The following is a 144,179-nucleotide window of genomic DNA, read 5'->3' as shown; positions in this document are numbered from 1 at the left end:
TATAAAATCATAATTATGTTCATATAATTATATGTAATATGTATATAGACCTCATGTTTCAATATGCCCAGAATATACTAAATTAGGGATATATGTAGTATATTATATATATATGAAATGTACAGGTATGTAAATATACATACAAAGAGAGAAATGCCTCTATAAAAATGGCTTCTATTGAAAGAAAATGTCTGTTCACAAATCACATCTCAAAAGGTCCATTTTCTTTACTGAGTTGTGACCTTAAGGAATTTTTGCTATATGTGACTATAAAAGCATATCTCATACTTAGAATCAATTAACCTTAGAATCTGGGGTTTTCAATTCAGCCCATAGCACAAGTTGCCCACTGTTAGTTTTTGAATCTGAGCCATGTACAATAGTGTTTTCTGAGGCTTTGGTGTGTCTGTCAATTGATGGTCAGGGAAGGAGCAGTACTTGCCAGCTCTGAAAAACAGTGCCTTCAGCTTCAGATCATGTGCTGCCCCTTGCCTACAATCTAAGACACACTTCTAAAGAAAGGCCAGGACGTGCCTGTCAGCTAAAGGACAATGTCTATAGAATATCAGGATATCAGTAGTTTAAGGAATTGTCCCCTGGAACCTGCAGTTGTCTAAAGCCCTACAAATGTGCTATTACCTGCCAGGGAGGGATGTACTGTGAGAGCAAGGGGCATCTGCCCCTGTATGATTCCAGGCAAAACTCTTTTTCCTACCGACCTCCTCCATATCTACTACCCACCTCTTTCTTCAAGCAAAGCCAATCCTCGATTAACTGGAAATTTAGGGTACAAATAGCTAAGAAAACAAAACATTCTTTGTACAGTATTAATTCATTAACACACATGTACATATATCTGTAATATCCAGTATATACTTTTGAATTTATCGACTTTTACGAGTTTATATTTTCAAAACTGGTGCTGCATTAGTTTCATAATTAAAATTTTAAATTACTAGATTTTTGTCTGTTTGAAAAAGCACAGTTGCAACAATTGAGTACCTGACTCAGCTCACAACCAAAAAGAGACAGAGCATCAAATTTCCCAGTCCACTTAATTTGAAAGCCTGCCAAGTTAGGTGAAAGACCTTATAAATATGTAAAACAGGAAGTTCAAATAACACAGTCATGTAAATTTCCAGTGATTGATGCACTTTCAAACATTTTTTTAAAAAGAAAGATGACCATTCAAAGCAAAGCCTTTTTAAAAAGTGGCCTTCACCAGGTGTTTCCCAGACTCCAAGCTCTGCTTTGTACTTATAGAATTGTGTGTATCAGGGGTTAAAAAAAAATACATACATATATTGTATATGCCCATACATATACACATATACTTCCTGAAGACTAGGGGAAGGCACAGTGGGAGGAACCAAAAAACTCTTTGCCACAGCCATTTTGTTTGTGGGCAGCATGGTAGAATTCTGTCAGTCAGTATAAGGAGGGGTTTTTAAATAGAATTTGGAGACCACAAATTATACCTGCTGTTTTTTAGATGCCCAGTGAAATTGGTATCATTGGCATGCATTTACATGCTAGGTAGTTACGTTCTTTATTAACGAAGATAATTTTATGAACCTGAAGCCTTAAAGATTTCTGAATTTTGTTGAGGGTGGGAAGGCTTTATAGGTGGCCTAACAATGTTGAATCTAAAAGACTCCTACAGGATGACTTTAAAATGACCACTTTTGTGTCCAAATTGCTGGGTGAGTTAACAATAAAATATTTTTAAAAAACTAAACACTTCCTTGAGAAAACCATATTGTCTTGGCAAGCCGCTGGGTTAAAAAAAAAAAAAAAAAAAAAGACAAAATCCATTTCTTGAGGCCATTGAGGAAGGTATTTTCCAGAGAAAGCAAGACAGTCATTGAGAGCTATTGTTTTGCAGTGTCACTTAATATCGAGCCCAGACTTTTGTCATTTGGGTGGCTGTGCTTTTAAAAGCCCAGTGTAAAATGGCACACACACTGCATTTTTTTTCCCAGGCTGCAAGAGGGGGGGGAGCGGGGGATAGTGCAGACTGTAGGGACACTGCCCTCCTAACCAATCAGAACACGCCTGTTTGCCATTGCAAAGTTGTTAACCCCAGAGTCTTCTGGCTGCTGGCTGCCTCCTCTGCTTTTAATCTTCTGTGGATATTGCTCCGATTTTTCCCAAACGCCCACAGATCCTGGGGGAAACCACCTCATGGAGCCACTGGTCGTGGAAGAAAGTATTACTTTTTATTTACCAAATATTTCTAAGATGTTTGAAGATCCATATGCTGCATGGAGGCTGCTGTTTCTAAGGGCACAAGTATCCAGCTTATATTGTTACAATTATTTTGTAAGGACTGGCTTCTTTTCTTCCTTCACTTATGGTAAGTTTGTAATTTTAAACATCTCTATTGTTGAATCTTTGAAACGAGCCACCAGATTAAAAGAGATTTTCATTGTGTTTTCAATGAACAAAACAAATCTTGGTGATTTTTTTTTTTTCTTTAGCTTTGGTCTCTGCATATTCTATCTAATTCTATCTGGTTAATTTTGACAATTAAAAAACAAAACAAAACAGTTCTTTCTATTGTTAAAGCGAAATATTTTTAAAACGTAGATTATACTTCAATTACCGTGAACTGTAGAAGAACTCAAATATTTCAAGATGGACTTGTTTTGTGCCAGAAATGCTGGCAATGCCAAATATGTGCATATCCTCCTTTATAAAAATCTTGTACTACCTAATTTGTCCACGACTAAATTATCGGCATGCATTACGGTTGTAGTTTTAAACATTTTCTAAAACGATTCCGGTCGCTCTTCGTGGATTCTTTCGATACAAAGTACAGAAAAGCTGCCCTTGGTATAATGAAGGTGGAGATTGACATAACAGGGTTTATATTAAGTTATGGCTGTTACTAAATAGTGGGTCTTTTATTTGCAGGGCAGATCTTTTGTAAGGCTGCTCCTTGGGAGCAGAATTTCTCACCAGCTCCTCATTAGGCGCCTTTCACAGATATTTTGTTTGTTTCCGAAAAGGTACATTTGGGAGACATTTTGTAAATTTTGGCATTTTTCTAGGGTTCTTTTTTTTTTTTTTTTTTTTTTTTTTTGCACACGGTGGGAGATCTTTTTTGTTTTGCATTGATCTGTGTTGGTGGCGCTATAGTGCTCCTCAACAATTTATGTCAGTTTTCACTAAAAGAAAAAAGGAGAAAAAAAGAAAGAGGTGGGGCAAGATGGGATCTATTATCTTGGCTTTTTCTTTTATCGGAGAAAGTTCGATTTGGTCAGAGGAAATTATTCAGTTGCATTATCTCAGCTATGTTTTCTGTGAACCCTGGACGAGAGCAGACATGTCGTCACAACCCGTCCAGGAGCTATCAAGGAGAGGCGTACAGTTTGCAGCTGTGTTTTAGAAGGGGCTCAATGGGATGTGTCAGTAGATCAGATTTCTCCAGCAATAACCATTTTAGCTCCCACTTGCCCCTTCCCAGTAGGATTTTGTATTTCTTTATATTCCAAAATCATGCCGCATAAAATATTCATTAAGTCATACACACACCTTTCCAACTTAGCCCAAGATTTGCCTTTAAAAAAAAAAAAAAAAAAAACAGTTTTGAAAGTTCAATTTCATATTTTTATATTTCTTAAGTAACTGTTCTAAGTTTTCTCCATAGAATTACCTAATAGTTTTGTAGAGCATGTTATTCATTTTTTTGTTTTGTTTTCTTTTTTAAGTTCTTTTTGTTTTGTTTTTTAAAAAGGTGTTGCCTTAAAATTCATTTACACTGTCCTTTAAAATAATAAATATTTAGAGTGGGGATGATCCTTTAGATTTTTATGTACGGCTATCCCTGACTTAAAGATAGTTGGACACATGTAACTAAGAATAAAAATAGGGTCTCCTCAACCCTTGTTCACATTGGGAATTTTTCCTGGTTAGAAAATATGAGATCAGGCCGAAGCCTATTTTGAACAGTAATGTGTAAGGATCTTAGATCGATTTTACTGATCTCTGCAAACATTTCTTTTGTTTACAGAAGCACTAAGCAGATTCCTCCTTCCAAAAGAGAAAAGGAGCAATTGGTAATAATGACTTAAAAGTACATTACTTTGCCAGATGAAAGAATTTTAAAATGATTGAAATAGACTTCCCAATGCACTTCTAGGTGTGATTAAATACATTCTTTCTAGAGAGACTGAAACCTCCAACTCCAAAAATAATGTTGGCATGATTGTTCAGTGATTTGATTCCCTTGGAAACTATACAAGTGCTCTTTTCACTTATGCCATTTCACCAGTTAAAACATTTGAAGAGTATTTGAGAAGAATGTTTTAGAATATTTTTTAAAAGCAAATCATATCTATGTTATACATGAGGGCTTTTTCCTTTAACTTGAAAAATATTTTTCTACAATGCTTATGTTTTGTTTGCACTTGGGCATATTAATTTTTAAAATGTGCCGTATCTTTTATTTGAAAAGCTTTTAGATGGCTACAATGAGCCCTTTTGTAGACTGCTTACGAATGAAATTTTGCATATGTATGTTTAAATCTTTGACATACTGCTAGGGAATTTAGCCTTCTGAAAGAAGTTTATGTACAGCATAAATTCTGCTTTCTTACAAATTTATTTGCTAAAGATTGCTCAATTGGTAATATTTTCAGTGTACTTCATCTGTGAAAAATATGTGTGCTTGTATAACCTCCCACCCTTTTAAAACAAACTGATGCTGTTAACTCCATATGTAGCTATGCCATGCTCTTTGTTCTCCTACATCATTGACTGTTAGTTACATCACTGATTATGAAGCATCCAATACAGTTGTAGATTCATTTGGATTCAATTCAACAAGCACTTATTAATTGCCTCTTGTATGCAAAATGCTATGCTAGGTGCTCAGAGAGATAAGTTTAGATGAGATTGCTCTCATGTATATATTTGCTTTTTCAATGTGAATTTATAAATGACATATTTACACTATATAAGGCAGGTTTAAAAGGCTATCCCTACATATATATATATATGAATACCTGCATCACTACTTTCACCTATTCTCAATTTATAAAACCCAATATGTCATCATGTTTCACTTATCTTTTGAGTCACTCAAATTTTTAAAAAATAATAATTTAAAAAAATTTAACATGTTCTTTTAAAAGTGTTTAGTTTTAAAATGTTTGGGTTTTTACTAGTATTATTACAGTAAATGATTTGTTCATTATGATGTTATAGAAAGATCATTGGATTTAGCCTTGGAAGGCATAAGGAGTCTAATTCTGCCATTTTTTAGCAACATGACCCTGACCTAGTCTTTCCTCTTATTGGGATTGTTTTCTTCTTTGGCAAAAAAGAAAGAGTTCAGATCTAAGGATCCTTCTAACACAAACATTCTATAAGTCTGTAAAGGGAAGCAATTATAGACACATTTTTAATATTATCTCTTATTATATGAAGTAGGAGTTTAATAAGGGTTACCTAGAATAATTGAAATAGAAAAAACTGCAAGAATAATATTTTCATCATTTAAACACTTCCCCTCTTCTTCTCAGGAGTCTTGAATTATTAACTGAAATATACTGGATTGAAGTTCACCCTCTTAGATTTCTTTCAGCCCTTGTAATTAAAGAACTAAGGAAAATAATGACATGGCAGCAAACTCACTGGATTTAAAGTCGCAGGATCTTGTGTTTGAATCCTGAATTGCTGCCTGTGTGACCTTGGGCAAGTAAGTCATACTCATCTCTCTGCATCACAGTGTCTTCATCTGTAAAATGAAGGGATTAGATTAGATAATTGATCTCCAAAGTCCCTTCTAACTCTAACTCTATGATCCAGAGAGTGTTAACATTTTACTATATGGATAATCCACAACCCAAACAATTAACCTCTAAGGGCTTTGAGTTAGCTGCTATTAAATGAATTGTACTTTAGTTTAAGAATTGGTTAGAATGAAGTTGGTAAATCTCAGGAATAAATTTTTCATAGGAGAGAGACTTTACTGATTGAAAATAATGTCATATCAAGTAGCAGGGGAAGAATTTAGCAGAATTTAGCATGGTGGAAGACTAGTGAACTTTTCTGGCTACAAAAAGTCTAAAACATGAAGAGTTAACAAAGAGCTAAAAGAACCATTATCAGAGAAATTTAAATTACCTAAAATAAATATGTGAAATAAGCTCTAAAACATATGTAGAACACACTGAAACAAACTAATATAAAAGGAAAAATACTGGCATAGAATAGGCTTGACATTTTTCAGAAATAAGAATAATAAAATTATAGGAATATTCCATCAGATTCTCATCATGTGATTGAAAAACCTGATCTGATAGGAAGAGAAAAGAAATGATGAACATTTCTAAAGATTTCTTAGGCATATGATTCCATTTGAGAGATTTCTTATTTTCTTCGTGAGACAATACAGATGAATTATTGTATTGGGGATTTTTTTTTTCTTCAAATCACAGATTGGATTTTGAAAAGGGAGTAATTGAATAGAGAATGTGTTTGTGTTACATGACTTAAAAACAAAGACAACAGGAACAACAAAGGAATGATAAATTTAAAATGTTTATATATTTACAGTTAAAAGGAACTGTTTATTTAATTTTGCATTTTTCTAAGTGGCCTCATTTTAAAGGTATTTTAAGGCTAAGAATTTCAGAATTTTAGAATCCTCAGTTCAATTTTAGTGTGGCAGGTCAATTAGGCTTTCGAGTGAGAAATTACAAATGCAGTAATTTTTTTTTTTTAAAAAGATTGAGAAGAACCCAAGGCCCACTCTTCTGGTAATCATGGGCGTGTCTTTGGAAGATCCAGGTAATAGGCATTTTGTTTTTGAGAGCTTGATATATTACTATATTGAACAATTTGCTTACATTTTTGAGGGGAAATATAGAAATAAATTTAATCTGTAAAGATAAGAAACAGAAGAAATATTATCTAAAGAATATTTTTCTTAATGGCTCCATTCCTAATGTGCTACCATTAGACCTTGTTATTGAGGTATCTTTAAAATGAAAATAAGTTAAATATTTATGAAGATTACATTATAGAGCATTTTCTATAATGGCTAGCTAATTGAATGCATTGACCAGAAAAGTGAGATTAGAACTGTATGGATAAATTGGTTGGCTTTGAAAGATTCAATAAGGTACTATTTGCTATGGTTTAGTCACATGGTCTCATACTAGGAAGTGGGTATTCCATGTTTGTTTCACAGGATCTAGAGCTGGAAGAAAAATTAAAAATGTTCCAACCCCGCCCTTCCCATCTTGAAAACCAAGTAATAGATGTCTAAAGAAATGGAATAGTTGACTAAGTAGCAAGTAGCAGAACTGGGATTCAGACTCATCTTTGGAATTCAATTTTATTGTTTTGTTTCTGTACCAAGATGCCTCAAAAAGAAGGGGGGCAGCTAGGTGGTGCAGTGGATAGAGCACCAGCCCTGAATTCAGGAGGACCCTAGTTCAAATCTAGTCTCAGACACTTAACATTTCCTACCTGTGTGACCCTGGGCAAGTCACTTAACCCCAGCCTCAGGAAAAAAAAAAAAAAAAGAAAGAAAGAAAAAAGAAAAAAAAGGAAAAAAGAAGAAGGCAGAGCTTCATTGTAATTAAAACTGGTGAATTCACATATTACACAGACATGTAAGCCAGTTAAAATAGAGAATGTTTATTAAAGTGACCTCAGAAGTTATGTGATGAAAATGTGTTTTTTTCTTACAGACAGAGCCATAGCTAAAGCAAGAGGATTGGCTTAGCCATAATTAGCCAGCATGTGGGCCAGCATGACTGCAGTGGGCTAACACTAAAAAGACTGGACAAAAGAGGAAAGGCACCCCCAGATCACTTGTGACTGGGATTGAGAGACCCCAGGCCTTGGGCTACAAGGAACAGGGGATGAAGGGAGAGACCTAGAAACACTATAAAGCTGATACTGGTAGAAGAAATAAGGTCAGGCCAAATCAAGGAGGAATAACCTAGGGGATCCTGCCTGGGAGGAACTGGACCATTTAATAACTTTCTTTTAACTAATGATTCATGCTTAGTAAGGGCTAAGCTCAATTTTTATCTGTGTTAGTTCTCTCTACATTTTGGGACCCCTTGTCAACCTGTTCAAGTGACTTAAGGTCCCCTCAGGGTACCGAAATTGAAAGTATACTAATGATATATATATATATATATACTTCCTTAGCCTTTCTCTCTAATAGTCAGGATAGTTAAAAATAGCCAGTTATGAGATGACTTGTTTTCTCCTCTCTTCCATCTGTAGTCCCACCCCATTGATCTTCTCCATCTGTACCCATTCCCATGGATTTTCCAGCACTAGCCTGATGGATCCTGTAAAGATGTCTTATATCTTGAAGTTTGAGGCTTCTTCCCAGATCCCTCTATTTCCTCTGAATGTTTCTCTGAAAATGCAGCAGGTTGCTCCATTTGAATTTTACTCTGCTTGCCCTGGGCCCCAGAATTCTCCTTACTCCTCTGTCTAATTCTTTTACCCTTTCTTTTGACTCTCTGCTTTTGTTCTTGTTGTCCCCCATTCCTAAATTGTTCTCCCTTCTCACTTGTGACTTTAGGCTTCCTTGACTTCCTTCAAGGCATAAATCAAACCCCACCTCCTTCTAGAACCTTTTCCCAGTTTCTTCTTCTGCTACTTCCTTCCTCTGGGAATATTTCTATCTACTTTATATTTATCTTCTAGACACATAGATATTTACATGTTGTATCTCCTATTATGAACAGCTAGGTGGCAAAGTGGATTCAGTGCTGGGCCTGGAGTCAGGAAAACTCATGTTCCTGAATTCAAATCTGGTCTTGCACACTTCCTAGTTGTGTGACCCTTAATCTGTTTGCCTCAATTTCCTCATCTGTAAAATGAGTTGGAGAAGGAAATGGCAAACCACTCCTGTATCTCTGCCAAGAACCCCCCCCCCAATGAGGTACCAAAAAGTCAGACAGGACTGAAACAATTGCATAACAAAAATGCCCCTCTTATATATGAGTTTCAAAAGGACAGGGATACTCTTTTTACCTTTAAACAATTAATAAATGTTTGTTAATAGAGTGATTGATGGATGAGCAAATATTTTAAGGATTTTCTAATTTAAATTTTTGTGATAAGTGATCCATCCCAAGGAAAGTGTCAGGAGTGTGACAGTACATTTGTCAAAATGTAAGCAGATGTCCTAAGGCAGGCTCAGGTAGGACTGAACTTTCTTACTGAGATGTGCAAAAGTTCACTTGATATTGATGTTCAGGGGGAATACAAACCAGGAAAACACAAAGAGAAGCAGTGTGGCTTGGTAGATAGAGAGCTAACCTCAGAATCAGGAAGATTTGGATTCCTCTGCAGCTTATAACACTTCCTGAGCTAGTCAAGTGTCTTTGTGCCTCCAGACAACTCTATGAGACGATTGCATAATAGTTGTTGATCTTTACTTTCTAACGCTAATAAAAGTTTATTTTATCAGTGAAATCAGTCTGAACTCCAGAATATTCTGATACCATGAAATAAGGAAGAATTATTTATTTTAACAGCAAATTTCTTAAGTATTTTATTATCAAAAAATAATACTTTAGAATAAAATTTGAACAAATGAATGTTTTACTCTCTGCTTGCTTTGGACAAGCCATTCTGAACCATGATATATTTATAATTAATAATTTCCATATTAAACTACCAGTATACCTCATTTTGTGTAACAAGTATGTTCAGTAATGATGTAGATATAATTACAGTTATACACATTAGGGGAGCCATTTAAAGCAATATTTTATTTAATTATTTTGTAACATGTTTTGGTAAATCTTAATATTCATATATTGGGCTTACTTAAATCAAGATATGCTTGTAACAAATCTCAACTCTTCTGGAATTTTTCTGAAACTCATTAAAATGCTGAAAATTTTGCAGGAAAAAAATGAATGGTAGAAAAAGTACCAACCTAGGAGCTGAGAAATTTGGATTCTAATTTCAATTCTGCCCCTAACAAGCTGTTGTCAACACAACATTGGTAAAGTTATTTAATTTCTTTGAACATCAGTTTTTCCATTTGTAAAATTAGTAGTTTTCAATAAATCTGTATCAGACTGTAAAATTCTGTTTTTCTGTGATTGCTTTTAGAATTTAATTTTCCTACTGAAAAAAATTAGAAATACAATTTGACTTTAGTGAATTGAGTGAGGTAAATGTCATAAAACTGACCCAGATAATTTAGAGAACTACTTAAGAGTTCTTCCAATGTCAATTGAATTGTCCTAATTCAGTTAAGATTTGGCAAAAGTTTAGATGTCATTGGCTAGAATTTTTATTTTTCACACAGGAGGCAACAGTTAGAGAACCACAAATAATCTTTCTTGTTACAATAATGCAAGGAAATTAACTTAACCAAAATGAAATATATATCCTTACTCTTAAAAAAAAGATACCTTTTGTTTTTATTACCACCTTCACTTCCAAATATATCCCTGCCCTCTACATATGCAGTTATTTCTTGTTACAAGATTAAATAACAAAAGGAGAAAAAAAGTAACCATTGGGGAATAACAACCAAGTCAAACAATGAACAGCATTTTATGCCCATAGTCATCTTTTTCTACAGTGAAGGGAGGAGTATACAGGTTTTTTCAGCTTTTTTTAGGGCCTCATTGGGCTGTGATAATCACACAAACATTCAGTTGATTGTTTCCATCCTCTTTCATCTTTGACTGTGCCTTATCTTGTGTATGGAAAGTTTTTAGTTACTGGTATTTGAAGGAAAGAATTCAACTGAACTGTTTCCACAATAATTGTAGAAGGCAATAGTAATATAAGAATGCCACAGTGACAACGTGGTAAACTTTGTATTTACCAATAGTCCCTGAATAGACCAACTTAGAAAGGCAAATGAGGAGGGAAGTTCAGTAATGAGCATCAATTAAGAAATGCAATGAGAATATAGCCTGATATTTGAATTATAGTTTAGAACGCTGAAAAGTACATAGCCTAAGATCATGAATAATGTTGTCCTGAATCAGTCACCAGCCAGGGCTTTGTTTAGTCCATTATTCTAATAGTAACATCAAGGAACATTTTTTTCTCCGTGATGTTGTCTTTAGAAATTTGATATGTAGCCGGCAGAGCCTTAACTTCCATTTGTTTTGCTCATTTTTGGTATTCCATGTTCCATTTGGCCATTTTTGATAATTAAACCTTATCAGCTTCAATGTTTAGAAAGGCTGCATGGTGCCGTTTGAAAGTTCAAGGACATGAATAAGAATTGAGCTCTTCTGCAGTGTGTGTCAAGGTCATATCATTTATCTGATGGCCCTTAGTTTCTTCTTGAAAGGGTTGGATAAGTAGGCTCTAAGTTCCCTTGGAGCTCTAAAGCTGTGCTATGTCTTATCATTTAAATCCTTTTAAATCCTCTAGGTAACCACTTTAGATTAGAGTGCAGGAACTGGAATGGAGAAAAAATGAACTTCTTGAGGCCTCAGACACTTTGTCACCTGGGCAAGTTTGCCTCGTGTTTCCTCATCTGTAAAATAAGTTGGAGAAGGAAATGACAAGCCCTTCTAGTATCTTTGCCAAGAAAACCCCAAATGGGGTTACCAAGAGTCAGACACAACTAAATAACAGTAACATTTTCAGTTTGCACAACTTGCAAGGACAGTGAATGAATTCTAGATGTTTACTAGCCACCACAGCAGAGAAGTTAATTTTGTTTGCCTTTAAAACTAACGTCTCCAAATTCCAGGGGTTTTCTCTTCTTGCTAATATTTTTTAATTGAAGTTTCATGAACAATTAGTTATCTGGGTTTGTTCTTCTCATAGCCATGATAAGTTGCAGAAATAGTTACATTTTTGAGAAATCATTATTTATTTTGCTTCCTGTTTTGTTCTAGTAAGTTTAGTTCAACTTTACTGTCATAGTACTTAGGATTTATTTGTCAGCATTTAAAAACTTAAAAATATTTAAATTGATAGCATGTGGTTTAACTTCATTATGCCCTGCAACAGTGTGTTCATACAAATTTTACAAGTTAATTAGTAACAGTGTAAAACTGGTATAACCTTGATTTGCTGCACAAATAGCAAGTTATATCTGGAGGCTCTCTACTTATGGCACTAGCAGGTCTTAGAATTTTTATCCTTTAAAACATTATGCCTTCTATCACCCCTTACTAACAAATACACAAGAAAATTTCAGTGTTGTGGAGAAAAGAACACTATTGGGGAGGATGTAATGCTACATCTCAGGTCTTCTCCACATTTCCCCTTGGCATTAATTCCACATCTACCTTGACAGGGAAACAGGTGTTACAAAACTGTGTTCCAAAAACACTGTAATTTTCTGAGGGGAAAAGCATCTTTCCAAAAATCTAATAACCTTGCTTTTTTTCCTCTAGGACTTAGAAAATAATTTCAGTGACCTTTCTCTTGTCACTATCAAAATGAAGATTGTTGAGAAATACCTCATCTTCACAGTTAGCCAAATCTATGATCAGGAAGAATTGGCTTCAGCCCCACCTCTGACATCTATTGGCTGTGTGACCTTGGCCAAATAAGTTTCAGAGCTTTAAGTCAGTTGTGTCAAACTCAAATAGAAATGAATCTTTATTGGTTATATATTAATTTAGAAAACCCACAAATTAACACTATCTTCTATTGTATTTTTATTTATTTCACTAATCATTTCACACCAGTTTGACAGCTCTGTTTTAGACAAACTCTGAAACTGAAACTTTCAGAGAAGAGAGTTCGCTCACCCAAGAAGTTCCCTATAGCAGTGAAATCACAAGCACAGGAACTTAGTCCCTATACCTATCCAACTTTTTAATGCTAGGACAAATTAGAAGAAAAATCTATCAGGTGAGAGGCCTCTTGTTATATGTTCTTGGTCTTCTGTTTCCAGAAGCCAGTTTTGTTCCAAATAATTGAAAGTAGGAAAGAGATTGTGTGATGCTTCTAGAGGTCCAACTCCTGCTTCAAACTTCAACTTCATTCCTCAAAGCCTTGTGTGAAGCTCCCAAGCCAACTAGGGGTTTCTCCTCTATTCTAGGACATGCCTGAGGTTTAATTTTGGTTTATAAGATTGGGATCATGTAATGAGGCTCTAAAATAAACCTAAAACCTGTTGAGCCACTGTTAACCTTATCTGAATTTCTTTGGATTCATCAGACTGGGACAAGATTAAATTACCTTCAGAAAGCGGACCAGCACACTAGCTAGTCACTAACCAGCATTTCTTAAGGCACTAATCCAGTGCTACTTAGCCTCCATTTCCTACCCAGTATCAAAGTATAGAAGGTACTAGACACCTGTGTCCTAGACTCAATTCTACCACTAAGTAACTGTGATTTGGGAGCAGGTAGTGTCCTTCACATCTTTGGGCTTAATTTCTTCATCTGTAAATAATCTTCAACATTCTTTCCCCTCTCAATAGTCTATTAGTTTACTCCACAGTTTAACAAATAGCCACTCAACAGTTCCGTAAGGAAATGCAGAAATGTGGGGTCAGGTCAGGACATAACTAATACCTTTATTTGAAAGTAAGCAATGCTATGAGAAAGACTTAGAAGTAAAGGTTAGTTTTACGGTTTTAGTTAGCTGACACAAAAATACAACCTCACTGTTGTCAATTCTATTCACAGTATTAATTCTGTGCTTTCCCGAAGAAAAGGCTTAATTCTACAACCTTCCTTCTGCACCCAGCACTTTATCCACAGAGCCTTTGAAAGCAATAGGTCCCACTCTACACAAAGAGACACATTCCTGAAGATGTCAATTGTCTAAAATGAAAATACCTAATATGCTTTCTCAAGTTTGTGAAAAAAAAAAAAAAAAAAAGATTAAATTCTATCATTTGCTGGACACTTAGAGAAAATAAAAATAGGATTCCACATTTAAAACTTGAAGAAATCTGAACTAAAGATCATCTTGACTAATCCATTTAATTTACAGATGGGCAATTTGAGATCCACATAAGGTAACTGGCACAAGATAATGAATAGAAAGAAGGAACTCAAATTCAGGCACTTAACTTTGAGTCGAGGACTTTCCCCCACTGTATCAATGGTCTTTAATCTTTTTAATGTGTGTTATGGCCTCTTTTGGCAGTCTGCTGAAACCTACAAACCCCTTCTCAGTTTAATGTGATGGTAGTGGTAATGTTTTTGAGACTTAGTTTCACTATTTTATCCTGGCTAGAGAAGTGTACAGCTTCTTCTTCTAGAGACCAATTCCACTGCTAATCAGCAAAGAAGCTTTGATCTGATGTTTTTTCCACCCTAGGTTAGTGCACCTAACTACTTATTAGAGAGCTTGGAGGCTCTCCACTCCTAGTGTATGGGAATTATAGGAACTATACTTTAATATGGACACCCCAGGAACTTTAGCCCTGCACTCAAGCATGCCACTAGCCTCAGTCTCCCCATAGTAGGGACTAGAAGCATGGGCCATCACACTCAGCCAGAATAATGTTTATAAATGTATGAAATAAAATATATAGGATTACAAAGGAAACTAATTTTATTCAAATGTAGTTATTAAAATATTTTTTTTAATTTAAAATTAAAAAAACAAGTTCAGGAACCATAGTTAAGAGCCACTATACCATCTTGTGAAGAAACTATTAGACAAAGCTATTGTGTTACTTTCTCATATTCATCATTATCTTTGCCATTGAATGTTAGACTTGGATGGTATCTCAAAAATCATCTCATTATCCATATGAGAAAAAAAGAAATTTGGAGAAAGTATATAACTTGCTCAGAATCTTATAACAGCAATTACATATCCAAAGCTAGGACCAATTTCTGAACTATAGAATCACAATATTTAGGAATTGGAAGCCAATCCATACTAGAAAAAGAATTTATACCATAACAAATCTAGCAAGTGTTTATCTAGCCTTGGCTGATAGACCTTCAGGGAGGAAAAACTTGCCACTTCCCAAGGTTATCTCTTTCTGATTTTGGTTAGCACTAATTGTTAGAAAGTGTGTCCTAAAATAAAAAAATAAAAAGTGTGTCCTTATATTAAGGCTAAGTTGCCTCTTTGCAACTAAAATTTATTCTAGTCACAACAATAAGTATAAATTGATGGGATTAATATGAATAAATTCCATCTTGCTGTGGTTATATTAAATTTTAGTTGCAAAGAAACAGTCACTAGAATATGTATATTGGTCTCTAATGACTGGATTCTTATTGGCCAATCTCATTTCACACCCATACATATTTTCTCTTCTTTCTACTTTCCCCCATTGGGGAGAAAAAAACACTAGTTATAAATATGTATAGTAAAACAAAAAAAAAAAGTCTTATATTGGCCATGTTCAAAAATGTACATCATCTTTTATCATGAATCTTCTACTTTTCTGTCAGGAAATGTGTAGCATGCTTCATTTTTGGTCTCCTGGAATCATGGTTGATCATTGTATTGATCAAATTCTTAAGTCTGTCAAAGTATGTGATTTTTAAAGCCTTTAGTAACAGTGTCCTTACTTACTCTTTTTGAATACAAAATAAAATGTGACATTCCTTACTTTCTAGAATGAGAAGTCAGGATTTCTTTTTCAGTGAAAAAGAGAACAGATAAGACTTCAAGAGTGTTTAAATCTTAGATGGAAGTTATAGACTGTCAAAATAACTGTACTATTGAAGCAAAAATTTAGATCATGGAGCAATGTGAGGATATAAAGTTATTTGGGAGCAGTTGGATGGCACAGTGCATGGCACACCTGCCCTAGAGTCAGGAGGCCCTGACTTCAATTCTAGCTTCAGACCCTTAATATTTCCTAGCTGTATGACCCTAGGCAAGTCACTTAACCCCAATTACCTCACCAAAAAAAAAAAAAAAAATTATGTGAGCTTGATAACTAGCAGAAATTAGTCTTTAGGCAGCACCTTATTTTTTCAGATAATTTTCCTCTTTTCCCCAGACACTTTTATTCTAAAATTTTGGGGGATTATATCAGCAATTAGGGCCTGATCTGTAATCCCTCCAGATTAGTGTAAAATATTTCTATACCTAAGGTGTTCTATATCTAAAGGTGATGAAATATGTGGACTAACATTTTTGATAAGGAGAAAATTATTTTCAATTTGATTTAGAGATAGCATTTACATTTAGTATTATCTTTCTTTCCAAGTTTTAAGTCTGAGTTGGCATGGACTTGTTCAAGGAAAAAAAAGGTTACACAAGCATCCCACCCTAATACCATTACTTAGCTAAGAGTTTGGAGGTGTTTTGCTACTTGTTCACTCTATTCAGTGACCAGTAATCTAGTTCACAGCTAGCTAGGAGCTCCTTAATTTTTAATCCTTTTCTGTCCTTGTTAATATTCTGCCCCTAAACTATGAAAATGATTTGTGTTCTTAAAACTTCTAAGTTGTCTTTGTTGGCTATTTTGGCAGTAATTTCAAAGCAAATGGGGAAAGAAGAAGAAGAGGGAGGAATTTATGGGAAGAAAACATTTTTCCTTGGTTTTCTTTTAAAAATATGATTGTGTGAGGGGCAGCTAAATGGTGCAGTGGATAGAGCACCAGCTCTGTGGTCAGAAGGACCTAAGTTCAAATTTTACCTCAGACACTTAACACCTCCTCATTGTTTGACCCTGGATGAGTCACTTAACCCCAGTTGTCTCAGCATATGTATATATATGATTGTGTGAAATATATGCAGGGGAGATATGACAGTGAACTGTGGTAACTTCTCCTTGAGAAGTACCAATAAGGAAACAAAGTACTTCCAACCAGACCTTGGCAGTGATCTGAGGTTAGAGTAGCTGTCCAGTCCTTTTTTTCCCTTCAACAAAGAAAAATTCTTTTTTCTAATTTTCCTAATCTGTCTCTTTGGTTATATATCTTCATTATTTTCTGTGTACTTTGAGATCAGAGGGTTTATAATTGTGATGATTACATATATTTGTGATTTTATATTATTTGACTATTTTAATTATGATTAAGAATATTAATTTATAAAATTCAATTATAAATAATGTACTAATAATATAATAACTATAATAATGTAACTGATAAAATTATCACCTTAACTCACATAAAATTTCATCATGACCAACTGAATAGACAAAAAATTAAATTAAAAGAGTAATGACAATAAACCATAGATTAAGAACTAGAAGGGAAGCTAAAGGCTATTTGGTCCAACTTCTTAATTTTTCAGTTGAGGAAACTGGGACCCAAAGAAATTAAGTGACTTTTAAGGACACCCAAAAGTAACAAAAGAAAGATTTGAACCTCTCATTGCAAAGTTAGTGCTATTGTCCTTTGTACTTGAAGAGAACCATGACATCAGGGAGGTGATGCTGTGACATGCAAGTGATTTGGATTTGAAGAAGGAAGGTTGGGCGAGTAGCCACCCTCACTTTCTCCTCTGGTTTCAGTGGCCAGGTATAGATGGGGCCCAAACAGTGATTAAGGATAGGTAAGAAATGAGGCAAAGAATGTCCTTTTTTACCTAGTCAAAAAAAAAAAAAAAAAAATCGATCCAGTAGGGGAGACCCTTAATGTTTCTGGCTAAAAGAGAAACAATTATTATTTACATTCACAGGGCCTAAACTACAGCCAAGTGGGGTTTGGCCTAGGTTAATTGTTGGTCAATCAATGAGTGCCTGAGTAAGGGTTGGTCTTAGCCAACAAACCCCTAGATATCTTGGGAGATTTCTGTGGCCAAAATTTACATTCCTTTTGTAATCCTGGAAAACTGAGGCAAGATAGAGATTAGAGAGTTTTTAATATTTATTATTTACAATAATAACATATTAATATTAATAATGTATAATATTATTTTAATATTTGAGGGGGAGAGATTGTGCTGGGAGCATATTGCCCCCAGGGCTGATGTCTCAAAGGGTCCAGCAGCAAATGTGAGTTCTCAATGACATATGTAAGGTGGCTAGACAAAGAGGATGGTGGTGGTGGAGTGCAAACTCTGGTGAGCGGGAATCTCCAGGTAGGGACCATCAATCAAATTCTGACAGGTTGGGAGTAGGACCATAAATTCTAACAAATTGGGAGGACTTAGGAGGTGTCCAACTAGAGCCAGGAAGTCTGAAACTTAGAGATACCAATTTGGTATCTGAGATAGGACATCTGGGATCTTATCTTCTGGAATATCAGATCTCCACAGTCCTAATTATTTTAGTTCTAATGAGCAGAAAAGCGGGGTTACAACCAGGGGGAATTGAGGCAGAACAATTCAAAGGAAACTGAGATAGAACAATTTAGGGAAACTGAGTCAGGACTGTAATGCTGGAGAAACTGAGCAAGAGAGAATATTTAATAATTTATTAAATGGAGAGATATACTGGGACCAATGAATCCATGTTTGGTCCCAGCTGAATGAGACTATGGTCTCCAAGAATCCAGCAAACAATCAGAGTTCTCAATAACATATACACAGACACAGAGGATAGACTGAGGCAGGGGAGGAGTCAGGGGTAATGAGAGCAGGAATGGGATTCTGACAGGGTGGGGTAAGCCTTTGGAGAGGGGATGACATAAGAGGAACCCGGAAGATGGGGAGAGGCATTCTGATGTTCTATCTAGTATTCTGATAAAGAGGGAGGGGAAGTTTTGCAAAACTGAGAAGCAGGGAAATGAGGCAGGACTGAGTCAGGATAATTAGGGAAACTGAGTCAGGATAATAAAAGGGAACTGTGACACAACACTTTAGACCGAGCATCAGCAGGTAAGGATATGATACCTATGATGTGGACTGAAGGAATTGAAGGAAAAGAAGCTAAAAAGAAGAAAGGAAAGATGTCTTGCCCCACTGGAGGGTAGGTTAGGAATTGACACAAAAGGTGGCCCAATTTACTATCCCAAAGATGTCAGTCTGGGCTGGGGAAGACCCTTTCACTTTCTGGCAAGAATAGAAAACAAATGGCATTTAGACTCATCCTGAAGGTTTGCTTCTGGGGCTTGGGCTGGACCTATTATTGGCTATTCAATGAAAGTCAGAATGCTTTGAATTTAAATGCATAGTCAAGTAGCTCTATTTAAATCACTGTAAGCATTATTTTTAAGCCTGCTTTTCAGAGCTATGTTTCAAGACATTAAAAAAAAAAAAAAAAAAAAAAAAAACTGGACCCGTTCAAAATTAAATTGTCTCAGCTGTTTGAGAAGAAATAGAAGAGGAAAAGGAAGTCCATTGTGCTATATTTTAAATGTGAAGTACTGAAGAAATCATCTTGTCCCTCTAGAAACTAATGCACAATCAATCCAAAGGATAGTTATCATAAGTACCTGTGTAATAGGATATTTTCCTCTTCCAGAGCAAAAAGGTCAGTTGTTTGTTTTTTTAACCCAGAAAATAAGAAGATAAGACTTCAGAAATATCCAATTTCACATAGAAATTAAGATGTACTATAAAGGAAACTGTATTCTTGAAATAAAAACTATAGAAGCCAAGAAGTAATGTCTTCACCCCTAATTATATGATCCCAGGTAAATCTCAGTTTTTCAGTGCTTCACATTTGCAGCTATCAAATCATAAAAATATGAGTCCTTCTCATCAACTCAGTGTGAAAATAAAATGAAATGAAATAAATATGGTAAGAGGTTAAAATGTTCTATATAAATTATAGTTTGCAAGATTTGATTTGATTCTCCTTCCTACCTTGTTAGGAAAAAAAAAAAAAAAAGACATGTTAGGGTAGCTAAATGGCACAGGAGATAGAGCACTGATCCTCTCATCAGAAGGACCCAAGTTTAAATCTAGCCTTAGACCCTTAACACGTCCTAGATGTGTGACACTGGGCAAGTCATTTAGCCTCAATTGCCTCAGCAAAAAAAAATGTATTTTTTAATAAAGGCATGCATACTGGCCAAAATAGTGTCATTTTATACAGGTAGTCAATGTAACATCCCAAAAGAAACTTGAGACCCAGTTAAGTTATGGGGATATGGTCTTAGAGCAAATTTGAAGTCAGGAAAATACACAATTGTATTTTTTTTTTTGTATCTAAACATGTGCATACTTAAATATTAATTGACTAAATGAGAACTTAAGTGAATCTAGGAAATAACTATTGCTTTTAAATATCAACTAAATCTAGCAACTAGTTTGTAGATGGTTTTTCTTTTGAAGTCTTAATGATTTCATTTATTAAAAATTTCAAAGTCTTTTAAAATGTTATTGGGTTTCCAACTCTATATACAAGGAAAAAAAACCTCAGAAAAGTCAAATCACTCATTCAAGTTAATCAAGCAGAAGATAAAATTAGGATTCTCAGGACTGTATCCTAAATTCGTCAGGCTTTGTTATTAGAATTTAATCCAATTGTGATAAGGTCATATTTCTACTTCGTTATACTGTGGTCTAGACAATATTGGTAAGAATATAATTTTGATGTTACCAAATGGTGATACTTCCCTAAGGTGGGGCCTTTCCCAGAGGAGAGTTTCTCTGAGTTCACCTCATGGCTTCCTCCTCGTAGTCAGGGAAGACAGTTTCAGGGTTCCCCCCCCCCCCCCCCCCCCCCCCCCCCCGGCACATCTACATTTTTGCCTGTCTGGATCTTGCTTAGGCCTGAGCAATCTAAATGTACAAAATTGTACCATTTTTATTTTGTGCTAGATAAGGATATTATACAACTACTCATCTGATTGATATACATATTTATATATATATATATTTTTTTTTTTGCTTGAGTTTAGTTTCAGAAAGAATTTTGTTTCTGCAGATCAATGTGCATGATTTTTGTCATTTCCCTCCCCCCCTCCTCTCTAACTCTCCCAATAAAAGTAAAAAAGAAAAGAAAGCTCAGTGATTCCTAGGGTGTGTCAGAAAATTTGAGCCAATTTTATTGGTTAATTCTGGTGTCTCCTGTTTCCTTTCTTCTAAATGGCATTTAGCTTTTAAACTTAAAAAAAAAAAAAGTTTTAGCTTTAATTATCTTATCTCAGATAAGTATACTTTGCTTTTATAGAACCTTTTATACTTTCCAAAGTCCTTTGTTATATGTCATCTTGTACACATTTGAATTGCCTAAATTAAACTAATATTGAGGAGAAAAAAGGGTATGAGACCCAAGTCTTACCAAAACTATTTTATTATTTATGGAAAAGCAAACATTTATTCTATATTTTAAGTTAGAAAAAATGTTACATTTAGTTAAAATTCTCTATTTAGAATGCAAGGTTCTAGGGGGACATGGATTATGCCTTATACAACTTTATTACAAAGTGCCTAGCACAAGTACCTTATACATAATAGATTCTCAATAAACATTTGTGTGTGAAAACATAATTTTTAAATGATCACACAGTGCCTCGTCTAAAGCTTTTCTCTGATGCCTTATCATAAAACAGATTATCTTAGGTTAAAGACTGTGCCACTGGAGAGTAAGACCTGGCAGATCCTCTCAAGCTGAAAGGGTTTTGAATATGGACCTGATAACAGTTATTGTCCAAGGACTCCACTTGGCTAAATTCAGAGAAACTCATTCCCAGGTTGGAAGAAAGTTGCTTAATTTTCCACTCATAGTTAACACTTGAAGAATGTCTACGAAGACATAAAGGACCACTGACTGATAAAATCACAGAAGCTTAAAGAAATGAAGAAAATAGTTTTGAAATAACTCAAAGTAATTCGAATACTGTATACCAAAATCTATAGTATGAGCTATACTGAATCTACTTTCATTCAATCATAAAATCTCAGGAGTCAGAATTATACTCATTTTGTCCTTGTAGACCCAATGTAATAATAAAAAGGCAATTGTTTTTGTTGTCTAATAGTTAATCAATGAAAAAAATCTTAAGTCTTGAATTTGGCTCAAAGTTGTTTCTGAATCATTTCTGTAATTTAAATAAGCCTAATTCTCCCCTGATTGTTCAAAAAATATATGCATTCCTTGGTTACAATATGGGGAGGTATAGTAGAAACAGTGCTGGTTTTATTTCTGAGGATGTGGATTTGAATCCTAGGTCTGTCACTCACCATTCAAGTGACCTTGGGAAAACCAGTTTGCTAAGGCTCCTTGGGCTTTAGATTCATCATTTATAAAATAAGGGAATATGTGGCCCTAAAAGCCTTTCATCTCTAAAGTTACAATCCTATGATATTAAGGAAAGATGCCATCTTTGTGCTCCCCCAGAATCTGGCCTGAAGTCAAGTGCCTGGGTGAATACCATGACTGTATGCAGGTGAGCACCCCTCTTTGTGTTGAGCTAGGTAAGCAGTAAAGTGGCAAGCAAAGAAGGGAAGCAATTTTCTTTATTTTTGACTATGGACACTGGCACATAGCTTCTGGTGCTTTCTTTCTTTCTTTCTTTTTTTAAATGTAGTGTGCTAAAAAGTTTTTAGCCTATAATGATCAGCATATTGGTAGATTGGGCCTATATTCATATCTGTTCTCAACCTAATTTTGAATGTTTTGCATCATTGATGGGTATTGTTTTCACCAGGAACTAATAAAGCAAAATTTAACTTCTAGAACTTGGTAAAATTTTAATCTAATCCTAATTTATAAACCTAAATGTGGCATTCTCTGAGTACCCCCTTTTTGTGCTAAAGTTCTGAATATTGAAAATGAAATAAACTGTTAAGGCTTCTTATGTAATATCCTATTTGAGACTATAAATACCATAGAATGTAAAATCTAATATACTGATTAACAGTAATTCCTACATATGTAGATCGGATTCATTTATGCTGAACTATAAGGAAGGACTTTTCCATATTGGTTTCCTTATGTTGAATATAATTTGGCATAATTACTTAATTAGTACTTAAGTTGGAGCTTAAAACAAGGTAGGTATTCCAACAGAAAGATGGTAGATGATCTTCCACAAATGAAGAACAATGTAGGTAAAGGTATAGAGATGAGAGTAAGGAGAATGAGAACAGAAGACGGACAGGAGATCGGTTTCATTTTTGTTCTTGTATTCTCTAGATCTAGCAAAGTGCTTGGTACATAGTGTTTAATTAATAGTTTTTGATTGATTGATATATTAAATTGGCCCAAATAATATTCATACTATTTGTCCATTTCTTCCATAATACTCTATTGTGAACATTCTATACTTCTACTGGAGAAACTTTTCAGTGATTACCCATTGTCTAGAATAGAAACTTCTCATGATGAATGGCAGTATCATGGTACTCGGCCAGGAGGAAGGTTGTAATTATATTGTAGAAAGAATACAATTGGGAGTAACTGAAAGTTTTTGTCTAAGTGTAGAACATTCAGAACAGAGTATGTTATTATTATTTGGGCAGAGAAACCTGAGAAGCCATGTAAGAACTGACTCAGAGTGAAGTAAACAGAACTTGGATAATAAAAATAATTTGTACTCTAACTTAAATATTGTGGGAAAATAAACTATTCTTAAAGAGTTAAGAACTTTGATCAACCATAATTCCTGAGGACCAAGAATGAAAAATGCTACACATCTCATAACAGAGTAGTAATGAACCAATATATAGAATAAGAAACATTTTACCAGTAGAAGAATTTGTAGCACTTGACTATATTTGTTACAAGGATTTTCTTTTTTCTTTTTCTTTCCAATGAGATGGGGAAAGGTGGAAGGAATAATTTAAATATTTGATCATTGAATAATTAATAAAAATAAATATTATTTAGACCAAGTTAATAATTGGCCAATTAACGGAACATTGATTAAATGACTACTATGTGCCAAATACTATATTCAATTATGGAGATATAAAGGCAAAAATGAGGTTTTCCTTGTTCTATTTTGGAAGATCATAGGTTCACATTTAAGTATATACACAATACATTAAAAGATAAATACAAGGTAATTGTAGGGGTGATATTAACAGTTGTGCAGATGAATAAAGGCCTATGGCTATCTCTCTCTCTTTTCAAAGGACTCAGCCTTTAAGTAACTCAAAAACCACATATTCTTTTCCCCTTTTATTACTTCCCACAGTAGGCTACCAGCAGATGCTAAGATATCAGTATTTGATTTTACAAAACTCTTGCTATGGAGGATTTGATGGGGGTGGGAGGGCAATTTGGGAGCCAGGATGATTGGGTTGTATTCAATTGCTTTTCTCTTTCCCAATAGATCTAGTTATGCTCTTTTAGGGAGACTTTCATCATGGAAAAAGGAGCAGAATGACTTTCCATGTGACCATAAATGAAAGTTATTCTCCCCAAACTGCCTTAGGTCTTCAGAAATTTATTTTTTCCACTCAAATGAAGTGAGAAGGAAGATTTGAGCTTAAAGTTTATTCAATGATTCTTTATACTGTACTATATTATTCAAGACAATACTAGACTAAACTACTTGATCAATTGATATATTGCTTCAACTAATATTAAGAATAGCAGAGGGTGAACCTTTTAATTTAAGCTTACTACATTAAAAAAAAAAATGATTTGATACCAAAGTTCACAGAATGTCATGATACTGATTCTAAAATATTTTCCTATTGAGCCATGATATTGTATCAAAAGATGTGATTACCTTCTTTCTGAGTCACTTTCTCCCTGTCTTAATCTTAACCCAGCCAACCTTCTAATAAGGTTAGATGGAACCTTCCTCTAGGCAGCTTTACAGAGGATAATAAATTTAGATATGAGAAAGGTCTCAGCAATGAATGTTCATGAATGATTATCACCCTGATTTTATTATTCTTCTACTTAAGATCTATATCTATTTGGTAGCTACAATAGTTGTGTATCTTTGCTGATATATTTTTTGGTAAAAGTAATTTTAGTAGTTTTATGTATGTGTTTTGTTAAAGATTTCAAATTTCATAGGAAAGTTATTTTTAAATGACTTATATGACATAGATGGTCTATTATCAAATTTGTTGAAGGGATAGGTAACAACTAGATGACAGCTGCTATCCTAAAAGATATTAACATGCCAGAATGATCAGTTAAATCTTAATTAGATGAAATTCAGTAAGGATGAATGTCTCAAACTTATACACACAAAAATCAGTTGTACAAGTACAAGATGGTTGAGGTTGATATGGTCAGAAGTAGTTCATTTGAAACACACCCTGGGGGTTTAGTGAACCACAAGATGAGTATGTCTCAAGAATGTAATGTGTTAGGTACAGCTAGCTGGCACAGTGGATAGAGCACCAGGTGCCCTGAAGTCCAAATATCATCTCAGCCACTTAACACTTCCTGGCTGTGTGATTCTGGGCAAGTCACTTAGCCCAAATTGCCTCAGCCAAAAAATAAATAAATATATATAATATGTTACAATCATTCAAAAACACTAAGGCAATCTTAGACTGCATTGTTACAAATATTGGAGATAGAAGGACCACTACGACTATGTTATTATGACTTTCTAAAAAAAGTAAACTTTATATCTTTTTGGGTGTAATTGGAGTTGTGAGTTGCCCAGTCTCACACAGTAATAGGTAGCTGAGGCCAAATTTGAAGTCATATCCTCCTGACACAGGATCATGCCCTATCTACTGTGCTACCTACTTGCCCCTTAGTATGATTCTTGTTACAGCTCAGGACAAACTAGACGACTGGGAAGAAGCTCTTCACTTTTCCATCTCTATACCTTTACTCATTTTCTTTCTATTAAATTTCATTAGCTGAAAATCTACCTTAGATACTACTTATGGTACCTCAATGTGGGAGTGGCAAGAATTTCTGGTCTCCAATCAACAAAGCTGGGTTTGAATCTCAGCCCAGTTTCTTTAGACCCTCACCTCAATTTCTTAGATGACCCCCCTCCAAGTTCTGTGATAAAGTCACATTCGTTGTGTGCCCTTCCATCAGTAATACTTTCTCCTATTTAGCATCTGTATTTTGTAACACATAATTCTCATATAATATTGCTTATTAATCTTGTATAATAATGTTATAGCACCTGGCATATAGTAAAAACTTAACAAATGTTTGATTTTTATTTATACTGTTGTCTTATCCTCTCCTAAAAAGATTCAAAATTCCATGAGGTTAAGGGCTATAACTTGTGCCTTTCAACCTTGTATCTGCCAAATCACCTAGCACAGGGCTGTCCACACAGCAGTCACTTAATAAACTTGCTGAGTTCAGTTCAAAGAGAAGTGTGATAACCATTATCAGATCATATACGTACTATTATATGTAGGCAGAGGTGACATGTCTTCAGATGGATATTGATAAGTAGGAATAGGTCCAGATGAAAATGACTAGATTTGATAGGTGAATTCACAGGATAAGAATAGGCCCTGAAGTCAGGAGAACCTAAGTTCAAATGTAGCCTCAGACAACACTTCCTAGCTATGTGACCGTGGGCAAGTCACTTAACCCCAATTGCCTCAGGGGAAAAAAAAAAGAATTGGCTCAAAGAAGTGGAAATGTCAAACCTTAAGAAGTGAAGACTTAGGAGAACTAGGAACTGTCATAGACTAATGTTACTGAACTTGTTTTACTTGATCCCAGAAGGAAGAACTAGAGTGAAACTCGCAGAAGTAGATTTCATTGTCACATAAGGAAAAATTACCTAATTAGAGTTTTCCCTTTTTTCTCCGGTCAAAACTGCCAAAATGTTTTGCCTTAGGTACCGGTCTGACCATGTCACTCCCCAGCTTAACAACTTCAGGCCCTTCCTCTTCCTTCTTAAGATAAAACTGACCTGGCTTTAAAGGCATTCTGCAATCTAGTTTCAACATAGCCTCCCAGATTCATTTTATGTTACAACGTTACTGCGAAAGGAAACATTTCAGCTCTTTCTTCTGTGTACTCTTCCCCTCTTTTCAGCTTTCTTTCACAATCATTCTCTTCCTTCAAGGGTTACCACCTAAAACAAGAGCTCTTAATCAGAGAGGGGCTGGGAACAGATTCCCCATGGACATATTTCAGTGAGTCCCATGAATGTGGACGGGGGAAAAAATAGCATTTTTATGTTCACTGACCTCTAACTGAAATTTTGATTTTTCTTCTATAATAATTTTAAAAATATTCTGAGAAGGGATCCATAGGCTTCAGTAAACTGCCAAAAAAGTTTAAGAAAACCAATCATCCTCATTCCTACTTGAAAGTATTTACTTATTATTCAAATTGTCTCCAACATTTTGGATCTCTCCTTTACATCCTGCTGTGTTCCCTATGTACATGCTACGTTCCCCCCTTATTGCTTTGTCTACCTGACGTAAGAAGAATAGGAGTTTCCTGTGGGCAAATATTTGTCACATTGACTTTTCTGTAGTAAGTCACTGCTGACCATCCCTGGCATTAGTGATATAATACTGTTGATGTTTTTCCTACCACCATTTCCATGTAGGTGATTATTACCAAATCTTTGTTCCAGGCCTGAGATCTATAATGAGTTCTTGCCATCCCAAACTTAACACACTTGAATAAACCTGTTTCCCACCAAATACAGTGCTCCTTTTGTTTTCACTTGGCAAATAAACTCAACAAGTAGTGTGAATTACCCTTCTCCTAGCCCTTTATCTCCCAAAGCATTGACTCCTTTTCTTCCCTCACCACTCCTATCCAGCCATGTTACTATGTTCTTCTAGTTCCTCCCACTGACCTTTCCCATTTCTCCACCCATTGCTCCCATAGGAGCACATTAACATTCACTGGGCTTAGTGGCTGGTCTGTCCGAGTCTAACGCAAACCATTCAACATCACAGGACTATGCTCCAACCGCTAATGCTGAAGAAGCCAAAGTTGATCGTTCTATGAACACCTGAAACATCTTCTAGAAATAACACCAAAAAAGATATCCCATTCATCATAGGGAATTGGGATGTTAATATAAGAAATCAGAAGATAATAGACAAGTTAAACCTTTAAGTACAAAATGAAGAAGGGCAGAGACTAATATAATTTTGTCAAGAAAACTTGCTGGACATAACAAACACTCTTTTTTAATAATGAGAAGATGAATTTACATGAGGACATCACCAGATGGTCAATATAAAAATCAGAATGAATATATACTTTGCAACCAGAGATGAAGAAGGTCTATTACAGTCAGCTAAAACAAGACCTGGAGCTGACCATGGATCAGATCATGAGCTCCTTATTACAAAATGAAGACAAAGTAAAGGAAAAACAGCAGTTTGTATAGATATGACCTAAATAACATTCTTTATGAATAGAGATAGAGTGCCTTTACTATTATAAATAAGAGGTTTGCAATATTATACAGGAAACATCAACAAAAAATAATCCAAAGAAAAAGAGGCACAAGAAAGCAAAATGGCTATCTGATGAACTTTTACTAAGTTTTTCTTAAATGAGCAATGCATAAAAATAGAAAAAAAAACACAATAGAATGGAAAAGAGGAGATATCTTCAAGAAAACTAGACATATCAAGGGAACTTTAAGGAAAAAGTAAGCATAAGGAAAGATAAAAATGGTAAGAATTTAACAGAAGCAGAAGAGATTAAGAGGTGGCAAGAATGCATTAAAAAAACCATACAAGAAAGAACTGAACATCACCAATAGTCATGATAATGATGTTGTTGCTGATCTAGAGAAGGACATCCTGGAGAATGAAGTCAAGTGTGACTTAGGAAGCTGTTAACAATAAGATTAGTAGAGGTGATAGAATTTCAGCTGAGTTCTTTAAAACTCTAAAAGATGATGCTGTTACTAAAGTGCTACATTGAATATGCCAGCAAATTGGAAAACACAACTATCACTACTAGGTTGAAAAGGATCAATTTATGCCCCATTACTAAAGAAGGGCAATGCCAAGGAATGTTCAAATTAGCAAACAATTGTACTAATTTTCACAGGCCAGCAAGATTACACTTATTCAGCAATGTGAACTGAGAATTACCAGAAAAGCAAGCTCCTTTTCAGAGAGGCAGAGAGACCAGAGACCAAATTGCTAACATTCACTGGATTACAGAGAAAGAAAGAAAAAACATCTACTTCTGCTTCATTTACTATGCTCAAGCCTTTGACTATTTGGATCACAACAAAATGTAGTAAGTCCTCAGAGATAGGAGTCTCAGATCATCTTATTGTCTTCTGAGGAACCTGTATGAGGGTCAAGAAGCAACAATTAGAACAAAACATGTAACAATAAATTGGTTTAATATGGAAAAGGAAGAGGCAGAGAGGCGGTGCAGTGGCATCAGCCCTGAAGTTAGGAGGACTGAGTTCAAATATAGCCTCAGACATTTAACACTTCCTAGCTGTGTGACCCTGGAGAAGTCATTTAACCCCTTATACTCCTTTTCCATAAATATATATGGAAAAAGAGTATAAGGCTAAATATTGTCACTTTATTTAACTTATATGCAGAATATGTCATCTGAAATGCCAGGCTTTGGTTCATGGGGTCACAAAGAGTCAGATATGACTGAACAAATAAACAACAATAACAACTCCTGACTTAGAAGCTAGGATTCTTTCCATAGGCAAAATTCATATTCATTTGTCTGTTCAAGCCAAGTTCATATTCATTTGTCTGTTATTCAAGGTCCTGCACAGTCTTGATCCTTTACTTTTCTATACTTAACTCATACTATTCTCCTTAAATACACTTCAATAGGCAGATGAAGTAGACCATTCTCTTTCTTCAAACAAAAGAGGTAATTTTTTGCCTCTATACTTTTATTTATGGTCACTTGGAAAACTCTTTGTCTGTTGCACTCCTATCTAATACATATACCATCTCCTCTCTGAAACTTTGCTGATGTCCCCTTTTCAGTGATGACTTTTTTACATTTTTGTTTTGTGCCTTTATAATGTACTTGCTATGTAAGCACAATGAATTATATTCATTTGTGTTTTCTTCTCACATTATGTTAGCACCAAGAGTTCAAAGATAATGTCTTATGTAAACTTTGTATATGCAGTGCTAACCACTAAGACTCAGTATATAGTAGATGCTTAATTAATGTGCGCTGAATATGAAATTTTCTTCCAGCTCTGAGGTTCTATAATTTTTTGATTCTTGAAAATGGATTGTTTCCTTCGATTGTTTCAATTTCTTCATGTTTAATGCCTACTTAATTTGGTGGTCTGCATGCAGTAGGCTCTCAATAAATGTTGTCAACTGATAGTTCAATATAATTATAATTCAATATAATTGTAAATGCTCCTACTTATCTGTCTGATTTTTAATTCTTTAGTCTTTTATTTAGTTTTCAAAGATATCCTTTTATTTTTAATACATTAACTATGGACTTACCAATAGCCCTTTTATCAAGTGCAAATCAAACCATTATTAAGAGAAATGTGTTTCTGTGGAAAGTATGATGAATTTAAGGTCAAGGAATGAGAATGCCTCCTCCCTCACTTACCGGGTGGATGAATTTGGAAAAGTCACATCTTCTTTGGGCCTCCTCTGTATAATGAGGACATTGACCTTATGATAGCCTCTAAGGTCCCTTCCAGCTCTAAATCTGTGATCTATGAAAATCTGTAACCAAAATATCATAATGCTTTCCAATCATTTAATTTATTTTTCATAAAAGCCAGCAACACTTTAAACTGTTGGTTTCACTTGGCAAACAGACATCCAAATCATAATAAAAACCAAGACTATTTTTACTATTGAGTAATATTATCTTAGTCAATATTTGGTTGTGAGGTTATTTTAGTGTCTCAGATTATAATCTCTATTTCTCTACTTTCTCTCATCAATTACACCTAGAAATAATTCCATTAAATGTTACTATCCTAGTCTTAACCTCCATTGAGCTTTTTTTTTCATCAGTTTGCCAGTCTATCAAGACAGTGGTAAGATCCTTTATCAATTTGGGTACTAAAGAAATTAAGATCAAATTTGGAAGTAGTGGAAAATAATCACTTCTGCCATTTTTGGTCTAAATTTCAGTGAAGCTCTTTTTTCATTGGCTTTTAAACTACAACTTTAGTCTTTAAGTAACATAAAATAAAGTGCTTTGTGTATAATAGAGCTTTTTTTCCCCTCCAGAGTACTTTATTACTTTATTGATACTAACAATATGGACATTTATAGCCATTCCATGTGGGAGATAGGTCTTTTACTCTTTAGAAAAAAAATTAAAAGACCCAGAGAAGTTAATGATTTAAGGTAACATTGGAGATTTAACTATAATTGTCTGTAACTATAAATGTCATAAACCAGTCCCATGACCCCTTTAAAAAGCATTTTTTTGAAACTCCAGTTTGTGTACATTTATTTGTTATTACATTATTTATTTACAAATAAAATATGAAGCATAAGTTAACTGGCCTTCTTTCAAATGAGAACTTAGGAGAGTACTTAGTAATTTATAGTCACAAAAATGTATTATAAATAAAGTGGTAAAGATAACGTAATATTTTAAGACAGCTTTTCATCTTTACAAATATTGAAATTTAAAATGTGTGTGTATATATATATATATATATATATATATATATATATATATATATATATAAAACATGCTTATATATGTATACAGATTGACAAACACTTAGCAAATAGCTATTGTGTACTCAGAACTGTACTAAGCCATTTTGGTAGAATATAAAAGATATTGAAGACATAGCACCTGCTTTCTGGAAAGCTTATAATCTAGTTGCAGAGACAAAACATAAAACAACGTTTTATACAACTGACTTTGCAAGTAAGAGGAGCTCAGAGATACAAGTGATTACCAGTCTTTCATTGAATTTTTAGAACTGAAAAAAATCTTGCAGACGATAAAAGAACTGAATTCCCCCCCACCAAAAAAAAAAAAAAAAAAAAGTCATTAGTTCAGGATGAAGGTTAAACTTGAAATAGACAAGGATTTTGAAAGGGAGACAGGAAGGTTGAGTGACTGCCCTAGGAGAGAATGAGCAAAGCATATGCTAATAGCAGTGAATTGATTGTTCCTGACTCTTGGCTTTTGGGTAGCAATGAAAATTATGTTGGATATTAGGGCAGTATGTTAGTATGGAGCCATTGTAGGTGTTGGATCTGAGGAGGAACAATAAAAGTATTTTAGCAATATTGTTGGATAGGCTGGCAAGAAAGAGGACAAGGTAAAAGACAGCAAGCGGAAAGAATATTCTGGACTAAGTGGGATGACATCGGGATAAAAGAGAATGAGTTGTATAACAAATTGTAGATATATTTTGAAGGAGTAAATAAGACAGGACTAGGTGACAGATTAGGTATGTTTTGTGTATAAGTGTTATAAGGATGGTTATATATAAATACAAATATATATATATATATATATATATATATATATATATATATATATATAAATAAATATATAAAAATACAATATATAAATACCTAAAGATGGTTCTGTTGATTTGACTCTTTTGCTTTCCCTGCTAAAAGTTCATTAATATTTGCATAAATCCCAAATTTGGGATAGGATCGTTTTGGGTTTTTTAATTTTTTTCATAATTTATCAGGATTATCACTTAATCATGTGTCCTTTCCTGTCTGTCCCCTGGACCATGACTTAAAAGTAGACCAATATTATCTAATGCCTGAACCATTATGTTTATTAACTGTTCTTCCTTGTAGTCTTCCCCATACCATATATGCCACATCCCAAGCTATTCTTCTTAAAGGACAGTTTCAAGTACATTAATCCTTTTACTCAAGAATGCCCAGTGACAACCAAACAAGTTCTTTCAGCTTTACCTCCATGTAGTTAGCTAAACAAGCATTGTGTTCTAATATCAGATTTCTTGCTATTCCCCAAATATATATTGTTCTATTCATTCATCCACTCCTCTGCTTGTTAGAGCAACATCCTTGAATTTATTCCAATAATTTAACCTATTGAAATCCTATGCATTCTTCAATATTAAGCTCAAATGCTACCTTTTCCCTTTTAAGTTTTTCATGGCCTAAACTGATTGTTCCTTACCCTGTATTCATGGTACTTATTTCTACTTAGGAGTAAGTTATGTATTGTACTCATCTCCCCTACTAGGCTGTAAGCATCCTGAAATTAAGAGGCTATCTCATCTTTGTATCATAGCTCACATTTATATATTTACAAGGCATTTCCCTCCTAATTCCATGAGGTAGATAATACATATATCCATTTTATAGATGAGGGAATGGAGAAAGAGAAAAGTGATTTGCTCAGTTACAAAGTGGCTTTCTAGCGTTTTGATGCTTATTTTAAGTAACACTTTCTAAGTTCCTTGGATATAATAATTTGTATTCAATAAATATTGGTAGGATTATTGTTGTTTTAAGAGGATTTACCTGTCTAAAGGAGTCATCGAATTTATTTCTGGAGGAGGAAGGCTTTTTGTACAACATTAAGGAAAACTTGAGTCTACTTTCCGAAGTTTGTCGAATCAATAAAATTTATATTGACACACTCATGGTGGAGGGAAGTAGTGGATATTCCCGTCTCCAGGATGGGCCACAGGTAACCCAAGCTAGTAAGTAGCAATTTGCCGGAAGTAAGTCCTAACCCAGTAGTTAATGATATTGATCATATTTATTTTTATGAGACATGAGCTGTATACCCTGGGGAAATGAACTGATAAAACGTTTTTGTTGAGTGACTGTTTGGAATTTTTCTGCAAAACCAATCATGACGTGCTAAAACGGTTTTAAAGCATCTCAGTGGAAGGAGCTCTTGGAACACCTATTTAAGCATGTGGAATAACCTTTAAATGGCAAGTTTGCCTTCGAGCCTCATCTAAAGAGTTCCTGCTAATAAATACTCGCCCTCGAGTTCTTGATATTTTGGTTGGACACTTGTAGGTATTTTAGCATCCTTCTCACACTCGGCATATAAGGTTTACAAAATGTTTTGGCAGGAAGATGCCTAAAGAATAACCATCCATCCCGTTTACTTGGGAAGCAGCATTTTCTTCTCCAGCCACCAAGAAATCAGCACTTGATAACCTAGCTTTATGCCCCAGGAAACTTAGGGGAGTGGGTCGATGCTTTTGCCAAGATTAAATTCTTTCCGTAAATTGTCATCCTCCAGGGGGTCACAGTAGTTAATTTCTTTTCCTCTAGTTCCAAGGTGGGAAACGAATGTCTCCTAGAATCACGAAATAAAGCCGCGCGCTTCATCCTGACGCTTCCGCCCAGTGGCGCTCCTTCACTTTGGGCATTTCCCAGCAGCCGCCGAGCCCCCGAGGTTTGCACCCAGTGCAGGCACTTATTAATGCAGGCTTGCTACTTGACTGACTTGACGACCGTTTCATTTAGGAAGAAACTCCGGAGCTGTCTGGGCGCGCACGCGTCTGTGTGTGTGAATGTGTGCATGTGGATGTGTGTGTTTGAGTGTATCACTCCACACCTCCGTCGCTAGGAGGTTTTCTCCCCGAGGCCCCCCAAGTTGCTGGGCGGGCAGGAGGAGCGCGCCCCGGCCGCTCGGAACGATCGAGCTTCGGAAGGCTGCCCTCCCTCGGCGCCCGCGGCAGCAGCGGTCGCGCTCCCCCGCGGGCGGCGGGCTCCGGGGCGGGGGGCTCGGGGGTCGGGCCGGGTCCCCCGGGCTGGAGGAGCGGCCGCGATGGCCCGGAGCCCGGCGGCGGCGGCCGCCGGATCGAGCGCCCCTGCGAAGCCTCGGCAGAAAGCGGGGAACCGGGCGAGGGGCGTGTGGGGCGCGCTGGAGGCGGGGGAGCCCGAGGTCCCGGCAGCGCGGTCCTCTCCGGGCCGCGTCGGGAGGGAGTCGAGCCGGGCCGGGCGGGGGAGGGCCGGGGGGAGGGCGAGACGAGGCGAGGCTAGGCGAGCAGGCGACGGTAGCAGCCTCGGAGCCGGAGCCGGAGTCGGAGCCGGAGCCGGAGCCAGCCTGGGAAGCAGGGGTTGGCGGGGGCGCGCGCAGCCCGTGCCGGCGCCCGGCCTCGAGCCCGCGCTCCCCCCCTCCGCCGCGTGCCCGCGCCGCTGCGCGATGCAGTGTGGGGAATGGCTGGGGTTGGCTGAAGAGCGCACAGTGGAGTTTTAATGTCCGCCATGTTGGCCATGGCGTATTGAAGAGAGCGAGTGAGAGCGGAGCGGAGCGGCACAGGCACCCACCCTCCCGGCTGCTGTGAGGGCCCGGACGGCGGGCTCCACGCTCCGCCCCTCAAGTCCCCGGCAGCGGCAGGCGAGTGGGGACCGAACCCCGGGTTCTCCATGATCCCGCTGGCCGGGGCCGTTTCCCCAGAGCGGAGAGGTTTCTGCTGCGCCTGAGATGAGTAAATTGTCGTTTCGGGCGCGGGCGCTGGACGCCTCGAAGCCGCTGCCGGTGTTCCGCTGTGAGGATCTGCCCGATCTGCACGAATACGCCTCGATAAACCGGGCCGTGCCGCAGATGCCCACCGGAATGGAGAAGGAAGAGGAGTCGGTACGTGTAAACTCCCCTCCCGACCCAGCGCCAGGCCCCGCTCCCCCTGCTGCCTGCGGCGGCGACGGAGCAGCCAGCCCCACACAAAATGGCCGCCATCTTCTCTTCCCCGCCGACATTCAGTCGCCGGCCCGGCCTTTGCCCCGACTCCCTCGGCCTCGACCCCCGGCCCGCCGCGGCCCCGCTGGGCCCGCACCAGCACTGCCCACCGCCCCCGGCCGCTTCCACCCGGGACCCGCCGAGTTCGGGGGCCCGAAAGGCACAAAGGGGGTCACGTGACGAAGCGGCCGGCAGCCATTTTGTGGTCTTTAGTTCTTGGGTTGGGCCTTGTGCAGCGAGAGGGGAACGAGGTGGGGGGGTGGCGCGGGGGGGGGGGGAGCGGGGAAGGAGCGCTCGCCTGCAGGGCTCCCGGCTCGCCGCTGGGTGGCGCCGTCAGGTCGTCGGGGCCTCGCGCCGCTGCCGGCGCCCGGGCTGCACGCTGGGTGATTTTGCTCGGCTGCTTTGACCGGGAAAGCATTTCCGTTTCTATGCAGCTCCCACGTGGGGCTTCTCTCAAGGCCCCAAAAGCTCCTGTTTTCGCAGGACACCCCCTCGGAAAGGCCGGGCTGCCACGGGGCTAGCCTTGCTTACCCTGGCCGGAGGTCGGTTAGATCCGAGCTCGGGACTCCCGGGCCGGGCCGCCGCCTCCCTCCCCGATTCCCGGAGCGCCGCGGGTAAAAGCCATGCCGAGTCCCCTGGAGCAAGGGCCCGCAGGTGTGCGGGGAGGCTGGCCGGGGGAGGAAGGACGAGTCTGGCGGTGGTGACATCCCCGGCAAGCCGCGGAAGTGCCCTTCGGCCGCCCACTTAGCCTTGTTACTTTTTTGTGATTGCTGTAGGCCGGCCTAGAAGCACAGGCAGAGCAGAACTCTTTTCTTGGATAAGTGGGGTTCTGACGGGAGGCTCCTTACGCTCTTCTCGTCTCTTGCCCTCCTCCCCTCTTTCCCCCCATCTTTCACCGCCTCACTTGATGACTTCTGACCCTAAGGAATTGCATACCTTGGTTTTCAGGTACCACTTAAAACAGGGTGCAGTATATTGACAATTCCGGGAAATCAACGAAGCGCACATAAATGCAGCAGTTTGTGGAAGTTATCCAATTAGAACACAGTACTTTTAACAGACTTGTGTATTATTGTACTGTAATCTTTGCTTTAGTACTGTAATATAAAGCTTAAATTGTATAGTAGTGATTACACATTGTAATGTTAACTCAAAAAATAAAAAACTGATTCAATTGTTTTGGTTGCTTAGCATATTAAAGTTAAATAGTTGTGTATCAGTTGAATGTTAACTTTTTTTGAAAAGGAATAGTGTCGTAAAGCCATCAAATTTTCAGACTCTGAAGGAACCAAGTGTAGTGTGAGGCGTTAAGCTCTCACTGAGTTTCAGCACCTTCTCTGTGAGACAGTACCTCTGATTTTTACTTGTGTTAACTATAGAGTAGAATAGTACGATTTTTGTTTTTGATAAGTGATTTAAAAAAAATTAAAGTACTTGTGACTGCAGTTTCTTGTCTTTTTGTTTTATTTTTATTTATATATAGGCTTTGCAAATAATCTGATGTGGGGGAGGGGGTTAGTAGATATTAGTATTACACTATTTTGGAACCAAGAACAGACCCTTAATTGCCTAATTTGCTCAATAGATATCGCTTTTAGGAAGGTCTTATGAATTAATTAGGCATTCCCAGACGTGCCTCAATTTTACTGATTTTGAGTGTAACTGCTTGTTAAGTTGGCAAATATATTTGATTTCACATTTACAGTTTTTAGGTTTATAAAAGGAAATTGCAACACTTGCAACATGCAAGTTCTGTATATTTGCTCTACCTAGAGCATTTGCACAGTTGAAGGCAAAATTCTGTTTACCATTTATTTTTTCCCTTTCCATTTCGAGATTTGCCTGATAACCACTAACCAGAGAAAGACTTGACCTAAACATTAGAAGCTAGACTGAGGGGGAATGACAGCCATTGAAAGAAATTTTGTAGTGGACATACTCTTCCATCTTCAAATTTTAGTAACTGGTTTCCGTATTAAGCCTCTAGAATAAACACAAATAAGCATTATACCACAGAGAATACTTAGATTCCTTTAAAATATAGATTGACATCTAGTTTCAGGTGTTAGATACTACAGGTTGAATTGAATTGGGGTCCTTCAGTCTTACATTTTTGACAGGGTAAATGAAACTTAAAATCTCAATAGATTTATTTAATTAATAGAAAAGAATTTACCATTAAGCCTATCAAAATTCTCAACACCAGAAAAGTAATACTGCTGCTGCTGTAAATATAAGCAAAGCGATTCTAGTAAATATAGACCAGTTAAATACATTAATATGTTATTGCCATGCTTATTAAAACGAATACATTTTGGTGGGAAGTGGACAAAGATATTAAGATCTGGAATGGAAGTGAGATGTCTTAATTTAGCCTGATCTTTTTATCAGAAGAACTATGTTCATAGCTATTTTCTTTTGATTGTGATAGGGTTGAAAAGAAGCCCCAGTGTGTAAAGGAATTGGTTTCAAAGGATGTGACTGAGTCATCTGGGTGGACCAAGATGACTGAATTTAGAAACGCATTTATTACATAATCACCAACAGAATAGAAATACAGGAACAAATGAAACTGAACATATTATTCTACTTTTAGGTAGGGAGTTTGGCATGACATGTTCTTAAATAAAAATTTATGGACAAGTAAAAGCTTTTGTGTTTATGAGATCTTTTTTCACTTTATAAAGTTAATGTTTTGTGTAAAGATCAGAATAAAAAGTCTGGATATTTGAGCTTCTTTTTTAAAAAGCCAATTAAAAATCAGCTATTTTTTACACTGAATTAGGAAGCCAAGGCTTATGATCCCAAGGTTAAGGACATTAAAATTAGTGGATAGGATTAGGATATAGATTGATGGTAATAATTTTTTTCAGTGAAATAGAAGAATTTGTTTTAAAAACTAAGATATTTTACAGTGGCAATTCCAGATCTTAGAATCATAAAGTCTAAAAAGAGCAGGAGGAGACCTTGGAGATTATCTCCTAGAAACTTTCATATCCTGAACCCCCCTCTCATTTAATAGAAAAAATAAGTTTTACCAAAGAAGATGAAATTACTTGTTCAAGATTATTTAAGTAGCTTACATTATTGGTTTCCTATCCATTGCCCTTTCTATATTATGTGACAAATCTGGAAAAAATTAAATAAATAAACTATTCCTCTTCTCCCTGTTTCTTTTTGTTGTTAGTGAGCACTTGCTTAACTGTTGTGATAGTCTGTAAACTTTCTATATATCTATATGTGTTTGCATATATTGTTAGAGCATGCTTGCAATTTGGTGTACTTCATTTTATAGAGTTGAATTCTAGAACAATTTTGCAAATTGTATCATTTTTTATCTTGATGGTGTTTGTAAAATTGGTGCAGATTCATCCCTAATAAGAAATGGCATGATTTAGAAAGTGTAGATATCTGAATTTTGTATTTTAAAAAATTGGATTGTATATATATTCTTTTAGTAAAACTTCATATAATTCAAGAATGGGAGAAATTCTATTCCCCCTGCAGTTAATTGTGTTGATTTGGGTTTGTGGGATGGGAACATCAATGGTAATGTCACATTTGTCCTAACCAATTCAGCTTGTAGTTAACACCATCACTCAGTTGAGTTTCAGATAATAATGATCCCAACCTTTGATTTGCCAGTGCCAGTCTTCTCCAGCATAAAAGTTCAATTGAGTTTACTCTGTTACTTTATGAAAATCTCATCTTCTAAAAAAGTATAAGAGGAAAAGGTTTTTCTAATCTTGTTTTTCATTGAAACGAACCAAGTGAATCTAATTTTTAAAAGACAGCACTCTGAACTGTTTTTAAACAAGTAGTCTGATTTTTGAGGGAAAAGAGAAGAAATTTGTTGAGGGAAGAAGAAGAAAGCAAGTCTTGGTCCTGTGCTCCTTTGCTAAAAGATATATTTTTATATAATTGCAATTCCACTTTTGTAAATAGTTAGAAAATCTGAAATTATTAACTAATTCTTGACATAACATTAAATGCCCATCATAATCTGATACCACCCTATCTTGTCTGCTTTAATTCATACTCTTCTTATCCATAGATTAGATTATTCTCACATAGATACTGTTCCCTGTACTTTAGAATGTTTTCTTCTCCCCAGCTCCTAAACTCTGGTCATCTTATTTTTTTTAAATGATCTATTTTGTTCTTAAATTTCAATTTTTCAGAAACAAATATGTAAATATCTGTCAAACAAATCTCTGACAAATTTTGGTAACTGGGTACCAATCTTTAATTTTTTAAAAATTGTTTTTATTTTTAAAATATTGATTAGTATGCTTTGTTTTGTCATAGCAGACCATTGAACCAAGCCCTACTACAAAGTGTATAGTCTTCCCTTTTCTTCCTGGGCTGTCCTATCTAATAATGAATGAATAAAACAGAGAAGGGGTAGAGGAATCCCATTTAAGATAAATTAGCCAACACATCAGTGGTAGAGAAAACGTTTTATATAAAAGCCCAGTAGCATGACACTTATGCAGAAAAGGGGGGCATCTTCCCTGTCTTTTTGGAGATTAGCTTGTTATATTTAACCAGACTTCAGTATTATTTTCTTTCCAGTTAGATGATTGTAGTTATGTTTTCCTGGTTGTGCTTTGGCCACTCATAGAAATCTTTCCATACTTCTCTGAATTTTTTCACATTTGTGATTTTATGGAGCAATAATGTTTTGTTGTAATTTTAACTTCCCCAGTTGGTAGCCATCTACTACTTTGTTAATAGTTCGTTGCTACCACAAAAAGTGCTGTTATAAATATTTTGGTGTAAATGAGCTCTTTTTGTTTTTGCTCTTCTTGGGGCTTCTGGGTCTAAAGGTAGACCCATCTTAATTGTTTTCCAGAATAATTGTGGGACCAGCTTACACTTTTACCAATTAGTGGTCCCACTTTTCCATGATTTCTCCTTCATTTTGAAGCACTTTTATATAATTTTGTTAATTGTTTCAAGGTCTTTTGAGAACTATTTATATCTATCATCTTGTTATTTTTTAATGATTGACTCTTGGTATTTACTATTTTTTGTTCCTTTTGGAGGTCTGCAATTTTTAAATTGGTATCAGCTAGGATATAAAGATATCCCCTCCCCCCCAAAGTTGATAGTTTCCCTTCTTTGGGTATTAAATTTGTGCAAAAGCTTTTCGTTTTGATGAAATTGAGCTTACTACTAATTATTTTATCTTTTACTTTTATCCTTTTATTTTAACCAGAGCTATGATGGGTGTTTGATCTGGATCTTTTCTAATTTTTTCTTTTTATGGTGTGATTTTTAATATTTTTGTTAAATAACTATTTCTTAATAAAAAGGAGAGATATCTTTTTTTTTATAGTATGAAACATTTATGATAATAACATAATACCCATGTATTACCCATATAAACTATATTTCATTACATCCAAATAGCAAGAATTAGGTACACATTTTGTTTTTATTAAACATAATACTATCATTTTTGTACTTAATAGAGCTATCTATTCATGGTATCTGTGATTTCCTTTGGAATGTATAGTTACTTAGTGAAATCTGAGTCCAAAGGTGAGAACAATTTAGTTCCAAATTGTTTTCTAAAATGGTTAAAACAAATCACAATTGCACCAATAGCAAATGGTGCCTGATTTCTGGCAGCCCCTCCAATCTTTGTTAAATTGATGGCATTAAGGAAATCTTAGAATTCATTTCTTTCAATTTAAAATACTTGCATTTCTTTTATTAGTTGATTTTGGATGATTTCAGGTAATTACTGATGATTGTTTTAATTTGTTGTGAAATTTTTCTTAGAAGTTTTCATCCTATTGAATGGTATTTAATCTTTTTGTAAGATATTTAATATATAAATTTTTTAAAAAGTTATATATTTGTGATCTAATTTTTTGGGGGGTGTGACATCTAAAGTTATGACTATATTTTATATGGTTCATTTGGATTTTAACTTGATATTTTGTATATAATATTGATCTAAAACTGTTACCTGTCAGGCTTCTTTCCAGTTGCCTCAGTAATTTTTTTGAGGGAGAGGATAGAATAAAGTTTCTTCCCTTGATTTCAAACCCCTCCTCCCCCTTGGTTTTAAAGAATATATTATGCATTTGTTTTTAGATTTGCTCATCTATAGATACTTCCCCTGACCAACTTTTCATTGGATAATTTAGATGTTTATTGCTCTGTAATATAATTGGAGAATTGCCTAAAAACTTGTTTTAAAGTTTACCTGAAGTGCTTCTTTCTGATTCTCTACACTAACACCCTTGCCCTAAGTTTCCTTGGACTTGGATCTTTGTATCTTTATATTATTATATAGTACTCTTACGTTAAAGTAGGTAAAGTATAGGCCCTGGAGATATGGGAAAAAAACTTAATGTCCTGTCCTGGAGGAGTTTACAGTCTACAGGGAGGGGTTAGAATATGTTTTCATGTACAAATAGGTAAACAAAGTAGTATTTGGAAAGACTTCAAAGGAATATTGGAATTTTGTGGAGCTGGTAAAAAGAATTTGCATCCCAGTTGTGGGAGAGCACAGAGAGGTAGTCTGGTGTAGTGAGTGATAAAGACATTGGAATCCTAGTCATGAAAACTGTGGTTCAGACTCTACACAACTCAGACAAAGCTCTCTGAGCCTCTGTTTCCTCACTTGTAAAATAAGAGGATTGAATTCAATGTTAGTGTAAGAAAACTCTGAATCAATGATATTATATAACCTGTACAGAGGTTGGATGATGAAATGTCTACAGGCCACGTTTTAGGTTGTTGTGAGAAGAAGAATGATGTAAAATCAAACTTGGAAATATGGGGGGGGGGGAGGTAAGAATGACTCCTAGGTTGTGAGTCTGGATGAGGTGGCTCTCTTGATGGAATAAAGAAGTTACCTTCTTTGGAGAGGTTTAGGAGGAAAGATAATGACTTCGTTACAGATTTATTTACCATGCATATGTATATCCACTTAGAGGTAGTGTCTAACTGGTATTTGGAGATAGAGGTTTTAAGCCCTGGAGAGATGGTGCCTAGATTCAGCTACTTGGACAGTCATTTGCAATAAAAATGATAGTCACAGGTACTCATGAGATCTCTAGAGAAGGGAATGTAAGAACTACTCACATAACAGTAGAATATTGATAAGTGATTTCACCATGTGAGATCAATAAAGGTTGGTTGGTCCCTGAAAGGTAGTTTCATGAAAAGTCCCAACAGAAGAGAGCATCCAGAACAAGACTTTCTAACCTGGGATTCCCAAATTTGTTTTTCTTAGGAGGAGAGGGGTATGGTTAGAAGCATCAGATGTTGCAGAAAGGTCAAGAAGGGTGAGGACTGAAAAAATTGTCCAGATTTAGCAATAAAAAAGAGGGAGAAGAAGGAGTAGTGTTAGAGGGAGTGGTGCAGTGGAAGCCAAATTATGGGGGTGAGTATAAAATATGAGAAAGTGGAAGCAAGGAGTATAGTTAACTTTTTCTAGGACTATTGACTGAACAAGAGTTTTAGGATTTGGAGATGGTAAAATCTAGTGTTTAAAAGCTGAAATTATACAAGCAAGGTGTTCTTTGTCTATAAAGCTAGAATTCCCGAATGCAATCAGACTTACTATGAGGTCTTCAACTTTTAATGGAAATAAAAGGAGAGAATATAACATTTTAAAGTATTTTAAAACAAATATTTAGAATGGTTTTCTTGGAAAAACCAAGGTGTCATTGTTAAATGTTTGAAACACATTTACAAATTCAAGTTGATTATCAAAACTTGAAACCCTGTGGTTCATAGTTAACACCTTAATGTTTAGTCTTTTTTTGTTGTTGTTCCTTAAATTAATGATATGCACTGTATATATAGTTCGCTTTTATGCTCTGAACAAATGTAAAACTAGAAGTTTGCCTTATTTTCTAAGTATAAGAAGGGAATTTATTAATTTACTCTTTTTTAAAAAGTCTTTCCTTTTGTATATTATTATGGTTTCACATCCTTGACTTGGGACTGATGAATGTAGAGATATTTCTGAATTTTTATAATATTTATGTAATGGATTTAAGGCAAAAGAAAAAAGATCAATTTGTCTCTAATAATGAGGGTACAACAAAAATAATTTTGGTTAAGTTTTTAAGTGCCACTCCTACTCATAGCAAATTAACAGATTATATTTTTGTTGCAGCAAGATTGTACTGTTGCTGTAACTTGGAACTCCATTGGGCTCTGAGTCACCTGCTATTTTGATGAGATTATTGTATTAGTTGTGGGAATAATTGCTTTTTATATAGTGGTGATTTAGGAAGAATATCTTAGGATGATTTGTAGTGGGTTGTTTTTTTTTTTTTTTCCTTTTTGAGGCAATTAGAGTTAAATGATTTGCCCAGGGTCATACAGAACTAAGTGTCTGAGGTCAATTTGAATTCAGGTCTGGTGCTCTATGCATTGTGCCACCTACCTGCCCCCCTCATTTGTAGTTTTGAGATGGAATAATACCTAATATATATTTTCTTGGGAGATATACCATAACGACAGAAGCTGAATTTGAGCATGCTACAATTTATTTAGACACTGCTAGAAACTAGTTTTGGGAGCCTCCGTTCTACTGGAGAAACCTACTATACATATATTAGTGAATCAACAGGTATTTAATAAAAACTTTTTTTTCCCACTATGCCAAGCACTTTACTAGGCCACTTTACTAGGTACAAAGAATGTAGGCACCAAGAATGAAATAATCTATGAATCTCTTGGTAGAGAAAACATTTGATATTCAGGAATGAGGAAAGATTTCCTGAAGAAAAACTTGAGTAGCATCTTAAAGGAAGAGCTTATTCTGAGGCAAAGACACAAATTCTAAGAAGGAGGGCAGAGGCAGAGAGCAATAGGCCAGTGCAGATTTCAGAAAGTAGGAACAAAAGGAATGGCTAGTGAGAAAGATAGGTTGGGTTTGAGTCATATAGGACTTTAAAAGCTAAACAGAAGAGTTTATATTTTATCCTAAAAAACTCCAAATGGGGTCTCAAAGTGAGATATGGTCAAAATGACTCAAAAAAGAGGCAAAAGGAAGCCACTGTAGTTAGTTAAGTGGGATGTGGGTCACATGTTCAGATTTGCATTTAAGGAAAACTATTTTGGCTGCTTTGGAGTATGCTCCAAAGCTCACTGGAGCAGTGAGGTTTGTGTAGATGAGAAATGATAAGATCTGAACTAAGGTCACACTAACTGTGTGAGTGGAGAGAAAAAAGGTCAAACACAAGATACTTTGAAGGTAGAATAGGGCAAGATAGGGCAACTGAGTGGATTAAGAAAAAGTAAAGAGTATGAGATCTCTAACTTGAGAGACTGGAAGATGGTGCTATTCAACTGAAGTAGGGAAATTGTTAGGAGGAAAGATAATTTAGTTTTAGACACATTGTGTTTAAGAGGTCTCCAAAATATGGTTTAAAATCTCCATTAGATAGTTGGTAATAAATAACTGATACTCATGAAAAATAGTAGGGCTGGATATAAAGTATGGGAATCATTGTGGGAGATATTCATAGATGACAGTTAAGCTCATGGGATTTGATGAGGTAACCAAGAAAGTGAGTATAAAGGACAATATAGAGGGCCTTGAATAGAATTTAAAACCATGGAGGTTTGACTACCCAGTGAGGGGACATATTACCTATAGGTCAGCACTATCAAACATATGGCCCACCCATACTTGATTGTAGTCTGAATGAGATTGAAGTATAATTGGGAAACAGTTTACAAAATAAATATAAATGTAATAAAACATCAGTGATGTTACATTGTAAAACTCAGTCAACATGTGTCCTTAAGGATGTTTTGTATATTGATTTCTGGCCTCCCACAATTATAATGCTGAGCCTGTGAAGAAGACTGAGAAAACAACAAATGGATAGAAGTAGGAATGAATGGTGTTAAGTCTAGAGGAAAGTACTTGGTGATTAATGGGTCAAAAATGCAGCTCAAGCATATAAGAGTTCATATCTAGCTTTAGTACTGTTAGCTAAGTGACCCTCAGCAAATCATTCAGTTTGCCTTCTGTTTCCTCTTCTGTGAAATGTAGTTAATAAAAGTGCTTAATTCTCAGGGTATTATGAGGAAAAAATAATATTATCTATTTTGCATTAAAGTGCTAGCTATTTATTAACAAGCATTATGACCAAGGAAAGACACATCATCAGATTTGGTGATTAATTTATCTTAGGTAACTTTGAGAGAACAAAGTCTTTGGCATTTGACAAAAGAGATAAAATGGAGGCCAGAATCTAGGAGTTTGATTAAGAGAGGGAGGAGAATACAGGACAACTGTTTTAAGGAGATGATACCTTCTAATGAAGGTTTAGGGATTGGAGAAATAGGTATATTTGAAGACACAAAGAGGGAATAAACCAGTTTATTATCTAAAGATGAAAGAGAGAGGCTAAGTGAAATGATTGAGGTAAATCTTTGGATAAGATTGGAAGGAGTAGGAGTAAGTGTACTTTTAAAGAGATTGGCTTTGGCACAAACAAACAAAAAAAAAGAAACCATCTCAGAATGGGAGAAAAGAGTATGAGATGATGTCATAGGTTTTTGAAATGGGGGGAGGAGAGAGAAGAGATTGCATGTTGAATTATTTTCAGCAAAGTAATAGGTAAGGTCTTCAGCAGAAAAGGTATTGGGTAGAGAAGGCTTGGCAATAGCCTTTGAGGAATAGGGAATCAATGAGGGAAAAGTAAAGGGACTATCTTTCCACCACAAGCCTTGAGTTGAAGTTGGATTACTTGAATGTATAATGGATTATTAAATGTTCTTGAAAGCCAGAAAGGAATTTTGTGATTGTTCTTTTAAATAACTAGAGACCTTTTAATGTGGAACACAATATGATGCCAAGGGATTTAGGAAATTCAATTAGACTCATCGCAACAAATAGAAAGGTTTTATATAAAGTCCTAATTGTATTATTTTCCATGATTTCATTCCACCTTCTTTGTACATTTGTACTTACTATCTCCTTCTACCTGAAAATCAGATCTTCTCTCTATAAAAACCTTCTGGATTTACACATTATGTTTTCTATTTTCCTTACTGGATTAAAACTTGTTTGCTTATTAGTAACTAAGAAGAGACCAGATTTATGTCCCTATTTGTCACTAGTTCTTGTAGAATGGAAATTCGATTTTTCTTTTAAGCAATTATAATAATTTTATTGGATTTTCATTACATCAGCAAGTTTATTATCTGGCGCTGTGCTAAGTTCTCAAAAACAAAAGAAAGTCAGAAACTAGCTCATACTCTCTAGGAATTTACTTTTTAATGAGAGAACATGTCAATAATTAGATACGTAAAAATATCTATAAAGCACTTGGAAGGTAAGCTAAGAAGTGAAAACACTAGCAAGCATCAAGGATAGATTGAGACCAGCCTTCAGAAAGTGACATTTTAACAGAATCTTGAGTGACAATATAGATACCCCCCAAAAAAAAAAAATCATTAAAAAAAAATTTTCCCCCCACCATTGCCTTTCATGCTGTTGATTCAAATATTAGGTTTTTTGTTTGATTTGAGCCACAGCTTAAATAGCATGATGATGGTTTTGTACTTTGAATGGACTGCTTTGCTAAATATTGAACAGATTGTATTCCTCTGATTTAGAAGTACTTTTTTTTTTTTTCAAGTAATGCTTTTGGAAAACCTGTGCATTTAATTTATTTTATTTTTTTATTTCCTTGACTTGTTTGATCAGGTAAGATGATATTTTGGGAAAGAGTGGATTTGAAGTCAGAAGCTTTGATATATGGCCTGTGTTGGTATTTTAATGCCTTTATTGAGATGTGAGGCCCAGTTCTGAGGTCATTTCTGCCTGGTATTCTGGTATTTTCCATCACTTAATAGATACCACATTTGGTAAGTTACCCCTTTATCAGTCAATGATCATCAAGCATTTATTAAGTATTTATCAAGCATAGTGATGCAAAGGAAAATGGAAAGTCATTGTCCTAAAAGATATGGGGAGAGATGCATATGTAAGTATAGACGAGGAGATTTCTGCACAAAGTATTAAGGAGGTAAGGACCAGAGTGAGAGTGAATGGAGGACTTCAAGAACAGGAAAAACCTCATTTAGAGAATGTTGGCACTTAAACTGCTAAGGAAATTAGAAATTGTGAGAATCCAGAGGCAAAAAGAAGTGCATTCTGGTATAGGAAATAAACAGTACATAGAAGCAGAAGTGGAATACCATATATGAGGAACAGCAAGGTGACCAGTTTTGTTGGGGTGCACAGTGTATTTACAGGAAAGTTTTAGAAAGAGTGATGAGGACTGAAAGGGCTTTAAGTGGCAAACAAATTTTTATTTCTTCCTGATGGAGAATGAGTGATTAACAAAGTCATCAGATTTGTGCTTTAAGAAGAATCAATTTAGTAGCTATATGAAGGATAAATTGAGAAAGGAGCAGGAAAATAGGAAAGCTATTTGAATGATATGGTCTAGGAGAGAAGTGATGGTGACTGAACTAAGTTGAGTAGAGTAGGGCTTCTTAAACTTTTTCCACTTGCCACCTCTTTTCTTTTGCTGAGGCTATTGGGGTTAAGTGACTTGCCTAGGGTCACACAGCTAGGAGGTGTTAAGTGTCTGAGGCAAGATTTGAACTCAGGACCTCCTGACTTCAACTGGTGCTCTAACTATTACACCAACTAGCTGCCCCTTGTCACCTCTTTTTTATTCAAGAAATTTTTATGCAACTCTGGGTATATAAGTATACAATCAAACATTGATAATAAATCATAATTTCACACATTTCAGTTACAAGACCCCATTTAAAGGGTTGTGAACTACAATTTAAGAAACGGGGGGGGGGGGATATGAGATGTGGGAGTATATAAAAAGGGACAAGAACATTGAATTTACCTCAAAGAGGCATTTAGAAATTTTTATAAGACTATAGTTTTAAAATATTATAACCTAAAATATTAAGTTTATTTTTTATTGCTCAGAAGAGAAAATAGGTTATTTAGAATTTTTAATAAAGGAAATTGTTCAGAGATTAAATGTTAAATCCTTTATAGAGAGGACATTTTTTCTTTTTTATTTATACTTTGAACATTGTTGCTCCTAGTAAATGTTCGGACACATCTAAAGTTGAATTTATTTACATTTACATGTCCACTACTTCACTTTAGTCCTACTGCATTGTAATGCTGGGCATTTTGGAAGAAATTATAATTGTGAGGCATAGTGGTGTTTTTCCGTTTTTTGTTGTTTGTTTTGTTGAGAGGGTCTGGGAACAGAATTTTGGTCTGTTTAAAAAAAAAAAAATCCAAGTGAGTTTTATAGGCTAGAAGTAAAGGATTTAGGAATAAATTTACACCAAGATGAAATGGTCAAGTGACACTCAAGCTGGGTTTTGAAGGTAGGGAAAAGATTTTCTTAAACTAAAGGGGAGAGAAGGAAGAGGTTATTTAAAAATGCCTTTGGCCTTTGTTATTATTCCCCCACAGACCCAAAGGTGAGAATGGATCTAACCCCATGTTTATATAAGGTGATTATTGTATAGTTTTGATTATTGAGGTTTTTTACACTGCCTATTTCCCATTAGATAATACACAACAGTTATTGGAGAACTTTGAGCATCAGTGTAATGTATACAATTTGTTACATTTTGAACAGGAAAGAAAACTAGGATGGAATCTTGTTAGATTCTTGCCATTAGTAAGGATCTGATAACTGCAGGAATGAGAAGAAAGCAATAGATTTCAGTTATGGATATTTAAATGAATAATTTAATGTTCTACTAAAGTTCTAATTTGATACCTCACAGTGTGGCAAGTTCCAGCGCTTCTGAAAACTGGTCAGAGAGAATGCATAGTGAACCAAAGTGGGAAGGTTAGGGTATAGACCTGGTGATTGACTTTAATTGGTTTGATCCACAACTAACAAACATAAAATTGGAAAGGCTCATTACTTGATGTGATGCAGCCTCTTGGCTGCACGATCTCAAAAAAAATTGGGGCTCAGTAGTAGAAAGAAATTAGAGAGCCTGATTTCAAATTCCATCCCTTGACACTTATTCTCCATATAATTGAGTAATTTTTAAAATCTGTCTGGATATGTTTTCTTCTTTATAAAATGAGGTCTGAGGTTCCTAGAGTTGTTGTAGTGATGCTGTGAAATCTGCTTACCCAATAAAGCATGGGAGAAGTGTCCATCTTTGGAAGTTTTGAAGTAATGCTGATAACTGGGAATGGGACTGATACCCACCTTTAAATATCCTAACTATTTTATGTGGATTTTAAGTATTATTTCATATGCCCTAATTTAACTCATCCTTTAATTAAATTAACATAGATCTTGTTGGAGATAGGTTTAGTGGTATAGTAGTAGTCAGGAGACATGGGTATAAATCACTCAACAACATGTATGACATGGACAACTGCCTCAGAGGCTCAATTTCCTCATTTATAAAATGAGAATGGTAATTGTACTGCTACTACATAAGGCAGTAGTGAACAAAAGGCCTATCTAAACATAGATTTGATTTGTTGGGGTTTGATTCTGAGTTCCTTTTAATTAAGCCTAAAATCACACAGGAACCAAATTGCAAGTAGCTACTTGAAACTATTGGTATGTAGTATGGCAGTTAATCATTTACATAAAGAACATCAAGGTAGGTGAAAATTCATGAAAGAATTTTTACCGTTTGTTAGGATTACCAGATGAGAACTCAGGTTGTCTGGACAATTACAAGGTGAGAACTCAGGTTGACTTGACAGTTCTCTGGCTCAGACCTTTGGTTCAGGCCTTTAAAGGGAGTTTACACCTTAGGAATTCTAAGAGGAGCAAGTTCATTGGTGGAAGTATTTCCCCACGCCCCACTGAGTTCACACCTGCTTATTCTCTGGGAGGATAAAAGAAGGGAAGCATTGGGTCTGAGAGAATTGACTCTGGGATAGAGTTTTGACGCCAGGCAGACTGAAAGGAGACCAGTCTGATTTGAGAACTCAGGTTGTCTGGACAGTGACAAGATGAGAATTCATCTAGTAATCCTAACAACCGTTTTTATTTTTATTATGAGAAAGTATCTTTTTCAGGGCTAGTACAATAAATCAGTTAAGAAAAAAATAATTCACCTTAATAAAAATTCAGCTCTTAAAACCCTAAAGTGTGTGTGTGTGTGTATACAAAGTATGCATATATGGATAAATGGATGGCTAATATTCCAGAATTCCTGTTCATGTAACAGGTAAGCAAAACAATATCTTGTTAATCTTTTTTTGTATTAATAGGATCAAAAATTTAGAACTGGAAGTTATCTAGTACAACCTCATTTTGCAGATGAGAAAACTGAGGCCCAGGAAGTTTAAGTACTTGGGCCAGGTTTACTTTGGTAGTAAGTTCATATTCTCTTCTTGGTGTTTTCTCTATCTCCTCTAACTCCCACCATCTTCAGTCCTTCTGGACTGCCTGTAGAACACCATGTGGACATTCCACTAGTGTCTCAAACTCTTGAGCCGCCCATAGCTGAACTCATTTCCTCAATCCTTCTCTAGACTCCCTATTTTTTTTTTTTTTTTTTTTTTTTTTTTTGATACTACATTGTTCTGCTAGTCACCCAGGTTTGAAATCAGAGTAGAAGATGATTTCAACTTTTCTCTCACTCTCCCTCTAATAGGCTCTCTCTGTCCCAGTTAACATCATCTGCATTTGTGCCCTTCTCTTTGTTCACACTGTTACTGTCTTTGTTTTCAGACCTGCTTCCCTGTCCCTGTTTCTTGTCTGGCTTACCTTAAGAGTCTCTTTGTCTGTCTCTGTCTGAATTCTCTCTCATCTACAATATATTCTCCACATAGTTATCAAAATTGGCTTTCTGAGATCCAGTTTTAACCATGTTAACCCAGCTCAGAAATCTTCATAGTTTCATTCCCTGTTGTCTCTAGGTTATAATACACAACTCCTTAGCTTGGTTTTTAAGTCTGTCCAGAAGTTTATGGAACCTAACTCTGGCTTTATTTCACATTATTTCTCTAAACTCTGTTCTAGCTAAGTTGAACTATTAGCTCTTCACTAAATTCCATATCTTTACCTTTTACATATTTATACATATCTACAATCTGGAATCTCCAACCTTCTAGAACTTTCTCTTCAAAGTTCAGCTCAGGTATCACTTTCTCCTATGATTTCCTTGTTCTTAAAAAGTATTCTCTTATATCTCCCTATAGCATTTTCTTAGATGACTAATTTGTCTTTCATCTGTCACTATCTTGATTTTAATATATTTATCTTCTTTATATCTTCTCTCCAAATAGTAATTCAAACAAGCAAACAAAACTCTTGGCAGCAAGGATAATTTTTTGGTCTTTGTTATTTTTCCGACCCCAACAGTGCCTCCTGTATATATAATAGGTACTAAATGAAATTTATTGAATTAAATTAATTGAACCGAAACCATTGACAGTTGTTTCTTAAGTGTCTTCTGAAAAAAAGATCTTTTTATGGAAAAAGCATATCTCACATCTGGGTATTTAAAGCAAGTCAGTATGTTTGGTAGCTTATTTTACTTCTTTTGAGACCAAGAATACATTGGAGAAATTCATATTAATGAACACATGACATTTTATGTGTGTTGAACATTTTATTACTATTGACTTTATATTTACCATATAGTATTCTGTGGTATGATTTATTATCCATTAGAGCTGAAAACAAGCATATCTTTTCCTTTTTTTTTTTTTTTTTTTTTTGTAATTATAGCTTTTTATATACAAAACATATACATGGGTAATTTTTCAACATTGACCCTTGCAAAAAATTCTGTTTCAACTTCTCCCTTCCTTCCACTCCTTCCCTACATGGCAGGTAGTTCCATACATGTTAAATATGTTAAAGTATATGTTAAATACAATATGTGTATACATATTTAAACAGCATCTTGCTGCACAAGAAAGATCAGATTTAGAAAGAAGGTAAAAAGTTACAACCTGAGGGGGGAAAAAAAAACAAAAAGAGCATATTTAATGTGATATTGCTGCCTGTTGGAGTTTTTTTGTCCACAAATTTTGACCTAAACAGTGTGTTTTCTGATTTAAACAAGGGAAAAGCCTAGTCTTGTTACTTGAGGATTTCCATCAGAAGAGCAAATAGTGTCTATCGTTTATATGTCTGCAAGGACTTTTGCATACCTAGAGTTGCATAGGATTTCTGCCTTGCTACGACTATTCCCAACTCCACCCCTGTCCCCCATGGAATGACTTAATGATGATGGTGGCATACTCTAGTGGAAATAAAGCATTAGATGAAACTACCTCATTGACTATTGAGCAGGAGTTTTTAAATCTGGAAAACACTGAAAATAGTACAATATGAAAAAACTCAAGTTAGAGATCAAGAAAGATGAAAATGTAATAGATTTGGATATTGACACATTGCACATTAGCAACTTAAATAATAATAATTAGTCTTCCTTTTCAACCCTAGATGGGGTTGAAGTCATTTGAAACATTTTCCAAACAATACTCATTTTGTTAGATTGTTATGTCATGCTTTTTTACTATGTGTAGTTGATACATTACTAGATATGATGTTTCTATGATAATATAGATATTAACAACTTATACTGGTTGTCATCTTGCAATAATCTTGATTGTCATGTGTAAATAAATATGTATATGTATAAGTCTGACAATATCCACAGTATTGTTAAGATTTATCTTCTTTAGAAAGAAAAAAGACAAATGAATAAAAATAGTATTTAGTTGCCCTTACAGAGCAGAGTAAGACAGGCATTGCCCTTAAGAGAGTTGATGTTATAGCAGAAGAAATGAAGTTGTAGATGATGGTAATGTAAGGCAGTAGGTATAAATCTTTGTTAAACAGGTGACTAATTTTTTAAAATAATCACACTTTAATCAATAGCTTCAGGTTCTTGAAGGAATCATAGTATCTTTCATGTCAGTTTAGAAATGTGACTAGACTTTCTTTCACAACATGACTAATAGTATGTTATGCACATGTGTAACCTATATCAAATTGCTTGCTTTCTTGATAGAGGAAGAAAAGAAAGAAAGGAAAAAAATTTGGAATTCAATTTTTTTTTTAATGTTAGAAATTGTTTTACATTTATTTGGGGAGAAATAAAATATTACATTTTTAAAAATTCAAAAATGTGATTAGAGTAGCTAATAGAATATAATTTTGAATTTAAAACTTTAGTGACTAATCAAATAATATGCAAAATAAGTAAATTGATTTTTTTCCCCCTTAGGATAAAGTTTAGAACATGGGCAAAATTTGTTTATTAGAACAATTTCATCTGTTTGAATGCTTGCTAATTACCCAATTAATGAGACCCAAAAATAACACTAATGGTAACTTCATACATACTTGCTTTTCATTTAAGTTTGTTAATACTTATAGTAATACTGATAGCTAGTATTCCTTTAATTAAGGTTAGCAAAGCTATTTACATGTTAACTTGTTTAAAGTTTATCCTTTTGCCCTTAGCCCTTGAAAAGCTTAGGCTGCTACTACTGAAAAAAAGGACTGACACTTTTGCATTTTCATATTCCTGTCACACTTGACTTTTCAGAATTTTCATGACAGGCAGAATTGTAGTGTAAAACTTTAAATTCCACTGAATTATTTAAAGTTGACATGTGTGTATAGTGCACAAATTACTGTTTACATCCTATCTAAATTAGCCCCTTTTATATGATCACTAATGTAATTTTCAACGGAAATTAATTTCATGTAAAAGAAGATTTGATAAATGAATATAAACTGAAAATACTAGTTCATTTAAATAACATTTCAAAATGTTTACTCCTTTAATTTGTGAATTTAAACCTTTTCTCCCATTTGAAATGGTTTGAAAATTGAAAATTAAGATTTGGATCATAGTATTTAATAACTTTTTTTTTTGGTGAGGCAATTAGGGTTTAGTAACTTGCCTAGGGTTACACAGCTAGGATGTGTTAAGTGAGATCACATTTGAACTCAGGTCCTTCTTACTTCAGGGCTAATACTCTATCTACTGTGCTACCTAGCTGCCCCAGTATTTCAGTCTTTATTAATTTGTAGCAACTATTTTGCTACAAATTGCATTTTGACACTGTGATAATTTTGTATCTCTAGCCATTCCACTTAAAGGAAACTGCTGTTTTCTTTTTTATAGTAAAAATACTGAAATCAGCCTGAATTTCATTCCATAAATGAAGAGAGACTAAAGACTAATTCTAATAATTCTAGGCTTATGGGTTCTGAATTACTGGAATTTATTATCTCTTCTCACATTCAAATAGATGACTAAATTCTAATTCCTTTTAGTTCTACCTATCAAAATATGCTGCAAGTTGAAATCACCAAACTTAGCTGATCCAGGGTAGTAAGAAAATAATATGCCTGTTGTATGTTTGGTTCATTAAGTTTTAGTTGCAGCAAGGGCAGTATGATACATTCATTCCAGGTTCAACAAGCAGTTGGCAAGTGCTATGATCAGAGCACAGTGTTAGACCCTGGAGATATAGGAGCAAAAAACTCACCAGCTTTCTAGGAACTGACATTCTCCTACAAAGCTTGAAGATTATGGACCTCCTTATTGGGAAAATGAATGATATACACAATACAGCAAAATAGTAATGTGCCTTTGTCAAATGAATAAAATTTCATTGGATTCATTTTTGGATCTCCCTTTGATGCACTGAATTGTTTTTATTACCAGATTGTAAAGTAGGTATTTTGTTAACTTATTCTTCCTACCTTAATAAACATCAAAATTCAAATTACAGTGTTACTAGGCTAGAAAAGTTGAACTGCTGGAATGGAAATAAAGCAAAAATAACATTTATCGAGGACAGGGAGAAGCACAATTCAATTTTTTCTTATATCTCAACTTATTGCTATCATGATATAGAGAGTTAATTTATGACTCTACCAGTAATCAAATTTTAAAGCCCATATAGAGGGCAGATTAAGTGGTCAAAGATGACAGAAGTGCTCCATTTGCAAGAATATTATCTACATCCCTCAGCAACTCTGGGGAATCAACTCTCTTTTTCCTATATCACACCTTTCTAGTAACCTGTGGGACCAGAGGTGTGATTTTATCTGTGGTTTGATGCTATAAAAGGAACTTTTGTTTGCAGGAGGTTGGGAGCAGTATGTTTAGAGTAGTCTCAAGTCTTCCTCCTTCCTCTGTTTGCCCATCTGCGGAATGAGAGAATTAGGTTAAGTATTTAAGATCTTTTTTTGCTTTAACAATTTGTTGAAGGGCTGTAGATAAGTAAGAAATGGCTTGTTTCCTCTAGGAGTTTATAATCCTTTAGAGGAGATAAGATACTTGAGAAGTTTTGTTTTTACTATTTTTGCTGGGTGCCTGACACATAATAGATGCTTAATAAATTGTAAAGTCAGTTGATAAAATTATTTCTAAGGGCATAAAGTGAAGTCCTAACAGCCTCTTTTAGGAACTGAGAAGAGGGGAAAGGTCAAAGCTACATGATGAAAAATAGGAGTAATTTGGTCACCTGAAGCTTGTGGACCCCCTTCTCAGTGTAATGGTTTTAAATACAGTTTCCATTAAGTACTGATATGGTAGCTCTATTCTATGCTACCTTTTTTTCTTTTTCTTTCTTTCTTTCATTCTTTCTTTCTTTCTTTTTTGATAAAGTAAAAAAAAAAACCTCAAGAGGCTAAATACATTTTATTTCTTTGTTCTTACAATTGTATGCATACCCTTTAATTTGTAAAAATAAAACTAGTGCTTCTTTAACTTCTTGGCATGGTTGTTTACAACCAGTATTTTAATAGAGACTTTTGGAACATCCTGTATACATTTTTTTGTTACAAGGAATTGAGGAACTATATTTTTTTTTTTCTTGCATTTTGGCCAGCATCATTAATGACTGCTCTGTAAAGTATTCTGTAAGAGAAAACTCTAAACATATCTTTTAGTATGAGAAAATTATTACTATATTATATCTAAATTTCTGAAATTGTACTAGATGTAACATTTGGGCTTGTTTAAACCTTCCACCATCTTCTCTACATATGTATATTCGTATCCACACACACCCCTAGACTTAATTGAAAAGGTTATGATTTTTAAATTGTGTAGAAAAAAGCAATTTTGACAGCTTACTTTGCCAAAAACTCATTTCTCCAGTTTTTTTTTTTGTTTTTTTTTTTTGGTGGGAGTGGGTTGGTTGGTTGGTTGTTTTTGCAGAAGTGCTGTTGTCTGATTCTTTTCCCACAGAACACTGATTAATCATCTGGGTAATAACATTGGAGTAAGCATTGCCTGGATTTGTTATATAAAGTGGTAATGATTACTGTTCTTAATTCCTTCAGAAGTACTGCAATGCTGCTCTTTTGTCTTTGACAATCAGCTAACAGGAGTTATGCTGAGGAAGATTCTTTTTTTAAGATTGATAGAAGGAAGGTATTCAAGGAAAAGATTTTATAGGAAAGTGGAAGCTATTCTTGGGCTTAAGTTTATTCTTGTATATTGATTTTTACAAATTATACACAATAAAACTAATGCTATGCGATAATACCTTTGTTAATGAAGAGAATGTATTCCAGCCACATTGTTACTAGAAACTTACTAGATTGTAAGACATCAGATTGGGGGGTGGGGAAGATAAGTGAATGGAATTAAAATATCATTTAATGCCAAATAAAATAATTTCAAATATTTTAGATTCTATGAAATGTTTGGTTTTTTTTTTTAATTTATTTTAATCTTTAACACTTATCCTGACACATATTCATCTAGTAAGGTAAAAATGATACAACTGTATTATAGCTAGCATAGTGTTTTACTTCACAGTATGTTCTTCATAAGTAATCAACTTGTTTTTGTAGTATTAGAATACAATTTTTGCTATAGTCTACCTCTTATTTACAAGCAGAAGTTTTAGCTTTACTGAAAGTACATAAATTGACTAAGATAGTAAATTAAGCCACCCGCAGAAGGATTTGCTCTTCTGGTGACTTAAATATGAAGAGATCCTCACAGATCAGGCAGCATCTCTCCTGCTGTAAGTGAAAGTGAATGTTCTTCAGGTGGACAACCAGGATACAGTTTTAGAGGTGGAGATGACCAGAGAAGAAAGAGGTTCACCTATTCTCAGATTTCCTTAATGGTTTTACCACCACTTCAGTCTCAGGAAGATCCTATTTTAAAGGGCCTCGTTTTCAGAAGATTTGCCAGTTGAAATATTTGTATAGCTATGTTAGAAAATAATTTATAATAATTATTTAAAATCATTTGTAAACAACAGATGGTATAGTTATTTTCAAGATGTGACAAAATTTATATGGGGGAAAAGTTTTGCTATGATTTGTATTGATCATGTATTTTAGGGCTTTTATTCATCAAAGAGGGCAGATTATCAATTTATTCCCATCAAGCTGTACATTTATTTATATTAACCATGTCAATTCAGGTATGAAGTTCAATAAATATTGATGGAATGAATGAAACTTGTGCCATATTTTGTTTTTTCTAAGTTAAACTTTTAAGTTTCTTCTTTTTTCAGCTTTCTTTCTTAGGTGGCTTGTTGATCGTAGTTAATTTATGACACCCAATAGGGCAGTGTCTGAAGCAAACTCTTTGAAGAGGTGTTATTGCTATTTCCTCACCATCTTGTCCTTTAACTTTTATGAGTGGTCATAAGGGTCAAAATCCTGTGCAAGACTTCACACTAATTAGAAATACCTCATCTCCTCTGACATAGTCTAATAATTTCCCAGTCTCTGACTCTTAATTCATGAGACTTTTTTTCTTTTTCTCATCCTTTAACTGTGGTATCCATTATCCAAGACTCCTTGGTGATCTGCTCTTCCTGTCTTCCATTGCTTTCAGCTTTTGTCTCTACTTTAGGACATCTACAAGGCTAACCTTTAGATCAAATTCCTTATTTCCAAATGCTCACTTCAAAGTGTTTCAAAGTCAAATGCATCAGATGAAAGCGTATTTGTTAAATACCTGCCATGGTATTGTTCTAATAGCTGAGAATACAAAGGACAAAAAAAATAAACAGCTCTTGCCCACAAGTAGCTTTATAGTCTACCGAGGAATATAACATTTAAGCAACTTAGTATGAGAAGAGTCTTGGCCCTGGGATTAAAAACTCAACTTTGCAGTTTATCATTTCTGTGACCTTGGGCAAGTTGCTTAAACTCTCAGTCTAAGTTTCCTGATCTATACAAGGAGAGGCTTGAACTATAGGGTTCCTGAAATCCCTTTAAAATCTAGAATGGTGATCCATTATAAACAGAAGTATATAAAAGATATATAGGTGAGCTCATAATTTCTTCCTGTCTTATCCCTCAAAAGATATTCCTTGGCTCAACCTTTTTTGATTTCTTTTTTATGAGAAGCTTCATTATTACCTTATGACTGTGCTTTCTCATGTCATTTGCAGATTTAATTTTTTAAAACAAGAGTTCCCTTGTTTAACCCCAATTAAGTCCAAATTTCTTAGCTTGGTATTTTATTTTTTCCACTGGATTCCAACTTATCTGTCAGCCTCACCCTCACCTAACAAGCTACTTCATAGCACCTTGAACACAGACACAACAAAGATCCTTAATGTTTGATATTAAGCAGTTCAAAAGACCCAGGTTTGGTGAGTTGGCTATTTTATTGAGTATAAAAGTCCATGTAACACATGGTCCATGTAAGAGGCCTAAAAATACCTTGATCATAAAATAAATTGAATTCAATTAAAGCATAATTGTTAAATCAATGATAATATAGGTCTTAGAGGTTTTAGAATGCCATAATTATAATAATTTAATTCAGGGATTGCCAACCTCTTCAGAGATAGTGTCAAGTCTTTATATACCCCTTTGTTGTGGAAATGGGTAGTGACCTCCCATAACTCATACCACTACCATCACCTCAAGAAATTGTTAGTGTAAGTTGATCTAAATATTTGCTTGACCAGTTAAGGTCTCAGGCCACAAAGCACATAGATTGAGGAGAAAAGAGTGAGTGATGAAAGCTTTTTTCCTCAGAAATATTAACCTATTTATCTTCTTCTCTACAATTCTTGACTACTGTACCAAAGACTGGGCATCTTCTGTAAACCCTTTTATCTGCCATTTTGTCATGATGGCCTCAATTTTTTTTATTTTAAAGGCTTTCTCTCTCCTGAGTATCACTTTTCAAAATGCATGTTCTCTTGAAAATGCTTTTGTCACTTGGGAGTTAGGGACTTTTAAAATCCTTTAAAAAAAAAGATATTGAACATAACAAAAACATCAATTAAACAAGCACTTTATAAACACAACAGAAGAGGAATTTTTCAAGTATTTAATAAATTTAACGTGTTAATTTAACTTGTTCCTTCTTGCTTTCTTTTTACAAAACCTGTTTGTGATCTTTTCTTTTATCTTTTTGGCAACTCCATTCTTTGCCTGTCCCCATCTGCTGTTAAAATTTATGCCTTTTAGTCATGACATTGAAACCTGATCTTTACTGCATCTCTTACCCTCATCTCCAATACTGTCCACTACTTCTCATGATAGGCACAAATTCCCTAGAGTGGCACTAATTGTGTTTCTAGGGCAACTCTCCCAGCTATTCCCAGCTACCCATAGAACCAGCAAGCCAGCCTGTTGGAAGAGCAGTAGTTAAAATGTGACATTTACATCATCCACCTTGACCACCATTTCCCCTCAGATGTTAATGAGGACAGCCCAGGACCATGAATTGTGGGACCAGCCATTCTTCCCACCTTACCCAATGTCTCAGCCAAACCCCAGGGAAGCAACCCCTGTGAAGATACAGCTGGGCAGCTGGTCCTGCCCATACTGCGGCCCATAGCTAGAAACAGACAAGAAAAGACAAGTTCTTGCCACCAAAAGCAATACCAGAAATTGGTTCGGTTTTTTTGTTGGTAATGAAGAAGCAGAAAAATCTGCTTTTCCACTGTAACCTATGAGTCATGAGATTTGCAGCTGACATCTTCTGTAAAGCTATTTCCCCATTAGGTCATGAACTCCTTGAAAGGAGGAACGGTCTTTTCTATTGGTATCTTTAGCCCCTTTGCACAAGGTATTTCTTATACTAAGTGTTTAATAAATGCTTTATTCATTCATGCATGCACTACTCATAGGGCTCTATAAAGGGTATTCATGCTTAGCCCATGAATAATTTTCACTCAACAAGCAGCCGTACTTTGAAATTTGTACCATCTCTCTCTACGTCTTATTTTGATCATCTACCAAACCCTAGGACATTCTCCTATCTTCCTCAATGTCTTCAGCACTTGTTGTATAGTCTTATTTCAACCCAACACCCACCTTATTTTTGGAGACTTTAATGTTTGTATAAATCAGAGCTTCTTAAACTTTTTCCACTTATGACCCTTTTTTGCCTGAGAAATTTTATATGGTTTATATAAGTACATAAAATAAGTTTATGAAAACATTTACTGATAAATCATAATTTCTTAACTGTCACATTTAGCTAAGTGACCCCCACATGAGGTCATGACCCACAATTTAAAATGGCCTACCCTCTTCAAGTCTCATGACAGAGCTTTCTCTCTACTGCAGCCAGCCTTAGAGAAATCACCCTAGATCCTAACATTGCTAGAAACTCCCATGATGCTGACCTTCTCTTCCCCTCCAGCCTTCCTCTGAGCCTCTTATCTTTGTGGCTTCTGGTGGCAGTCCCTTCCTAATCAGATGGGACTGGTGACAACAGTAGGGTGGTGGTTTGATTGGGGGGAGGAGGGCTGGATTTAAAGGAGATGGAGTCATCATCTTCATTCTCTCCAGAATCACTGGAGTCATCAGAGGCAAGACTTAAGGCAGGCTGGCAGTGGCCCCGGAGGCTCACTCAGGGGGTACAGGCAAGGGAAGAGTAGAGGCTAAAGCTGGCCCAGTTTGCCAGACCTTGGCTTCAAAAGGTCACAGGTTCCCCTGGCATCCAGGGCTCACGGCCAGACAGCTGGCCTGGACTCCACGACTGGAAGAGAGAGTGAGGCTGATGACTGCACAGCTGTGCCTCGCCGAAATCCAGTATTCATGCCTGCTTGGTGTCATTTGGGTTTGTCACAACCTCCATATTCTTCCATTTTATCCTTGTTTTGATTATACTTTTATAGTTATATAGCCATGACAATGAGACTTTCTTCTCAAGTTTTAAGTTTCTTACTCTGTCCTTTATCCAGCCCTAATAATTCTCAGTCTGGATCACTTCCACCATCTGCTTTTGACCAAGCACAACTAGAGTAATTCATGAAAACATGCTACCTGGGTCCTCTAGAGATTCATGCTATCTTATCTGGCTTCACCTGGGCCTTGATGGCTACACTCCATATTAAAATTTTATTTGTGATAGATTCCCAACATACCAAGTTTTAAGAAGGATATTGACAGGCTGGAGCGCATAGAAGATCATGAAGGAACTGTGAACTCATGCCATAGGAAATCAGCAGTAGGACATGGAGATGCTTAGCCTTGAGAAGAGATGACCCAGCGTGTGATCTTTGTCCCCAAATACTTGAAGAGTTATCAAGCAGAAGAGGAACAGACTGGTAAATTGATATATGTTGTCCCCAAAGGAAAGAAGAAATATTAAGAGTAAGAGGAAATTAAATTAGAACAGTTTCAGGTTTAATGCAAAAAAAAAAAAAAAGCTTTCTCACAATTGGCACCAATTGTGGAAGACCAACACTGTCTTCCACAAAGTGGAATGTACTGTTGTGTGGGACATAATGTGCCTTGGAGATCTTCAAGCAAAGGCTGTGTTAGATGATAATTTGTTAGGGATATTGTAAAGGATTCTTCAGGGACGTGTTTAATTGCATGTCTTCTGAAGTCTTTTCCCTCTCTGTGATTCTTGGAGCCCTATAGCAGGTGATCCAGACCAATTTTTTCTTAAGCCCCAAATTTTATCCTCACTTAACTTTCTTGTATTTGTTAACAATGTTGTCATCTGTCTTGAGTTGTCTGACTTCTCAACAATTCAAAATCTACCTATGATCTCTTCCTTCATTTCAGCCTCAGATTTGAATTTAGCTACTTCTGTTGATAGCATCACTATCCTATAGTCACCTAGGCCCCACACTTCATTATCATTCTTCATTCTTCCTCATTTCTCACCTAAAATCAATTGTCAGGGCATGGCTAATTTAACTCTTAAGTCTTCGGTGTTGAGCTTGGATAGAAACAGGGCCATTAAACTGTAGATTGACTTAGAAAACCACATATTAACATTATTTTGTGGTATTTTTTATTTTGTTACATATTTCCCAATTCTGTTTTCATAGTGGTGGTGGGCCTTTCACTTGTCTCCTGCTCTTTATTCACAACAGTTACCATTCTTCTTGAGGCACACCTCACTTCTCAGCAGTGCTTACAGTCTTGCTACTTCAGTCTCTCCTTTACACTTTTAGCTGCCTAAATAATACTTTGTGATGCTCAGATTTAAATAGAATGTTAATCTTTCTTGATTTTAAGGATTCCTAGGTTTTCTCATCTGAACTGCTGCTATATCCCTAAGACCTTCAGTCTTTTCCATCCAGCCTGTGGCAGAACTCTGAAGCATATGTGTTTTGTCTTCTCCTTTTGAAGTGTAGGTTTCTTAAGATGGATTGTCATCTTTTCTCTGTGTCTCATTTAGTATAGTACTTGATACAAAGTAATTTTTTTAATGAATGTATTTTCATTCATTTGTCCTTAATTGCCTTCCTTGTTGCCTACAAAACTGGTATTTGAAAGATCCACCACAGACTGACTCCTTCTTAAATCTTTCAAGCCTTGTTTCACTCTAACTTCTCTTTTATAGACTTTTATATTCCATGCAAAACAAATATTAGATGTTCTCTGATTGCTTTTACTAAACCTTATGTCTGCATTTTTACACCTTTTAGTATTTGTTCTTTAGTATCTAGTTCATGTGCTACTTACTCTGCGAAGCCTTTCTTGAGTCTTTATTCCTGCTCCACTCCTGCCACTTGAAAGATACCTCCCTTTTCAAATTTTCTTAAGAGAACATTGGGTTTCATCTACATCTTTAATTATATTCTATCTACATTGTACTCTTAATATGTACATATATATTCTTATATTAAATTATGAACCCTTAAAGAACAGGGACTATGCCACTTTTCTATCTTGGGCTGCACAGGGCTTAACATATGCATGATACATAAGGTCATAGGTACATATAAAGGGAAAAGTTGCATTTAAGACAGTGATGAAATGAATAAAAACTGGATAGAAGGAAATTAAATGATGAATAGAAGATGGAGAGGGTAGCTAAGCATAAGGACTTGGAAGAAAAGGAAATGTTTAGATGGAAGGGAAGAAATAGTAAAAATAAATGATTCTTCTAGTAATAATAACTAGCATTGATGTAGCTAGAGTCTGAAGCTAGTTTTGAACTCAAGTCCTGACTTGCCTATGTACATAATGCCATTTGCTGTGTGATTTAAAGAGGAAGAATGATCAATAGAAGAGGAGAGAGGGGAGAAAACTTGAAGACAATAAGAAAAAAATTAGTATCAAAGGAAGAGGGAAAGTGGAAAGGAAAGAAAAAAAGGCTATGTATAAAATATAGCAATAGAGCTTATTAATGCATGTGATCTTTCAAAGTTAGACTTGTAAAAGAAGTACAACAATATAACCCTGCTTGAAGAAATATTAATGTCCTATTTAGGCTGTATTTTGTATAATTATGATTAATGTTAAAGTCCTTTTTTATTTTCAGCCTGGTAAATTGTGATTTATTTGAATTTCTTAGCTGGAATGTTAGGAAGTCATTTAAATTGTTTTGCCTTTGTAATACAAGAGAAATTCCCTTTGTTTTTAACTTGCTATTAGAGATGTGAATATATTAGTATAGAATATTCCTTGATAAGGATACTCCCTTTACCAGTGCAGGGAGGCACCTTCTCTACAATTTATAATCTTAGATAGTTGCCTAGAGTAGAGGTGTCAAAACATAGGGCTCCCAAGGAGGCCAAACCATAGTAAACTATAACTGGGAAGTTTTTAATAAAATAAAAATACTTAGATACTATTACATTTTATCAATATGTGACCCTTATGTATTGTTTAGTGGGATTCTGTTTCCACTTTATTTTGACACCACTTGCCAGGGTTTCACAGCCAGTATTTAGCAGAGATGGAATTTTAGGTCAGTGGCACAGTTTATAGATAGAGTGCCAGGCCTGGAGTCAGGAATGTCTGGTTTCAGACACTTACTAGCTATGTGATCCTGAGCAAATTACTTGACCCTGGGCAAATTACTTAATACTGTTTGTCTCAGTTTCCTCACCTATAAAATGAGCCTGAAAAGGAAATGACAAACCACTCCAGGATTTCTGCCAAGAAAACCCAAAATGGGATCATGAAGAGTCAGACATAACTGAAAATGACTGAACAATTTCTGACTCCCTGTGCCAGCTCTCTCTCCAGAAGTCACAATGTCCAACTGCATAAATGTTGCATATTATTAACTCTAATTATTGTAACCACGTATTTTATGTCGTAATTAAGTTAAAAATTTTTAATTGCTAATTTAACAAAATTTAGCTTCTTTAATTTTGAGATACATTTGCTGAAAATTAATCTTTATTTAACTTTGTATTCACACAAAATATTGGGTATTATTATAGCAAGTGAATGCTTGTAGACCAACTCCATCTTCATCTTAATTAGAATTAAATTAAACAATTTGCAGTTAATATCTTATTAGTATGCCTAGTTTTTCCAAACTTCAACAATGATTTAGATGGTTGTATGATCTTTCATAGAATAAGTTAAATAGATTTTGAATGAATCACATGGATTTTCCAGCCTACATAGTTGGAATCTCTATCTAATGAATAAATTTTCTCTCTTTTTCCTATTTTTAAAAATAAAAATTGCTTTTTAATTTCTCAAAGATAGTTTTTAACATTCATCCTTGCAGAACCTTGTGTTCCAAAATTTTTTCCCTCCCTTCCTCTCACCCCCTCCCTAGACACAAGTAATTCAATATAGCTTAAACATGAGCAGTTCTTCTAAAGATATTTCCACATTTATCATGCTGTGCAAGAAAAATCAAATCGGAAGTGGGGGGAGAATGAAAATCCTCTTCCTATTCTTGAAGAATAGTCTTATTTATTTTGGTTTTGGAATTGTCTGGCTCACAATTCAAAACAGAAGTCCCTCCTTATATAAAAACTGATATATGCATAGCTGCTTCTCATACCCTCTTATGCTGGTCTTATTTGTTGCTTCTACCTCTTTATTGGTAGAATGCAGTACTTACTCTCCCTCTACTTATAATTCTTAGCTTTTTTCATTGCTCTGTTTTAGTGCCCACCTCCTTTCCTGTTCAGTTTTTTCTAAACATTATTTAGCATAAGGAAAGTAGTCTGATTCTTAAAGACTTCCCTGATAAAGTAGAATGGAGAAGAAAGATAAGTAAAATCTAGTGCTAAGTAATGTTAGCAACATGAATCTATATAGGTAAAGTGTGCAGGCATCAAACCTTGACAAATTTTAGGTTTTTCAAGCTTCATAAGCAAGTCATCTTCCCTACATACTAATCCATGTGAATTGCAAAGTGGATAATCCCAGTAGCTATTCAAAAGTTGGCTATTAGGTTTTAAGATCATTTTTCTCTGCTATAAGATTTTGTTCCGACTAGCATTCTAGCTGTATTTAAAACAAGCAGAATATCAGACTTCTGGTATGACCTGTTTAAATATAATTTGCTTTTCTGTTTTTTCACTTTTGTTTTTAGGAACATCATCTCCAGCGGGCTATTTCAGCACAGCAGGTATATGGCGAGAAGAGGGATAATATGGTTATTCCCGTCCCAGAGGCAGAGAGTAATATTGCTTACTATGAATCTATATATCCTGGGGAATTTAAGATGCCAAAGCAGCTAATTCACATACAGCGTAAGTTATTATTCTGTTATAATTTCTAAAAATTTTCTGCAAAACATTTTCATTTGTTGCTGTTTTGTTTTTAATGCTTTTTTCATTTCTGATATTGAACTAATAATTGGGGGGGTTGATTCTCAGCTTATTGGGGATTTTTTTCCTATGTAAAAGTGTTTTTGTTGATGATTATTTATTTCTACAATTATGTTTAAAATATTTGAGTACCAAAATTAACACACAATTAGTTTTGAGTTTTCTAAAGCCATTTTTTCATATTGAAAAGGATGCTTATTTAACAATGGTGACTTAGAGTGGTTTTAATGAAAGAAATATTAATTACATTGAATTTCTGGTTATAGTTAATAATCATGGGTTTAGGCTGTTTGGTAGTTAAAATTAAAATCTCTGTTTTTGTGAATAATAGATCATGTTAATGGAATATAAAAAGCCATATTTCGTGATCTGAGTTTATACTAAAAAAAAAAAAAACTTAAGAAATCTAACATCAACAACATTATTATACTTTCTTTCTTTCTTTTTTTTTTAATGCTAATGAATAGTTCCTAGCATTTGATACTGAAGAATTTCCTGTGGTGATTTAAGTTGGAGTTATACTTTGTCTAGTTAGTCTGAACTTCAGAAACTTGAAGCACCAAAATAACAATGTTGAGAACAGTTTGGGGACATCTTGCTTTTGGAAAGTTGTTTATATTAGAGTGAAATGCTAATGGAAGAGCTGCTGAATTCATATTATCTAATAACTTCTCTTTTTTTTTTTTAAGTTGAAAACATGTTTGCTACAAAAAAAAAATTTCCTGTCATTTGTTACATTGGGTATTTATTTTATCATAACACTTTAATATGCTGTCAGACCTTTTTGGCCCACATTATGAAGAAAAACCCCAGGTAGATCAATCAAAAAAGTTCCCTTTTTCCTATTTTAGCTTGCTATAAGCTTTCAGATTGGTTCTTAGTTCTGGCTCCTTTTTCTACTCCCACATATAATCCCTTGCCTTTTCTTTATACCATGTCTGTTAAGTTTCACAAAGCCATTCACTCCTTTTCATCTATTTACAATACCCAAGCTTGAGTTATCTCATGTTTACTATTATTACAGTCGTCTTTTCAACCTTTAATCACTCTATGCCCATGACTAGATGATTAAATGTTTCTACGGTACAGTTTTCAAATGAGTAAATCCAACTCTTCAATGGAAAGACAGTGCAATGTAATGGGAAAAATAGTAGACTTAAGTGAGTAGAGAGAGCTGGATTTGAATTATCTCCCAGACAGAAGCATTTGATTTTTTATTTTCCCAATAAGATAATAATATTTTTTTTCCTACTGTACAAAAGTTTATAATAATACTTGTGTTATTAGTCCATATTATCCCTTCTCTGAAACTTCGAGTCTTAGTTGCTTAGATAGGTTAGGTGATCGTATAGTCCAGGATCTTACAGTCATTATTGCAGATGCAATACTTGAATTGGCTATAAGGCCAATGCTTTATTCATTATTCCACAAAACCTCTCTGTACAACTTTAAGCATAATATAAATATCACCTGGTACTGATGTTATATGCAGTCTTCAGGTTAACATAATAAGACCATAAACATGTCCTTATTTAACCTACAATGATTTTCAGTTTTCTTAATAAAGTTCAAACTTGTAGCTCAATATTAAGATCTTTAAGTATGGACCCAGCCTCTTTGCAGCCTTACCTCTCATGCTTTACAAGTAAATATCAACAATATGTGCTCCACACAAACTGGACTAGTAGCCATTCTCCATATATCACAGTAACCTTCCTTTTTTGCTCATGGTTGTTCATACTCCCTCTGCTTAGAATTTCCTCCCTAGCAGCCTTTGCTTTTGTCTCCTATTCTTATTAAGGCCTACCTCTGATGTTTTCACTCTGCTTGTACTTCTTGTATATCGCTTATCAAATTATGCCTTACAAATCTTTGTGTACAGGTCTTGGAGATCTTGCCTTAACTCACAAGTGTCTCAGTTTCATGTTTGTGAACTCCCAAAATTTCTTTTATTTGATCATAATCTTGTCATTCTGTCTTTTTCTCTTTTTTTTCCCTCTAACCTCTTTTTGTTGTTCAGTCATATCTAACTCTTCATGACCTCCATTCAGGGTTTTCTTGAGAAAGATATTGGAAGTGGCTTGCCATGTCCTTTGCCAGCTCATATTAGATGGGAAACTGAGGCAAACAGGGTTAGGTGCATGCCAGGATCACACAGTGTCTAAAGCCTGATTTGTACTCAGAAAGATGAGTCTTCCAAACTCCAGGCCCAGTACTTTAGCTACTACATCCCCTAGCTGCCCTTCATCTCTGCTGTTGCAGCTAATCACCCCCTTCCCTTTATTCTTTCCCAAGCCATCATCCTTGCATTAGCCACACTACTTTCCCCGTTTCTACCTTGTGGTGATATTTTCACCTCCATCAAGTTCAGTTCATCCTTTACTTTCTGGTCCTGTCACTAGTCATGTCTTTCCAAAACTTCAGCTTTAGATTACTCCCATCTTGTTATTGCCTTCACCAAAACTGATAATCCTATCCTCTGGGCTCTTAAAAAAGAGAATCCTTTTATGTCTTCCTAATCTCTTTGCATTCCATTCCCCATAGCTTGTTCTAAATCTTTTTGTGCTTTTTATCCTTCATTTAGGCTTCCTACTCTACCCATTCAGAAAAGAACCTTATAACTCACTGGAAAAAAGAAGCCATTGTCTGAGAATTTCTTTTCTTCTCCTTTTCTGCACGCCCCTCTTCCCCCCAATCTTTCAGATAACCTCACTCTCTTCTTCATAGAATCTTATCTCATGAAAAGGTGGTCCTTTTTGTCAAGGCAAGCCCTTTTGTGCACATGCTTGATCTGCCTTCTCCAATAAATTGCTCCTGTTGGTATTCCAGCAGGACTTCTTTTTTGCTTTTGTTGGCTTGTGTCCAGTTTGAATTTGATGGTTAAATCCATAAAGAAATCTTTTCTAGCAGCTATAGTACTTCTTTTTACCAAGAAGAAGAAATGAAGATTGTATTTAGGGAAAACATTCTTATTGATTTTTCCTCTGAGAAATATATAGGAATGGTGCCCAAATATGCTAGTAAATGCTATTGAAGTGTTTTTTAAAATAATTATTCCTCTAAATCATAAATAAAAATAAGTAATTCAGTTTTTACATTCTGACTTTCCTCTCCCCTCCTTTTTTTCAATCTAGTCTGATTTCTGAGACCGACAAAATAGTCTTGATTCAATGCATCTGTTCTTTCACCTGTGCCCAGAGTTGGCCTTTTGCCATGACTTAAAATGGAAACCATTGGTTATTGGATTTGCAAGAAAAAAGTATCAGATACAATAATAATATTTCCTTTTGAAATGGAAGATTATCACATGAAAACTTGGCTATTCACAAAGCACCAGTCTGTCTATGCTGTCAAGGAGCTTTCACATAAATACAAGGAGACCTGTACACATATAAATATACTTCAAATATAGATCTATATGTGAGAAATATAATTCCCAAGGAGAGTAGAATAGCAGATTATGAGAAAGATATAAAAGAATCTGTATGCGAATCAGTTGGAGGATCAAGAAAAATCTTATGTTGAAGAATAATGCTTGATGAACTTTTGAGAAAAATTACAGATTCTAAGAAGTAAAAGTAAGATTCTGCATATGTACAGATGTAAGACAAAGTTTTATGCATGAGAAACAACAGGAAAGTCAATTTTGATCATAAAGTATGTCAAGAGGATTGATGTTTTAATAGATGGAAAGCAGATTGTATGCGACTTTAAGACCAAAGAGAATAGTCTGTATTATTCCTAGCAATAATAGGGAACCAGTAGAGTTTGTGCAAGGGAATTGTGATTTGGTCCCACACTCTGGTAAATAGCATTTCACTTGAGATGGATAGAAGGAGAGGAGATGAGTTGCGTTCAGGTAAGAGATAATGGGGGCCTGAATAAAAGTAATGAAAAGAGAAAAGAATGAATGCAAAAGGTGTTTGGGGGGGGGGGAGGCAGTAAGCTTCAAAAGAATTGTCTTTTGATTAGATATGAGGGTTGAGAAATGGAGGATGACTCCACTATCTAGACAAAAAAAGCTGACTTTATCTTTAACAGAAATTTTAGGGACTTTTGAAGAAGCATGAGGATTTTTTAAAATAGTATTTTATTTTTCCAAATAAATGCAAAGGTAGTTTTAAACATTCACTTTCACAAAACCTTGAATTCCAAATGTTTCTCCCTCACTTTCCCCTTCCCCCTTTTCCTGAGACAACTAGCTATCCGATATAGGTTAAACATGTTCATTTCTTCTAAATGTATTTTATATTTGTCCTGCTGCACCAAAACAAAATCATATTGAAAAGGAAATACCATGAGAAAGAAAAAAACAAACCAGTAAACAACAACAACAAAAGTTGAAAATACTGTGCTTTTATCTACATTTAGTTTCCATAGTCTGCTCTCTGTATGCATGTGACACTTTTATCATAAGTGTATTGGAATTGTCTTGAATCACCTCATTGTTGAAAAGACCAAGTCCATCACAGTTGATCATCACATAATCTTGTTAATGTGGACAATATTCTCTTGGTTCTACTTAGTTCATTTAGCATCTGTTCCTGTAAGTCCCTCTAGGTTTTTCTGAAATCATTTTCAGCATTTCTTATAGAACAATAATCTTTTATTATCTTCATATACCATAACTTATCCAGTCATTCCCCATCCACTCAGTTTCCAGTTGCCACTACAAAAAGGGCTGCCATAAACATTTTGTGGGTCCTTTCCCCTTTTTTAATGATCTCTTTGGGATGCAAATCTAAATCTCTTTGGGACACTGCCTGATCCAAGGGATATGCACAGTTTAATAGCCCTTTAGGCTTAGTTCCAGATTGCTCTCCAGAATGGTTGGGTCATTTCATAACTTCACCAACAATGCATTAGCGTCCCAGTTTTCCCACAGCCCCTCCAACATAAGGATTTTTTCTGTGGTAAAGATAATATTCTAGTTTAAACATCTGGAATTTGACGTGCCTTTGGGATGTAGCCAAATTCAAATATCTAATAGGCGGTGGATAATGGAGGATGAGCTCAAGTCAGAGGCTAAACCAAAAAAATCTACTTGTTTTTTAGATTAACAATATATAGATAATAATGATGCATATGCTATGATTTATGCATTTTTTTGAAAAGGAAATACTTTAAATGAGAGATTTTCTAGAGGCTTTCACCAAACTAGAATATATGAATTAGTAATAATTAATGCTAAAAAGAGTTCTTACAAAAATTGCCTTTCAAGGTGTCTTCTCCCTCTCTCTCCCCCAGCTTCATGTATAAGATAGTAATGAGTGTGATCAGCATAGGCAAAAACTACTGTTGGGGGAAGCTCTAGAACTAAGATGGAGCCATAAAAAGGAAATTATCTTAATTTTCATTTATTCAGTTTACTAATTTACTAACACAAATATGTGATTGCTATATTTTTTAAACCAAGGAGGTCAATATCTAAATATTCTAAAGCAAGTATTTTTATGATCTTTAGCAGAAGCCCTTTTATTTAAAAAAAGAAAATTTCTTAAAATAGGCCCTTAATTTATTTGCATGGGTCAGGTATGTAGTGCATTAGATAGAAAGCTGGGCTTGGAATCAGGAAGACCTGAATTTGAATCTAAGTTCAGACATTTACAGCTATTTGAGCCTGGGCAAGTTGCTTTACTCTGTTTGACTTAGTTTCCTCATCTATAAAATGAGATGGAACAGGAAATGGTAAATTACTGCCTGTACAAAAAACTCAAATGAGGTCTTGAAGAGTTGGTCAGAACTGAAAAACATCTAAACAGTAAAAACATTTATGTGCTTTGTGAAACTTGTTTCTTTTATTGGTTTTCATAAATAAGGTCTTATCTGCAGACTTTTTCTTTCATTAGTCTTACTTTTATGAAAGATGTAATACAAAACCAAGATAAGCAAGTAGATATAATATGTGGCTCCTGAAAGAGAATATAAATGAGATCTTAGTCTTGAAATTTCCATCCACAAACTTATGTAGTTTAATTGTTTAAGGAGTAAATGAATGGTCCCGTAAGATTTTCATTATGCTATTAGCTTTTAGTTTGGATGCTGAGCAGCCTGATTATGATTTGGATTCTGAAGATGAAGCCTTTGTGAATAAGCTGAAGAAGAAAATGGATATCTCTCCTTTGCAGTTTGAAGAGATGATTGACCGGCTTGAAAAAGGCAGCGGCCAACAGGTACAGCTCTATTGCAGATTCAGTTTAAAATGTAAGTACAATCAGCAAATGCACAGATGTATGCACATGTAAAAATGACACTGTGGATTTTACATTTAGCCAGTCAGTCTGCAGGAGGCCAAGCTGCTGCTGAAAGAAGATGATGAATTGATTAAAGAAGTATATGAATACTGGATTAGGAAGAGGAAAAACTGTCGAGGTCTATCTCTTATCCCAACAGTAAAACAAGAGAAGAGGGATGGCTCCAGCACAAATGATCCTTATGTGGCTTTCAGAAGACGTACTGAAAAAATGCAGACTCGAAAAGTAAGTCAATTTGGCAGCATCTTTGTTAAGAGGAAAAATAATCTTTTATTGCAAGTAGGAACTATGATGCTTGCTCTTTGTGTTTTAATCTTTATTATAGTTTACTCAGAAGTGACTTTATATAGAATTGAAGCAAAATATTGCTTTTTCTCTCTACAATGGATATATTTTTCAATTTAATATACCTAACAGTTACATGTCAGATTGTTTTCCTGGTAATTAGAGTTCCTTTTACATTTAACCAATGTAAAGATTTATGCAGTTCCAATATGTATTCTTTAAAGTATACCACTAATAATTTGTTTGTTTGTTTGTTTTTCTGGAATAAAATTATTTACAGCTGAATAAAACTGACACATTTCATATTTACAGAATCGTAAAAATGATGAAGCTTCATATGAAAAAATGCTTAAATTGCGTAGAGATCTGAGTCGGGCTGTTACTATTCTAGAAATGATAAAAAGAAGAGAAAAAAGTAAGAGGGAACTATTACATTTAACACTGGAAATTATGGAGAAAAGGTAATGTATTGTTTTATGGTCTAAAATACTTAACAAGTTAATATCCATAAATTTGACTGTCATCTTAAATATTAATTTGCACAATATACATATTCATGTATATTTCCAAAGTGGCCAATTCAAGAAAATTAAATAAATTCTATTCCCTGTTATCTTATGCTTAAGATATAAAGATTCCACTCTGTTTAATTCAACTTTAAATATCACTTTTAATCTTCCCACCATATTTTTACTATACTTGCAGGTTTAATTGATTGGAACCTCTACTTCCCTCTCATTTCTATCCTTTTTTGAAGAATAGATATTTTAAAATTATAAGACAGCCAAATAAGGAGAGGAAAAAAAAGGCAAAAGAACTGAGTAAATTCACAGGCTAGGTAATTAGCTAGTGAATAATCAAGAGTTGTTTTAATCGTTAAGTGATTCTAATAACTTATTAACAGTTTGTTGGCTAACTGTTACTTAGCTTTAAAATGACATCATGACAACATGGTGTGATAGGAAACAGCACTGAACTTAGTATTTAATCGAACTTGTTTGTTTATCTCCAAAGAAGGATGCTGGTTGATAAGACTTAAGAAGTTCTCTCCAATTCTAATTTATTTGTGACGTATAGCCCTTCCTTGGAATTATACCCTTAATCATATTTAAAGTGATTACCAAATATTTATAAATTAACCTTCTGAAATATTTCTTCTCTGTGGTCATTTCAGGTATAATTTGGGCGACTACAATGGAGAGATCATGTCTGAGGTTATGGCACAAAGACAGCCAATGAAACCTACTTATGCTATCCCCATCATTCCTATTGGTAATAGCAATCAATTTAAACATCAGGAAGCGATGGATGTTAAGGAATTTAAAGTTAATAAGGTAATTCTATATATCTTTTATTTGTTCTTACAAACCTGTCTGCGTGCCTATATGTCTACATTTATCCCTACTAGAATGTAAATTCCTTGAGGACAGAGATATTATTCAATTGATTTACTCAACAAATTCAGCAATTTATTAAGTACCTATTATAAGCAAGACATTGAAGCAAGCACTGAGGATGTTAAGACAAAATCAAAATGCTACCTTACCTTCCAAAAATTTATACTCTACTATCCTCTTTACCTAATAGGCACACTATCTTATTTTTTAGTATACATTCAGATATTCAGTTGAGTTTTAATATTCTAGCATTTTAAGAAATAAACTCATGTTCCTTTTATCTGTACTTTCCATGATTATTTTATAATTGTAATAGTGTATCCTTGATCTTTATCTTTAAGCTCTTATTGTTGTTAGATTGAAGGCCCTCACTATGCCCTAATCCAGAAACATGAACTCTCCATAGAAAATGCTCTGCTTCCAATTCTTCCTAATTTGTCAAGAAATTGCTAACAACATATAAAATGACATCTCAATTAATTAAAATTATGTACATAAGACTTCATAGAATAAGACCAAGCCTTTAAATACTTGGAAAACAAGTGGTAGAATTAATAAGATATTAGCACTCCCCTACACATTTGTTCCTTTGCAGTCTCATTCAGGGTCACAGGCTCAATTATGACTGTAAAAATTACTCCTTTCTCTAAAACTCTGACCTCTCTCTTTCACCATTCAGAGGTGTCATCTCCAGTTGCTTCTAATACCACACCCTTAAGCTTAATATGTCTAACATCCACTTTATTAACTCTTCCTCCCTAAACTTAGTCTTTTTTTCACTGTTTCTGCTAGTATTGTGAACCAGACTTATATATGTAAAATTTGGGTGTGATCTTTGATTCTTTTATCATAATCACTTAGCCAATTAGTTCCTAAGCCTTGTTAATTCTGTTGCCCTGTCTTTTGCATCCATATCTGTCTCTTTTCTCACTTCCATCATTCTTGTACAACAGAGCTGTGTTCTAGTTTTATTACAATAGCCTCCTAATAGATTTCTCAGCACTACTTTCCCTGTCTACACTATCTTTCAAGTTGCTTCCAAAAAATTAACTTTCTTCATGTCTATTCATGTTGTTTCTTTACTGATACCTAAATGTTTTCCTATAGCTTACTAAAGTTCCCACTTTATTTTACCTAGCATTCAAAGCCTTTTAAAAATTAATATTAGCAATCCCTTTAGCAGACTAACTCAGTATTTTTTATTAAGTTATACTGTTCACAAAATACTTTTTCTTTGCAAATTCTTACCAGTCCTTTGAAGTCTGACTCAAGTGCTATCTACTCCTGGAGTCTTCTCTGATTTCCAGTAGTTGGTTGTGACTTTTGTCTGTCCTTAGACCTCACATAGTACTTTTCTCATACTTCTCTAATGACTATTTTGTATTATCTGTATTTGTCTCTTGCTAGACTATGAACTTTGAATGCAGAACCTGCTTTCTCCAACTTTATATGTCCCTACCCCAACTTAATAGTCTACATATAATAAATGTTTTAGAATTTGTAGATTCTTTCCATTTTTCTCTGATCACCTTGGAATAGTGGTATTGCTTGAGTCAAGGGGTACCCACAGTTTAATAACCTTTGGGCTAATTCCAGATTATACTTCAAAATGGTTAGATTAGTTCACAGTTTGATCAACAGTGTATTAGTCTCCTTTTTCTCCCCACATCCCCCCCAACGTGTCATTTTACCCTTGAATCAGTTTGGTCAATCTGATAAGTGTTGAGCCGTAATCTCAAAGTTGTTGTAATTTGCATTTCTCTAATCAGTAATGATTTAGAACAGTTTTAGTGTTTCTACATATAGTTTTGCTTTTTTTTCATTGAAAATTTGCCTGTTCGTATTCTTTGACCATCTTTCAATTAGGGAATGACTCATATTCTTACTTATTTGCCAAAGTTTTATATAAGGTGGGATATGAGACTTTTATCTGAAACACTGTCTATAAAATCTTCCCTCCCCAAAAATTCTGTTTTGCTTCTAATCTTGGCTATATATATATATATATATATATATATATATATATATATATATATATATATATATATATATATCATGATTATTTGTTGAATTATTGCCTATGGTCTATTATACTCTCTAGTCATAGAACTCTCTGTTTTATGATTACATTATCATTCTCTTGGTATTCAATTCAACCAGCATTAATTGAAATCTTCAAAATTCTGTTCAGAATTCTCATCCTGTAGAAATATAATATTGAACAACTACACGATACTCTTTTAATACTCAAATTTTCATTTTAGTTGCTTTGTAGCTGTTAAACCTGTTTTACCACTTTTCTTATTATGTAGATGACATTCTTTGAAAGCAAGATCATTTCTATTTCTTTCTTGTCCTCTCCTAGTTTGTACTTAAATGTAATTGACAATATACTGTAGTGATGCATTTTATCAGATGGAAAGCTCCATAGCACTGAATGGAATAAAGAATATTAAGAGTCTTGTGGATATGTAATTGATATGTATGATGTACCAGTCCAGATCCTTGAAACTTATATATAATGCAGTTTACATTCTGTGATGAAAAACTTCAAAATGCCTCCCTTTCATTTTCCAGTAGACTTTTCAGGAAACTCTAACTCAATTAAATATAACTTTGAGGAGTTTACTTAACTTGTGGTTTTATTGTAGCAAGAAAAAACGGATCTTATAAGACCGAAAAGGAAATATGAGAAAAAGCCCAAAGTCTTAGCCTCGTCTGCCACTGCTGCTCCTCAACAGACGAGCCCTGCTGCACTGCCAGTCTTTAATGCTAAAGATTTAAATCAGTATGACTTTCCCAGCTCAGATGAAGATCCCCTCTCCCAGGTAAGTTTTGACATCTTTGTGATCAGCATCCAGGAGGAACATGATGCTGTAGTTGTCATGCATGGTTTAACTCTCTCTATATGGTGTATTCAAAGGTTTTGTCTGGTTCATCTGAAGCTGAGGAAGAGAATGATCCTGATGGTCCTTTCGCTTTCCGTAGGAAAGCAGGCTGTCAGTACTATGCTGTAAGTGGAATACTTCTTTTTTCACTTATTGATTTAAATTAGTTAATACTAATATAAAATACTTAGTTTATATTGATTGTCTTTTAGCCTCACTTAGACCAAACTGGCAATTGGCCATGGACTAGTCCTAAAGATGGAGGATTAGGAGATGTGCGTTATAGATACTGCTTAACTACCCTCACTATACCCCAGAGGTGTATTGGATTTGCACGAAGACGGGTTGGGCGTGGTGGAAGGTAAGATGTTATTTAGTTATTAATATATGTATAGGACCATTTTAGATTTTGTAACTTCTAATGTTGCAATTTTCTATGGTTATGATGCTTCTGGGTATTATATTCAGTTTGATTGCTGACTGACTGAAGTTTTTATTTACCACCTGGTTTTTGTTCCTCTGTAGTCTACAGTTTATATTGGAAGCAAATCTATTAAGACTTTAAAGATTTGTTTATCTTAATGTATAACAACAGGAGTCAGACTTTAAAAAAAAAAAAAAAAAAAAACTTTTTTTATTTGTGGAGAAAGAGAAAGAGCCCATTCAGTAGGCAAATAATGAGGAAAGCATCCTAAACACAAGGACTGACATAAGTCCAAGATCCAAATGCATTATTTCATTTCTAGTTTTATTCAACTTTTACTCTTATTCACACATTATGTGATTTCCCCAGACTTGCTTTGTATTGTTCACACATGACACTGTCTGCCATCTCTGTCTTTTTTACAGCTCCTGCTTCCCACCTCTCCTCACCTCTGCTTCTTAGTTTTCTTTAAAGCTTAATTTAAATGTTGGTTTCCACAGCTTGTTCCTTTGGTTGCTAATGTCTCCCTCAACCATGCTGCCCCCCACTTAATGCATATTTATACATTTTGCCTAGGGGAAGCTAGGTGGCAGAGTAGCTAGGCTGCTGGGCTGGAGTCAGAAAGATGTAAAATCAGATCTGTCTCCAGACACCCAGCAGCTGGGTGACTCTAGGCAAGTCATCCCTATTTGCCTCAAGTAACTTATCTATTAAAATGGGGGATGATAATGATAGCATCTACTTTCCCAGTGTGGTTGTGAGGGTCAAATGAGAGTAATTTTCAAGTTTTAGCACAGGTTTTTGTATGTAGTGGTTGCCATAGAAATGTTAGATGTTATTATGTGCATACAGTGTTTCCAGTGATAAAAATTTTAATTCATTAAGGACAAAGACAGTTTCCTTTTTGTTTCTGTGTATTGCCTGGCCCAGAGTACGTATTTCATAAAGGTTTGTTGATGGTTTGATGATGTCCATAAGAGAAAAAATTCTCTTGTTGTGGAAATCTTTTTAAAGTTTTGAAATCAATTACAACATTGAAAATTTAAGATAGATTCATACAGAAAGGAATTCCCTTATCAGTGTAAAAGATATCTTTTTGGGACTAAGACACAAGGTCTCCCTGCTCTCAGCGTTCCTATTTGCTCCATTTTTACTTTCTATAAGTCAAGTTTTCTTTTTCCTATCTCATCAAGAAAGTTTTGTTGGATTTTTTTTCCCCAGATAAACACAATGGTTACGTTTTGAAATATGCTTTTGCTTTTAAATGAAAATCAAAATGCAGTGAAAAATTATATTTGTTTTTGGAAAGAAAACATCATGCATATTTTTAGATGACTTGCATTTTTGGAACAGATCATAAAGTAAATGCCTAAAAAACATTGTGATATATAGAGGGAATAAGTTTTTTCAGTGAGATAGACAAACATATGCACACATGTTGTATATATTTCATTAATTTTAATAAGTAATGTATATTAGCATTAATTGGGATTTGAATTTTCATAAGTGAGAAAGAAAATTAGCTTTTACAGAAGAAGTAAGGCAAGTTAGGCATGTACTAGACTACAACAAAAGAGTACATATAATTTTTTGAAGCTAATTTCTGAATTATGGTTCCTTATGATAATTAATAAGAATAGAAAAAAATTATTCCACTTTGGCTATTAAATAGGCGAGTAAATTTTTATGCTTTTATTTTAGGGTATTACTGGACAGAACTCATTCAGACTATGACAGTATGTTTCGCCATCTGGATTTGGAAATGCTTTCCTCCCCACAACACTCTCCAATCAATCAATTTGCCAATACCTCAGAAACAAATACCTCGGACAAATCTTTCTCTAAAGACCTCAGTCAGATACTAGTCAATATCAAATCATGTAGATGGCGGCATTTTAGGCCTCGGACACCATCCCTACATGACAGTGACAATGATGAGCTCTCCTGTAGGAAATTATATAGGAGTATAAATCGGACAGGCACAGCACAACCTGGGACCCAGACCTGCAGTACCTCCACACAAAGTAAAAGTAGCAGTGCTTCAGCACACTTTGGTATGTTTATTTTAATACATGTTTCTGTTGAAATATAAAGTTCAATATAGACACTTTTTAAAATACGCTCAGCAATTTTATTTTTTGTGCTCTCTGTTCAAGGTAAATTTTAACTTTCTTTGAGTCACTGAAAAATCATTTGAGATCTAGTTTTATTTGTCTTTTTTTTTTTTTTTTAACATTTTATATAGTTTATATACAAAGGCAATTTGTCTTTTTTTTTAAATATGTAAAAAAAATTTCTTCTCTAGAATGCACTTGATAATAAACTATAAGATAAATAAACTATTTCTATTTTATGTCAAAAGTCACCCTACTGTGGTTTCTAAGCTGTTTCTTTTTTATAATTCTTCAGTCTTTCACCATGTCTAATTATAGGCAAGATCAGTAATAATTTCATGGCCTTCTTTATTGAGGTAGGCCAAAAGACAGAAAAAAACAATACTTTGGAAAAGAGCAACTATATAATTTCTGAATGATGTAATACTTTAAACAAAAGGTTACTTTCATACTTCTTTTCAGGTGACTTCTAACTTATGACTAATACATCATAGTAAAGAATGTCTGCAGTAAATACTTTTTTTTCCATCTTATAAACTATCCATATAATCATAAATTCTGTCTAAAACTTTCATAATTTGAAACAAGAATATAGAAATTTGTCAACACAGATTTTTGTCATCACAGATGAATTCAGGTATAGAATGAAAGATGCTATAAAGTGAATCAACTCATCTCTCTCACAATTTCTACCATTTACATTTAAATCTTCCCAGAAACATTTAAATCCATTGTATTTTTAAATATCCCAAGAGAAATATATTTTATAAGGTCCCCCAATAATCTAGTCGAGTTTTTTAATGACCTTTACTATGAAGAAATTTGAACTTACAAGGAAAGTTTGCTACTATCATGCACCATTAAGAACCTGTTTTAACAGTCAACTAGTAAGTAATAATTCAGATCAACATTTGAAGGCTTAAAAGGGACTTTTTGCTAAAAAGGGAATATTTATATCATTTGTCTTGATCTAACAATTTCATTTATAATTTGTTGGTAAATGTAGTTTTACATATGTAGTTTTATTAAATTTAACATTGATACTGCTATAGAACCAGTCATTTAAAAATTAAATCAGTATATCAGTTTTGCATGAGTTACAACTTTTTTTGTGTTTTTCATAAGACAACAGACTAATTAATATTTTTCATGATTATTCCTATTCCTAAGGTTTTTTTAAGAAATATTCTCCCCTTCCTCCCCCATTATTCTACTGTTTTCATACTATGGGAAAGAAACTCTTTCTCATCGAGGTAGAGGAATTGAAATTGGGGATGAGTGTGTCCCTGTAATGTCTATTCAGTGTAAATGGGTTTTCATATGCTGCCAAGTAGGCATTAGTCTTCTAAAATTAATCTGCTGAAGAATTCTATTGTGCTTTTCTGATAAATATTAAAGGTTAGTATTCGGTTACTATTCTCAAAAGACTACCTGTAAAATTTCTGGTAGTTGGCCTTAAATAATGAAGCATTAAAGTCTTCCTTTTTTTGGTGTTTACTTCACTTACTCATGTAATTTTAGTGGACTATCAAGGTAAAATGCTTTTTCTTGTGAGGTTTAATCTGCACTATGTGAGTACTACATATTCTTTAACTGTTGCTTAGGGCTCCCAACATATTTAAGGCAACTGTATCATGGGTATCAAATCTACAAAAATGCTCCATTGTCTTTATCTAGGAATGAAATGTTCCTCAAAGTAAATATTCTAGATGTCTGGGAGTTTATACCTTTCACAGTGAAAACTTTTTAGCATTTCAAATATTATAGACTCCTCCCTCACCTTGTCTAATACACTGGACATAATTAATTTTTTCATGATCAGTTATCATTATAAACATATTACATTTATATAAAAACCTCTCAGGATTTTTGGCTATTTATCCCCATGTTAAAGAACCTCAAACTGCTTTTTGAGTTTTTTTCTGTCCCTTGTTATGAAATGTCTCTTCTGTTGTCTGTTTAGCTTATTTGCATGTATGCTGCCCCCTACCTTCACCCTATCCCAATTGTGCTGTTTCTAATCTGTGCTGACAAGAAACTGGATGGTTAACCTTGTTAGAACTATAGGCAAAATAAGATTATAAAAGAGGTGTCAGAATGTTGACCTGAAGGTCTCTCCTATGGCCAAGATGCATGAACTTTTAATGGCTTAGACTTGCTTAAGTCTGTTTTGACTTTTAACTTTTTTTTTTTTTTTTCCTAAGTAAATCCTGTTTTTGTGGATAGGTGAGATAGATAAGTGATGTGAATAATAAGCAAGGTATTGCTATCTTTATTCCTCTGGATATATGATGCCATAATTTTAACTAATATTAAGGGAAATTGGAAACAGGCTTATTATTCTATATCCAAAAATGGTGAAGATTAGTTAAGTCCTCATAGATAAAATAATATTGTTAGTCTCTTAAGTTCAAACTTTCATGTAGATTTCTTTCAGTAAATATCCAGTGGATTTTGTTATCTTAATTGTCTATATCAGTGATCTAAAAGCACTGATTTAAATTAGTTTGTAATAACAATGTGGTAAATAACTATACCTGTAAAATCATAAGCTTGAATTAAAAAAAAAAAAGATAATCATTATTCAAAGTCTAGCCTACATTCAAAGTCTTCTTCCAGATTATAACATTTTTTAGCATCCATAAAACAACAAATATTAAACTTATTGTATAGGGGGAAAGAGAAAGATATCACTTTATCAATAATATTTACTTTTAATGTCTTGCTGGCATAGGTGACAAGCAATATTTTTATTGAGAAGCACTTTTAATGTTTGTGAATACACACACTTATTTGTTTGCCACTTACCAGTTGTTAATAAATTAATAAATCCTGCTTTTGGAAACTAAATCTCAGAAGCTTTGATTTGCCCCATTTCCTGCTTGGACTTATTCACTGCTTCTTAGGCAGCATGATAGCCCTCTGATTCTAAGACTTCCTTAACACATTGATGCCAGACTTAGTGCAGATAGCCGATTGCTTAAGCTCTACTGGAGTTCATAACTTCCACAGTCAAGCAGCCCCATCAGCCTCAGCCTCTTTTAGTAGCAAAGATTCCAGGTGCTACCACATCCAGTAATATTGATCTTATTTAGGTGGCATTTTATGTAAAAATCAAAACACAGAGAGGGAAACTACTTTTGTAATAGAATAGAGACTTTTAGAAATTATGCATTTTCCGTAGAACTTCAAACTCCTAGTTATTGAGATTTCATCATCATTTTAGGTACATGTTTTCTAAGCTTCATGTTTTGACTAAAGTTTTGATTGTTTTCATGGGTGAATAAAATTTGTAGCTAGAATGAGTCAAGTCCTTGTATCTAACCACTGATAAAAATGTCTTCATTTTTCAGTGATGAAATTTTATTTTTATAGATATGAACAAACTAGCTTTTCAAAATTAAGTCAAACAGGTCATAGAGAAAAGCTTTACTTTAAAATACAGTTTATGGGTAATAGCCACTTTGATTCTGACCTCAGTTTAATATTATTATGCACTTCTCTAATTCTTCATTTTAGAGTATTGAACTTTTACTTCTTAGTTTTATGACATTATTTGGTTTATTTCCAATTTTAGTAATGTTTCTAACTAGCTTTCAAATAGAAACCTATATGAATAGTAGTCTTGACTTGTGTTATGACATAGGATATAGTTATGCTGTAGTCAAAATGGGAAGAATTTGGTAGGGTTATCTGATATTGTAGACAACTCAGCACAGTGATACCCAAATGATTAATTCATTGCTGTAAGAAAACAATTAAATTTATACCCAATTTAATTTAAACTTTAAATGGTACCATTAATATAGAACTGAATAACCCAAGCAACTAAGAGCTTCTTAGCTGTTGTGAGTCATGATCACTTTGAACCATTGTAGCAAAATAGAGTTGTTGAGATTTTATGTGTGAATGAACATCAGGTAAAATTTTTGCTTTATAATATCATATAGCATAAAACATTGTAAAATAAAATGTTAATTGGGGAAAAAATTTCAGAATAGCACTGACTTCTTCAGGCATCATATGTCCTCAAAGCGGAAATTTTGAAATCCATACCCCCTCTTTAAAAAAAACCAAAACCCAATTTTAAAAGAAATAGAAGCTAAAAACATTTTGGTAAATTATTTAACTTCCTCAAAGAAACCTCTTTTTTTCTTTTTTTTCTTTTTAAAAAATGGACAAATTCTTCCAAAAAAGCATTCTGGTTCAGAAGTACTTCTTGATGCCTCGGTTTTATATATTTGTTAGTGTAACAGCAGTTTAGTAACATTAACTAAAATCTTCTTTAAAATAAACATTTAATGTGAGAACACTGAATCAGGCTCTAGTGCCTGCAGCCCATGATTATCTGATCTCTGACTGTGATAATGTCTATTAGTGAGAGGAAAAAATTGTCCAACCTAATCTCAAACTTCAAAAAATAAGAGATGTGTTCAGTCATCTTTCTTTCTCTTCCTGTCTTTGTGGTTTATCATCCATGAATTTAGTAGAGTTTATTTACATTTTCAGCTTTATACTACCTCTTTGGTAATATAAATAAGTTCTTAACTGTGTGTTTGAAGTAGCCTAATACCCTTATGGTCATCTTACCCATGTCTTTCATAGTATCATTAACACTGATTATTTATTTATTTTTTTGCTAAGTTTTATCATTACACACTGAATATCTACATTTTTAATACCTATTTAATACAGCAATTGCTATTTCTTTATCTAGAATTTCTTTGTTATTGAAGTTAACTCCTTTATAGGTCTACTTTGTCTTGAGATAAAGCATGCTGTCAGGACAGCACAGTGTTCCAGTTTCATGCATCATGGTTTTGGTCAAACAGGTAGAATCTTTGAATATTGGAGTAGGAAAAAAGGATATCATATATAATCTAACTTCCAAGCAGATTTAAATTTAAAAAAAAAAAAAAAAAAAGACAATTTAGTTTTAATAATATCCCTTGAAGATGAGGAGTCTGTGGTTTTAGCAGTTCATTTGTTGAAAAGTTGAGCTAGAAACTTTAATGTAATTCTTCCTTCTATTAAGTTAAAATTTCCTTGAAACTTACCTAGTTTTGACCATTTAGAGCAACAGAGAATAGTCTGGTCTCTTTTCAAAGTCAATCCTTAAGATAGTTGAAAAAAAGCTAACATGATTTTTCCTTTTCCTTCCATTTTTTTCATATGAAGTACTATCATGTTAATTCTCCCTCCTTCTCTACTTGTGCAGTCTTTTTGATTTTTAATCCCAGTGTAGGACTTAATTATTTTAAAATTAATCTAATTGGTTTATAGCCTTCATTGTAATTTACACAGATTACTCTATATCTTGGTTCTTTGATTTATAAGATACATTTCTAATTTTGTATAAAGCAGAAATTCAAATATACTCCCCCAAATGTTCCAGACATGGCTTTTTAAATGAGTAGAAGCTAAACATCTTTTGATATATTATCTAGAAGTGTCTTTTATTTTACTTTTCTTGAAAATATCTTTTTTTTCTTTTTTTTCAAAATGTGTAAACTTTTTCATAGAATCTTGAGATTAAAAGAGATCTTAGACAATCATTATTCCAATTCCCTATTTGAAACATGAATCCCCTCAATAACATTCTCAAGTTTTCATCCAGTTTATACTTGAAGATTTCTAGTAATAAAGAACTTGCTACTTTTTTAAGGCAACTAATTTTGCTTTTGAACAGGCCTAATGGTTAGAAATTTTGACTTATTTAGCTGAATTCGTCTTAGAAATTTTGACATATTTAGCTGAATTCTTCGTCCTTGAAATTTCTATACATTGATATATTAATTCTGCCCTGTAGAGCCAGGTAGAACGTGGCTAATTCCATTTTCCAATGATAGTCTTACTTTCTGAAGGGACTGAGAGAAGAATTGTCCCCTACCTAAAAATATTTTCACTAGGTGAAGACTACCCAATTCTTTCAGCTAATCCTGGTATTTTTCAAGTCCTATAATAATAACCCTTTATAAGCTGTCAGTATCCCTCCTAAACTGTGGTTATTTACAGGTCATCTGACCTAGAGCAGAATATATACTTATTAAAATTGTTTTCAGGGGGCAGCTAGGTGGTGCAGTGGATAGAGCACCAGCCCTGAATTCAGGAAGACCCGAGTTCAAATGTGATCTCAGACACTTAACACTTCTTAGCTGTGTGACCCTGGGCAAGTCACTTAACCTCAGCCTCAAAGGGGGGGGCGGGGATTGTTTTCAGAATTGGACTATCTTTCTAGGTACCTTTGTTGGATTTGTTTTTTCATGTTCTCTCCTCCAACTTGACATCCACACATTTGATAAGTAATGTAACAGTTGGTCTCTTTAGACCAGCTTTCTTTGGTTTGTAGGTTCTTTTGGGGGATTAAAATTTGGAGAATGTATAATTAAAATATCTAAAAGCAGTTTCTTATTACACTATAGCACACACACCTATTATTTCCAACTAAGTTAGACAGCTCTTGATAGTATTGTTGTCAAGAGTTTCACTATGGAGGAAAATCCATAAGATTTATAACTGGAAAGAAATCTCAGGATCCTTTAGTGTTGCCCCCACATTATAAAATAGAAAATTTTGGTCCAGAGAAATAGAAGAAATAATTGGCTATAGATCACACAGGACAGGTAGAGCTAAGGTTCTGGAAACTTGATCCAAATTTTTTTGTGTGCTCATAAAACACTATAATTTTATAATTAGAAGGGCTCTTAGAGACAATTTTGTCCAGTGCCATCAAATAGAGAGTTCAAGGTATATGTCACATGCAAACTTAGGGATTTTACTGTATACTCCCTCTTTTGGAATACTTATCTACATGCAGAGACCAAGGCAAGCATAGATCCTCAGTGGAGTTTTAGTGTTTATTAAAATGTCTTTATTTCTATCTAGCCTTCAATTTCTACTGTAAACGTGCACATCTACCTAACTCAATCTAATGTCGAGTTTTTCCTCAGGCGTTAGATTTTTAAATGCTTTAAAAATAAAAACAACATAGCTTCCTATATCCATATTACTTCTTACCTTTCTTACAGATAATTTAGACATGAGACCTCTTAGAGAATTTGTGATTGTTTATATTCTTTCCAGTAAGGTTTTTAATGAGCCTAGCCTGCTTTTTTTACTTACAGTTCCACATAAGCTTCAAGGTTGTCTATGATGCTTCCCTGTTCTGAAACACTTTTATTTCTAAACCTACAACATTAGTAAAATATGTTTTTTTAAAACAGTTAAAACACACAAGACTCATAGAGGTATATGTTGCTAAATTAGGATTTTGAGATGAATCAATGAATGGAAAAATAGACTTTTATTTCACATATTTAATTTGGACAGAAGTGATATTGAAATTTACTTCCTTAACTGCAGCCTTATTATTACAGCTTGCATTTCCATATCATTGAAAAATAGTGTTATCACAATTTTAAAAAATAAATATTAGGTAGTTATTACTGAACATAGTCCATAGTCTCATAATTTATTAGCTTTTATAGAAAAGTAATGGTGTGGTCTTCTTTAAAAGTTGTAGTGTAAAATTATTGACCATGAAGTGGTCATTTACTAAGAAGAAAGATTTGTGTTATAATTAAGAAATTCAGATATATCCCTTATTTCCTTTAAATGTTCCCCTAAGCAATTTAAAATACCTTATTCCAAGCATACGTCCATGCTTTTAGTTGCAAACAGAAATAACCTTAAATCTTTATAACACCGACTCTATACTATTTGTCTTTCTATATACCTTAGTGAGCCCTCACAATCTATTTCAGAAAGCTCTATAGTAGTAATCATGTTAGGAGAACTACTTATCTGGTAATATTAAGGGATAAAACAACATCAAAAATGTTCCTTTATAGAAAGTTCAAACAAAATATTTAGGGAAGGAAAATCATTCAGATTTGTCACATAAGATATAGTTGGTAGAAACATCTAGTAACAGATCTTTTTTCCCTTAACCATACAGTGTACAAAAATCACATACATATATACTAAATGGCCAGAGATGTAACATACCTGTCTGTTACTTTATAAACCCATCAAAAAAAATGAAAGAATTTATACCCAACTAAGAGTAATTTATTACTGTTTGCTAGATTGGAGCTGGGTCCTGGGGAAGAGAGATCCTTCATGAGTTACATTGAAGAACTTCAAATTTGACTGAATTATATTTGGCTAACTTTATCAAAATGCAGTTACGCTATTTTTACTTTTTATTTTTATTTTTTATTTTTTTTTGTAAAAACGTATTTTGAAAACATAATAGCCATAATAGCCTTTGGATTCAGGAAATCTGCATAAAATACAGATTCCCTGCAATCCCTAGATATAAATGCATGATAACTTTTTTGTTTTTAAACTCTTACCCGAACATTACAGACTTCTTAAAGAAGCCTTTAAGCCTGATGTATTGTGATTGTATGTGCTTTTTTTCCTTCCTTTTTTTTTAATTGGCAAGAAAGGTTTCCTTTAAAAATTGCACACACCCTTTTTGGGGGGTAATAAATGAAAATTTTTTTGTTTGTTTTTTTTAGAACTGAGCTCTCCATAGACAAACATAAGTAGCATAACACAGTGTCTTTCCTCAGACATCATTCTGTACAGTAAATCAACATAAACAACTCCGTTCTTATTGACTGGATTTTTTCCAGGTGGGTTAATTGGGTGGGGAAAATTGGGTAATTAACCTTTACTTTTGGAGCCTCCTTTCCTCAAGTTGTGTTTAGAGGATGAATTCTTTTAAAAAAAAAAAAAAAAACACAGCAAAACCAACAACCTTGTATCCTTCATATAGAGGGAATTTGTGTGATAAGTAAAATTGGAAAGAATGTAAAATGATGAGTATCTGTAACAGAACTGTCAAGGGTCATCCAGATGCATTGGAAATGTCATGCGGATGAAGTAGAAACTGGTTTTAATTAACAAATTTATTGCTGTTAAACTCTTGAAAATTTAAATCCAAATCTGTGGGTATAAAAGCTGGTGTGGGTATAAAACCTTTTACACTGTCTAGCAAAGTGTCACCGCTTTACAGAAAAAATTGTGTGAAACCTGGGAAATGAGCATTTCACTTTCCTAGGGTTAGTTCAGGAAGTTATTTTGACTCGAGCCACTCTTGTAAAATGTGACGGGGTGCTTGCCAACTTTAGCAAACTGAGATAAATTTAGTTTGGAGGTGATCTTTATCAGGATTATGAACCTTTTAGGGACTGATCTTGATACACGAAGACTTTTTTGTGTGTGATGTTGGAATCTTTTTTTGTTTTAGGATCTAAAAATTTTTATAACTTTTTTGATGGAATGTTTTCTCATTTTGTATTTTGTTCAGCATTTACAGCCGAACAATACCAGCAACATCAGCAGCAGCTGGCACTCATGCAGAAACAGCAGCTTGCACAAATCCATCAGCAGCAAGCAAATAGTCATTCCTCTACCAACACTCCACAGGTGAGGGATTTGTCTGTCTTATGATTATCCCTCATTGTTTCCCGCCAGAGTTCATCTCTAATTGTCACCTGTTGTCATAGAACCTTGCATCTAACCAGCAGAAAAGTGGCTTTCGCCTGAATCTACATCATAGCCATTGTGTACAGGGTTTAGAAGGGGCTGTACAGGTGAGTGTGGCAGGTGTTGCCTCTGCTCCCTCCTTTAAAAAAACAAAACTTAAGAACATGGTCTTGTCTCCAAATTAGTGGACCTCTGGTCCACTAATTGTTTAAACATGCCATGGGTTTAATTTCCAAAAATTGAAACTTTTGATTTTTATTGCACTAAAAGTAGAGATAAGTAGACCTATGAAAATCAGCATTTTGTAAGAACTTTCCTTTTTTTGGTTTTGTTTTTGTTTTTATTTTCTAATATTTAGGCTAGTATTACAAGGCTTATTATCTTTCAGGAAAGGCATTTAGCACCAACCATGTGTAAAACACTTTGCTTAGATGCTAGGGATTTTTCTGGAGGGAAAAAAGCCCTCTACAACAAGATGCTTATCTCATTTTTAAATTCTCAAGGATCTCCAGTAGTACATTTGGGAAGAGAATAAGGAGAGCAGTTGGAGGACAGGGAGGAAAGAGGTTATTTTATTGGTCTTATGCCTAAAGTTGGAGAAGGGTTACTTAAATCTTTTTTTTTTTGTGTGTGTGTGTGTGTGTGTGTGTGTGTGTGTGTGTGTGGTTTTGATGTTTGTGAGATATTTTCAATAACTTTGCTAACTATTTTTCATATAGCCCTTTGAAGTGAGTTGATGCTGATTCCATTTACTGTTTGAGATTCATTGACTTGGAGATTATTCAGATAATAGAATAAAATTCATAGATAATTCAAATAATAGAATAAAATTCATAGCAATTAAGTCCTCCCAAATAATATTGTAATCTCTCACCAGATTTTTCCGAATGTCAAAGGCATTAGTTTTACTAGTTTATCAAATCTGTTTTTATTCTACCCTAACTTTGACTTGCCTGTCCTGTGCATCTTTAAGCATCGATTAAACAGGGGCTAAGTGGGTACAATAATTTATGCTTTTTTTTTTTTTTTTTTTTTTTTTAAGGGTTTTGTTTCCAAGACATTGGATTCCGTTAGTGCTCAGTTTGCTGCTTCTGCTTTGGTGACGTCAGAACAACTGATGGGGATTCAAGATGAAGGATGATGTGGTGCTTGGAATTGGAATGAACGGCATCTTTCAAGCCTCAGGTAAAATGATGTAGACATTTAAGTTGATCTTCCCATTTAAAAATGCATTTCAGTATTAGGTACAGCAGAGTTACATATTTTCTGAAATCTGATTTTGTTTTCTTTCTAGGAGTATATAAGGGCTTACACCTCAGTAGTACATACACCAACAGCACTTGTACATACAAGTCCATCATCAACAGCAGGTTCGACCTTGTTACAGCCTTCTAATATAACACAGACTTCAAGTTCCCACAGTGCACTGAGTCATCAAGTGACTGCTGCCAATTCTGCAACAACTCAGGTTCTGATTGGGAACAACATTCGATTAACTGTGCCCTCTTCAGTTGCCACTGTAAACTCTATTACCACCTTAAATGCACGACATATACCTAGGACTATAAGTGCTGTTCCATCATCTGCCTTAAAGCTGTCTGCAGCAGCAAATTGTCAGGTGCCCAAGGTTCCGTCTTCATCCTCTGTAGATACAGTTCCAAGGTGAGTAGGAAATGCAGGCTCTTTGCCTTTTGTTTCATTTTCTTTTGGAATTGAGAATAATTAACTTAAAGAATACCAATTGTTGGTGCTCCCAGAGGCACCCCTAACAGTGACAGCTGTAACAGTGCCACCTCTATCTGTTTCTGTGTCTCTCTCTGTATATTGACATATAAACACACACACACACACACACACACACACACACACACACACACACACATATATATATATAAAATATAGATTTAAATCAGTTCTTTATTTAGCTTGGCAGTTGAATTAGGGAATATTTCAATATTTTTAAATGTACAAAATATTGTTTTAAATTTTGAAGCAATACTGTGGAGTTTCAATCCATATCATGACTCTGGGATATTTCTGCCTTTTCTTTTTGTTATGGCCAATAATAATCTTTAGGACACATTTGTTGGATTTGTTTCATCTCTACAGCAATTAGCAAAGGTCAGTAAATGACTGAATTGCATATTGCCTAGCCTCATACAGCTAGTGTGACAAATCTGAGGCTAGACTTGAACTCAGGTCTTCCTGACTCCAGGCCCAGTGCTCTATCCACGATGTCACCTGACTGCCCAGAAAAACATGAAAATATGTTTAATGAAACAATGACTAAGCCTGTCTGGTTCTAATTGGAGGATTTGGGAAGGAAAGCAGCCAGAAACAAGGCTAAAGCAGTAGGTTGACAGGGAAACATTTTTTAGGAGATGATTGTGACCTCTCAGGTGTGAGGTGATAGGGATCTGAAACACAGTATAAGAAGAGCTCTGTATTTGGTATGTGAATGACAGTTCTGTTACTTAATGTTTGTGACCTGGAATCCATCTTCCTGAGTATAAATCTGACCTCAGATGCTCGTTAGCTATGTGACCCTGGGCAAGTCACTTAATCGTATTTGCCTCAGTTTCCTCATCTGTAAAATGAGTTGAAAAAGGAAATGACAAGCTACTCTAGGTGCTGCCAAGAAAACCTCAGATGGAGTCATGAAGAGTTGGACAACAATACTAACAAATTGACCTAGAATAAGTGAAGTAAGGGGATTCGCCTATATGATCTCTTGAGTTCCTTGCTAGCTCTAAGCACTGTGATCCTGGGCTGGTAGCAGTGGAAAAGGAAAGAGGGAGGGTGGGGTAAGTAACAAATTCAAAAAACACTTATAGGCAGATATGGTTCAAGGAGTAGATAGAAATTCAAAATAAGTTTTAGTTAAAAATTATTCTTTGATTTTATTAATGTACCTTCAAAATGTCATTCCAGCTCCCTGATTCCAGGCAAGGCTGCCCATATCTGTCCTTTATCAGGATTGGATCCAGCCTCAATGTACTTACTAGCTGTGTTTGCTTCTGTTTACTTATCTGTAAAATTGGGATAATGATAGAACCTATCTAGCAGGTTTGTTTTGTGAAGGTCAAGTGAGCTAATAATTATAAGCATTTATCATTGTGCTTGGCACATAGTAAACTGTCATCATTATTATTTTACATACATTCTAGTCCTTACAATTAATTGTAATGTAAATTTCCTAATTTTCCTAAATTTTCAATTCCTTTTCTTTCCTATTTTGTCTATAATGGACCCTATAAGAACAAGAGATTTGCATAATTCACATCTAGGAAAAAAAGAGAGAGGTTGCATGCATGAATCACAAAAGCAGAATATACCGTATGGCATTACCGTTTAGAAGCCACTGCTTATCTTTAAAATGACAAAAGTAATGTGAATAGTAGGTGATTTCTTTAGTAGTTTTTCTCTGCTCCCATAAACCTTGCAGATAGTTTACTATCCCTCTAGGCGAGCCACCACCTTATTTTGTACCAATGTTACAGCACCTAAGAGGGCAGATTGAATCTTTCATGTCATCTTACCTAAAAATGTTGTGATTGTGGTTGTTTTAGAGCTGGAAAGAAGGTCGTCAAGCAGTTCTCTCCATTTTATAAATGAGGAAACTGATGGTTCCAGGGGTCAAGTGAGACACACATAATCATTAGAGCCAGAACCAAGATCCAAGTGTCTGCAGTCCCACATCACTTCAGTGTTTTCATAAAGCCCGTGACCTAGAGATTCTTGGAAAAAATAATCTGCCCATTTTAGAAGAGAAAAGCTTTTTATCTCTAAATATAACTATATAAGATATACTTGAAACAAGTTTATGGTATGGTAGAAATAAGTTAACCAAATTTGTATACTCTGTCTGGTAAACTATAATAAAAATGTTAAATCTGAACCTCAAATGTAACTATTTAATATGTATTTTGCACTTTCTTTCTTAAATGGTTTTGATTGTTCAGAGGCTCTATAGTGAATGTTTTCATATTCCATTATTAAACAAAATTCTTAATTCTAAAGTCTAGCTTTAGAATGGGACTGTTCTAAAGGTCTAATTATTATTTGCTTCTCTCTTCTCCAATTAATTTGGAGGCATTTTTTTCACCCATTGACATATCTCATTAGGGTCAAAACAAGGAAAATTAAAGGTGCCATTTAGCATTATCTACAGGTTTTGCAGAAGATTGAAACTATGAATTAAAACTCAAATAAATTGTCTTTTTAGTAAAATTCTCATAAGTTATTCAAATGTATTATCAGCAACATTATTGACTAAGTTTCATAGGAGATTAAAAATTGATTATTTAATAAATATTTATATACTGTTGTTAATAATTTAATCTGAGAGGGGTTAGTATTAGCATAATTAGCATAATCTTCCTTTCTTTTTTTTATAAATTTTTAAATAAATTTTTAATAAATAATTTAATAAATAAAATGAATTGTCTTTTTAGTAAAATTCTCATAAGTTATTCAAATGTATTATCAGCAACATTATTGACTAAGTTTCATAGGAGATTAAAAATTGATTATTTAATAAATATTTATATACTGTTGTTAATAATTTAATCTGAGAGGGGTTAGTATTAGCATAATTAGCATAATCTTCCTTTCTTTTTTTTATAAATTTTTAAATAAATTTTTAATAAATAATTTAATAAATAAAATGATTACAACTTTAGCAAACTTTGTGGTGAAAGTGTTATTGGTCTTTGAATTTTTGTGTTACATGTTAAGTAAACAATGTATCTTTTTAACAGGGAAAACCATGAAGCAGAAAAGCCAGCACTGAACAACATAGCAGACAATACAGTCGCAATGGAGGTGACGTAGTTTCCACAGGAATGAACTGCAGCCTTGGGGACTTGATTAGGTGCTATGCATCAGTAGCATTTTGAATGCAAGGGATGATGGGATGCAACACATGCGTTTCCGTGGCAGCTGTGGGGACTAGACAGCAATGCACATCTCTCATGCTTTGATTTTCTTTTCTTACTGTTAATAGGAAAGAATCAACATCTGTAAATTAAGCATACAGCAATTATCTGTACAGTACTGCATATTTGTAATACCCTTGTATATATGTTACTTGAATACAGAAATGTTCATTTGTGATGCTTTGCACTTGGGGTGGGGGGAGGGAGGGAGGGAAACAAATTGCAACAAAGAGTGTGAGATGTGAGATTGTATAGAGATGAAGTGTCATCACATCATGTGCATGGTGCGGAACCTGCTGTTTTATCTATTTATTGTGCCGTGTTTACAGTTTTTTGTACACTGTACCTTCATTGGTTCCTGTGCTGTAGTAAATGTGTTAGGTAGCTGTGGACTCCTTGGTATTTTGTAAATGGTATAACATAACTTGGTTCCCCTCTGGGTCCCTGAGTTTTCTGTGTATCATGTGAAAAAAAATGGTGACATACATACAGAATTAAACAAAAAAAGGCATCAGTTTAAAATGGGGAATGTACTATTAAATGGGGATCTTCCTGGTCTACTCTCATTAAGACAAGTAACAAGCTAAAGATTGAAGTCTCTTGAATCTTCCCATCCCCACCCGCCCACAAAGCTGTGGGTGGTCTCTGGTACTGAAAGCACTAAGGTTATGTTGCTGCTCCACAAACAGCCCAGTAGTCCCATTTCCTTCCACACCAAAAAGTGTTAAATCAAGTATGCAAATGGAGTCCTTACAACTGGAGTTTATGTTGTCTTGCCCTTTTTTTAGCACACAAAATTGTATTTTTTTTAATTGTCGAATTGTTTAAAAGACTTCATTCTTTACTTGTTCTTCAGAAAAAGGATATAAGGGAGAAGAATGCAGTAATTGCTGTACGTGTATCATCATTCCAGTTTCTAAAAACAGCCAGCCAGCTTTTTTCCTTTTAAGATTCTCCAGAAGGCTGCAAGGCCAGAACCACAACTTTCGGGTGCCTTCCTTTGGAAATATTGACCTCTCTTCTGTGAAGAGAATGGTACTTAACAGACGACTACTAGACTAGTGCTTTGTCAGTACCGAAGTCTGAATGCCCAGGCCAACGGCATACATTATCCTTAAGGTTTTTAATCCCACCTGGAAAAATTGTGACAGAACTCTCACAAAATAAACCCAGGGCATTACATGTTGGCTAATGTGTGGTGGTGTTCAATTTTCTTTTCAATATAGATTCTGTTATATAATTAATTTAAAAGTTGTGACTAATAAAAGGAGGGAGGCTGGGGATGGAACACTTAATTCATCACTAAAATCATGGTACAAACCAAAGGTCACTATTGTGGGTAGTTGGGATTTCAGTTCTATGCCAATACTTTTGAGAAGTAACTGAGAGTAATAAATTTCCAAGGTAATCAATTCTAGTTTTCTCCAAAGCAACTTAACTTAGGTCTCTCTCAGGGCCACCCTATTGCAACCCCTTCACTCTTGAACTAATCCAAACCTAGCAGCAATTTCATAGTATAAATTGCCCCAAGTCCATTAAGAAATTCCATCATGGCCTTTGAAGCTGTTGAAATGGAAACCCTTTTCTTTTGCTTTAAAACTGCCTAATTTCTGAGAAAGCTAGATTGTTGTATAAAATGGATTTATCCTAAGGCCCATAGCTGCTAATGACTGCTCACTCTCTGTGGCTTTAAGGAAAAGCAGCAGAAATAGGTAGTGCTTGTAGCTCTAGGTACTTAGCCCTGTCATTCAACAGTAGTCTTCTACTAAGGGGTAGCTGGTAGGTAGTAGTGGATGGTCCCCAGTTGGCTGATATCCGTGACTGTATAAACTTTTGTTCAGTTCTGTGCTTTAAGTGCTAGAGCCTACACATAAACCTTCTACCTGCTCATTGACATCTGGACTACTGAACAGGCAGTCTGGTTTCAGCTACTTCATGGACCCTTCTCAGTAGAGCCTTGAGGTTACCCCTGCCCAGGAGAATGATGTCCATCCTCACTAATTCTGAATGTTTGGGGAAAATAAAAATTCACCCCGGGGGAGGAGTGGAAGAAAAAAGGTGTGAAATTGATTGTGGATTCTTGGATACTTTCCTCTAAGGTCTCTGAAATCCTTGACATTGACAATGCACTGAATTGTGGGTTAAGTGACCATACAAAGACTAGAATTTAATATCCCTAGAACATAGGCTACTAATACATACATTTGTTTTGTTGGTTTCTCTTGGGTTGGGCTTATCAGTAGGGCAGCTAGAAATGTGGAGAAAGGAATCCTTGAACCAATATTTCCAGTCTGGAAGAGGTTTCTTCATAAAGCAACGTGGGAGGTCACTTGGCCTAAAACTGGAAGAAAAGTGGAACAGAGGTATCTGTTGAACAAAATGCATAAGCAAAAAAAGGAAGAAAAATGTATAAGTTGGATGAAAACTTTTGACCTTCTATAAACTTACTAAATTGTAGGATTTTAGGTCAAAAGAACTGGAATGGACTTCAGGAATCATCTAATTCAGTCCCCTCATTATGTAGATGAAATTGAGAGCCAGAAAGATGTGTCTAAGTTTGTATTATATAGAGGCAGGATTTGAATCTTGGTCCTTTGAGATTGAATCTGGTACCTTTTCCATCTAATTTTATCTAGGGATTCATTAGATAAATAGGTAGATTTTTCTAGACAGAAAAACTTATTTATAAGACTCTTACCCTTTGACTAGAAATGATTTGAAACCAAAAATCTTTGATAGGTATTTCCTGACAAAGAATTGTCAAGTTACTTTGAAGATACATCTATGTATACACATACACACATAAATTTATATATAATATTTACTATATACTATATATATGTATATATATAAAAACATATATACACACATGTAGTGTGTATATATGTATGTGTGTGTGTGTATGTAGTAACTTAAAACCAAAAAAAGATATTTAGAAGGTAATGTGTTCTATCAAGTGCAATTTAAGAGAAGTTGGAACTGTAAAAATCATTTTAAATTGTTCTCAGAAGATATCGTATAAACAAAACATCTTTCCTTCATGCAAAAGCCACAGTGATATGTGAACATGTTTATATGCTAAATGTAGTTTGGGGTGGAGCTAGAGACTCATTTTTCACTTTTCTATTAAATTCTAATTACCAAACATTTATTAAGCACCTGTGTATTAAATGTACTATGCTAGATCTTGAGGCTATAAAGACAAATATATGAGTCACTCCCCTTAAGGAACGTATTCTGAGCAACAGAATCTAGATAGATATCTGATGTTTTTGTATCTATCTTGTTATTTCTGTCAGGGTATTAACAACTTTTATTCCCAGCCCAGTGCTTTAAACTCTGGGTTCTCAAGTATTTATTGAAGGTCTGTAGCTAAAGATAATCAGATGAAAAAGAACTGCGTTTGAATAGCCTCAAAAAAGGCTGATATTTTAAGGATTTTCAAAGCTATATTAGGGGCAAAGGGATTGGTGATTAAAAGTAGGATTACTCTTGGGGTAAGGTAAAAAGAGGATGAGAGGACTACTTTTAGGGAGGGTATGGGAGAGAGGCAGTATGGTATACTGGATTTTCAATCAAAAGGCCTGCCTGAGTTCAAATTCTCTCCCACTTACAACCAGTGTGACTGTACACAAATAATTTTCTGTGGCTTTGTTTCCTTGTGCAAAAGTAGGAGAGTTTATTAGATTTCTAAAATACCTTCCAATGCTAACATCTTATGATCTTAAGACCGTAAAGAAGAGAACAAAATGATCAACAAGGAACTGAAACATAAGCTAAGAGTTGAGGGCATCTAGAGTCGATGAATTCTAGTCTGAGCTAGGAGAATTTCAGCTATCATTCTAAAGTAGGAATGCAAACCATGGTCTGCTGATACTTGGGGGTTCCTGGAGAATAGAACAGCTGCCCCAGGCCTTTTGAAGACAGGGTTGGATGAATTCTGAGGTTCCTTCCAACTTTTAAAGATTTCATGGATCTATATTTCTGTAAGGAAATTGTCTTCTATTTCTCTTGACAACAAAAGTGCCTTGCTTTTTCTTTGTAAAATTAATTCATATGCTTTTTCTCCTGGGACTCAATGGCTCATAAGGAGGGGGAAAAAAAAAAAAAAAAAAAGCTTCCTCCCCTCTGCTTTAGTCTAGAAAGTATCTGTGAAATACAAAGACTTCAAACTTATGTCCGAGCATGTGGAATCACAGGATTTATAATTGAAAGATATCTTAAAGGACATCTAGTTCAATCTCTCATTGTACAGATAAGAAAACAGAAGCTCAGGTTAAATGGCTTGCTATCTATACATGCACATATACAAATATATCACCTATATATGTGCATGTATAAAAATATATTTTTCACATCTATATTTTACACATATGCATACATATTCAGGTTAAGATTAAGTCTTTGTATTTTGTGATCTTCAAAAATCAGTTTTAGGAATTATTTAGGGTTAGGAAAATTTCTAGTAATTCATTGTGTCTTGGATCATGAATTTAGAATAAAACCTTGACCACACCCACAAGAGCTTGATGTAGATGATGAACCTGTGAAGGCAACTGAAGAAAAGTAATCATAAAAGTAGGAAGTGAACCGGGAGAAAACAGCTACAAAATCCTGGAGAAAAGATAATGATCCAGGAAGGGATGCTCAACAGGCCAGCTTCTTAAACTGTGGTTCATGCCCTCATATGGGATCTCATAATGTGGGGCTTGTGAAATTATGATTTGTTATTAGTAAATGTTAGATTTTTATACTTTTCATGTGCCTACATCCTTTGGGTCATGAGTGGAAAAAGTTTAAAAAGCCCTGGTCAACAATATTCAAATTAGCAGGTGGGATTAAGAAAGGAAAAAAAAAACTATCACATCTGACTATTAAGAAATCAATGGTAATTTTTAGAGATCAGTTTCAGTCATGATGAAGTCAGAAGAGTGAGGTGTTAGATAAGAGTAGAAGTGTAGGCAGGTATAGACAAGTTTTGGGGTTTTTTTAAAGACATTTGAGGGAAAGGGGAGAAGAGATATAGCAGATAAGGGATGGTAGGGTCTTAGGAAAATGTTTATATTTTTAAGTAGGAAAAGCATATCTGGATAGGGAGCAATTGATGTGAGAGAAGTTTGGGGGAAATTGAAGGAGAAAGCAATTAGAGAAAATATGAGGGGAGATGATAAGATGTATATGTAGAGTGGTTGGCAAAAAGACTTGCAGGTTGGGGTGAGGGGAATGGAGACTGAAAAATGGTGACAAAAAGTTTTGAGATGAAGAGAATGAGAAAAGATAGAGATCACATTTAAAGGTCTGTTTTCTTAGGGATTGAGGTCTGCAACTGATAAGGGGTTAAATGGAGATATGGGAGATTTGAAGAAGGAAGAGAATATTTGGAATAGTTTCTATGAACGATAAAGTAGGGAATAAGGAAAGAATAAAAGGACCACTTTGTTGCACTGAGAACCTAATTGAGTCAGTCTATAGTTGTGGGACTTGAATTCAGTAGCTCTTCAGGAGAAGTAGGGGCAGTAGGTAAGGGTTGCAGGGCTGAGGTTTGGCAAGAGATTAAGTATCCATGACACACAGGGGGAAGAGATTCAACAAGAGCAAGAGAGGTGCTGTTGAGCTGAAATGGCTCTCTTGATTTCAGTTTGGAGGAAGTTGAATCATATTTAGGAGTTGTGTGCGAGGGAGTATAAAGCGATAGTGTCTGTAGCTTTTTTCAGGAGTTAATAAATCTAACTAGAAAACAACTAGTGATCAAAGTGGGGGGGGGGGAGAGGAGGGAGCAGAGGAAACCAAAAGGAGAAACAAGAAGTGACAGAAGAGACTAGGTCGCCACAAATACCTCAGAAAACTCAAGCTGAAGCTAAATGTTGTACTTACTTCTTCATGATTGAGAATAGGTCTGATCTGTCCCTATTACCCTTTCCCTTGGCTTTTTGGTAACAGATATTATAAGACTGTGCTCATTTCTTTAATCTAAATGTTTCCTGTGCCCTGTGTCTCATACATGGAGAAGCTGAGATTAGTTGGTGATAATAGGAAAATTTAAATTAGAGCAGAGAGCTAAACATTTGAATATTAGGATTTTTCCTAATTGGGGGCTTTGAGGTATTATGGTGCCATTAACTTTTCATTGGTATCAGTTGATCAGTTATTGTCCTTTGTTCTTGAAGGAGACCAAAGTGTTATCATTATATTGAGTCAAGTTAGTGTGTCTGACTGTGACCAGAATTTGGAATGCTCTGCCACAGGTTGGACACAAATAGTCCCTATAAAATTTTGGGTGGATTCTCTAACTTTGTGCATTCACACTTTTTCTGAGTGAATTCAATTCTGCTTTGCTCATAGAACCCAGCATCTTCTCTGATAAGGGCTTGCCATGCTGGGCAGCCCTGTGCCAGTGTCTTCCATGTTGTCCAATCTATTCTAAAGTTCTTAAAGAGAGACCTTGAGAGTGCCCTTGTATACTGCTTTTTCTGACCACATTGTAAGTATTTGCCCTGTGTGAGTTCTCCATAATATAGTCTTTTTGGCAAATGCATATTTGGCATTAGAACAATGTAGCCAGCCTGGGCATATAGATCTAAGAATCACATTATCCCTAGGCTGAAAAGTAACTGTTGTAATTGTTGAGGATAGTTGATTTAAGTCCTTTCTCCCCCTTCTCCATTCCCAAGGATGATAAGAAATAGAGGTGGCTAAAACAAAAAAGATCACAGCTAAACTACCTTCCCTCTCACTCTCTGCCTATATATATATACCCAGGAAAGAGAGAAACAAATCTATGAAGAGTCATTTCTGGGCCTAAACACTAGAGAGGAGAGGAGAGAGCAGAAATCAGATTTTTGCCAGGTCAGTTCTACCATTCACAAAAATATTCAATGATCAGACAAAAAGTAAATGAACAAAGCAGAGTGCTATTACAATTTTTAAAATGCCATAGAAGAAGTGAAATAAAGTATCAAAAGCAAAAAATAATTTAAGGCATCTCAATAGATAGTCTCAAATATGTAAATAATATGCATTTTTTATAATTAAAGACTTCAAGCAAGAATTAACTCTAAGAAGAAAAAAGAGCAAGTAAAAGTAGGCCTTTTGAAAATATAAAATCAGTTTTAAAGATGCTAAAAATATTGAGAGGAACTGCTTAGGAGTTATCTCTTAAGAGATAATAGAATATCTGAAAATTTCTCTAGTCAATAGATGCTACCAATGCTCCTGTGATTAAAATTAAATTTGTAAACATCAAAAACAAGCTCAGAGAAAAAAAAATTTTTTTGTTGGGATAACTGGAAAAAGCACAGATCTCCCACTGTGCATCTGGCATATGTTTCCCTCCCTTTCCCATATCTGGAGATTACAAAGAAATAGGAAGCATGAGACTAAATAGTTTTACATTATTGTAAAGGCATTTTTAAAAGATTGCATCAAATGTGCCTGAGGACCTCTAAAAGGACGACATAGTCCTTTGTTCCTCCCATTGGAGTGCTGTGTTAGCACAACAGGTACTTGACGATAGTCCCTCTGCCTTGTGGACTGACCAGGAGAAGGAAGCTGAACACTCCATGAGGGCTTCAAACAGGGCCTTTATTCAGAGCATGTTTGGGCCTTCAAGGAGGCCCTTTTTTTTTTTTTTTTTTTTTAAACCTGTGAACTCGGGACATGCTTGTCTTTTGAGTATACCTGTGAAATCCAGGCTCAGAGATGAGAGAGCTAGACTGTCCCCTCCCTCACTCTAACTTTTTATTCTATTTGTGCAACTTTTTTTTAACCTAAATGCCAGAGAATAATAAGAACATTGAGAGAAGAAAGTGATCTGAATGGGATGCAAACTAAAATGAAGCTAGTGAATTGTAAAAGAACATCTTGACCCTTAGACTTTAATCTGCTAATGAAAGTACTAAAAGGGAAAAACCTGGGAAGACTCCTGAATTAGCTGAGCACATACACAAAGCCCCCAATTTGTGATTGGTAGTTTGTGACAAAGTCTTTCATGACGCCCTCCCTTAAATCCTAGTTCTCTTCCATTCAAACTCTTGTATTCAACTACTTCACATCTATTTCTATTTATTTACTATCCATTTATGCTACATTCACTTATATTTGTACTTGTTATCTTCCCCATTTGAGTGTAAGATTGCATATAGGGAATGTTTTGTTTACTTTTGCATCACCTAGCCCAGTGACTGATACATAGTAAGAACTTAGTGAATATTTATTGGTCAATTGTTTGATTTTCAGACTTTTCAGTAACAAAGACTAGGAGCTGATATCACTGTTGTCTCGTGCAGTCACTCCTGAGAGGCTGGGGTTTTTGATTAGCTAATTCCTCTCCCATCGCATGGCTGTCAAATTCCCACATCTTGCTCCCTTGCTGTCTGAGATCAGTCACTGATTCCTAAGGCAGGAAAAAAAAAGCCTGCTACATCTCCCACTCTCACATTTATCTGTCTCAGTCCTACTGCAATCATCTGCCCATCCATTCCTTGTACACTCTGGACCGCATTCTCTATTGTTAAGAACCTCCCCTCCATCCTATAGACCTTCATCTCACATTCTTTCTGTCTTCTTATTCTCATGGAAACATACCTCTCTTAAAAAATAAATAAATAAAGCTCATCCCTGACCCTTGTATCTGTTACGGGTTGCCCCTTCTCTCATTCCCCTTCCCCTTGTATACACAAGGACTTCAGGGAGAATGATCTCAAACTTGAAGTATAGCAGTAGTGAAGAATGCATGTAGAAGATAAGTGTTGCAAAAGTCACTCACAAATTCTGATTACCGCAGTCCTTTTCTCTGCAGACTCCCCATTAAATTTGTAGTAGAGTGGGGCATTATTGATGGACTGACTAGTCTCTTCTTTGCTAAACTGGGTTCTTCTGGATCATGGCTGGAAGGGTCAGTCTGCTGTTGGGGTGACTCCAGCACTGAACCACCAGATTCCCTCATCACACCTGGCTGCTGCTGGGCTAACCATGCCGTTGCACATTCTGCAACTTTTCTAGACTTTGCCTTTCCCACATCCGTCTCAAGCTTGCTGCTTGCTTGTGGCTGCTGTTAATCAGCTCCACTAGACTTGCTACCGACTCTTCCCTCCATGGGATCCCTAGATCTGGTCAACTTAGTGACAGGTCAAGACTCCTATCTCAAAAGGTTGACAAGACTTATCTCAGAATTCCTTAGGATTTATCTAAAATCAGGAAAGAGTAAACACACACATACATGAACAAACAAGGGGCATGGATTACACAGACAGGAAGTGGCCAGGTGGGAGAATACAGCCGGCTGTCTCTCTCCGACTCGGCACTTCAAAGGGATCTCCCTGACTCCAACCTGACAGAAAATGAAGGAGAGATTGGGGGATGGGGGAGAAGTTGGATTCAATTCTATACTATACATTCAATTCTGCAGGAGTTTTCTGAATCCTCAGTTCTAAAGACTCCACAGTCAATGAGAAGACTTAGTACCAACCTCAAGTCATCATAATCAGAAACAAGCTCCCAAACTTACACGTGCACTGAGCAGATTGAGAAGATCTGCACTTAGAAACGAGGTAACTGAGATCCCAGATAGTTAAGGGGCACACACACACACACACACACACACACACACACACACACACCCCTTGGTTTTGCACTAGGTTTTTGCCCTATGGCTTATTTGCGCTTGTATTTCCTCCTCTTTTCGAAAGCCATATAAAATTCAGCAGGAAGTCTGCTGGGGCCAGATGTTTTCCAGTTTTCAGTGATTAAATTTCTAATTCAGACTCCAGCTGCAAAATGATTACTTACCATGATTTTTTTTTCCTTACATAAGGCAGCCTCTACCTGAAGGAAAACTGTGAGATGCACCATCTTGCTCCCGTCCATTGGTTATGAGTATAAAATTATTTTTCTAGCACATTATTTGCCAAGTGACTTTTATTTGATATTTAATAGAAGATCTTTTCAAAGACTAAGCATGTATGTGAGGGATAGAAAAGAAAAGGTTTTGTTATGTGAAATCAGACTTGCAAGGGATCCACTATTACTATTACTACCATTAATAATCATAATAACAGCTAGCATATATAAAGACCTTAAAAACATGCAAAGCGCTTCCTTGAGTTCAGTTTTTTTCATTTTTTTCAGTATTTGTATCCCACAACTATCATGTAATAGGCCCATGAGCTACATGTAACAGCCTAATATCAATTTTTTTCCATCATTTCAATTATGTCCAGCTACTCATGATGTATGGGATTTTCTTGGCAAAGATACTGGAGTGATTTGTCATTTCCCTCTCCAGTTCCACAGGGATAAGTGGCTTGCCCATGGTCACACAACTTGTTTCTGAGACTGGATTTGAAATCAGGTCTTCCTGACTCACTCCAGACCCACCACTCTATCATGCTTCCCCTTAATTCCATTTTACAGACAGAAAATGAAGCTCAGAGAGGTTAAATGAGTTTTCCCTTGACCACACAGCTAATAAAACAAGATTCAAATCCAGATCTCTTGACTATACTATCAACTATATCAACTTTCCTGAGAACATGAGAGTATCATAAATTTATACTCAGAGGCCATCGAGTCCAACTCTCTCTATTTAAAACTTAGAAAATTGAAACTAAGTACTGCCAACAATACCAACTGTAGACATGAACTGGATGTTCTAAATTGTGACCCTAATTCCATCCCACTCTCTCCCTGCCCTCAGTCTCCACCAAAGACCAAGATAGTGTAGGATTATGTCCTCAAGGTGATGAAAGAAATATTTGCTGATTTGTCTTACTGTATATTAAATTATTGTTAACTATTTTTTGGGTTCAACTATTCAATTAGTCTCAAATTTGCTCATCCTGTCATCTGGCCCATATCCTTCCATCTTTTCCATAATAATAATAATATGAAAGGCTCTCTCAAGTACTTTTCTTAGATCCGCAGCACTCTTCTAATATACCAGCTTAGTAACTGTATCAAGAAAGGAACTATGATAAGTTTGTCAAAATATATTCTGAATAAAGCTATGCTAGTTCATGATGATCCCTGCTTCCTTTCTCTGAGTACTTGCCCCCACATTTGAAATTATATGTTCTATAATTTTGCCAGGAATATCAATCAAACTCACTTAACCAATAGCTAGAATATTCCATTCAATTTTCTCTTTTAAAAATTGAGATATTATCTCCTCTAATGCAATATATTATGATAATGGTTAATTGTGAAAAATTTAGCTACACTGATTAATACAATGTTCCAAGACAGTTCTGAAGGATTTGTGATGAAAAATGCTATCTACCTTCAGAAAGAGAACTGATAAAATCTGAACGCATATTGAAGCATAATTTTTTCACTTTATTTTTCTTGTTTGTTTTGTTTTGTCTTGCTTTGAAACATGGTTAATATAGAAGTATGCTTTACATGATTTCATCTCTATAATTGATATATTACTTGCCTTCTCAATGAATGAGGGGTAAGAAGGAGGGAGAGAATGCAGAACTCAAAAAAAAATTTAAGAATGAATCTTACAAATTTTGAGTTCTGAATTCTCTCTAACCCATTGAGAAAAAAATTATCTTAAAATAAATAAATAATAGGTTTATTTTTTTAAAATTTCAGGCATTTATCTTCTTGTAGATTGGTAAAATCTTTAATATTCTGCATCCTCTTTTGGATATCATATACAGTATCTCATCAAACATATCCACTAGTTCTTTCAGTATCACAGATATACTTTACCTGGACCTAGTGACTTGAATTCACCAGATGCTCTCTTATTTTGAGTATCAGCTCCAAATTAATTACCATTAATGGATTAATGCATTTCAAATGCAATGATCTTTCTTCTTTCAGAGGAAACAAGCAAAGTACAAATCACACAATTCTACCTTTTCTTTATTCAGCAATTTCCGCAATCCCATCCACTCAGAGCAGCAGCCATGGCCCTTCTTTGATCTTCCCTTCTCTCACCCCCCCCCCATGTAGTTAAAAGTCATCCTTTGTTGTTCCTCACTATGCTTGCTAACTTTAGTTGTTTCTAAACTTTCACATTGCTAGCATTATTCTTACAGAATTATGTCATGTTTTTAGATTCCTTCTCTGTTACCTGCTTGCTTCCTTGTTCAGTATATAAATTTTTGGAAAGTTAGAAATATCTCTTTGTAACCTTGTATAAGTTTGTTTCTCAAATATCTTCTCCTTTCACAAAGTATCTCCTCCCATCTGTTTAAGGAACTTAATCATTTATTTTTCTCAATCCACATGTTTCTTCTCCACTGCTTACAAGCAATATTCTCTGCTCTTAAAAAGAAGAAAGGAATGAAAGAAGGAATGAGAAAGAAAGGAAGAGGAAAGAAAGAAAGAAAGAAAAAGAGAAAGAAAGAGAGAGAAGGGAGGAAAGAAGGAAGGAAGGAAGAGAGAGAAAGAAAGATAAAGAGAACAAGAAAGGAAGGAAGGAGAGAAAAAGAGAAAAGGAAGGGAAGGGAAAAGAAAGGAAGGAAGGTAGAGAGGAAGGAAGGGAGGGAAGGAGAAAGGGTGGGAGGGAGGAAGAAAAAGAAAAAACCTGTTACTTTTCCCTTTTTTTCCTCCCTCAAATGAATTTCTTCTCCTTTTAACAAATTCCTAGGAAAAAACTTCATATATTCATTGCCTCTATTTTATCACAAAACACTCACTTCACAATCTCCATTCAATTGAAACTGGGCTATCTGAAGTTATTAAATTTTTTTATCACTACACAGATCATAATTTTTGATTATTTGATTTTTCCACAATGTCTCACTACTCCTTAAATCTATTCTTCTTCATTTTGACCTCTACCCATGGGCTTACAACACAACTCAACACTTCACAATCCCTGTCCCCCCAAAAGGCAAACCTTGATCAAGCTACAAACAAAGCTCAGCCAGAGATCTGTGAAAGGGAGAGAACTGGACAGGACATGTTTATGTGGAAACTTATTAAACCTGAAGGAGAGAGACCAGAATCTAACTGGAGGCAGACAACAAAATTGGTGAGCTGTGAATTGGCTTTTAGGTCTGGCCCCCAGGGAAGTCACACTCAAAGGAGAAGGAGTCAGAAAGTGAACATTAAAGGATTATAAGGGGAAAAAATGAAAGCAAAAGTCAAATAGCAGTGATAGTGGAAAAATAGTCCTAAAACATTATTCATTAAATCTCACAACATCCTCCATAAATATGATTTTTTTTTTTTTTTTGGTAGAACTAAATTACAGAAAGGGAGGGCTTAGAAGAGGAAAAGGAAATAAAGAAGATAGGGAATACATGTTATACCCTGAAATGTCAAACATGAACAATGAAGGGAAAATATCTCCCTGAAGTCTTTCAGGAAAAAGCCTACGGAAGAAGAGGTTAGGCAGCAACAATGGGTATAATACACAGGTATTTTGTTGCTGGAAGAGGCTATTGCTCTGGCCTCAGGAGAAAGGTAATTAGAACATCTAGGGACAATTATTACCAGGAAGAGTGGAAGGACTAAGACACAGGGAAAAGATTTCAAGGTAGTTGGGGGGAGAAATGACCAAGAGGAAGATAAAAGTCAATAATGACTCATACAAATACTGACATAGAAAAAGTATTACCTACAAAAACTAGTATTTCTAAGAGTCACAGTAGGAAAAAGAGGGCTAGGGAGCAAAGTATATAAGGAGATAATGGAAACTGCTTAAAACCCAAAATACGGAACTTAGGAGCTTTAATTCTGTGAAGACTGAGTTTTCAAAAAAGACTAAATAAATATGAGGACCTTGAATCAAAGAATAGAAGTCTAGAATAGAAAAAGATGAAGATAAATAATAAAGAAAATGAAGGTAAGAAATGCTTTTAAGGAGAAAGATTTTGAAAATTAAATTTTAACAACAACATGTTGAAGAGGATATCAGAAAGGTAGATTTTATTTTACTTAACTGAGGGGGAAAGAGGAAGGATTAAATAGTTATTTAAATTAAGAATTAACTTATTAATTAAGTTAAATTCTTAAATTAGGGAAAGGAATAACAAATTGAAGGGGTGGGACTGGAGAATAAAAGGATAAGAATAGGGTTGTCCTAAAATAAATGAAACTAAAATAATTGACATGGTACAAACATTTACAAAGGAAAATGCAGAAATACTAATTTTGAAAAAAAAAAAAAAGATAAAGGGAAGAAAATAAAAAAACTCTCCTAACTTTAAATATGAATGCATTAAATAACCCAATAAAATGGTAAAGAGTTACAGATTGGATAGGAAAAGAAAATCCTACTGGCCCCCACAAAATTTACAAGAAATATTTAAAAAAAAAAAAAAAAAAAAGCAAAGACAGACAGGATTAAAAATGGACTGAAAAAAAAAAAACTATGCGTCAAGTAAATCCAAAAAAATCACATGTTGCAATTATGTTATCATAAAAAGCAAACATAAGCATTTAAAACATTAAAAGCAATAAAAAAGATAACTAAAATGCTGATAGAAACCATAGAACACAAACCAATATCCATATTAAACAAATGCCTTAGCATCTAAATTCATAAAGGAAAAATATACTGTATTATAAGAAAATGTAGACAGAAATACAAGTGACAATTCAGTGTTACTCTTTCAATTTTGAGTAAGTCCTGTACAAAGAAAGAAAAAGAAATAGAAAGCACTTGACATTGAGAAAAATCTACAGCTAACAAAGATTACTGGGGGCAGCTAGTTGGTACAGTGGATAGAATACTAACCCTGAAGTCAGGAAGACCCGAGTTCAAATGTGACATCAGATACTTGACAGTTGATAGTTCTGTGATCTTGGGCAAGACACAACTCAATTGCCTTGGTAAAACCAAACCAAAAAAACCAAAACAAAAAACCATACTATCTTATATAAAAAGTCTTTATGATGCAGCAAAGTTACTGGAATCTCTTAAATGGAATTGCTAAAAAACAAATGTATTTCTCAGTACTATATAGAAATTTTTTAAAAAGTTAACATATATTAGGGGCCAGAGACATTGCTAACATGTAAAAAAGTACAAATAGTAAATATATCCTTTACAGTTATAATTAAAATCATTATCAGTTTAGAAAGTACAAAAAAAAAAAAAAAAAGCAAAGACTTAACAATGAAATCCTAAATAATGAGTGTGTCAAAAAATAAATGTAGGGACAATAATCATGTAAAAGAAAATGATAGGGATGAAACAACATACCAACAATTCTGGGATGCAGTCAGATAAAAAACAATATTTCTACAAAAATATAGTAACAAAATAGAATAGAAAATTATTAATTTAAATTAATTAAATTAAATTTATTAATGAATATTAATTTTCAAAATTAAAAAACAGGAGAAGTGCTAAATAAAATTAAAAACTTATTCTATAAAACACTAATAAAATTGATAAACTTAAAAGAAAAAAAGTTGACAAAAAAGAAGGCAAAATCACAACAGAACCAGAAGAAAGAGAATAATCAAAACTTTATGCATGGTTATATGATAACAAAATTGAGAACACAAAGGAAATAGAGGAGTAATTTCAAAAATAGAAAATACTAATATTCACAGAAGACTAAATAGAGATCTTAAAGAACCCAATTTTGGAAAAAAAGAAAGAAAAGAGCTATTTGTAAAAGAAATACCAAAAGGATAAAAGGATCCTGTGGTTATGATGAATTCACATGAAAATTCTATCAAACTTTTAAAGAAGAATTAGAACCAATTGTAAACAAATTATTCTCAAAAATTGAGAAGGAAAACACTTTACCAAATTTCTTTTATGAGACAATATAGTTCTAATACTTGAACCAGGGAAGAATATTTTTTTTTATTATTATATCTTTTTATTTATAAAACATATACATGGGTAATTTTCCAACATGACCCTTGCAAACCTTCTGTTCCAACTTTTCCCCTTCTCCCCACTCCTTCTCCTAGATGGCAGGTAGTCCAATACATGTTAAATATGTTAAAGTATAAGTTAAATACAATATATGTATACATGTCCATAGTTATTTTGCTGTACAAAAAAAAATAATAAGATCTAGAAAGAAAAAAAAAAAAAACCTGAGAAGAAAAACAAAAATGCAAGCAAACAGTAACAGAAAGAATGGAAATGCTATGTTATGGTCCCCACTCATTTCCCATAGTAATCTCTCTAGGTGTAGATGACTCTTTTCATCATCGAACAATTGGAACTGGTTTGAATCATCTCATTGTTGACGAGAGCCACATCCCTCAGAACTGATCATTGTATAATTTTGTTGTTGCCGTGAATAGTGATCTCAAGGAGGAATAAATTATAGAAAAAGAATTTTTTCTTTTGTTTAATTAAAGCTTTTTATTTTTGAAACATATGCATAGTTTTCAACATTTACCCTTGCAAAACTTTGTGTTCAAAATTTTTTCTCCCTTCTCCCCCACTCTCTCCCCTAAATAGCAAGTAATACAATATATGTTAAACATGTGCAATTCTTCTATATATATTTCCACATTTATCATATTGCCCAAGAAAAATCAGATTAAAAATTTAAAGATGAGAAAGAAAACAAAATGCAAGCAAACAACAACAAAAAGAGTGAAAATACTATGTTCTGATAAACACTCAGTCCCCACAGCTCTCTTTCTGGGTGCAGATGAGATCCTTTTCAAGGCCATTATTGATGAATATTAATTCAAAAAATTTTAATTAAAACTTGTCTTTTGTCTCTCTTCTCTCCAACACATATTGCATCATTGAAACATATTTCCCTCCTCTTCTCTTTCATTTTGTTTCCCATGAAAAAGAGAACCTTTTTCTAAACAAAGCAATTTTTTTTATTAAATAATACTTTTTAAAAATTTTTTTTATTTTATTTTATTCTTTTTGAGGCTGGGGTTAAGTGACTTGCCCAGGGTCACACAGCTAGGAAGTGTTAAGTGTCTGAGACCAGATTTGAACTCGGGTCCTCCTGACAAAGCAAATTTTAATTGGGTTCGTGATCAGATCCTTTTCCTTTGATGATAACCCCTCATCTTCTTTAATCACCCCTAATATCATCATTTTCCAAAACATATGAGTGCACAATTCTTCAACATTAGCCCTTGCAAAACCTTATGTTCCAATTTTCACTCTCTTCCCTCATGCCCTCCCCTAAATGGCAAGTAGCCCAATATATGTTAAACATGGTAAATACATGTTAAATCTCATGTATGCATACATATTTATATCATTATTGTGCTGCACAAGAAAAATCAAATCAAAGAAGTTAAAAAAAAAGAGGCAAAATAAAATGCAAACAAGCAACAACAAAAAGAGTGAAAATGCTATGTTGTGGTCCACACTCAGTTCCCACAGTCCTCTCTCTGGTTGCAGATGACTTTCTTCATCACAAAATCATTGGAACTGGCTTGAATCATCTTAATGTTGAAAAGAGCCGCGCCCATCAGAATTGTTCTTGGTGTTGCAGTGTATAAAGATCTCCTGGTTCTGCTCATTCCACTTAACATCAGTTCATGTAAGTCTCTCCAGCCTTCCTGAAATCATTCTGCTGATCGTTTCTTATAGAACAATAATATTCCATAACATTCATATACCATAACATATTCAGCCATTCTCCAACCAATGGACATCCACTCAGTTTCCAGTTGTTTACCACTACAAAGAGGGCTGCCACAAATATTTTTGCACATGTGGGTCCCTTTCCCTCCTTTAAATCTCTTTGGGATATAGGCCCAATAGAAACACTGCTGGATCAAAGGGTGTTGCACAGTTTGATAACTTTGAGCATAGTTCCAAACTGCTCTCCAGAAGGCTGGATCTGTTCACAATTCCACCAAAAATGTGTTAGTGACCCAGTTTTCCTACATCCTCTCCAACATTCATCATTATCTTTTCCTGTCATCTTAGCCAATCTGAAAGATATGTAGTGATATCTCAGAGTTGTCTTAATTTGCATTTCTCTGATCAACAATGATTGAGAGCCCCTTTTCATATGATTAGAAATAGTTTTAATTTCTTCATCTAAAAATTGTCTATTCATATCTTTTGACCATTTATCAATTGGAGAATGGCTTGAATTCTTATTAATTTGAGTTAATTTTCTATATACTTTAAAAATGAGGCCTTTATCAGAACTCTTAAATGTAAAAATGTTTTCCCAATTTATTGTCTGCATTAGTTTTGTTTGTACACAAACTTTTTAACTTAATATAATCAAAATTATCTATTTGGTGTTCAATTATGAGTTCCAGTTTTTCTGTGGACACAAATTCCTTCCTTCTCTACAGATCTGAGAGGTAAACTGTCCTTTGTTCTTCTAATTTGCTAATAATATCATTCTTTATGTCTAAATCATGAACCCATTTTGACCTTATCTTAGTATGTGATATTAGGTGTGGGTCAATGCCTAGTTCTTTCCATACTAGTTTCCAAAGTGATGTTCTTTTAATTGCCAAATCTAATGGCCTTTTCTCAATCTTCATCCTTCTTAACTTCAATGCAGCATTTTACACTTTAGGATCACCCTTTTCTCTTTGGCATTCTTCTCTCTAGATTTTCCTGGCATTACTCTATCCTGATTCTCCTCCTCCTCCTTATCTGATCTTTGAATCTTCATCCAGATCACACTCACTAGCCATTTGTGTCTTTCTTGGACCTTCTTCCCTTTTTACTATCTCACTTAATGATCAGCTTTCATGTTTACAGTTATCATCTTTATGCTGATGACTCTTATGTCTGTCTACATGACTCCACTCTCCTCTCCTCTCCTCTCTCCTGAAAGCAGTTTCATATTGCCAACTACCCTTTCGATGTCACAAACTGGATGTTCCATAGACATCTCAAAACTCAACATGTCCAAGACAGAACTCATTATCTTTCCTCTCCAAATTTTTTCCCTCATCTCAATTTTTCTATTGCTATTGAGAGCACCTCCATCTTCCCGGTCACATAGGCTCAAAATCATCTTTTCATCTTCAATTCCTCTCTCAAACTTATCCACTCCTAGACAGGCCCTCATTTCCTCACTCCTGGACCACTTCAGTTGCCTGCTTGTTAGCTTCTTGACATATCTTTTTTTATTCTATTCTATCCTTTTCTCAGCTGTCAAGTTGTTTTTTCAAAGTGTGATTTGGACTATGTTTCTTCCCTACTCAAAAGACTCTGGTGATTCCATATGACCTCCAGGATCTAATAGAAAATCTTTTCTTTGGCATTTAAAGACCTTCAGAGAGTAACTATTTTAGCCTTCTTACAATTGATTATCTTTACATAATCTGCAATCCAGGCTCACTCGACTATTTGCTACTGTTCTCCCATGACACTCCATCTCTTGATTTTGTACTAGCTATTGCTCACATCTGAAATATCCTTCTTACTCTTATCCTCCTGACTTTCCAAGACTCCTTTAAGACAACTCAAATCCTACCTTCTACATAAAGCTTTTCTTGGTTTTAACCCTTCCTTTCTCCCAATATCTGCCTTCTGAGGTTACTTTCCATTATACATACATACATATATATATATGTATAGGATTTGATGACCTTTAAGATCCCTTTCAATTCTAAATTTATTACAATCTCTTGCTGTTTTGGGTCAGATGTGAGTCTCATTCCTGTTTTTTTTTTTTTATATTTTGTAGTAAACTTGTTCTTTGTTCAAGAGCCTAGGATCTTAAAGTTCAGGACTGTGCCAGTGCCCTAGAAGCTTAGGGTCAGTGTTGGAACAAACTTGAGGCACTCAGAAATCATTCAGCACTTAACAAAAGGAGATTTGCTTAGCCACAACAACAGAAGGATAATCAACAAGGGTAGACATTGAAGACATGTCTTCAATGTTTAAAGATATCCCAAGTCAATTCAGCTGAGGGAAGGTTCCTTACCTGAGCTGTCCATCATTTTCCACAGCCAATTATCAGAAAGGGCTCCAGAAGCTCCTTGAGATTGTTTTATAGTCTGGCAAACAAGAAGCGACATCAATGGACTAAGCCTTTAGTCCCCTAAGGCAAGATAAAGGATCTTACTATCTTTTAAAGAAAGATTAGTCTAACCTTCAAGGAGAAAGGGATACTGCTCTTCTCACAGAAATAATTACAAACTACGATAGAACTTAATAAAGCACAAACCAGAAGTAACGATGAAAAAATTAATCCCTTTTTAAATAAAAGTTGCTAAGGACATTAAATGATAGTGTGGAGAATTAGCTTGGATTCCTACCTCACACCGTACACTCTAATATTCCAGATTAGCCAAAGAGTTAAACAACTTTTTTCAACTAGGAAAAAAAACAAACAAAAAAAAACAGAATAGCATATTTTCCACAGCTGCAGAGGGAAGAGAAATCCATGACTGTGGAAGAAATGGATAGTACCATTAACAATAAGATGCATGTGTTTGAATATACAAAATTAAAACCATTTGCATACTGAAAAAATATCAAAAGAAAAGCAACAGGGTAAACCACATATGACAAAACTGAAGAACTTATTGTTCAAAATACATAAAATGATAGAATTGCATAAGGTGAATACCAGACTCTATTCAATACGTGGTCAGTTCCTGTTTGGAACATCCATTTCATTTTTTGTGATGACTTGCCATTTCTAGCATCTTCCATCTTTCTTCTTTAAGAAAGTATTCATACTGAACAGATGTGGACAATCCTTTGTTCTCTTTCCTTCTGTATTCTGAATCTCATTTTCCCAATATATATTTTTTGCTATTCTCTTCTATGCTTTCCTCCACATTGAAGTCACTTATATGTTGACACACACTAGAGTCCAGCCAAGCTGGTGTTCTTATTATTTTTCATTCACGATAATCTATCTCCCCTCCTTTTGTCTTTGAACTTAGAATATTGTTGTTGTTGTTATTACTATTATTATATACCTAAGTATGTAAATGTCCCCTCTCATCAAGGGGAGGACTCATTGAGGGCAAGAACCTTTTCAGATTTGTCCTTGTATCCCCAAGTTCTAGTGCGGGTCTGCCTTGTTAATTGATTGATTATCCTGGTTTGGAAAATCTTATCAATTTCTTCACAAAATTTTCCTACTTCCTCCTATTTATTTCTTACTTCATGATGTTGGTATGTAAGCTGCAATTATTAAATACTTGATGTTTGATAATGATCTTGCCTGGCACACAGTGAGTACTCAATAAGTGTTTATTGATAATGATGATGATCCTTATCCTATGCTCTGAAAATGAGGTGATCAGCTGTCCCATTAAAGTGATGTTTTTGTTGTCCTTGGACACACAATGAAACCAATTCCTCCTTTACTCTTTTCTCCAAGAAAGTCTTGTGATCTTTTCTTCCAGTTAAATGCAACTTCTTAATGTCTTCTGATTTTATTTCCAACAGTGTCAATGTGGATACAAGACTGGAAGATATTGGAATGTTTGGATTAAATTCCACTAGGGTTTTCGAAAGAATCCAACCAGTAAAACTGAAATAGTCCTAGCCCTTAAAGAGCTTACTTATGCTATATAATTTTGTCATTCAGTCATTTTTCAGTTGCATCTGACTTTGTGACCCTATTTTAGGAATGTCTTGGCAAAGACACTGGAGTGGTTTGCCATTTCCTTCTCCAGCTCATTTTACAGTTGAGGAAATTGAGGCAAACAGGATTACATGACTTGCTTATGATCACACAGCTAGCTAGGAAATGTCTGAGGTGAGATTTAAACTCAGAAGATGAGCCTAGTGCTCCATGCATTATGGTGCCATCTAGCTGCCCTCGAGTTAGTGATAGCCCCACTATATTTTGTACTTATCAGAATATTTCCACGTTATTTTGGGAGCCACAGTTTGGGAAGTTTTTAGAAGCTGCTCCAGTTTCCAGACAAAGATAAGCAGGATGATCAAAGGTATCAGTGTCATATCCTATTAGAAAGAGTTCAAGGAATTAGGGATAGTTGTCTTTAAGGAAGGAAGAGTGCGAAAAATTTCTGTGTTCAGGTATTTGAAGGACTTTCAGGTGAAAAGAGATTATGGCCTGTTCTGTTTGACTAATCCCCAAAAGCAGAACTAGGAAGAGTGGAAGAAGTTGCAAAAAGGACAATTTAAGATTGCTATAAGGACAGACTTCCTAATAATGAGAGCTATTCCAAAGAAGAATGGGTTATCTCAAGAGTTAATGGATACTTCAAGCAGAACTTGGATGACCATTTTTCAAGTTTATTCTAACAGGATTCTTGGAACTGGACTGGATGGTCATTGACATCCTTTCCAACTCTAAAATTCTTTCTTTCTTTCTTTCTTTTTTTTTCCTGAGACAATTGGGGTTGAGTAACTTGCCCAGGGTCACACAGCTAGGAAGTGTTAAGTGTCTGAGACCAGATTTGAACTCAGGTCCTCCTGATTTCAGGGCTGGTGCTCTATCCACTGTGCTACCTAGCACAATTCCCACTCCAACTCTAAAATTCTATCAACTTGAAGGCAAATGCAATAATCCACCATTAGAAAGGGAAACCTGGAAAGCTGAATCAGAAAACTGTGTTTCCATTTCTTGACTTACTGGAAGTCTGGTCTTAATTCACTCTAGTGTGAACACCTAGCCACCACTTCTTTAGATTTGTTCCAATTTTGTTTTCTCCCAGCAATGGGAGAACAACCATTTCTCCTGTTGGTGTAGTAGAACTGTTATGCAAAATAATGCAACTCGTTTTGTTTCTAATTCAAGCAACTGTTGATTGCCTTGTCTTTTGAAATCAATATTCTATTCACAATGCTGCAAATGCTCTCTAATGAATATGACTTGAGCAGCTGTTAAAATAATGTTTTGTGTAACTAGAGTTCTTGGTGAACAAGGTTAGTGTCTCTCTAATTACAATTATCACACACACCACACACACACACCTGGCATTCATTTTTTGCTAATTGCGACTGTTTGATTTCATTGCCATAAACATTCCTTATATGGTTAATGTAGCGTGAAATTATCCCATGTGAAGCAAAACATAATATACAATAAACACTGGCAAAACCAGGGGAGAAGAAAGTGCTGTTTTGCATATGTTAGCATAGGAAGCAGATTTTGCCTGGCATATGTTATGAATTATTCTTTTTTCTCTCTCTTCTCCCAAGCTGAATGCATCTCCAAATAACTAATGTTTACTTCATGTCTGCAGAGAATTAAAAAATTCATTTATGAGGAAAACAAAAGTAATGAATAGCACGGCTGCTTTCCAGATTTCCTCCGGTGACACATGAGTGGTGAGGTCTTCCCTCATCTTCAGAAGGTGGTTTTGGCACCTCATCTCACAGTGTGTTCCTGGAAGTTCAAAGACTTCCAGAAGGTTGGCTGTGACTTATAGCCAAAACCAACTGCAGTTGGATGTAGAAAAATGAAGTCATTTAAATGAGAGTTGTTGAATTTCCCAGCACAGAGGCTCCCACAAAATTTCCACATCTCCTCCCAGGAGACCCAAATATATATTAAAATGTAATGAGAAAAAAGTTGTTTCTGTATCCCAAAGAGATTTTTTTTTATTATTTTCAATAGTATTTTATTTTCCAAATACATATGATGATAGTTTTCAACATTCATTTTTATAAGACTTTGTATCCCAGATTTTTCTCCCTCTTTCCCCAAGATACCAAGCAATCTGATATAGGTTAAATATATGCAATTCTTTTAAAAATATTTTCATATTTGTCATATTGTGCAAGAAAAATCAGACCAAGAGGGGGAAAAAAACAAAAGAAAGAAAAAAATAAATAAAAAAGGTCAAAATAAAAAGCTAGAAAAAGTTTTAACAAAATAAATAAAAATAAATATAACATAGATGTTAATTTGTAGTTTGCTAAGTCAGTATGGGGCAAAAAAGTGACAGTGGAAGACCTGAGTTCAAATCCAGACTTAAGACATACTGACTGTGTGACCCTGGGCAAGTCACTTAACCCCAATTGCCTTGGGGGGGGGGGAAGCCAAAAGTATTACCCACCTCATTTGGTCCTCACACAACCTTGGGAAAGGTGTTATTATTTGTTGTTGTTCAATCATGTCTAACTCTTTGTGACTCTGAGGTTTTCTTGGTAAAGATACTGGAGTATTTTGTCATTTCCTTCACAAACTCAATTTATAAATGAGGAAACCGAGGCAAACTACATACATATCTTGCCCAGGATCACACAGCTAGAAAATGATAAGTGTCTGAGACCAGCTTTGAACTCAGGTCCTCCTGACTTCAGGGCTGGTGCTCAATCCACTGCCCCACCAGAGTCAGCATTCTTTCCACTACATCTGCCCTAGAACTATACCTTGGGTGGCAAAGTGACACTGACATGGAATTGCTCTGAGAACTCACTAATTCCACTACTGGTGATAAATGTTTGTTTTCCTTTATATAAATGATTAGGAAATATCCACTTAATAGACTAATGGTCACAAAATTTTAACCAAGATCAATGCAACAGTCTGTGTTTTGTGGAATCTATCATTTTCCCCCATTTTGAAAATCAAGGAGTTGGCTCATTTCAAGTATTGTACCTCTCCTTACTCCCATGATTTAAAAAAAAAAACAAAAACAAAAACAAACAAACAAAAAAACCACTATAGCAGCATTTTATCAGACAAATCTACAAGGTTTTTTTGTTTTTTTGGTTTTTTTGTTTGTTTGTTTGGGTTTTGATTTATTTATTTTTTTTAGTATTTTTAGATATTATTTATCTTAATCTGGACAGAAAAATCTTCAACTGGCTTAGAGAATCAATGTTTAGACCATTAGGAGTCAAAAAAGAAAAACCATGAGAAAGAAAAAAGTTTAAAAAATGAAGAAAGTATGCTTCAATCTGCACTCAGACTCTGTAGTTCTTCCTCTGAATTTGGATGTCATTTTCCATCCCTAGTCTTTTGGATTTGTCTTAGATCACTGTATTGTTGAGAACTAAATTCTAATTTCTCATCACACAATACTGCTGTTACTGTCTACAATATTCTGGTTTTTCTCACTTTACTCAGCATCAGTTCACATAAGACTTTCCAAGTTTTTCTGAATTTCACCCACTCATCATTTCTCATTGCACAATAGTATTCCATTACATTCATATACCACAACTTGTCTAGCCATTCCCCAATTGATGGGCAATCACCTCAATTTTCTTTTTTTTCCTTTCTTTTCCTTTTTTTTTTTAATTAAAGCTTTTTATTTATAGAACATATGCATGGGCTATTTTTCTTTTTTTTTTAATTAATTAATTTAATTAATTTTTACAAAAATTTTATGCATAGGTAATTTTCCAACATTGACAATTGCAAAACCTTTTGTTTCAACTTTTCCCCTTCTTCTCCTCACCCCTTCCCCCAGATGGCAGGATGACCAATACATGTTAAATATGTTAAAGTATAAGTTAGGGGCAGCTAGGTGGCACAGTGGATAGAGCACCAGCTCTGAATTCAGGAGGACCTGAGTTCAAATGTGGTCTCAGACACTTAACACTTCCTAGCTGTGTGACCCTGGGCAAGTCACTTCACCCCAGCTTGGGGGGGGAATATATATATATGTTAAATACAATATATGTATATATGTCCATACAGTTGTTTTGCTGAACAAAAAGAATTGGACTTTGAAATAGTGTACAATTAGCCTGTGAAGGTAATCCAAAATGCAGGTAGACAAAAATAGAAGTTTTGGGAATTCTATGTAGTGGTTCACAGTCATCTCCCAGAGTTCTTTCTCTGGGTGTAGCTGGTTCAGTTCATTACTGCTCTATTGGAACTGATTTGGTTCATCTCATTGTTGGAGAGGGACAAGTCCATCAGAATTGATCATTATAGAGTATTGATGTTGAAATATTCTGTTCCATATTTTCCCCTCCTCTCCCCGTCTCCTCCCCTAGATGACAGGTATTCCAATACATGTTAAATATGTTAAAATATATATTAAATCCAACATCTGTATACATATTTATACAATTATCTTGCTACACACACACAAAAAAAAATCAGATCAAGAAAGAAAAAAAAAACTGAGAAAGAAAAACTACAAGCAAACAACAACAAAAAGATGACTCTTCATCTGAAAACTGCCATAAGTAAAATTTTTAAAAAGCAAGAAACTCCTGAGGGTAAGTGATGGCAGAAGTATTAAGGTAGAGAAGGGGGATGAAATGAAGAGAAGATAAATTCACCAAGTTCCCATGAAGCAGTAAATTCTTTAGGAGAGTCAGCACATTTAAGACAAAGCTTATGGTTATATTCATTTAGGGGTACAGTTTGCTAAGTATTGGTGAATTCAGAATTGCACTGAAGCAAATTCAAATATGTGGGGAAAGCAGCTGATTTGAAATCCAAAGGCCTGAATTTCCCATTTGCCATTTGCTAATTATATGACTTTAAGCAAGTTAGTTGCCACTCTGGTTAAAAAAAAAGAAATATAGTCCCTGCTCTCAAAGAGTTCACACTGTAATTGAGAAAAATGTGAGAGTTAAGCTGAAGAATTCATTGTTGTTTAATGGAATTAGAGTAAATAAAGAAATCTTGCTGAATGGGTCCATTACAAATTTATGTTAAGTTTGTTGCAAATGGACCTTTACTTCTTCAAGGCAATCCTACTATGCCTTCATAATCTACTTGCTATCCCACTCATCACAGCAGCTATACTAAACATTTTCATCCTCCATAAAGTTTGCCATAACACCCCTCAAACACACATGCTCTGCTGAGGATGATGCCTCCTATTTTGAAGGGGAAAAGAAATGAGCCCACTCCATTGAAAATTTCCTCTTTTCCCTCCTCTTCATCATTCAGATGTAATCCCCATTTCCCCTCTTACTCTATCCAGAGATCTGCTGATAAATGTTTAACAACCTACGTTCCAAAAACAAAAATCAAAATCCAACAATTCCAAAACTGCTTATACTATGTAATTTAAAATATATATATATATATATATATTATTATTATTATAGTTTTTTATTTACAAAATATATGCATGGGTGCTTTCACAACATTGACCCTTACAACACCTTCTGTTCTAACTTTTCCCCTCCTTTCCCCCACCCCCCCTCCTAGATGGCAGGTAGAACAATACATGTTAAATACGTTAAAGTATATGTTAAATTCAACATATGTATATATATTTATACAGTTATCTTGCTGCATGAGAAAAATCAGATTTAGAAAGAAAGTAAAATAACCTGAGAAAGAAAACAAAAATGCAACCAGACAATAACAGAAAGAGTAGAAATGCTATGTTGTGGTCCACACTCTATTCCCACAGTTCTCTCTCTGAGTGTCGCTAGTTTTCTTCATTACTGAACAATTGGAATTGATTTGGATCATCTCATTGTTGAAGAGTGCCATGTCCATCAGAACTGATCATCATATAGTATTGTTGTTGAAGCATATAATGATCTCCTGGTTCTGCTCATTTCACTCGGCATCAGTTCATGTAAGTCTCTCCAAGCCTCTCTGTATTCATCCTGTTGGTCATTTCTTACGGAACAATAATATTCCATAATATTCATATACTACAATTTATTCAGCCATTCTCCAATTGATGGGCATCCATTCAATTTCTAGTTTCTGGCCACTACAAAGAGGCTGCCACAAACATTCTTGCACATACAGGTCCCTTTCCCTCCTTTAAGATCTCTTTGGGATATAAGCCCAGTAGAAACATTGCTGCATCAAAGGGTATGCACAGTCTGATAACTTTTTAAGCATAGTTCAAATCACTCTCCAGAATGGTTGAATTCATTCACAATTCCACCAACCATGCATCAGTGTCCCAGTTTTCCCACATTCCCTCCAGCATTCATCATTATTGTTTCCTATCATTCTAGCCAATCTGACAGGTGTGTAGTGGTATCTCAGAATTGTCTTAATTTGCATTTCTCTGATCAATAATGATTTGGAACACTCTTTCATATGACTAGAAATAGTTTCAATTTCTTCAACTGAAAATTGTTCATATCCTTTGACCATTTATCAATTGGAGAATGGCTTGATTTCTTATAAATTAGAGTCAGTTCTCTATATATTTTGGAAATGAGGCCTTTATCAGAACCTTTGACTGTAAAAATGTTTTCCCAGTTTATTGCTTTCCTTCCAATCTTGTCTGCATTAATTTTGTTTTAATGTACTTTTAAGCTTAATCTGAACTGAGATTTTCTTTCTTAAGTCACTTTCTTAAGTCTAGATGATCAATAAAACAATAAATCAAGCCCTAGTTTGTAGCACCAACTTCTTTTTTTTCAGAGGTATAAATGGCCAAACTGAAATTTAACAAGCAAGCCAAAGTAGAACTGGTTCCAGAACACCTCTACCCTCTCTGACATGAAGAGATAGCTATTCTTCTTACCAAGAACCTTCTAAATTCACCCTTGTTCCAGTCTATCCTCTCTTACCTTCTCCAGCAGATTGTCTCCATTATTATTCCCATTCTGTCTCTTATCTAAAATCTTTGTCTGTCTACTGACTGCCTCCCTGCTGCCTACAAATGAACCCATTCTTTAAAAACCCTCACTTGATGAACCATCTCTGCAGACTACTTTTTTCTCTGCAGACTGTTGTCTTCAATCTGACTTCCAACCACATAATTCAACTGAAACTGCTATCTCTAAAGTTACCAGTGATCTCTTAATTTCCATATCTAATGGGTTTTTCTCAAATCTCTGAAACTATTAAAATTATTAATTAATAATTAATATTCACCATTAGATTTTGAGCATCAGGATGATGGGACTATGTTCTAGCTTTTCTTTTTCTCTCCAGTAGTTAGCACTGTGCCTGACACATAATAAGCATTCAATAAAGGCTTTTTGGCTGAAGAGTCTCAAATTCTAAGGCAGGTAATGATAGAGTGAATGACAGGGGATCTTTAGGGTCTGTTGGTAGCCAAGGAAACAGTTCCACAGAGGCCTGGGAAGTATTGAATCAGAATAATAGGGATTGGTGGTCCTCCATCTTGTAGGAAGGATTAGGGCAGCTCAATCAAAGGGCCTGAGCAACCACAACTGTCATCTTCTCCTGCTGCCACATGGAGTCTTGGTATTTTAGTTTGTCCATTTTCAAAGAGGACCAATGACATCAGAGGGTGATTTCTTGACATATGCATGAATTGGATTTGTGAGGCAGACTTGCACAAAGTCATCTGCCTCACTCTTCCAGAGTTTGAAATCCAGTGGCAAGGCAAAGTTAAAATGACTGGTGATGGCCTGGGATGCAGCCAATGACCACACCATCTTAAGTCTTATAAGTAATCCACAATGCCTGCCTTAGCCACCTTTCTGGCCACCAGAACAAATTGTTCTCATCTACCATTTTACTGGGGGAAATCCTCACATGCTTGTGGTAAATACATCCCTAATTCACCCATAGGTTTGAGACCTGTCAGTTATCCATTTGCTAAGACAGTTTTACTAGATTTGGCCACTGCACATGCTAAAGTTTCTTGGAGCTGCACATGAGACTTTGTTGACTACCAAAAGTAGATGGGCAATCCTAAAAAAAATCTCAAGAAATCCTCATTATAGAGGTACTAGCACCTCCTGGTACTCTAGTAGCCAAAGAGTCAGAGAGAGAGAAAAGGGAAGGCAAAGAAGAAGGATGCTCCTTAGTTGGAGAGAGGGGATAGGGAATTTCTCCACTCTGAGACTAAGGTTTTCTTTTTTTTTTTTTTTTTTTTTTTTTTTTAGATACAATTTTTTTTATTATATATATATATATATATATTTTTTTTTTATAATATTATCCCTTGTATTCATTTTTCCAAATTACCCCCCCTCCCTCTATTCCCTCCCCCCGACGAAAGGCAATACCATACATTTTACATGTGTTACAATATTGAGACTAAGGTTTTCAAAGTGCTTTGCATAATAAAGATTATGTCAAACAGTTTTTAAAAACAAAGTATTCCAGGATTTAAGTTTTTCAAGATCATTGTCATTAATACCAATTTTTATTGTTACTTCCGGCTATTAAAATTTTGGATGTTTGGGAGTTTTTGCTGTGGGACATAACAAGTAACATGCTATCATTTTTCAGTAATAAAAGGCAAGTTAAATTCAACTAGAATTTCATAAAATATGCATTAAAGTATAAAGTATTCTTCTAGTCCTGTATTTCTCATGCAATAGAATGGGAAAAATTCTGATTTTTAGCACAAAGCATAAATGATATCCAGAAATTTGAGATGTAGTACTCAAAAGGAAAGTAAGAATGATACAACTTTCTTATTCTACTTTAATAAGGAGAATTTCATGTTTTAAAATTCATTTCCTCATATGCTCCCATTTAAAAAAAAATAAACAATCTCAAAACCTAGTTGTTACTCAACCATACTCCCATTTCAAAATTTTTCTTTTACATTATCTGATTCTTTCATGGAATGAATTCTCTGATTTCACTCATATAGGATCATAGATTTATAGCTAAAAGACACTTCAGAGGTCATCCAGCCCAATACTGCCATTATATGAAACTGATCCATCAGGCAACTGACTTGCCCATGTATAACTGATATAGTAAATGGCAGGGCTGGGATTGAACTTATTAATTTCAGAGCCATGGCTCTTTCCACATATTTGGGTTTGCTTCAATGAAATTCTGAATATTTCCTGGAAATCTACACTTCATCATACAAAAATAGTTCATTCTGCTGATAGAGATTTTGAGAAGCCAAGGTCACTTTTATGCCATGGTGAAGCATCAAATAGAATTTTTATGCATACCATTTCTTTTTATAAACTCATTAGAGCTCCTTGAGCAATTCCTTTTATATCTCATTAAACTAGCGGGGGTGAGGGGTGGGAGGGAGGAGAAAGAACAAATTCTAATACTTACAGGAATGTGGGAAACCAGACACACATTAATTTATTCAAATATTTCTTTGCTGAAAATTTGTCCAATCTTTTTAGAGAGCAATCTGGTAATGTGTTAAAGGATTTCAAGTCTGTCTATATTCTTTGACTAATTGATACAAAGTATATTAAAGTATACTTTTTTGAGCATACCTTAAGGACATAATCCTAAAGGAAAAAAGAAATAACTAGATTATAGAATATAAAATTACTCTTATTATGACCAAAACCCAGCTGGGAAAAAGACAAATGTCTAGCAATGTGGCAATATTTAAATTACTATAAAAATAGACAAATGATATTTCATATTAACATGATGGAATACATGTTATGAAAAGTATGAATCATGTGAACATTTGGGCATACTTGTATAAAATAAATGAAAAAATCAGAATGCAAGATAATGCAATCCTACTATATGAATTATATAAAGAAGCAAAATGGTATGATAATAATGATAATAATAATACTAGCTAGCATTTTATATAACCTTAAAGTTTGCAAAGCCCTTTGTATATGTTCTCTCATTTGATCCTCAAAACAACTCTGTGAGGTAGGTAATAGTATTACACCCATTTTACAGATGAGGAAATTGAGCCTGAGCATAAATAAGTGATTAGCTTAAGGTGACTCAGTGTTTGAGGCAGGATCTGAACTCAGGCTTTCCTGACTCCAAGTGCAATACTCAGTCACCTATACCACCTATGAAATAGTTTCAGCACATTGTCCTGCGTAATCCTGAGCAATACATTGAAACCCTCTAAGCTGTAGAATCTAGCTTCTTAAACTGTGGTTCTTAACTCCATGAGGTCTCATAACAGAATGTGGGGGTCATGAAATATGATTTACTATCAGTAAATGTTTGGTTTATATATCTATTTTATATGTGCATATGACTGGGCTCATGTAAAAAATTCTCAGAGAAAAGAAGTTGTGGATGGAAAAAGATCAAGAAGCCTTAATTTAGATGATTCTCTAAAACTATATTTTAAAAAAAAAAGGTGCTGATCTGTATTGATGGAGGGAGGTTCAGTCCCTACTTCTATAGATACAACATCAACAAAAGTCATTAGCTAGATTAGCTTAATTTGTTTTTAAATTTGATTGTTTTTCCATAAAGCATACATTTCGAACATAAATTAATAAGTGAATCAATATATAAACTGAATTTCTTTTCAGCCACCATAGACCTTGCCTCTCAGGTAAAGGAAAGGTAAGTAAAATACAAGATCAAATTAAGGTGTCCAAATTCCATCAGCCCATCACTAGAGGGCAATCTAAACACATTCTCTTGACAATCCAGTCCAATTTATAATCATTCATCGTCCACGTGGAGAAGGAAAGGGACTTCAGAAAAAACTCAGTTCAAGCCTCTTTTGTTCATTTTTTCTTTCTTTCTTCTTTAATATGTAAAGAAACTGAGATACTCAGAGTAGTTGTGACTTGCTCAATGCCAAACAGATAGTAAGTGGCTCAGCTGGGATTTGAATTTAGGACCTTTGGCACCTCTAGACTGACCCCATTGTCTCAAAGCACTTTCTCCTCACATTATCTCATTTGCTTCTCATGTAGACAAACAAAGCCCAGCATCCCATTTTCCCAAATGAGGATCATAGATTTAAATTTAGATGGAAACAGACCCTAGAGGTCACTTAATCTCACTTCTCCTTCCTTCTCATCATCACACTATCATTAAGAAAGGTTTTTTAAGTCTTTAGAGGTATGACAATTTTTACATCAATGCATCCATCCCCTGTTCCTTCCTCTTCTGGCTCAGTCTAGATGGTCTCTGCACTAAGATTTTGAGAACATGCAGTATATAAGTAGTAATGTTTACCAAAAAATATGGTGCTTATTACATATAATATACAAACATAAGCATATATATATATGTATGCATACAGATATGGACAACGACGACGACAACTACTACTACTACTACTTATTTAGCACTTACTATGTGCCAGGCACTTTACTAAATGCTTTACAATCATTATTTTGTTTGATCCTCACAATAATCCCGGAAGTTGGATATTATTATTATTATTATTGTTATTATTATTTTACAGATTGTACAGATGAGGAAATGTGGCAGATAGAGGTTCTGTGACTTGGTTAAATTCACACATCTAGTAAGTGTCTTAGAACAGATTTGAACTCATTACATTCTAACTCTAGTTCCTGGGCTCTACTTACTGTGCCACCTAACTGCCTCATAGGGGTGTGTGTGTGTGTGTGTGTGTGTGTGTGTGTGTGTGTGTCCCCTGAAAAATGAATACGTATTAACCAGATTCAGGGAAAATATGCCCTTTCAGTCATAATAGTATGTGGAGAAGAGTGAGGACACAGCAAGAATGCTAGCACCATGAAAGGGAGAAGGGAAAGAAGATTTGAGCATTTTTTGATCAAACCAATTCAGCAACGCTAATTGGCTGCCATTGTTAGTGGTTGTCCCTGGCCAGTTCAGTAACAGTTACTTAAATGCTTCTTGGATTTTTTTTTTTTTTTTTTTGAGTGAGAGTGAGAAAAAATGTTGAGTTTGGAGTCAAAAAGTCTGCATTCAATTCTCAAGACTGATGTTTACTGATAGAGTGGCCAGATGAAAGACATATAATCCCTCTCAGATTATATATCCCTCTATAAAATGGATATAACTGCAGTCCTTACTTCATGTGGTTTTTAAAAAAGGAGATCGTATACGGAAAATCTTAGAGTGTGTTCAAGCTTGAAGGACTATAGAAACGGGTGTTATGCTTACTTTTTTGGAGAAAAAAAAATGAGAAGAAAACCATTAAAAAAAAACAAACCAAAAAACATTTTCCTTTATAGGTTCAAAAATCTTAGTGCATTTTTCCTCTTAAAATTTGTAATCAGAGCCACTGAAATCTAGTCTCCCCAGGAAAGTGGAGAGCAGGTGAAACTTGATGGCAAGGAGAGGGGGGGGAAAGAGGGGGAGAAATCCCTCCCATGGCTTGTCCAAGACTGGCTGGTCCAGTCTCCTTAACTGGGCCGGATCAGCAGGGATGGGGAGGCCTGGTGAGTCACTCTGCAGGGGTGGCTTCTCCCTAGGAGGGCCGGGCGGGCCTGGCACCCACTAGGGTTTTGCAATAATAGGGACCTGCTTGGCCCATTTAATGCCTTTTGTGCTGCTGAGAACTGGGCCACCCACCACCCTCTTTCCCAGGGATCTCACAACCCTCTGGAGACAGGGCCTTCAGGTCACTTTCAACTTTGGTCAGATTAGAACAAATAGAGAAAACTTGCTGGTTGGTGTAAAAGCCGGTTCTTGATGCTGGCAATCAGAACTCTGGCTTGAATCCCAAAGTTAAACAGGCCATCTGTGTTCCAGAGCTTTCAATACAGGGCCTGCACATTCCTGTAATGCAGCTGAGATCCCAAGTGGCCTTTGTCATCTGCCAGTCATTTTTGTGTTCTCCCTTTAAAAAAATGCCTTTCTGATTCTCACAGGGTGGCCAGATCCCATTATACTTGTTCTGCCACGCTGATGGGAAATCCATAGGATCAGAGAGGCAAATAAATCCCTATTTAAACTATCTAGAAGGTTTGACGCTAAGGGCAGGAAAGCTTAGGATACAATAATACAAGAGCATAGTTTCTGGGCTGGAAGCTAACCCAACTCTTTCATTTTCCAAGTAAAGAAATTGAGGGTTAGGAAGGTTGACTATGTTACCCAAATTCATAAAGGTCTCAGGGATTTGAACACAGGACCTCTGACTTTGGAACCAATGTTCTTTCTGCTTCTGCTATCTGGTCAAGATAAAGATCAAAAGAATTAAGGATTCCTGGCTTAGGTGAGTCTAAAAATAGGTTCTGAAGGCAGAACAGCATGAACAAAGCAGGAACACTAGGAAACCATTATTTGTTGTAGGAATAAATCAGTGCTAAATTAGATTTAACCATTATCTCCTCAATTCCACTCAATGCCTTGTTTCAAGTTCTGGCCCATAACATCTCCTTATAGGATCAGATCAATCATACAGAACCATGCTAAATTAGATAATTATTGTCTCATCAATTCCACTGACTTAGAACCTTGTAAGAATCCTTTGTTTCAAGTCCAGAGTTCTGTCCCATAACAGGAGGGGAGACAAGGATTGATTACTCTGAGCATACAGTAAGTGCTTCATAAACCCTTTAACAATGAAACCTCTGTCCAGAAGATGATGCCCTGAATTTGTATAAAGAGTATAACTCTTGAGAGCCTAAGAAAATGATGAAATCCCTATGCTGTTGTTAGACAGGAAAAAGGACTTAAATTCAGTATAAGAGAAACTAGCCCTCATGTGACCCTTGAACTCCAGAATCTACAGACTACAAAGATCAGACTCCCTTTGGTGAGCTCACTCTCCTAGTTTCAGTTGAGGTCTTATCTTGCTCCCAGCAGATGAGCTCATTTACTCTTTGGCATATTCCAAACTGCATGACTTCTGATTTGTGTTTGTTGTTTTTCTTTGATAAAGAGATTTAGAAATGAGGAGGTAGGTCCGTGATGGTGGAGTGAAGGCAGGAACTCACCTGAATGCTCCCCTAAACCCATCCAAATATCTTTAAATAATGACTCACAAATTCTAAAGTGGCAGAACCTACAAAGAAATAGAATGAAACAATGTTCCAGCCTAAGACAACTTAGAAGATTAGCAAGAAAGGCCTATTGCATCAAGGTGAGAGTGGAACACAGTCTAGAGCAGGCCATACCTGCATGAACCAGGTCCTAACAAACCAGGAGCAGGTCTCAGTATGACTTAATCAGTAGTAGCGGTAGTGGTTTCTAGACCATAGACATCAAGGAAAACTTGGAAGGTCAGAAAGAAAGGTCTGTTGCTCCAGGATGAGAATGGGGCACAGTCCAACCCCAGCAAACCAGGATCAGGCCTTGAGAGCCACTGAATCAGCAGTAGCAGCATCTGCTTCCAGAGTTCTCAATCCACAGATGGTAAGGTGGTTGAACAACTAGTCACAAGGGGATGTTATAGGGGTCTTTTTTTGGCAAAAAATAGGGGAAAAAATGAGCGATGCAAGAAAATCATGGAAAACAAGTCAATAGCTTGGTAAAGGAGACACACAAAAAATTACTGAAGAAAATAACACCTTAAAATACAATAGGCCAAATGATAAAAGAGATATAAAAAACTAATAAAGAGAAGAAAGTCTCTTCATGAAGAAAAAGCAGAATTGGTTTAATGAAAGAGAGGCACACACACACACACACAAAATCACTGAAGGAAAAAAATCTCCTTAAAAAGTAGAAAAGTCAAATGGAAAAGGAGGTACAAAAGCTCACTTAATAAAATAATTCCTTAAAACTAGAATTGAGAAAATGGAAGCTAATGACTTCATGAGAAATCAAGAATCAGTTAAACAAAACAAAAGAATGAAAAAATAGAAGACAATGTGAACTATTTCATTGGAAAATAGATCCAGGAGAGATAATGTAAAAATTATTGGACTATCTGAAAGTCATGATCAAAAAATAGCCTAGACATTCTCTTCCAAGAAATTATCAAGGAAAAGTGCCCTGATATTCTAGAACCAGAGGTTAAAAATAGAAATTGAAAGAGATCCCCAAATGAAAATTCCCAGGAATATTATAGCCAAATTTCAGAGTTAAGGAGAAAATATTGCAAGCAGCCAAAAAGAAACAATCCAAGCATCATGGAGACACAGTCAAGATAACACAAGATTTAGCAGCTTTTACTTTAAATAGTAATAAATACAAAGTAAGTACTAAAGAAATATTGCTAATAAATAAATAATAAAAAAGGATAGCAATTACCAATAAATTAGGGTCAATGTCCTTTTTCAATGACCAAAGACTTTGAGTGAGGCCTTTTAGGGTCATTGATAACAATTAGTAAGTTAACCAAGTAAACCTCCAACTACATAAGTGTGTCTCATCAGAACTGAGATTATGTCATTTAGCCCTACCCTTGTGAAATCCCCTTAACCATAGTCAAGACATGTTATTGGAGTCACAAGACTAAGGTTTTCAGGCCATGGAATTAATCTGCAAGTGATTGAAGTTGCTACAGTAGTTTTGATTGATGAGATTTGACCTTCTGGGTTAAGCAAGTTTCTCTGAAAAGTGAATGATGGGTACTGTTACAAAGATAGAGGTGATTATAAGACAAAAGTTATGTCTTTGAGTAAGTTTGTCCAGGATTCCAGTTGCAGGTGAAGTTTTTGAGGGGAAGAAATGAAAGAGAATGTTAAATCTAGCTTGATTAAGTCTTGGGGAAATAGAATTAAAATCAATTTTCAATTTTACAATTCTCCTTTGATTCTTAGGAGACCACGCCTCTCTTTGCTTGATAAAATTTATTAATTATGGTATCATAAAAATCATGAATGTTTATCTCCCCATAATGTTTAGTAAATGTGAAGCAATGATTACAGAAGCAAAAATTCTGTGAAAAAGGACATAATATTTCTGTTTGTTCTAGTTCTGTGATTTTAATATGTGAGAATAGGGACTAAAGAAATTTTATCCCAAATATTCTAATTTAATAGGACTCATTTGAGAACTCATCAAGTTTAACCTTATAGCCATTCATCTGTTGGTGAATGAGACTACCTATGACTAACTCAATGATGGACTCCATTGGGAGAAGTTCCCTAAGATAAGTGGGCCTGACAGAAATAGTAGCTCATGGGAAAGGAATGAAAGGTGAACATTCAGTCTCTCTTTTAATAACCTATTTCCAATATCCATTTCATTACTACATCATATCTTAGGGCTCAGTTGTCTGGTTTCTGAAAACACTTCTTGGGCATTTTGGAATGGACCTGTTCCTCAGAGCAGCTCAGAAGGGAATGGCTTCTCCTAAACCTGTTTCTCTCCCTCAGGTTAGTTATAGAGATTCTTAGATGTTTGTGCAAAAAAAAACAAGACTGATACAATTGAGTACACCCTTCTAAATTTGGTTTTCCAATAACCAGCTCAAGCATCAGGCTCTCCTAATTGATCCCAAACTTGAGAGAATTTAAGTTTTTACTTTCTCCTACCTGTTTCTATTTTTATCCAAACCCTGAACCTGTTATAGATGCTGCCAACAGGCAGAAGGAAAAATCTTAGAAGGAATCATGAGGATTTAACCAAATGCTGCTTATTCAAAAGAACATTGTAATAGATATCTGCCTTAGTTCCTCTCTACTGAGAGAAATCAGATGTCATCATTTTTCTCTTTTTCCCTTATGACCACTCTTGGATCCTCCCTCCCTTCACAGCATGTGTGGATTCATGCCATCTTTCCTTAGAGGATGAATTTCCAAATTCTTTGGCAAGAACCTTAAATCTGTTTTCTTCTGGTTTTTGCCTTTGGGCATCTAGTGACTACACTCATTTCTTATTGGCTACAATCATTCTGGATTTCTGGGGTTTCTCTACCATGTCCCTGTACCAATTACTCTCCCCAACTTTTTAGCTTTCTTCTGTATATTGTCTTCCCCAATAGATTGTAAGCCCTTTGAAGGCAAGGACTGTCTTTCTTTTTCATATTTGTATCCCTATCATTTAGCACAGTGCCTGGCACATGGTAGGTGCTTAATAAATGTTTCCTTACTAGTGACTACTCTTAGCTTCAAATGTTCAGTAACCTTTTTTCCTCTGAGTGATGAAAATCACTTCAATTTCCTAACTAAGGTCAAGATTCCTCTCTGCCTCTGCAGATCCTTTTTTTCTTTAGTTCTGTATAGAAGCCTTTCTTTGTGTCTGTGCATGTTTCTGTACGTATGTAGGCGTGCATCTATGCGTCTGTATCTCTGTTAGGAATTTAGCATTCTCCCTGATAACCTGGAAAGAAGAGAGGTGTAAGCTATGCTCCTTTATTTTCTCTTTAAGACCTAACATAGAAAGAATAAGGAAAATTAATTTATTTTGTTGAGAGAAACTTTGTAATAACTTTATATTAGCTCATATTCTGAGCATAGAATCTAAGGAGTTCCTATTTCCATCAACGGGAAAGTTTAAATAATAACACCTAAGTTTCAGATTAGGGCAACTAGGTGACAAAGTGGAGAACCAAAAGAAGAGTTAGAAAGGCCTGAGTTCAAATTCAACTTCAGACACTTATTAGCTATGTGACCTTGGGTAAGTCACTTTATCCTGTTTGCCTCAATTTCCTTATCTGTAAAATGAGCTGAAGAAAGAAATGGATAACTGCTCCAGTATCTTTGCCAAAAAAACCCCAAAATTGGGTCATGAAGAATCAGACACAAGTGAAACAAATGAACAAGATTTGAATTAGATAAAAGGAAGAAGTTCCTGATCATAAAGACCATCGAGTGGAGTAGCTAAAACCATACACACCCACACACACACACACACGACACACACACACACACACACACACACACTCTCTCTCTCTCTCTCTCTCTCTCTCTCTCTCTCTCTCTCTCTCTCTCTCTCTCTCTCTCTCTCTCTCCTCTTCTCTCCACCACCTCTTTATAACTTAGAAAAATAAACAGATCTCTAAGAGATAATACTCTTAGGTAGTAATTTCATTTGAGTTGAAAGAAAAGGGGGCCATTTGGATAAGTCTTCCCTGTGCTGAATCCAGATTTCTCTTCATGGCCTTTTGTGCTTTTCTCTTGCAGATTATAGCAGAGTTAATCACAGCTAAATACCTGACTTTGAAGGCATCTCTAACCCCTGGCATATTCTTAGTTCCAGACTGGGAACTAAATGAAGCACTCCAAATCATTGAATAGCTAAGAAAAAGGAGATTTACTTTAATCTAAAAGCATAAAAATATAGTGACTCTTAGCTTTTCTGGATATACTCATGAGGGTAAGAAATGGTGACATCAGAAATAGGGTGTTCAGAAATGTACCTAACCTAAAAGAATCCAATTTGCCTATGGCTAGGACTTTTTATGCCTTTAGGTTACCAATCAATCAAAAAATAAAAGAAATAAACTTTTATTAAACATCTATGTGCCTGGAACTATGAGCACTGGGGATATAAAAAGAATTAAAAGCCAGTCCTTGCTCTAAATGAGCTTACAATCTGCAAATAAATAAATAAATAAACAAACAAACAAACAAACAAATAAATAAATATAGATATAGATATATATAGATGTAAAACAAACTATATATAGCATAAACAAGAAATAATAAACAGAGGAAAGGCATGGGAATTAAAGGGTGTTCAGGAAGGCCTCCTATAGCAGGTAGTATTTTATTGGGGGAAGGCAGAGTAGAAGAGGGAGAGTGTTCCTGAGATAAGGGACAGCCAGAGAAAATGATTGGAGCTGAACCATGGAGTGTTTGGCCGGAAAGCCAGTGGATCAAAGAGTGTTTGTTTAAATAGTAAGGTCTAAGAAGAGTTAGAAGGTAAGAAGGGGCTTGGTTTTGAAGGGCTTTAAACACCAAAAGGAGCATTTTGTATTTGTCCCTGTAGGCAATAATTTACTGAGGGAATGACAGTCTGACACTTTCAGGAATCCAGGTCAATTGGTCCTAGGGCAACTTTGGTCTTTTCAGGGAAAGTGAATGCCTAAGGATTAGAGGAAGAAATAGAGTAGGGGCCTCCACATTTTGTGGGTGGGAATTAAGATAAGCTGCCTCACAGAAACAATGGTTAATAATTGGTCTTATCACACCTGATTTTCAAACAAGTAGGGCAACTAGAAGGCTCAGTGATTACAGCACTTAACCCTGTTTGCCTTAGTTTCCTTATTTGAAAAATGATCTGGAGAAGAAAATGGCAAACCCCTCCAGTCTTTGCCAAGAAAACCCTATAAGAGTTGGACATGACTGAAATGACTAATTAAGAACAAGAATTCGGGGTTGCTGTTTCTGTTTCATAGAACTCTTTGCCAGCCTCATGAAGCTCATGGATCCCTTTTCAGAATAAAATAAAATACAGAGGAGCACAAAGAAAATCAATCACATTGAAATACTGTTATCAAATTTTTTTCTAAAAAACTATTTTTCCAGAACACAGGTTATAAACTTCTGTTTTAGATAATATGTATTATTGAATGTAAACAAAGAATTTTGTGGCACTTTGGATAACTCTAAATATGATGATAAATTTGATGAATTAGCAAATCTTCAAAAAGTTATTCATTTTCAACTATCATTTTTGGGCTAAAGTTTAATTTTTTTTCAACCAGCATCTGATTATGTGATAGTTATGCCTTATTTTTATTATTAGCTATTGAAGATAGTTGGAAATTATTCTCTAGAAATTTTTTTAAATGGTGGGGGGAGAAGGAGAGAATGAGATTTAGAACTGATCTTAGAACCTGGGGAAGCAAGGAGATGTCATCTTGCAGCCTTCACACAGGCACAAACTTTTTTTCAGAATTATAGGTAAGAGTGATGGCCCTTAAGAAGCAGGAGAAATTAAACTAAATTGCTTTGAAAGCCTGAAGCAAAGCCATTTACAGGGCACCTAGACCTGAAAAAAGGGCAGAATACAGAAAGCCAATTTTCAAAGGCTTTTAAGGGGAAAAAAAAAATTCCTAACATACTTTTTCTGTGATTATTAATCTTACAAAGAAATTTTTGTGCTGGGTCAGTAAGAAAACCTCAGTATGATTGGTAGGCAAATAGGTACTTATCTGTAAATTTTGTAAAATCTTATAAACTTTCAATGCATGGTTATGCATACCTTTATTCCTGCTTCTAGAGAGGCTAAAGTTGGTGGATTCTTGGATCTCAGGAGTTCTGGGATATCGTGGCTTAAATCCATTAAACCTACATCAATTCCTTCACAGGCCAAATGTACACTATTTCAAAGTCCGATTCTTTTTGTTCAGCAAAACAACTATTTGGACATGTAGACATATATTGTATTTAATTTATACTCTAACATATTTAACATGTATTGGTCGACCTACTGTCTGGGGGGGAGGGGAAAATCGGAACAAAAGTTTTGGCAATTGTCAACGTTGTAAAATTACCCATGCAAATATCTGGTAAATAAAAACTATTATTAAAAAAAAAAAAAAAAAAACAACCCTACATCAACTTTGTGGGCCTCTAGGATATTTAAGGAGAAGCAACCAACCCCAGCAGAAACTGTCACTTCATTATGAGTAAGATGGAGGGACCCAATTCACACCCTCTAAAAAGTTATTTTAAGCCCTTAGCAAAACTCCTGATGGGCAATATGTCAAAGGTGACCAAAAACAATGAAGGAGCAATTGATGAACATCCCAAAGAAAAGAATCATAGGAGGGAACTTTATAGCTGACTTTGAGGATCTGGAAAGCTAAGACTTAACAAAAGAAGAGATTACATTTATTGTGATTGGCCCCAGAAGGAAATTGAGTGAAAGTTACAAAGAGGTAGATTTAGACTTTGTAAGAGAAATCTCCCTAATTATTTGAATTGTCCAAAAGTGGTAATGAACTGCCATAGTAGAAGCTAAAGTCACCTTTCCTACAGGTCATCAAAGAAAAATTAGACTCCTTTGGGGGTATGTTCTGTAGTGGGAAGAGAAGAATTCGTGTTCAGGTGTGGCCTCTGAGGTTACTTCTAACTCCTATCACTTGAGTTTCTGAAAGGGAAAAAACTAGAATTCTCTAAAGAAGCAACTCTACTGCTCCCTGCCCCCATATAACTATTTGAAAGAATAAATTGCTCAGGACCTTAATGCACTGTAAATATGGAATGACATGCTAATGTGCTTCTTAAAAGGAGATTTAAGAAGCATGGTCTATAAGTACCTTGTGTTCTTCCAGAATAAATAGAAAAGTAGTCCTTAATGCAGTTATGCCATAGCAATAGACACTTCTTAAGCATCAGTGATGTGCTAAGTGCTGCCTGGCCCTAGCTTCTCTCCCACTTCAACCCATTTTAGTTCTGAGGCTGCCAAACATCTAACTTTGACATTTTTACTTAGGACCACTACAAGTTAATTTCTGTTCTTTTGTTCCGAGGAACATTAAAAACCATCAGTGAATCCACTTGGAAATCCCCAAATCCTTTAAAACACAGAGTAAAAGCCTGCCACCTTGTGGTCCTGATGGTCAATGCAATCAACCCATAAATAAAGGTAATTCAATTGATAGGTATTTGGGCTGCTCCCCTTAAACCTTCTTTCTCAATCACCTCGGGCTGCAGTGTGTATCCACCCATGTAGAAATAGAAGCACAAGGAACAAAAACACGAAAGTTTGTTGCTATCATGTAGCTATCATGCTACTATCAAGTTTAATATACTCTTTAAAAAACAACAATGTAACAAAAATTGATAATTTCTTACACAATCCTCTTTTCTGTTCTCCTTTCTAGCTTCAAACATAACTGTACAATTCATAATAATAAAAAAGGATAAAACTAAAGAGAGGATGAACATGGAGAAAAAAGAGAAGTTACCCCAATCTTCTATGAGATATAGTTAAAGGAGATTAAAAGGGTGGGGGGAGATACAAAAATTGGTGAACTCTCAAGCCTATGGAAAGATGCATTAGGAGAGTGAAAGCTCCATGTAAGATTCAGGGTCTGACTACTGCATGCTTAACTTCTCTATAACATAGCCCCTAGCAGAACTCCAGACATGAGTTGGAATGATCTCATTTCAAATGCTTCCCCAGACACATACGTATGATATGATCCTGGGCAAGTCAGCCACTTTCTACCTCAGTTTTCTCAATTGTAAAATGAATATAATAATAGTGATATGAACTGCCAAATTCTGTTCATGTAGACTAATGTGAAGTCAAAGACTATTGTTAATATGTCCATCCTGTCTCCAATTCAGTTAGCATCTTTGAAGATATTCCCTACAACCTTTGAGACAACCTTGCTGGGACTTAACTTATGATGATAAGACAGTCTGGGAAAGCTAAGACATTGAAAACTCTAACAACTATTTAGCATACTAAAAGGAAGTTAGTTTCCTAGACTATCACAATAGGCATTTCTTTAGTCAGGTCTGGGACCCAATTTGCCAGGTGTAGCCCGACTTTGCACCCAAAAAACCCCCAAAGCTAAATTTCCCCTATAAATGATTTGCTTATAATAAAGATCTTTGCTAAGTTGTCTTCAGGACTAAGCCCACTATGAGGTACTCTCTCTGCCTCATAATGCCTTCTTATTAATGGCATCTTTTTCCTTACTCTAGCTAACTCTGGTTAGTCTAATTTTCCAGTCAACAGCTTTTCCCCATTTTATGGGGCTTCCTTTTTCCTGGTTAATTGTGAGTTCTCCAGGGAAATTTGTCTTTTTTCCTTGCAAACCATAAGCTCTCCCAACTCTATTTAATGTTTGCCATTCCTGGTGTGCCTATTTTATCTCTTATTTTTGTCTGTAAACTTTTCTTCTAAATAAACCTTCCTTTTGGCAAAGAGAATTGCCATTGTGAATTTGTCACATGTTTATTTGGAATTAGGTATTTCTACCTAGCTCTCATCAATAGCACCTACATTACAGCATTGTTGTGGGGATTAAATGAGGTCACATTTGTTCTTAAAGTGATATTTAAATGCTACCTATTAGGTAACCCTTCCCCTTGTATTGCATAGGTAGTACATATTCCCAGACTCTCATTATCAGAATTTCAATGTATTTCAAGCTCTAACTATTTCAGCTTATGAGGACATCTCCTAGAACTTTAAAGAAAAGTTTTAAATTAGGCAGAAATGTCTCTTGGTTACGAAAAGAGAAAAAACATAACTGGGAGCATGTATAAACAATTCTCTTCCCCCTTCAGGTTCCACCTCCTCCAAAAAGTCTTCTTGGATGACTCCAACTCGGAGTGATTTTATCTTCCTGCCAATTCCTGCAGCCCTTAATGGCTATGCTGCTCTTTATCCTTTATTCCCATTTCTACCTTATAGGGTTGGGGTGACCAGAACCCTATTTACAACACTCTATCAAAGTGAAGGGAGAGGTCCCTCCTACTTTTGAGATCTGCACTATTGTGAGATAGGATCCTCATGATGAGAATTAGGGAAGGGGGCACCCTCTTTGGATCGGCACAAAGATAGTGTAAAAGGAATGTACAGGCCTGAAAACTTAGATTGATAAAAAGGTGTATTGTAGGGATTTGGAAATAAAGTTAAAGGTAGAAAGGCGTCAGAGCCAGAGGTGGTCGCTGGGTGGGCAGGAACGCTTACATGGCCAGAAGGATACCATGTTTGGGGGGAAGGGCTCCTGCAAAGAGAGAGCTCCAGTTTGGCTCTTTTATACCTAAAGGAGCTTGTGGGTAGTGTCCCAAATTGGCTCAGATCTGGTGGGGGCTGAGACAGGCCTGATGACCAGGATTTGTAAATCAAAGGTCAGCCAAGGGGGGGGTTCTTAAAGGGACCTCAATCCCCATCATTTCCTCCCTTAAACAGTTAAGGCTTAAATTCATTTAAAAAAGATTTGGGGCAGTGTCCCTCATTTGAAGCAAGGTTGAAGATTTTCTCCAAAGATCTTCAAAATAGCGGGGTCCCCTCTTCTGCAATTTCAGGTCTTGGAAATGTTGGGAAAACTGTGCTGTTTTTCTTGAAGAAGAGGGTTGGTTCCTCAAGCAAAGATGTTGAATTTTTTCCTTCCTAGTTTCCCTACTCTTTATGGGGGAGGGGTGAAAGGAATCAGAGGGGGTACACAATATCAGCATATCCTACCCAGCTTACTGGTCCCTGAGGTGTTTGGGCTGTTGTGGGATAAAGGGAAACAGGGCCAGACCTCAAATTCCTACCAGGGAGGAGGATGCTGGGGGAGCCAGTTCAGCCCCTGTGGTGTAGTTTCCAGTTTCCCTCCTGCTCGAACTCAGGACAGAGACTGGGGTCTCCTCAGACAGTTTCCTGCAGGAATCTAAGTCTGGGAGAGATATTAAAAAAAAAAAAAAAAAAAAAAAAAAAAAAAAAAAAAAAAAAAGCACATCTGCTCCAAGTGTTTCTTTCAGGAGGCAGAAGTTGCCCTTAGAAGAGAAGAACGGAGAGTCTCAGGTTATCAAGATAAAGGGAAGCCAACAGGTGTTAGAAATCATAGATCTCTATTAATTGTCCAGTAACAGACAGGCTAAATACTTATTTGCCCAAGCATTTAGGATACAATGATTACTTATAATCAGGCTGGAAACAGCAAGGTATGACATAATTGAATTGCATTAACAATTTCTATTGACTATGATCTTAAAAATCGGTTACAGGAGGAAAAAATGCAAGAACATAAATTCTAAACAAATATTTATCATAACCTTATATTGATAGCAGTAAGGAATTTGTCCCAATAAGTTCATAACTTAAATAATTATCATATCCAAGTAGATGTTTCACAAGTGAACATTATTCATACAAATCAATTTGCTTTTAAAAATACCCAATATATAGAAAAATATTCCAAATTGCATATTGTCCTTAACAGAAACATTTTCAAAAGGACAAGAAAAAAAACTTATTATTTTAGAGGCTCTGACCCAATACAATACAATCATACAATCAATTTAAACTTATACAGAATGTCCAATTCCACATAAGAGAATTCAAGAAGTTAAACTTTTAAACTTTTAGAAATAAATCCTACCAAAGTATGGATGACATTTAAATTTGCAGAAACCCAGGCTAAGTTTGAATTTTATTGCTCTTTCCCAACCTTGTTTGCTTCAAAGGAGTTAGCTTTTGTGTGTGTGCCTCCTAGCAGCAGGGAAGCCCTGTCAAGGTGGGTGGAGATAGATTAGTTAATCTGTTCAGTGGAACAGCAAGTTCACCCCTATCCAATGACCTTTCCTTGTGGCTACAGCCTGACCACTACAGTGGAGTGCAAGAGGGGCTCAAACACAGGTTTTTCCCCAGAACAGATCAAGGAGATTGATAACCTGGGACCCCGAGAGGGATGGGGTCCTCAGAAAGGCTACATGGTGGGGGGAGGGTGAAGAAGAGACACTTTCTCTGGTGTGTGTCTCAGTGTTCCGGCCTGAGGGCCGGCTTTCTGGCAAAAGAAAAAGGATTAGAAATGCCTTGAGATGCTTGAGAAGGTCTTTTGTCTCTGGAAGCAGCCTTCTTCAAACCCGGCATCTGCTAAGGAAGGATTTTAGAGGCAGAGGTGTTCTAGATTGTGGATAGGTAAAAGCTTTTAGTTTTCTAACTTTTTGCAGCTTCTCTCATCTCTAAAGACAGAGAGTGAGATAAAAAGAAACCTTTTGTCAATTCACAGCTATTCGTAAGGAATCGTGCCTGTGCCAGGTAGAGCTCTAATAACGACCCAAGCCTGAAGTGGCTTGGATGTTCACTGCAAGACAGGGAAAGAAAAAGTCTTTTACCTTATCCAGAGTTTCAGATTCCCTGGTAGGGACACAGATTTCTTGGAAGAATACTGTGCAAGCAGTTGAGAACCCAGATTGGTTCTGAGAGACCTGAAAAGGTTAGTTTTCAGGATAACAATTTTCAGGATCCCTGTACAGGGCCACCAAATGATGAGAGTTAGGGAAGGGGGAACCCCTTTTGGGTTGGTGCAAAGATAGTTGATAGTTGCATGATGGCACAGAATCCCCTGTAAAAGGAATTTACAGGCCCGAAAACCTAGATTGATAAAAAAAAAGTTTATTTTAGGGATTTGGAAGTAAAGTAGAAAAGACGCTAGGGACAGAGGTGGTTGTTGGGTGGGCAGGAACCCTTACATGGCCGGAAGAATACCATGTTTGGGGGGAAGGGCTCCTGCAAAAAGAAAACTCCAGTTTGGCTCTTTTATACCTAAAGGAGCTTGTTGGTGGTGTCCCAGTTGGCTCAGATCTGGTGGGGGCTGAGACAGGCCCAGGAATTGTAAATCAGGATTGACCAGGATTTGTAAATCAAAGGTCAGCCATGTGGGAGGGGGCAGTTTCTTAAAGGGACCTCAACTCCCATCACTCTGAGTAAGGAAAAAATGGCAACCATAAACACACAAGTGAATCTAGTTCTGATTTAATTTAGCTACCTACAGAGATCCTGTGCAGAGAAACAGTCCTAGACTCCTGAGAAGCTGTGTGTCTGCTCAGGTTCCCTAGAAAGCATGCCTCCTAAGCCTGTAAAGTCGCACAGGGCCGAGCACATAGAAAAACTTTTAATAAATCCTTGTTGAACTGATTGCCTCAAGGGATTGTTCTATCCTCATCCTTTCTTCCCTGTACTTTTGATCATTGCCCAAGGGCATCTTGGAGAATCCGAGGTCTACAGAGGAAGTAGCACTGGAGGCCATATATTTGAAGCCCCTTATTTGAAGGATGAAAAACAAAACAAACAAACAAAAAACTGAAGCCCAAATTTACACAATGTCACAAAGGCAGGATTTGAATCCAAGAACCTAGGGTTCAACCTTTCTGACCACTGTTCTTTCCACTGTACCTCAATGCTTTAAGGTTTCTCAATTGGCTACAATAAGGTAGGTTTGTTTTATGATTCCTTTGTTGTTGTACTTTTAAAAAATGAATTATCATATATAATACAGTTTATCATATATAATACATACCTTATACTTTATGGGATCTTTATATTGCACATGCATATAATTCCACAGGATGGACCCTCAAGCAGCAGGACTCCTTACAGAGTAAGGAGTAAACAAAAGTTTCAGAGCATTTTTCTTTCTTTTTTTTTTTTTCTTCTGAGGCAATTGGGGTTAAGTGACTTGCCCAGGGTCACACAGCTAGGGAGTATTAAGTATCTGAGACCATATTTGAACTTAGGTCTTCCTGACTTCAGGGCTGGCGCACCAGCACTGGCTGGTCCATTGCACCACCTAACTGTCCCTCAGAGCATTTTTCATCCAGTGAAGTAAAAACATTTCTTTTTACAAGGAGGAATTTATTTCTCAAATGGGAACTTGAATTTCAGATTACAGCAAATGGTTTTTCATTATTTGAGTCTGATCTGACAGTTGCTATACAAGATTTTAGTTTGGCCATTTAATTAGATTTTCATACTTAATTTAGCTTAATTTTTTCCAATGAATAAATTCAAAAATGTGTTTTCTTTCCCTCCTACTTACTTTCCATGTAAAAAAGGGAAAGGAAACCCATGAAACAAATATGCATAGTCAAGCAAAACAAATCCCTACATTGGCCATGTCCAAAAATATATCCCATTCTGCCAAAAGGAAAGTATTCTTTATCAGATACTGTGGATTGTGGTTGGTCATTGCATTGGTCAGAGTTCTTAAGTCTCTCAAAGTTGTTTGTCTTTTAATTATTGTTTCTACTACATAATACAATACTGTATGCACTGTTTTCTTGCTTCTATTCACTTCACTCTGTATCAGTTCGTATCTGAAACCATTCCTTTGTAGTTTCAGGTGTTCTATACTATTCTCCTCTTATATTGTGAGCTCCTCAAGGACAGGGACTGTCTTTTGCTTCTCTTTGTATTTCCAGGACTTCATAGGTGCCTTGTACTTAATGTTGTGGTTGTTCAGTTATTTTTGCCTCTTTGACATGTTTGTATGTTTCTTGGCAAAAATACTGGGATGGTTTGTCTTCTTCTCCAGTTCATTTTATGAGAATGAGGAAGTAGAAGCAAACTGAGTTAAGTACTAGCTCAGGGTGACACAGCTAGTAAGTGTCAGGTCATCCTGGCTTCAGGCCCAGCACTTTATCTATCCATTTAGCCACCTACCTGTCTCCTGACACTTGGTAGATACCTAATAAATGTTTATTGCTTGATGGATGGCACAATAGTAAGTTAAATATGGAGCAAGAACAAAAGTTAGATGGAATGGACAGAGACCACAATTTCCTTTATATGCATCTGTCCAGGCAATAAAGCTCGCTGGTGCTTTTAGACCTACATGCCAGCTAGTCTAAACCCCACTGATTTCCTGAATAACTTCAACTACTGAGGATGAAGCCTAAAGTTTCGTTTCTATTATGATTCTAAGAATAAAGATGTTTGTTCCTTTGGTATATATATTTTGAATCCAAGATCCTAGGGTTCAACCTCTCTGACCATTGTTCTTTCCACTGTACCTCAATGCTTCAAGGTTTTTCAATTGGCTACAATTTCTTTATGATCCCTTTGTTGTGGTGATAATTTATCTATGTAATGCATACTTTACACTTTATAGGACCCCTATATTGCACAGGCATGTAATTCCACACAATGGACCTTCAAGCAACAGGACTCCTTACAGAGTTTGTAGAAAAGCAGGTGAATATAGGATCTCTTAGTAAACAAAGATTTCAGAGCATTTCTTTCTCTTTCTTTTTCTCTTTCTTTCACTTTCTTTATTTGTGTCTTTTTCTTTCTTTTACTTTCTTTTTTATTACTCTTTTTCTTTCTGTCTTTCTCTTTCTTTCTTTCACTTCCTTTCTTTCTCTCTTTTTCTTTATTTATATCTTTTTCCTTCTATCTTTCACATTTCTTTCTCTTTCTTTTTTCTTACCTTCTTTTTCTTTCTTTCTCTTTCTTTATCTGTGTTTCTTTCTCTTTTTCTTGACTTTCTTTTTCTTTCTATTTTTTCTTTTGATCTTTTTCTTTCTTTCTTGCTTGCTTGC

At 35.3% G+C, this 144,179-nt stretch overlaps 1 protein-coding gene across 1 annotated transcript; it reads left to right on the top strand.

The window, feature by feature from the left end:
* Positions 1-34,728: 34,728 nt before the first annotated feature.
* Positions 34,729-95,199, top strand: EPC1 (enhancer of polycomb homolog 1). Its single transcript, XM_074267066.1, is given in 16 exon segments — positions 34,729-35,170; positions 65,978-66,137; positions 72,243-72,388; positions 72,488-72,694; positions 73,067-73,215; positions 73,929-74,088; positions 76,803-76,979; positions 77,075-77,164; positions 77,252-77,400; positions 79,165-79,517; positions 88,897-89,015; positions 90,118-90,195; positions 90,197-90,260; positions 90,370-90,401; positions 90,403-90,737; positions 93,836-95,199. Coding segments are annotated over 16 exon segments (2,445 nt in total). The 5' UTR covers positions 34,729-35,017; the 3' UTR covers positions 93,909-95,199.
* Positions 95,200-144,179: the final 48,980 nt, after the last annotated feature.

This window comes from Sminthopsis crassicaudata, chromosome 5 (genome assembly GCF_048593235.1).
Source record: "Sminthopsis crassicaudata isolate SCR6 chromosome 5, ASM4859323v1, whole genome shotgun sequence".
Taxonomy (NCBI): domain Eukaryota; kingdom Metazoa; phylum Chordata; class Mammalia; order Dasyuromorphia; family Dasyuridae; genus Sminthopsis; species Sminthopsis crassicaudata.
This window is presented reverse-complemented; position numbering and strand designations above follow the sequence as displayed.